The sequence below is a fragment of the Oncorhynchus gorbuscha genome, linkage group LG03 (genome assembly GCF_021184085.1).
Source record: "Oncorhynchus gorbuscha isolate QuinsamMale2020 ecotype Even-year linkage group LG03, OgorEven_v1.0, whole genome shotgun sequence".
Lineage (NCBI taxonomy): Eukaryota > Metazoa > Chordata > Actinopteri > Salmoniformes > Salmonidae > Oncorhynchus > Oncorhynchus gorbuscha.
In genome coordinates, this window is record NC_060175.1 from 101454910 (window position 1) to 101599088 (window position 144179).

General features: G+C 42.0%; 4 protein-coding genes and 1 long non-coding RNA gene across 8 annotated transcripts in view; 4 read left to right on the plus strand and 1 right to left on the minus strand.

The window, feature by feature from the left end:
• The first annotated feature begins 1200 nt into the window (after window positions 1-1200).
• Window positions 1201-10906, plus strand: LOC124023487. Its single transcript, XR_006836697.1, has 3 exons — window positions 1201-1490; window positions 2358-2491; window positions 10770-10906. It is a non-coding gene; the product is annotated as an uncharacterized LOC124023487 (long non-coding RNA).
• Window positions 10907-18352: 7446 nt separating this feature from the next.
• On the plus strand, window positions 18353-34236 carry gpr157 (G protein-coupled receptor 157). Of its 3 annotated transcripts, XM_046344755.1 has the most exons (6): window positions 18801-18888; window positions 19537-19591; window positions 30268-30481; window positions 30726-30920; window positions 32537-33622; window positions 34093-34236. In XM_046344755.1, exons 2-5 carry the CDS (start codon window positions 19572-19574, stop codon window positions 32774-32776), a joined length of 669 nt encoding a protein of 222 aa, XP_046200711.1. In that variant the 5' UTR covers window positions 18801-18888; window positions 19537-19571; the 3' UTR covers window positions 32777-33622; window positions 34093-34236. The 3 variants fall into 3 exon arrangements, with proteins under 3 accessions (XP_046200710.1, XP_046200709.1, XP_046200711.1); XM_046344754.1 differs by lacking the exon at window positions 19537-19591 and having other exon boundaries at window positions 18353-18888; window positions 32537-33662; XM_046344753.1 differs by lacking the exon at window positions 19537-19591 and having other exon boundaries at window positions 18353-18888.
• Window positions 34237-44560: 10324 nt separating this feature from the next.
• ca6 (carbonic anhydrase VI) lies at window positions 44561-78425 on the plus strand. The gene is given in 12 exon segments (XM_046344756.1): window positions 44561-44765; window positions 45827-46006; window positions 46424-46572; window positions 49698-49793; window positions 65173-65239; window positions 67123-67280; window positions 68383-68509; window positions 70420-70503; window positions 70589-70621; window positions 76195-76400; window positions 77536-77886; window positions 77888-78425. Coding segments are annotated over 12 exon segments (1599 nt in total). The 5' UTR covers window positions 44561-44680; the 3' UTR covers window positions 77951-78425.
• Window positions 78426-80280: 1855 nt separating this feature from the next.
• On the minus strand, window positions 80281-118473 carry LOC124032387 (solute carrier family 2, facilitated glucose transporter member 5-like). Its single transcript, XM_046344757.1, has 12 exons — window positions 118344-118473; window positions 116468-116566; window positions 115847-116007; window positions 115527-115651; window positions 114849-115001; window positions 114479-114604; window positions 113803-113990; window positions 112184-112294; window positions 111785-111886; window positions 93387-93462; window positions 89378-89505; window positions 80281-80883 (listed from the first exon to the last, which is right to left on the minus strand). Exons 1-12 carry the CDS (start codon window positions 118389-118391, stop codon window positions 80659-80661), a joined length of 1542 nt encoding a protein of 513 aa, XP_046200713.1. The 5' UTR covers window positions 118392-118473; the 3' UTR covers window positions 80281-80658.
• Window positions 118474-129590: 11117 nt separating this feature from the next.
• The window catches only part of eno1a (enolase 1a, (alpha)), a 32402-nt gene continuing 17813 nt past the window's right edge, over window positions 129591-144179 (plus strand). Inside the window, exons 1-3 of one of the 2 annotated variants that reach the window (XM_046344759.1) lie at window positions 129591-129740; window positions 135076-135170; window positions 143182-143277. In XM_046344759.1, the coding sequence (XP_046200715.1) occupies window positions 135086-135170; window positions 143182-143277 (181 nt within the window). In that variant the 5' untranslated portion in view covers window positions 129591-129740; window positions 135076-135085. The remainder of the gene's footprint in view (window positions 129741-135075; window positions 135171-143181; window positions 143278-144179) is intronic. The other variant, XM_046344758.1, reaches the window with a different exon arrangement.

Below are 144179 nucleotides of genomic sequence, written 5' to 3' on the forward strand. Positions count from 1 at the left end.
AGTTCATGTAGGCCTGTTGGTAGTTCATATTCATGGTTGCCATTGGTAGTTCATGTAGGCCTGTTGGTAGTTCATATTCATGGTTGCCATTGGTAGTTCATGTAGGCCTGTTGGTAATTCATATTCATGGTTGCCATTGGTAGTTCATGTAGGCCTGTTGGTAATTCATATTCATGGTTGCCATTGGTAATTCATATTCATGGTTGCCATTGGTAGTTCTTGTAGGCCCGTTGGTAATTCATATTCATGGTTGCCTTTGGTAATTCATATAGGCCCGTTGGTAATTGTAGGTAGTCTGCAGTGTGTGTTTTCTGGATGTAAACGAGCAGCATCAGCAGAGTAAGGGCTCTATTCAATCCGCATTGCGGAAGTTCGGCTTTACAGCGTGATTGAAATTTAAAGGCAGTGTTCGTGCTTTCAGAGGAGACTGCATTTACGTTAAACACTACACATGTCTGCTCAATCTCAAATGACCTTCACATTTCTATCATGGAAGCTGTTATGCTTCTGCTTGAATAAAGCCCTGGGACATTCCTACGCAGAGACTTTGGGAGAATCTCAATTACATATTCCTTGCGTCCCTCCCTCCCTCCATCGCTTCATTCTCAAATCCCATTGGAGGGGAAGATCAGAGGGGGAGGGGGACCTATAGCTTTCTCATCCAATGGGTTTTGAGAAGGGGGTTGAGGAGCGAGAAGAGAGGATGTAATTGAGATTCTCCCCTAGAGAAGGCTACCAGAGTCATGCAGATTCTAGCACTATTACATATTTGCCAAACTATTTATAATTCCTGTAGCTGCTGGTCATTGAAGATGTTTTCTGGAAAAGTAAAACGCTGAATTTATGCAGTTTCGCTCCAGAAAATCCAGTTGGTCTATTCTACGTGTAGTGAGTGACCTCTACTGCAGTGCGGAAAGATGAGAACAACAGACATTTCAAAAAGTGAAAACTATCTGAAGGGGAAAAAGTACATACGTTTTATTATAATAATAATAATAATAATACTAATAATAATAATATAATATCATACATTTTCTGACACAATATACATGTCAGTTTAAAGTTCCTCCAACAGTCGATCTTTCTGGATCTTTCCACTTCTGTCGGTTTGTTTCTGATATGCTCCTACAAGGTTTAATAAGCATACTATATGCCCCCCCCACCCCCCCTCTCACTCTCACTCTGCTCCTCCCCTCACTCTGATGTCCTCTGCCTGGGCTGGCTGAGCTGTGCATGTTGAAACATGCCTCGACTTGTACTGGCTCGCCTGGCCGAGGAAGGAGAGAGGGCAAGGCTCTCAACGGTTTCACCATGCCCTGCTTGAAGTGACCCCCTGGGCAGACAAACAGGAACCGGCAGAGCTGCTCAACTCTGGCAGTTGACTGTCCTGGACACTCAAGAGTGGACAGACACACTGAACAGAACCAGAACAGGACCCTGGATCTTTAGCCAGTCTATAATCTGTCCTCGATCCAAACACTACTTTACTGGTAAGTCTAATGTTTAATATGTTCCCTCCTGAATGGACTTCTTCTAGCCTAATCATACTGTAGGTACCCTCTACTAGCTCGCTCAAATAACTGCTGGTCTCTTACTTCTACACTACTGAAAAGAGAAAATGGCATTTCACTGTTCCACTGGCATGTAGCTACAGTATTTAATGGTCGTCTACTGTTCCACTAGCATGTAGCTATAGTATGTAATGGTAGCCTTGTTTTTACATTTTTAATTTATTTTTAATTTCCCCTTTATTTAACCCGGTAGACCAGTTGAGAACAAGTTCTCATTTACAACTGCGACCTTGCCAAGATAAAGCAAATCAGTGCGACACTAACAACAACACAGAGTTACACATAAACAAACATACAGTCAATAACACAATAGGGGGGAAAGAAAGACTATATTACAGTGTGTGCAAATGGCGTGAGGAGGTAAGACAATAAATAGGCCAATAGTAGCAACGTAAAAGTAGAGATACTGGGGTGAAAGTAGAGATACTGGGGTGAAAAAGAGTGGCTGCATGTTTCCCCCCCAAAAATCCCACAGAAAGAAACAGAACTCATAAGTTATTACTGTGTCGTTACCGGTTGACCATGTAATCTCTGGGTAAAGGGTCATTTTTATCGTACAATAAGTGCATCTGTAACAGCGAGTTACCAATTATACACTTCCACCCTCTGGACTGTCCTCTATGAATGACTAAAAACACACACAATATTGTCATATTTCCTATTGGCTGGAGAAAGTTTATAAATGACCTTTCCTCCTGAAAAGGAGCAAAAGTTAGTCAATGGACAATATTACTAAAAAAATATATATATTTTTTTAAAAGGTACTTATTTTCTCTGCTCCTCTAGCCTAGCTCTTGGGGATTCCCCTTCACAGTGAAACCTCCTCTTCATCAGCCGAGACAGCAGGCTTCCTCCACTTACCTACCAGCTGCCACAGAGGAACCACAACGTTTATCAAGGTGGGAAGCAGGCAGACTTGGGTAGGAGACGCTTTTCATTTTCTATTTGTGTTGCATATAATGAACAGTGATCTGCACTTTGATGTAGGCATATAGAAGGGAAGAAAAGAGCCAATCAACAGATGTAATATTCAGTAAGTCCTGTAGTAAATCATTACACATCAGATATGTGGAATTAGGATCCCTGGATGTTCTTCCCATCTCTCCAACCTACACAAGCAGGTAGGTAGTTACCGAGTCAACAGTGTTAGTGTTTTGTGGTAACTAAGAGTGTTAAAGCTCCCGATGTGGCACAGCGATATAAGGCACTGCATCTCAGTGCTAGAGGCGTCACTACAGACCCTGGTTTGATTCCAGGCTGTATCACAACCGGCTGTGACTGGGAGTCCAATAGGGAGCGGCTCACAATTGGCCCAGCATCGTCCAGGTAGGTCGCCATCGGTAAAATAAGAATTTGTTCTTAACTGACTTGCCTAGTTAAATAAAGGTCAAATACATGTTTTTAAATTATAATAATAATTATTATAATAATAAAGCTTGATGCATGTGTCTGTGAGGTAAAGCTGTTGAATTACAAACACAAGCCAAGGTGAGACAGTGAGACAGACATATTGTAGAGAGAATGAGGCCCTGTTCAATCTGTATTGCCCATGTTCAGCTTTATAGCGCGATTGACAATTAAAGGCGATGTTCCCTGCGGTCACGGTAAACACTAAGTATGTTTCATCTGGTCACGGTAAACACTAAGTATGTTTCATCTGGTCACGGTAAACACTAAGTATGTTTCATCTGGTCATGGTTAACACTAAGTATGTTTCATCTGGTCACGGTAAACACTAAGTATGTTCCCTGCGGTCACGGTAAACACTAAGTATGTTTCATCTGGTCATGGTTAACACTAAGTATGTTTCATCTGGTCACGGTAAACACTAAGTATGTTCCCTGCGGTCACGGTAAACACTAAGTATGTTTCATCTGGTCACGGTAAAAACTAAGTATGCTTCATCTGGTCACGGTAAACACTAAGTATGCTTCATCTGGTCACGGTAAACACTAAGTATGTTTCCCTGCGGTCACGGTAAACACTAAGTATGTTTCATCTGGTCACGGTAAACACTAAGTATGTTTCCCTGCGGTCACGGTACACACTAAGTATGCTTCATCTGGTCACGGTAAACACTAAGTATGTTTCATCTGGTCACGGTAAACACTAAGTATGTTTCATCTGGTCACGGTAAACACTTAAGTATGTTTCATCTGGTCACCGTAAACACTAAGTATGTTTCATCTGGTCACGGTAAACACTAAGTATGTTTCATCTGGTCACGGTAAACACTAAGTATGTTTCATGTTTCCCTGCGGTCACGGTAAACATTGAAGTATGTTTCCCTGCAGTCACGGTAAACACTAAGTATGTTTCCCTGCGGTTACGGTAAACACTAAGTATGTTTCATCTGGTCACGGTAAACACTAAGTATGCTTCATCTGGTCACGGTAAACACTAAGTATGTTTCATCTGGTCACGGTAAACACTAAGTATGTTTCCCTGCGGTCACGGTAAACACTTAAGTATGTTTCCCTGCGGTCACGGTAAACACTTAAGTATGTTTCCCTGCGGTCACAGTAAACACTAAGTATGTTTCATCTGGTCACAGTAAACACTAAGTATGTTTCATCTGGTCACGGTACTCACTAAGTATGTTTCATCTGGTCACGGTAAACACTAAGTATGTTTCATGTTTCCCTGCGGTCATGGTAAACACTAAGTATGTTTCATGTTTCCCTGCGGTCATGGTAAACACTAAGTATGTTTCATGTTTCCCTGCGGTCACGGTAAACACTAAGTATGATTCATCTGGTCACGGTAAACACTAAGTATGCTTCATCTGGTCACGGTCAACACTAAGTATGTTCCATCTGGTCACGGTAAACACTAAGTATGATTCATCTGGTCACGGTAAACACTAAGTATGCTTCATCTGGTCACGGTCAACACTAAGTATGTTTCCCTGCGGTCACGGTAAACACTAAGTATGTTCCATCTGGTCACGGTAAACACTAAGTATGTTTCATCTGGTCACGGTAAACACTAAGTATGTTTCCCTGCACTAGTGCCCTTTTGAACAGATGACCTCATGTCTGTTCTCTTCATCTGTCTATTCCTCTCCCTCATTTTTTAAATTTTAACTAGGTAAGTCAGTTAAGAACAAATTCTTATTTACAATGACATCCTTAGCTCTGGCATTTATCCCAATATTTGGAACTAAGGACTGATCTCCCAATCCACAAAAGTGGAGTCAAATTTGACCCCAATAACTACCGTGGGATATGTGTCAACAGCAACCTTGGGAAAATCCTCTGCATTATCATTAACAGCAGACTCATACATTTCCTCAGTGAAAAAAATGTACTGAGCCAATGACAAATTGGCTTTTTACCAAAGTACCGCACAACAGACCACGTATTCACCCTGCACACCATAATTGACAAACAAACAAAACAAAACAAAGGCAAAGTCTTCTCATGTTTTGTTGATTTCAAAAAAGCCTTTGACTCAATTTGGCATGAAGGTCTGCTATACAAATTGATGGAAAGTGGTGTTGGGGGAAAAACATTCAACATTATAAAATCCATGTACACAAACAACAAGTGTGTGGTTAGAATAGGCAAAAAACACACACATTTCCTCCCATAGGGCCGTGGGGTGAGACAGGGATGCAGCTTAAGCCAAAGCTCCGCAACAATTGGCAAGGGCACTAGAACAGTCTGCAGCACCCGGCCTCACCCTACTAGAATCAGAAGTCAAATGTCTACTGTTTGCTGATGATCTGGTGCTTCTGTCACCAACCAAGGAGGGCCTACAGCAGCACCTAGATCTTCTGCACAGATTCTGTCAAACCTGGGCCCTGACAGTAAATCAAAATAAAAACCAAAATAATGCTGTTTCAAAAAAGGTCCAGTCACCAGGACTACAAATACAATTTCCATCTAGACACCGTTGCCCTAGAGCACACAAAAAACTATACATACTAAACATCAGCGCCACAGGTAACATCCACAAAGCTGTGAATGATCTGAGAGACAAGGCAAGAAGGGCATTCTATGCCATCAAAAGGAACATAACATTTTATATACCAATTAGGATCTGGCAAAAAATAATTGAATCAGTTATAGAACTCATTGCCCTTGATGGTTGTGAGGTCTGGGGTCCGCTCACCAACCAAGAATTCACAAAATGGAACAAACACCAAATTGAGACTCTGCACGCAGAATTCTGCAATAATATCCTCCATGTACAACATATAACACCAAATAATGCATGCAGAGCAGAATCAGGCCGATGCCCGCTAATTATCAAAATCCAGAAAAGAGACGTTCAATTCTACAACCACCTAAAAGGAAGCGATTCCCAAACCTTCCATAACAAAGCCATCACCTACAGAGAGATGCACCTGGAGAAGAGTCCCCTAAGCAAGCTGGTCCTGGGGCTCTGTTCACAAACACAAACACACCCCACAGAGCCCCAGCACAGCAGCACAATTAGACCCAACCAAATTGTGAGAAAACCAAAAGATATTTACTTGACACATTGGAAAGAATTAACAAAAAAAACAGAGCAAACTAGAATGCGCTATTTGGCCCCAAACAGAGAGTACACAGTGGCAGAATACCTGAGCACTGTGACTGACCCAAACTTAAGGAAATCTTTGACTATGTACAGACTCAGTGAGCATAGCCTTGCTATTGAGAAAGGCCGCCGTAGGCAGACATGGCTCTCAAGAGAAGACAGGCTATGTGCACACTGCCCACAAAATGAGATGGAAACTGAGCTGCACTTCCAAACCTCCTGTCCAATGTATGACCATAATAGAGACACATGTTTCCCTTTGTACTTTAACCATTTGCACATGGTTACAACACCGTAACCATAATTATTTTCGAACATCTGTGAGTTTAATGTTTACTGTTCATTCTTTTGTTTATTTCACTTTTTATCTACTTCACTTGCTTTGACAATGTTAACATATGTTTCCCATGCCAATAAAGCCCCTTGAATTGAATTGAGAGAGAGAGAGAGAGAGAGAGAGAGAGAGAGAGAGAGAGAGAGAGAGAGAGAGAGAGAGAGAGAGAGAGAGAGAGAGAGAGAGAGAGAGAGAGAGAGAGAGAGAGAGAGAGAGAGAGAGAGAGAGCAGAGAGAGAGAGAGAGAGAGAGAGAGAGAGAGAGAGAGAGCAGAGAGAGAGAGATAGAAACAGAGAGACAGAGGAGCAGAGAGAGAGAGAGAGAGGAGCAGAGAGAGCAGAGAGAGAGAGAGAGAGAGAGAGAGAGAGAGAGACAGAGAGACAGAGAGACAGAGAGAGAGAGAGAGAGAGAGAGAGAGAGAGAGGAGCAGAGAGAGAGAGAGAGAGAGAGAGAGAGCAGAGAGAGAGAGATAGAAACAGAGAGACAGAGGAGCAGAGAGAGAGAGAGACAGAGACAGAGAGACAGAGGAGCAGTGAGAGAGAGAGAGAGGAGCAGTGAGAGAGAGAGAGAGGCAGTAAGAGAGAGAGAGAGCACTGTACTGACAAGCAAAACTATTTTTATTACAATGCACAGTTATGTCAATAAATATCACTCTTAGTGAGGTGATAAAAGAACAAGAAAGAAATTGCCATGGGTTTGTTGTCAAAGCTAATACTTCCCTGGTAACAGAACAATACCTCAAACCCAGCTCTTATAGAACATGTTCAAATGTGACTCATGAAACCCACTAGTATTAGTTAACCCAGTTATGGGTAACCCAGGGCGATAAGCCATGCCACAAAAAGATAACACGCCTAACTACCCTACACAGATAAGATAACAGTCCTAACTACCCTATACAGATAACAGTCCTAACTACCCTATACAGATAACAGTCCTAACTACCCTATACAGATAACAGTCCTAACTACCCTATACAGATAACAGTCCTAACTAATACAGATAACAGTCCTAACTACCCTATACAGATAACAGTCCTAACTACCCTATACAGATAACAGTCCTAACTACCCTATACAGATAACAGTCCTAACTACCCTATACAGATAACAGTCCTAACTACCCTATACAGATAACAGTCCTAACTACCCTATACAGATAACAGTCCTAACTACCCTATACAGATAACAGTCCTAACTACCCTATACAGATAACAGTCCTAACTACCCTATACAGATAACAGGCCTAACTACCCTATACAGATAACAGCCCTAACTACCCTATACAGATAACAGTCCTAACTACCCTACACAGATAACAGCCCTAACTACCCTACACAGATAAGATAACAGTCCTAACTACCCTATACAGATAACAGTCCTAACTACCCTATACAGATAACAGCCCTAACTACCCTACACAGATAAGATAACAGTCCTAACTACCCTATACAGATAAGATAACATCCCTAACTACCCTATACAGATAAGATAACAGTCCTAACTACCCTATACAGATAAGATAACAGCCCTAACTACCCTATACAGATAAGATAACAGCCCTAACTACCCTATACAGATAAGATAACAGTCCTAACTAACAGATAAGATAACAGCCCTAACTACCCTATACAGATAAGATAACAGTCCTAACTACCCTATACAGTAATAACCGTACAACCTACATCTATATAACCTCATCTGAATCTAACCTAAGTCTATATAAGCTGTTTCAGACACAGGGGGCTGATGGTAGGCTCGTGGCGTGTGTTAGTTACTGTCAGCCAGCCAGCCAACCAGCCAGTCAGCCAGTCAGCCAGTCCGCCAGCCAGCCAACCAGCCAGTCAGCCAACCAGCCAGTCAGCCAGTCAGCCAGTCAGCCAACCAGCCAGTCAGCCAGTCAGCCAACCAGCCAGTCAGCCAGTCAGCCAACCAGCCAGTCAGCCAACCAGCCAGTCAGCCAACCAGCCAACCACCTTAGTCAACCAACCAGCCAGTCAGCCAACCAACCAGCCAGTCAGCCAACCAGCCAGTCAGCCAAACAGCCAGTCAGCCAGTCAGCCAACCAGCCAGTCAGCCAGCCAGCCAACCAGCCAGTTTGGGAGGTGGTTGTTTCCCCGAACCAGAGTTCTATTTTGCTATCATGTATTAGTAAAGGGTTACATCAAGTTACTGTCAGCCAATCAGCCAGTCAGCCAACCAGCCAGTCAGCCCAACCACCCAGTCAGCCAGTCAGCCAGCCAGCCAACCAGCCAGTCAGCCAGTCAGCCAGTTGGGAGGTGGTTGTTTCCCCGAACCAGAGTTCTATTCTGCTATCATGTATTAGTAAAGGGTTACATCAAGACTAAAGCAGGAAGGAATTATTGTTGTCATGTGGTTACCGTCGCCACGGCAGCAAGCGTCTGGCTCACACACATATACACACACATAACCAACTGCATTCATTTAGCAACTGCAGCAAAAAGCAGGTCATGAGGTGTGTGTGTGTGTGTGTGTGTGTGTGTGTGTGTGTGTGTGTGTGTGTGTGTGTGTGTGTGTGTGTGTGTGTGTGTGTGTGTGTGTGTGTGTGTGTGTGTGTGTGTGTGTGTGTGTGTGTGTGTGTGTGTGTGTGTGTGTGTGTGTGTGTGTGTGTGTGTGTGTGTTAGTTATTCTATCCTTGTGGGGACCTAAAATCCCCAGTAAAACAAGGACAATTCTGTCTCATGGGGACATTTCTCACATTTCCATGAGGACAAAGGCAATTTTAATCTTAGAGGTTAGGTTTAGGGTTAAAGTTAGGGTAAGAATTAGGATTAGGATTAGGGTTAGGTAAAATAGGATTTTGAATGGAAATTAATATTAGGTTCCCACGAGGATAGATTAAGATGGTGTGTGTGTGTGTGTGTGTGTGTTCTTATGTGTGTGTGTGTGTGTATGTGTGTGTGTGTGTGTGTGTGTGTGTGTGTGTGTGTGTGTGTGTGTGTGTGTGTGTGTGTGTGTGTGTGTGTGTTCTTATGTGTGTGTGTTCGTATATGTGTGTGTGTGTGTGTTCGTATGTGTGTGTGTTCGTATGTGTGTGTGTTCGTATGTGTGTGCGCGTGTTCCTTAGTCAAAATATTGGGTCTTTCCCTTGCTACCCCCCCCCCCAAAAAAAAATGACAGCATCCCCTGCCAACAACTAAACAAGTAAACAACAACTAAACAAGTAAACAACAACTAAACAAGTAAACAACAACGCCATAACGGGCTCCTTTGTTTCATTCCAGAGGCACATGACCTCATGGCTAAACTGCAATGCTAACTCTGTGTCACACTCATAGCTGTGGATCTCAACAGTGATGCAGTCAGAGGCCTCCTCCCTTCAACTATGCTTGAATGCTTCTTCATAGGACAATGTGGTCACATACTCTAGCAGCTAGTGCTTAACACTAATTAATACTAACCCCCCTCCTTTCATCGTTCTAGTTTCATGTTCCAAGGACGGAGCACCCCTTCAGCGATCCAATATATTTTTAAAATTCTTAGTTAAGAGAGCCAGCCCCTAGTGAGCAGCAAGAATACTACAGCTATTAACTGTGTTTGAGTGGAGTGTTGATCTCCCTTCCTTCATGCTCCTTGGCAGTACCCTCCCACCCTGCCACCCTTTACAGGTCCTCTATGTCTCTCTCTCTCTCCTCTCACTCACAAGCTACTAGAAGGCTCTCCCATAGCACTATTGTCCTGTCAGCAGAACCTTTGCCAGTGAGGGGCTGAGGAAGTGTATTGTACTGTAAGGAATGGACACTCTGTCCGCCTGCTCAAAATAACTCTGCAGTGAGGGAGGCAGACTGATAGCACACACACACACACACGAACGCACGCACGTACGTCACACACACGCACAAAAAAAATGGTTCTGAATCAAAACTAATCTTTTTGTTGCAAGAGTATAAATCACGGTAAGGCTATTTTTAGTTGAGGAGGTGTTTTTGGTTCATGCTGTGTACAGTGATTCTGTGCTTTTCCTCTCCTCTACGTGTGGCCAGAATACGTGTCGCAAGAGTACCAGTCAGAAATGGTTCTCCCAATGCATCACGTTTGTCCTGGCACAGCCCCTTGTTTTCAGTTAGTATCAGTGTTACAGAATATAGCATGACAGAAACTGATGGAGAGGCAAAAGGTTAACCTCTTCATTGACCGTTACCTCTTAATTGACCGTTACCTCTTAATTGACCGTTACCTCTTAATTGACCGTTACCTCTTAATTGACCGTTACCTCTTAATTGACCGTTACCTCTTAATTGACCGTTACCTCTTAATTGACTGCCATCCAGATTGTGACCTCACATGACCTTTACTGTATACATTTGATCTCTTTCAGAATGAAAATCACAGGAGGACTACCTCACTATACCCCCTTCGAGGCGGACACCTATTGAACTGACCATTCTCTGACAACATCACCGGGTCGGACCTGACAGTGACCACTGTGTGTGTGTGTGTGTGTGTGTGTGTGTGTGTGTGTGTGTGTGTGTGTGTGTGTGTGTGTGTGTGTGTGTGTGTGTGTGTGTGTGTGTGTGTGTGTGTGTGTGTGTGTGTGTGGTGTGGAGGGTGGAGGGGGGGGGGGGGGTTGATTCCCTGTTGGAAACATAGCAGTGGGAAACTGTACCAACCAGTGAAGATGAAGAGGCCAGTAACGCAGGATCTGCTGGATGGATGTGGCTGCTGGGAGTGTTTCTCTGGCAGTGTCTTAGCTGGTTGTTGTGAGGGAGAGAACGAAGCAATCAGCAAGTATACTGCCGCAGAAATTCTTCGCACTACAAGCCCAGGCCCCTGGAATCAGCAAGAAGGCCATTGGCCCCCTAGAATCAGCAAGAAGGCCATTAGCCCCCTGGAATCAGCAAGAAGACCATTGTGGCCCCCTGGAATCAGCAAGAAGACCATTGTGGCCCCCTGGAATCAGCAAGAAGACCATTGTGGCCCCCTGGAATCAGCAAGTAGGCCATTGGCCCCCTGGAATCAGCAAGAAGGCCATTGCCCCCCTGGAATCAGCAAGAAGGCCATTGCCCCCCTGGAATCAGCAAGAAGGCCATTGGCCCCCTGGAATCAGCAAGTAGGCCATTGGCCCCCTGGAATCAGCAAGAAGGCCATTGGCCCCCTGGAATCAGCAAGTAGGCCATTGGCCCCCTGGCTCTCAGATGTCATTCCCCCAGAGCGACAGAAGGAATGAGGAAGAGAAGAGCACTATTTTTAGTACGATTAGTACCACTGGACTCATGACGGATGATAGACTGATGATGCTTTTGGTATATGGTGACATTGTGTGTATAACATGAGTGCGTGCTATTCTGTTTGAAATCAATGCAATCCTCTATCGCCATCTTGTGGCTCAAATGTTAAATTGAACCAAATTGGACATAGCGAATATGTGTTGATGTGTTATTAAGTTATTATAGTAATTACCGGTTTGTATCTCTTAAAATATATATTTGCAATGGTTTTTGCAATCACTTGCTCTGGGATATTGAAAATAAACAGAAAATATTGAAAAATAAACTGTCAATATAGTCATGTCTCTATACCTTGTCTTTATCATTCGTCATTTCCTGTTTGATCTGCATTTTCATTTTAGAATACCTGTCCAATCTTAGCACAGACCTTAAAGGATTAAAGATGATCTTGAGTCAAGAGAAACATTGTATGTGTGGTAGGTAGTCTAGTGGTTTAGCGCGTTGGGCCAGTAACCGAAAGGTTGCCGGATTGAATCCCTGAACTGACAAGGTAAAAATCTGTTGTTCTGCCCCGGAACAAGGCAGTTTAACCCACTGTTCCCCGATAGGCCATCATTGTAAATAAGAATTTGTTCTTAACGGACTTGCAAAGTTAAATAAAGTTTTTTATTATTTTTTATTATATTGGCTACAGTTACTTGCATTTGTTTGACTGCCAGAGCCATTTGCATTGTCCTGTTATCATGTAGCAAATTGCAAATCCACATTATACAAACATGGGAATATAAACATGGAAGTTGACATTAGATATGTAATCTGCTAACATTCACTACCAGTCAAAAGTTTTAGAACATCAGTCATTCATGTGTTTTTTCTTTATTTCTACATTGTAGAATAATAGTGAAGACATCAAAACTATGAAATAACACATATGGAATCATGTAGTAACCAATAAAGTGTTAAACAAATCAAAATATATTTTATCATTGAGATTCTTCAAATAGCCAAACCTTTGCCTTGATGACAGCTTTGCACACTCTTGGCATTCTAATAATAATAATAATAATAAATAATAATAATAATAATAATAATAATAATAATAATAATAATAATAATTCTCTCAACCAGCTTCCCCTGGAATGCATTTCAACAGTCTTGAAGGAGTTCCTACATATGTTGAGCACTTGTTGGCTGTTTTTCCTTCACTCTTCGGTCCAACTCATCCCAAACCACCTCAATTTGGTTGAGGTCAGGTGACTGTGGAGGCCAGGTTATTTGATGCAGCACTCCATCATTCTCCCTCTTGGTCAAATAGCCCTTACACAGCCTGGAGGTGTGTTGGGTCATTGTTCTGTTGGAAAATAAATGATATTCCCACTAAGCCCAAACCAGATGGGATGGTGTATTGCTGCAGAATGCTGTGGTAGCCATGCTGGGTAAGTGCCTTGAATTCTAAATACATCACAGACAGTGTCACCAGCAAAGCACCTCCACACCATCACACCTCCTCCTCCATGCTTCACGGTGGGAACCACACATTCAGAGATCATCCGTTCACCTACTCTGCATCTCACAAAGATATGGAGGTTGTAACCAAAAATCTCACATTTGGACTCCAGACAAAAGGACAAATTTCGAATGTCTAATGTCCATTGCTCGTGTTTCATGGCTCAAGCAAGTCTCTTCTTATTATTGGTGTCAATTAGTAGCAATTCAACCATGGAGGCCTGATTCACAAAGTCTCCTCTGATGTTGAGATGAGTCTGTTACTTGAACTCTGTGAAGCATTTATTTGGGCTGCAATTTCTGAGGCTTGTAACTCTAATGAACTTATCCTCGGCAGCAGAGATAGCACTGGGACTTCCTTTCCTGTGGCGGTCCTCATGAGAGCCAGTTTCATCATTGTGCTTGATGGTTTTTGCGACTGCACCTGAAGAAACTTTCAAAGTTCATCACATTTTCTGAATTGACTCACCTTCATGTCTTAAAATAATGATGGATTGTCGTTTCTCTTTGCTTATTTGAGCTGTTCTTGCCATAATATGGACGTATTTTATCAAATAGGGCTATCTTCTGTATACCCCCCTCCCCCAACACACTTGATTGTCTCAAACACATTAAGAAGGAAAGAAATTCCACAAATGAACTTTTAACAAGGCACACCTGTTAATTGAGTCGTGGTCCTGTAGCTCAGTTGGTAGAGCATGGCGCTTGTAACGCCAGGGAAGTGGGTTCAATTCCCGGGACCACCCATACGTAGAATGTATGCACACATGACTGTAAGTCGCTTTGGATAAAAGCGTCTGCTAAATGGCATATATTATTATTATTATATTAATTGAAATGGATTCCAGGTGACTACCCCAATGAAGTTGGTTGAGAGAATGCCAAGAGTGTCCAAAGCTGTCATCAAGGCAAAGGGTGGCTACTTTGAAGAATCTCGAATACTTTTTTGGTTACTAAATGATTCCATATGTGTTTTTTCATAGTTTTTGATGTCTTCACTGTTATTCTACAATGTATAATTTATTTATTTTAAATAAAGAAAAACCCTTGAATGAGTAAGTGTTGTAAAAACTATGGACCAGTAGTGTAATTCAAATCAATATATTGAAAAGTATACAACAATGAAGATAATACTGTAGCTATAGATATAGAAGTAAAACATTTGAAAAACAGGAAGAACAGCTATTTTGTAAAAATAGGTACAATTTTCTTGTTTATTTAATTTACGGATAGCCAGAGGCACACTCCAACACGCCGACATTTGACAAACTAAGCAGATATGTTTAGTGAGTCCTCCAGATCAGAGGCAGTAGGGGTGACCAGGGATGTTCTCTGTTTAGTGAGTCCACCAGATCAGAGGCAGTAGGGACGACCAGGGATGTTCTCTGTTTAGTGAGTCCTCCAGATCAGAGGCAGTAGGGACGACCAGGGATGTTCTCTGTTTAGTGAGTCCTCCAGATCAGAGGCAGTAGGGACGACCAGGGATGTTCTCTGTTTAGTGAGTCCTCCAGATCAGAGGCAGTAGGGACGACCAGGGATGTTCTCTGTTTAGTGAGTCCTCCAGATCAGAGGCAGTAGTTATGACCAGGGATGTTCTCTGTTTAGTGAGTCCACCAGATCAGAGGCAGTAGGGAGGACCAGGGATATTCTCTGTTTAGTGAGTCCACCAGATCAGAGACAGTAGGGGTGACCAGGGATGTTCTCTGTTTAGTGAGTCCACCAGATCAGAGGTAGTAGGGATGTTCTCTGTTTAGTGAGTCCACCAGATCAGAGACAGTAGCGATGACCAGGGATGTTCTCTGTTTAGTGAGTCCTCCAGATCAGAGGCAGTAGGGATGACCAGGGATGTTCTCTTGAGAAGTATGTGAATTTAACAATTTTCCAGTCTTGCTAAGCATTCATAATGTACTTTTGGGTGTCAGGGAAAATGTATGGAGTAAAAAGTATATGATTTTCTTTCGGAATGTAGTGAAGTAAAAGTAAAAATTGTTTTTTTTTAAATAGTACAAATAGTAAAGTACATATACCCCCAAAAACTATTTAAGAAGTACTATACAGTATTTTTACTTAAGTATTTTACACCAATGTACACTCAAACTAAAGGGCAACAGTAGGGCCAAATATAGTCCTTACTGCTTCTTTTTAAAAGTCTTTAGTGCAGAATGGTGTCTGGGTGAATGTTTTAAGGAGAGTCAATGAGGGGTTAATATGTCCAGCAGAGAAACTTTTGTGTGGGTTTCCTACCAGTGTGTAACCAACATTAGCATGAGCAACAATAGTGCAATCCGATGTTCGCTTTCAAAATAAAAGTCCCCCGATTGAAACATGCGACAACATTCCAACTTTTTTTAGAATTTCAATGGTTCCCAAACTTTTTATAGTCCAGTAACCTTCAAACATTCAACCTCCACCTGCGTATCTCCTCTAGCACCAGGGTCAGCGCACTCTCAAATGTTGTTTTTGACATCATTGTAAGCCTGCCAAATATAAGAATGAGTGTGAGTTTTTGTCACAACCAGGCTCTTGGGAAGTGACAAAGAGGTCTTATAGGATCAGGACACAAATAATAATTTATAATGTTTCTCTTTATTTAGGACAGAACAGCAGCCTCTGATGAGACACGGGGCGGGGGCCTACACAAATATGTGAACAAGAGCTGGTGCATGATATCTAAAGAAGTCTCAACATTTTGCTTGCCTGAGGTGGAGTATCTCATGATAAGCTGTAGACTACACTATCTACCTAGAAAGTTTTCATCTGTATTTTTCGTAGCTGTCTACATACCACCACAGACCGATGCTGGCACTAAGACTGCACTCAATGAGCTGTATACTGCCATAAGCAAACAGGAAAATGCTCATCCAGGTGGCGCTCCTAGTGGCCAGGGACTTTAATGCAGGGAAACTTAAATCAGTTTTTTTAATTTTTTTTAACCTTTATTTAACCAGGCAAGTCAGTTAAGAACATATTCTTATTTTCAATGACGGCCTGGGAACAGTGGGTTAACTGCCTGTTCAGGGGCAGAACGACAGATTTGTACCTTGTCAGCACAGGGGGGTTGAACTCGCAACCTTCCAGTTACTAGTCCAACGCTCTAACCACTAGGCTACCCTGCCTCATTTCTATCAGCATGTTAAATGTGCAACCAGAGGGGGGGGAAACTCTAGACCACCTTTTACTCCACACACAGAGACACGTACAAAGCTCTCCCTCGCCCTCCATTTGGCAAATCTGACCATAATTCTATCCTCCTGAGTCCTGTTTACAAGCAAAAATTAAGCAGGAAGCACCAGTGACACAGTCTATAAGAAAAGTAGTCAGATGAAGCAGATGCTAAACTACAGGACTGTTTTGCAGCACAGACCGGAACATGTTCCGGGATTCTTCCGATGGCATTGAGGAGTACACCACACCAGTCACTGGCTTTATCAATAAGTGCATTGATGACGTCGTCCCCACAGTGACTGTACGTACATACCCCAACCAGAAGCCATTGATTACAGGCAACATTTGAAAAGCTGGTCATGGCTCACATCAACACCATTATCCCAATTTGCATAACGCACCAACAAATCCACAGATGACGCAATCTCTATTGCACTCCACACTGCCCTTTCCCACCTGGACAAAAGGAACACCAATGTGAGAATGCTATTCCTTAACAACAGCTCAGCGTTCAACACCATAGTGTCCTCAAAGCTCATTACTAAGCTAAGGACCCTGGGACTAAACACCTCCCTCTGCAACTGGAACCTGGACTTCCTGACGGGCTGCTGTTACGTTCCCCAGTTTATGTGTTGTAGTTTGTATGTTTGCATGTGTTTATTTCAGGAAATGGCTTCCTGAAATCCATCAAGCAGCTGATTGGTCAACTCCAGGGCTAATTGGAGAGCTGACCCCGCCCCCTCGTCAAGACAGCTGTCTCCAATTACCCATTCCATCTGAAGATACATAAAAGCCAGAGTTCTTTTCAGGAGAGAGATTTTGCTGGAGGTAGTTTTGCTAGAATTTTGCTGGAAGTAGATTTGCTAGATAGCGCTTATTTGATGTCCCTTGTTTGTATATTAGTTTGTTTGTGAAATTGTTTAATATTCTGTTTCATTTGTTCCCAGAAGGGGAAGGCACCTAGGGAGTGCTTAGGCAAGAGGCCCGTGGGCATACATATACCTGTAGCATATTCGCTGTCTAGGCACACTAGGTAAGACCTGGGTGGACCACCCCCTGTATTTTGGTTAGGGCACCAGGTGGTGCTAAATTAGGTAAGTAGTGGGTAGGCAGGTAAGATAAGAGAGGGGGGGGCTTTGAGATTTACTTTCTTTGCTTTGGTTCCGTCCAGCCCCGTTTCCCCATATTACCGTGTAAAGGAATAAAGTCCTTGTAAACGGTACCACATTCTGTTGTCATTCTTACTCGCACCTACAGTCCATACCTTTTTCACTTCACGGAGAGTTTAGTTGTAGCAGGGTGTCGCGTTCCCTCTTCATAGAGGCGTGCGTAACAGCTGCCCCCAGGTGGTAAGGGTAGATAACACATCCGCCACGCTGATCCTCAACACGGGGGCCCCTCAACTGCTTGCACGTTACCACTCCACTATGTCTCCTTGTCATTGTTTTTGCTCCATCAGTACAGATACCAACACACCTTGACCACCAAAGTCCATTTGATGTCACAAAGCTGTCCAGTACTTTAAAAATATCCTCTCCTGTTGTCCTGGTTTCCAGGGGTTTGCAGAAGAGGATGTCTTCCTTAATTGACCCCCCCCCCCCCCCCCCCATAAACGTAACGGACATATACCGGGAGCTGTGCCAGGCCCGCCAAGTCTGTTGACTCATCCAACTGTAACGCATATAATTCACTGGCTTGTATGCAAAGCAGTAACTGTTTCAAAACATCTCCAGCCATGTCACTGATGCGTCGTGAAACAGTGTTTGATGAAGGTGTTGTCCGTATAGTTTTTGTTGGCCTTTTCATCACCCAAATGTATAGCCCCGTTGGAAAATCTAAACGAACTGTTTGAAAAGGTGAATCACATTTTTATTTGGCTTACCCCCGACGGCATTGCGCGTACACTTATCCCAGTTTGGGAATAGTCGAACTCGTTCAATTGTGTCGAGTCCACATTTGGATCCGTTTGCATGTTTCGATGGGAGACTTTTATTTTGAAGGCAACCCGCCGATTCTATGAGTGTGCTCACACTAATGTTGTTCATGACACACACATTAACTTTACAACTACAGTTTTCGGGATCCTTTGACGCGGTGACTTGTTCACCCAAGCAACTAGGCCTATTCGTTGATGGAATAAGTGTATATTGGAATGTTGTAAAACTATTCGTGCCTTGTTAGTGAGTGTAGATTGACCTAGCGCGCAGTCGTTTTGGATATCATGGCCGTTGATAATCAGACTGTTGTGTACATTTCAGAACAGATAGTTATTTTGATTTCGTGTGCCCTGTCTTTTTTGGGCTCTTTACTTATTATCTTTACCTACATCATTTGGCCAGATTTGAGGACAACGCCGAGAACACTTCTGGTCTACTTGTCCGTGGCTGACTTGTTGTCTGCGGGCTCGTACGCATACGGAGTTTGGAGTGTCTTTGAATCAAATTCTGTGGATTGCGTCGTTCAAGGAGCGATATCTACTTTCGCCAACACCAGTTCGTTTTTCTGGACTGTCGCTATCGCTATATATCTGTACATTTTAATCGTCAAGTCGAATCAAAGACAAGCTGACAGCTTCGTGTTATGGTTTCACGTTATCAGGTGGGTACTTGCGCTTGATTCATGTTCATATAATCAAAATAATAACAGTTGTATAAACTGTGAAATGTTTTGATTGATTAGATCTGAGTTTGGGATATGGTCTGTGAAATATCAAGGCCAAGAGTCACCTGATCCAGCTATGTTGTTTCTCTACTCTAGTATGACGCGTTTATGAATATTCATGAGGAATATATTACCTTTTCAATACCTTGGAACTTCAGCACTTCTGACGTTAGGCTGTTTCACCATGAAACTTGGTATTAATTCCGCGTTCACATGCGAGTCGCAACTTTGAAACTGACATTTCCAACCTTCTAACTGGTTGTATTTATGCGCGTGCTGCGTTCAAGGAGTCAGCAAGTCAGACATTTCCGAGTTTAGTTCGGACTAGTATGTGTACGCGGCTTATAAATTCTGTCACCTGCTATTGTACATATGGTAGACGTATTATACATTGTACTGTAGTATAAACTATTGATACTGTTTCAAACCTTATGAAAATTAGACTCTGAGCGTCTTCAGGGCTACACCTGAAGCACATGCACACCTATTGTGTCCTGTTTACTCAATTTGGCTAAATTAACACCCAATTAGTACTCAATTAATGGTCAATTAATACCGAATGACACATTAGAGCATGTTTTGCAGTACACCTTACATCCAGTCCACTGAAATGGAGTTGAATGGACACCACAGAAACATGGTAGGTTTCTTATTGATAAACAATACAGAAAGGATAGTCTGCCTTTTGGACAATTTTTCACTGAGTTGCTATTTAAGCAATAAGGCCCGAGGAGGTGTGGTATATGGATAATATACCATGGCTAAGGGCTGTTCTTTAGCACGACGCAATGCGGAATACCTGGACACAGCCCTTAGCCGTGGTATATTGGCCAAAAAACAAAATAAACTGGTTACCAATATAATTAGAGCAGTAAAAATATATTTTGTCATACCTGTTATATACGGTCTGATATACCACGGCTGTCAGGACTTGACCCAACCAGTTTATATATTCTTTTGTATATAACATCAAAACCCTTTCTCCACCTCAGAGCCCAGGCAGTGGACATGCCTTGTTACAATGTGTGTTGTGTTCTATAATGAATTCTCCAGTGATCCCTTTTCTATTGAACCTCACACAACAGAACCATTTCACACAACAAGGCCATTCATAGTACATGATTAATAACAAACATACAGTTGAAGTCGGAAGTTTACATACACCATAGCCAAATACATTTAAACTCAGTTTTTCACAATTCCTGACATTTAATCAGAGTAATATATAATAATATATATTATATATATTATAATAATATATGCCATTTAGCAGACGCTTTTATCCAAAGCGACTTACAGTCATGTGTGCATACATTCTGCATACATTCTACGTATGGGTGGTCCCGGGGATCGAACCCACTACCCTGGCGTTACAAGCGCCATGCTCTACCAACTGAGCTACAGAAGGACCACTAGTAAAAATGCATTGTCTCAGGTCAGTTAGGATCACCACTGTTAAGAATTTTTTGATGATTTTTTTTTGTTGATGATGCACAAAGTAGATGTCCTAACCGACTTGACAAAACTATAGTTTGTTAACAAGACATTTGTGGAGGGGTTGAAAAACAAGTTTGAATGACTCCTACCTAAGTGTATGTAAACTTTCGACTTCAACTGTTTATGTGATTATAGGTGCCAAATCAGACTTTAGTTCCTATTTGAAATCATTTGTAATACTTTATCTGGCCTTGATTGAGCTTGCCTGCTCCAATGGAAGCAATAGAAATAGTTGCAAAAGTGCAACCCCCATCCTGCACTCCAGACAGACCAGAGCAAACGCTGAAATTATTCGTAAGATGTTGAATAGTATTTGAACCAAGTTTTGATCCCAGTACACTTTTTCTATAAACCAGCTCAAAAGGGAGCAGTTGATTGAGGTTACTGTACCTTGTGTCCCAAAGGGCCCTCCATGCATTCGGAGAGATATCGGACCCCTGCCCTTTTTTCACATTTTGTTACGTTACAGCCTTATTCTAAAATGGATTCGCTTGTTGTTTTTCCCTCCTCCATCTACACACAATACCCCATAATGATGAAGCAAAAACAGTTGTTGTAAAAAAACATCCTAATTTACATAAGTTTTCAGACCCTTTGCTATGAGACTCAAAATAGATCTCAGGTGCATCCTTGACCATCCTTGAGATGTTTCTACAACTTGATTGGTGTTGTCTCTACCTTCTTGCCCTTTGGGCTGTTGTCTGTGCCCAATAATGTTTGTACCCTGTTTTGTGTCGCTACCATGCTGTGTTGTCATATGTTACTGCCTTGCTATATTGTTGTCTTAGGTCTCTATGTTGTGGTTTCTCTCGTCGTGATGTGTGTTTTGCTATTATTATATGTATATATTTTTAATCCCAGCCCCCGTCCCCGCAGGAGGCCTTTTGGTAGGCCGTCATTATAAATAAGAATTTGTTCTTAACTGACTTGCCTAGTTAAAGGTTTAAAGTTTTAAATAACAAACAATTGGAGTCCACCTGGGGTAAATTCTATTGATTGGATATGATTTGGAAAGGCACACACCTGTCTATATAAGGTCCCAAAGTTGACAGTGAATGTCAGAGCACCAAGCCATGAGGTCGATGGAATTGTCCGTAGAGCTCCGAGGCAGGATTGTGTTGATGCACAGGTCTGGGGAAGGGTACCAAAAGATGTCTGCAGCATTGAAGGTCCCCAAGAACACAGTGGCCTCCTTCATTCTTAAATGGAAGAAGTTTGGAACCACAGACTCATCCTAGAGCTGGCCTCCCGGCGAAACTGAGCAATCGGGGGAGAAGGGCCTTGGTCAGGGAGGTGACCAAGAACCCAATGTTCCTCTGGAGATAAAACCTTCCAGAAGGACAACTATCTCTGCAGCACTCCACCTATCAGGCCTTTATGGTAGTGGCCAGGCGGAAGCCACTCCTCAGCAAAAGGCACATGACTGCCCGCTTGGAGTTTGCCAAATGGCACCTAAAGGACTCTCAGACCGTGAGAAACAATATTCTCTGGTCGGATGAAACCATGATTGCATACTTTGGCCTGAATGCCAAGTGTCACATCTGGAGGAATCCTGGCACCATCCCGATGGTGAAGCATGGTGGTGGCAGCATCATGCTGTGGGAATGTTTTTCAGTGGCAGGCACTGGGAGACTAGTCAGGATCGAGGGAAAGATGAACGGAGCAAAATACACAGAGATCCTTGATGAAAACCTGCTCAGGACCTCTGACTGGGGGCGAAGGTTCACCTTCCAACAGGACAACGACCCAAAGCACACAGCCAAGATAACGCAGGAGTGGCTTCGGGACAAGTCTATGAATGTCCATGAGGGGCCCAGACTTGAACCCGATCGAACGTCTCTGGAGACCTGAAAATAGCTGTGCAGGTCCCCTCTAACCTGACAGAGCTTGAGAGGATCTGCAGAGAAGAATGGGAGAAACTCCCTAAATACTGGTGTGCCAAGCTTGTAGCCTCATACCCAAGAAGTCTCGAAGATGTACTTGCCGAATGCACTGTATTTATGAATGGCCTTACCCATGCCTCACCGCCTCGCTTCGCGTTCCTAGAGCATGAGCAGACCAGCTGGCCGGTGTGTTTACGGACATATTCAATCAATCCCTATATCAAAATCAAATCAAATTTATTTATATAGCCCTTCGTACATCAGCTGATATCTCAAAGTGCTGTACAGAAACCCAGCCTAAAACCCCAAACGGCAAACAATGCAGGTGTAAAAGCACGGTGGCTAGGAAAAACTCCCTAGAAAGGCCAAAACCTAGGAAGAAACCTAGAGAGGAACCAGGCTATGTGGGGTGGCCAGTCCTCTTCTGGCTGTACCGGGTAGAGATTATAACAGAACATGACCAAGGTGTTCAAATGTTCATAAATGACCAGCATGGTCGAATAATAATAAGGCAGAACAGTTGAAACTGGAGCAGCAGCACAGTCAGGTGGACTGGGGACAGCAAGGAGCCATCATATCAGGTAGTCCTGGGGCACGGTCCTAGGGCTCAGGTCCTCCGAGAGAGAGAAAGAAAGAGAGAATTAGAGACAGCATATGTGGGGTGGCCAGTCCTCTTCTGGCTGTGCCGGGTGGAGATTATAACAGAACGTGGCCAAGATGTTCAAATGTTCATAAATGACCAGCATGGTTGAATAATAGTAAGGCAAAACAGTTGAAACTGGAGCAGCAGCATGGCCAGGTGGACTGGGGACAGCAAGGAGTCATCATGTCAGGTAGTCCTGGGACATGGTCCTAGGGCCCAGGCCAGTTGAAACTGGAGCAGCAGCATGGCCAGGTGGACTGGGGACAGCAAGGAGTCATCATGTCAGGTAGTCCTGGGGCATGGTCCTAGGGCTCAGGTCCTCCGAGAGAGAGAGAGAAGGAGAGAATTAGAGAACGCACACTTAGATTCACACAGGACACCGAATAGGACAGGAGAAGTACTCCAGATATAACAAACTGACCCTAGCCCCCCGACACAAACTACTGCAGCATAAATACTGGAGGCTGAGACAGGAGGGGTCAGGAGACACTGTGGCCCCATCCGAGGACACCCCCGGACAGGGCCAAACAGGAAGGATATAACCCCACCCACTTTGCCAAAGCACAGCCCCCACATACCAGTCTGCTGTTCCCACATGCTTCAAGAGGTCTGCTGTTCCCACATGCTTCAAGAGGTCTGCTGTTCCCACATGCTTCAAGAGGGCCACCATTGTTCCTGTTCCCAAGAAAGCTAAGGTAACTGAGCTAAACGACTACCGCCCCGTAGCACTCACTTCTGTCATCATGAAGTGCTTTGAGAGCCTAGTCAAGGACCATATCACCTCCACCCTACCTGACACCCTAGACCCACTCCAATTTGCTTACCGCCCAAATAGGTCCACAGACGATGCAATCTCAACCACACTGCACACTGCCCTAACCCATCTGGACAAGAGGAATACCTATGTGAGAATGCTGTTCATCGACTACAGCTCGGCATTCAACACCATAGTACCCTCCAAGCTCGTCATCAAGCTCGAGACCCTGGGTCTCGACCCCGCCCTGTGCAACTGGGTACTGGACTTCCTGACGGGCCGCCCCCAGGTGGTGAGGGTAGGCAACAACATCTCCTCCCCGCTGATCCTCAACACTGGGGCCCCACAAGGATGCGTTCTGAGCCCTCTCCTGTACTCCCTGTTCACCCACGACTGCGTGGCCACGCACGCCTCCAACTCAATCATCAAGTTTGCGGACGACACAACAGTGGTAGGCTTGATTACCAACAACGACGAGACGGCCTACAGGGAGGAGGTGAGGGCCCTCGGAGTGTGGTGTCAGGAAAATAACCTCACACTCAACGTCAACAAAACTAAGGAGATGATTGTGGACTTCAGGAAACAGCAGAGGGAACACCTCCCTATCCTCATCGACGGAACAGTAGTGGAGAAGGTAGCAAGTTTTAAGTTCCTTGGCATACACATCACAGACTAACTGAATTGGTCCACTCACACAGACAGCATCGTGAAGAAGGCGCAGCAGCGCCTCTTCAACCTCAGGAGGCTGAAGAAATTCGGCTTGTCACCAAAAGCACTCACAAACTTCTACAGATGCACAATCGAGAGCATCCTGGCGGGCTGTATCACTGCCTGGTACGGCAACTGCCAACTGCTCCGCCCTCAACCGTAAGGCTCTCCAGAGGGTAGTGAGGTCTGCACAACGCATCACCGGGGGCAAACTACCTGCCCTCCAGGACACCTACACCACCCGACGTTACAGGAAGGCCATAAAGATCAGCAAGGACAACAACCACCCGAGCCACTGCCTGTTCACCCCGCTATCATCCAGAAGGCGAGGTCAGTACAGGTGCATGAAAGCTGGGACCGAGAGACTGAAAAACAGCTTCTATCTCAAGGCCATCACTGTTAAACTGCCACCACTAACATTGAGTGGCTGCTGCCAACACACTGACACTGACTCAACTCCAGCCACTTTAATAATGGAAATTGATGGGAAATGATGTAAATATATCACTAGCCACTTTAAACAATGCTACCTTATATAATGTTACTTACCCTACATTATTCATCTCATATGCATACGTATATACTGTACTCTATATCATCGACTGCATCCTTATGTAATACATGTATCACTAGCCACTTTAACTATGCCACTTTGTTTACGTACTCATCTCATGTATATACTGTACTCGATACCATCTACTGTATCTTGCCTATGCTGCTCTGTACCATCACTCATTCATATATCCTTATGTACATATTCTTTATCCCCTTACACTGTGTATAAGACAGTAGTTTAGGAATTGTTAGTTAGATTACTTGTTGGTTATTACTGCATTGTCGGAACTAGAAGCACAAGCATTTCGCTACACTCGCATTAACATCTGCTAACCATGTGTATGTGACAAATAAAATTGGATTTGATTTGTAAGCCTCTGTTTCATCTGTATTTATGAAATGGCCTTACCCATGCCTCCTGTAAGACTGTTTAATCTGTATTTATGAAATGGCCTTACCCATGCCTCCTGTAAGACTCTGTTTCATCTGTATTTATGAAATGGCCTTACCCATGCCTCCTGTAAGACTCTATATTTATGAAATGGCCTTACCCATGCCTCCTGTAAGACTCTATATTTATGAAATGGCCTTACCCATGCCTCCTGTAAGACTCTGTTTCATCTGTATTTATGAATGGCCTTACCCATGCCTCCTGTAAGACTCTATATTTATGAAATGGCCTTACCCATGCCTCCTGTAAGACTCTGTTTCATCTGTATTTATGAAATGGCCTTACCCATGCCTCCTGTAAGACTCTGTTTCATCTGTATTTATGAAATGACCTTACCCATGCCTCCTGTAAGACTCTGTTTCATCTGTATTTATGAAATGGCCTTACCCATGCCTCCTGTAAGACTGTTTCATCTGCATTTATGAAATGGCCTTACCCATGCCTCCTGTAAGACTCTGTTTCATCTGTATTTATGAAATGGCCTTACCCATGCCTCCTGTAAGACTCTGTTTCATCTGTATTTATGAAATGGCCTTACCCATGCCTCCTGTAAGACTCTGTTTCATCTGTATTTATGAAATGGCCTTACCCATGCCTCCTGTAAGACTCTGTTTCATCTGTATTTATGAAATGGCCTTACCCATGCCTCCTGTAAGACTGTTTCATCTGTATTTATGAAATGGCCTTACCCATGCCTCCTGTAAGACTCTGTTTCATCTGTATTTATGAAATGGCCTTACCCATGCCTCCTGTAAGATTCTGTTTCATCTGTATTTATGAAATGGCCTTACCCATGCCTCCTGTAAGACTGTTTCATCTGTATTTATGAATGGCCTTACCCATGCCTCCTGTAAGACTCTATATTTATGAAATGGCCTTACCCATGCCTCCTGTAAGACTCTATTTCATCTGTATTTATGAATGGCCTTACCCATGCCTCCTGTAAGACTCTATATTTATGAAATGGTCTTACCCATGCCTCCTGTAAGACTCTGTTTCATCTGTATTTATGAAATGGCCTTACCCATGCCTCCTGTAAGACTCTGTTTCATCTGTATTTATGAATGGCCTTACCCATGCCTCCTGTAAGACTCTATATTTATGAAATGGCCTTACCCATGCCTCCTGTAAGACTCTATATTTATGAAATGGCCTTACCCATGCCTCCTGTAAGACTCTATTTCATCTGTATTTATGAATGGCCTTACCCATGCCTCCTGTAAGACTCTATATTTATGAAATGGTCTTACCCATGCCTCCTGTAAGACTCTGTTTCATCTGTATTTATGAAATGGCCTTACCCATGCCTCCTGTAAGACTCTGTTTCATCTGTATTTATGAATGGCCTTACCCATGCCTCCTGTAAGACTCTGTTTCATCTGTATTTATGAAATGGCCTTACCCATGCCTCCTGTAAGACTGTTTCATCTGTATTTATGAAATGGCCTTACCCATGCCTCCTGTAAGACTCTGTTTCATCTGTATTTATGAAATGGCCTTACCCATGCCTCCTGTAAGACTGTTTAATCTGTATTTATGAAATGGCCTTACCCATGCCTCCTGTAAGACTGTTTCATCTGTATTTATGAAATGGCCTTACCCATGCCTCCTGTAAGACTGTTTCATCTGTATTTATGAAATGGCCTTACCCATGCCTCCTGTAAGACTGTTTCATCTCTATTTGTGAATGGCCTTACCCATGCCTCCTGTAAGAATGTTTAATCTGTATTTATGAAATGGCCTTACCCATGCCTCTTGTAAGACTGTTTCATCTGTATTTATGAAATGGCCTTACCCATGCCTCCTGTAAGACTGTTTCATCTGTATTTATGAAATGGCCTTACCCATGCCTCCTGTAAGACTCTATATTTATGAAATGGCCTTACCCATGCCTCCTGTAAGACTGTTTCATCTGTATTTATGAAATGGCCTTACCCATGCCTCCTGTAAGACTGTTTCATCTGTATTTATGAAATGGCCTTACCCATGCCTCCTGTAAGACTGTTTCATCTGTATTTATGAAATGGCCTTACCCATGCCTCCTGTAAGACTCTGTTTCATCTGTATTTATGAAATGGCCTTAGCCATGCCTCCTGTAAGACTGTTTCATCTGTATTTATGAAATGGCCTTACCCATGCCTCCTGTAAGACTCTGTTTCATCTGTATTTATGAAATGGCCTTAGCCATGCCTCCTGTAAGACTGTTTCATCTCTATTTGAAATGGCCTTAGCCATGCCTCCTGTAAGACTGTTTCATCTCTAATTGTGCTACGAAGCAAAAATGTGTCAATGAAGGTTTACTGCTTCCTCTCTAATATATGAGTAGTATTTTGAATTTGAAAACATTGTTTTTCTGCATTTTAATTTATAAATATTGAAAAATGATAAAACATTTTGTTTAACATATGTTTCAGAGTGGGATCACTGGGTGAAAAAAAAGAAGATATTTCAGTTATTTTTGTATTTATTAATTTGCTAACATTTTTAAACCTCCATTTATGGGGTATTGTGTGTAGATTGATGTGTGGGGTGGGGGGGGTGATTGTAATCTGTTTTAGGATAAGGCTCTTACATAACAATGTGGAAAAAGTCAAGGGGTCTGACTACTTTCCGAGTGCAATGTATATAATGCCCTGGTCAACCGTAGTGTCCTATAGATGGAATAGGGTACCTGAATGGAATGAGTCCAGAAATATCCTTCAATTATATTACGAGTCGTGAATTGAAGATGTTGGCCCTCAGTGAGTGGAAGATTACCTGAACACGCATGGCGTCACGCTCTCCCTCAGTGAGTGGAAGATTACCTGAACGCGCAGGGCGTCAAGCTCTCCCTCAGTGAGTGGAAGATTACCTGAACACGCAGGGCGTCACGCTCTGTCACACTCTCCCTCAGTCAGTGGAAGATTACCTGAACACGCATGGCGTCACGCTCTGTCACGCTCTCCCTCAGTCAGTGGAAGATTACCTGAACACGCAGGGCGTCACGCTCTCCCTCAGTGAGTGGAAGATTACCTGAACACGCAGGGCGTCACGCTCTGTCACGCTCTCCCTCAGTCAGTGGAAGATTACCTGAACACGCAGGGCGTCACGCTCTGTCACGCTCTCCCTCAGTCAGTGGAAGATTACCTGAACACGCAGGGCGTCACGCTCTGTCACGCTCTCCCTCAGTCAGTGGAAGATTACCTGAACACGCAGGGCGTCACGCTCTGTCACGCTCTCCCTCAGTCAGTGGAAGATTACCTGAACACGCAGGGCGTCACGCTCTCACGCTCTCCCTCAGTCAGTGGAAGATTACCTGAACACGCAGGGCGTCACGCTCTGTCACGCTCTCCCTCAGTCAGTGGAAGATTACCTGAACACGCAGGGCGTCACGCTCTGTCACGCTCTCCCTCAGTCAGTGGAAGATTACCTGAACACGCAGGGCGTCACGCTCTGTCACGCTCTCCCTCAGTCAGTGGAAGATTACCTGAACACGCAGGGCGTCACGCTCTGTCACGCTCTCCCTCAGTCAGTGGAAGATTACCTGAACACGCAGGGCGTCACGCTCTGTCACGCTCTCCCTCAGTCAGTGGAAGATTACCTGAACGCGCAGGGCGTCACGCTCTCCCTCAGTGAGTGGAAGATTACCTGAACACGCAAGGCGTCACGCTCTCCCTCAGTGAGCGGAAGATTACCTGAACACGCAGGGCGTCACGCTCTGTCACGCTCTCCCTCAGTGAGTGGAAGATTACCTGAACACGCAAGGCGTCACGCTCTCCCTCAGTGAGTGGAAGATTACCTGAACACGCAGGGCGTCACGCTCTGTCACGCTCTCCCTCAGTGAGTGGAAGATTACCTGAACACGCAAGGCGTCACGCTCTGTCACGCTCTCCCTCAGTGAGTGGAAGATTACCTGAACACGCAGGGCGTCACGCTCTGTCACGCTCTCCCTCAGTGAGTGGAAGATTACCTGAACACGCAAGGCGTCACGCTCTCCCTCAGTGAGCGGAAGATTACCTGAACACGCAGGGCGTCACGCTCTGTCACGCTCTCCCTCAGTCAGTGGAAGATTACCTGAACACGCAGGGCGTCACGCTCTGTCACGCTCTCCCTCAGTCAGTGGAAGATTACCTGAACACGCAGGGCGTCACGCTCTGTCACGCTCTCCCTCAGTCAGTGGAAGATTACCTGAACACGCAGGGCGTCACGCTCTGTCACGCTCTCCCTCAGTCAGTGGAAGATTACCTGAACGCGCAGGGCGTCACGCTCTCCCTCAGTGAGTGGAAGATTATTATGCAGGCGGCTACCGACGGACTGATCTACAAATCACCTTGCATCACATATAACCGCTCGCTTATTATTTTTTTTAGATCATTCAGTTACCATTTACCCCCAATGCATCATGGGTTTGATGCTCTCGGACACGGCCAACATCTCATCTTGGGTTTTAAGGTTCAAAATTAAAAGGGGGAGCATGTTGAAATGTTACACACTGAGTGGTTCTGTTTCATATAGTTAAACGATAGTGAAATAAAGTCGATTCAGTTTAGATACAGGCTACTGAAATGTTACACTATATATGACTATGCGTGACTTTGCAGGAAGTGAGTTGCAGATTTTGGGATTGCACTTTCAACATGTAGGCTATATAGCGAGGCCTATTAATAGTATTTCTTAGTAGCATGACATAGTTGCACATAATGATCACCAGACTGTAGAGGAAGTGTGTGGCTGGCAAGCTAGTCAGGAGGTTCACAATTAAATGTTAATTAATTAATTATTCCTGCTCATCCACCACCACCTTCTCTTCCCCTGTCTCCTCCACCCCCCCCCCCCCCCCCCCCAGCTGGGGCATCCCTCTAGGTATCACAGTAGCAGCTCTGGCTCTGGGCCGTATTGGCTACGATGCATCGGAGGTGTCTGTGGGCTGGTGCTGGGTGAGGATCCAGGCTCCAGACCATGTCCTGTGGATGCTGCTCACTGGGAAGATATGGGAGTTCCTGGCCTATCTCACCCTCCCCGTCCTCTATGTCCTCATCAAGAAGCACATCCACAGAGCGGTGAGGATCTGTTACAATCTATACCCCAGTACTATTGAAGTGGTAACCGGGGTGAAATTTGGGGAGGAATGCATGTAATTTAAAAAATATATATAAAAAATGGACCAAAAAAATAAAATGTTTAGCTAAATTCATGGTGGCTTTACTAATTCCAGTGTAGACTATCACAGACATTTTCCATGGCAGGTTTCAAGCACATTTATCCACTTGATAAATATTCCTGTTTTCTCTCTATGTCGTCCAGCATGCGGCTCTGTCTGAGTACCGGCCCATCCTGGCCTGCAGTCCTCTGTCCCAGTCCCTTTCCAATATGGCCGACAGGAAGTTGACCCTTATCCCCATCATCTTCATCGCCCTGCGTATCTGGAGTACCGTGCGTTTCCTGCTGATGCTGGCTGACTCGCCCGCCAGGCAGAACCCTGTTCTCGTCACGCTACATGTGAGTTTGTGTTGGCACTTCTCCAGGACTCCATGTTCTATCCTCACCAATGATTCTCATAACCTGCTGCAGTAGGGTTTCCGTTAGCCGGTAATAGCCGACTTTTGTTCCGATTTTAGAAAAGCCAATAAATAAAATTGACACCGGCCCGGTTGTCCAGAAGAAGAAGAAACAATCCCATTGTGAAATAATGTTTTATAGCCTCTTCATTGAAGGAAATGCATTAGATTCGTCATGTTTATCGGCCTGTCGGTTCATTAGCAAAATATAGTGGAATTAACTTGCCGTTTTGTGTAGTATATTTGTTATGGATCTTATTTATCACATGGTCTTTGCGCTGTCTAATATATTTTCCAATCAAGGGGTGCTGCTACAGCATCGTATGTTGCTTTCACGACAACTGCGAACTCAGAAAAATACTAGGTCCAATCATGACATCGGTGATCTTCAGGTCGGAAAGTTGGAGCTCCTAGAAAGAGGCTTGACTTCCCGAGTTGTAATTCTGAATTGCATGACCATTGAAAACGACTTTTCCCAGTCGGAGCTCCACCCCCCCCCCTCCCTCCAGTTCAAAGTTGTCTTGAACGCACTGAAGTCTGAGATTTCCGAGGACCCAGATGTTTTAAACGCGGCATCAAACGACAACGGAAGGCAGGCTTCATCAGCGCGACACACACCACTTTGGTTGGAGGCCGAATGAATTTTGTCATAAACATATATTCAATCGTTTGAAACCTCAACTATTTTAATACATATTAAGCGGCACGTATTACCTTGCTTTAAAGTAGCTTAGTAGATCTCATCTACATTTTTAACGGATATTTTCATCTTTGTCACATGAAACCGCTCGCATTTGCAGTGTGCCCTTTTGACAACGGTGCTTTTCCCGCGAATTGCGTTATGGAACGAACATTCGCGCATTGCCTACCGCCTTCTGCGTATTGCTTCTCTTTATAATGTGAATAAATAATAGTTTATCAACATTTTAAGCTAAACGTTATCTGTTCCATCACTCTCTTTTTAACGTTTTTTAATTGGCCTACTGGTTGTATGAATTTGGGATCTATATTCCCACTAGGCTATTTGTTTCTCGACAAGCTGATCAATAGAATAGGAATCCTAAACTTTTCTATTATAGTAGATTGACATAAGGCTCGTGACATTTGCAGTTTATTATTCATCTTGTTGGCGGAGGAAAGGTAAACGCGGACAGTTATTTTAACATGTTCAAAGTGCACATCGGAATTAGTTGCGTTCTCGACTTGCATGTTCTGTTAATTTTAATGACGTGTTATGTCTGTCATTCAGAGCACAGTGGGTGAACACTAATCAGGTTATGCACCCTGTAGAATGTCTGGTAAATTTAAAACGTTGCAGGTGAAATGTTCAGCACCACATTTTCCTAATGGAAACCCTTGTATGCCGTATAGGAACCTTTAGCAACAAATATCAGTACCTGTCTATCCATCCACCAACCCCTCTTTCCTTCATGCTATCTTTTACATTCATCCTTTAGTCATATATCCATCCAGCAACCCCTCTTTCCTTCATTCTATCTTTTACATTCATCCTTTAGTCATATATCCATCCGTTAATGGTTTCATCTGTTTCTCTAGGGCATTGGGAACACCTTCCAGGGAGCTGCAAACTGTATCATGTTTATCCTGTTCACCCAGCCAATCCGCTCCCGTCTCTCCACCATGCTCTGCTGCTGCTCCTGCAGAGGCAGGTCTGGGGCCTCCCTCATACCCTCCAACACACCCAACCACAGTGGTTTGGGCCTGGATGTGGAGACCCCCTCACAACCAGAGGACACCCTGAATACCAGCTCTCGTGGCTGGCCGGACGGCTGCTGACCCTGGATCTGAATGGCTAGACGGAGCACGCTCGCACCCTGACTGGCTTTCTGAGACACTTTTCACACTACTGAGCCGAGCTGGGCCACATCCTCTGCTATAGATGCCTGGTGCTGTGTGAAAGCAGAGCATCAGAGCTAGCACCGACGTTGAGTTGGGGGTGTTGGAAACAAACTTCCCTACTGCAGTCCACTCATTAATGCAAGTGTGTGGGGGGGGGGGGTTGCAAATTCTGCAGACATGTGCACGTTGTACCGCCTCTCCTCACAGGCCACACATTCAACATGCACTTTAGGTGATGAGGACAGTCAAAGCATTAAGCATGTGGTTTTTGTTGGAAGAGATGACTTGGTGTGCTCAGTCACTAGCATTGGACCATCCATAAGGGTGAACGCCAAGGTCATTCTAGCGGTGAAGTTGTACATAGGGGCTCTGTTCAAAAGTTGTGCACTATATAGGGAATAGGGTGCCATTTGGGAAGCACATGTGGATTTTTTTAAAATTTTTTTTTATTCTTCCCCCAAGGCAAATTTTATGTTCTAACATATCGGTGTCTTCCTATTCTTGTATTAGAGAAACAGACAGTGCAATTTAATATTGTTATTTTTATACCGGGTTATTGTTGAGTTTATAGCATTGTTTAACAATGTACTTTTGTATATCAAATTAATTTAGCATCTATACTGTTTTTGTAAATGGCCCATATCATTACTACCAATGACGTTTACAAAAGCCCACAACCTACTGAAAGATGGCGGCCAATTTGGCTGTACGAAGAGTCCATGTTCTGAAAAGGGCTCTCGCTCAACATAGTATATTGGTAAAGAGGAAGGTAAAGGTGTGAAGGTGTGAAGGTAAAGGTAAAGAGGAAGGTAAAGGTGTGAAGGTAAAGGTGTGAAGGTGTGAAGGTAAAGGTGTGAAGGTAAAGAGGAAGGTAAAGGTGTGAAGGTAAAGAGGAAGGTAAAGGTGTGAAGGTAAAGAGGAAGGTAAAGGTGTGAAGGTGTGAAGGTAAAGGTGTGAAGGTAAAGGTGTGAAGGTGAAGGTGTGAAGGTGTGAAGGTAAAGGTGTGAAGGTAAAGGTAAAGAGGAAGGTAAAGGTGTGAAGGTAAAGGTAAAGAGGAAGGTAAAGGTGTGAAGGTGTGAAGGTAAAGGTAAAGGTGTGAAGGTAAAGGTGTGAAGGTGTGAAGGTAAAGAGGAAGGTAAAGGTGTGAAGGTGTGAAGGTAAAGGTAAAGAGGAAGGTAAAGGTGTGAAGGTGTGAAGGTAAAGGTGTAAAGGTAAAGGTGTGAAGGTAAAGGTGTGAAGGTGTGAAGGTAAAGGTGTGAAGGTAAAGGTGTGAAGGTAAAGGTGTGCCTTATCAATAGCTGTCTACTTTTCCTTCTCTTTCTTCTTCTTTTTTTTTTTTAACTGACGTTTTTGAAATGTATATCATAATAAAGACTAATAAATCCACTAAAGACTGATCTCTGAGCTACAACTGTCATTTTCCTCTGTCAACTCCATATCCTGAACAATGTCTTTTAATTAGGCGATTCATTGCTTTTTGCAGAAAAAGAACATTAAAGCTATATTTATATATTTTTTTGGCTAATGTGTCAGGCCTGGCCAAAAGTAGTGCACTACTCTGGTCTAAAGTAGTGCACTATATAGGGAATAGGACTCTGGTCTAAAGTAGTGCACTATATAGGAAATAGGGTGCCATTTTGCATGCAGAGAAAGTGCTGCTGTGTTTAGGGGGAGAACTGCTCTCAACCAGGAGGGATTATTGTTTTATTGACCTTTCCAGAGGTCAAGTGGCTGTTGCAGGAGTCACTGATTGAAGAGGGAGGATGGTTGGTAAAGTTGATTTATTGATCATTCTGTGGTCTCTCTAATTGTGATTGATTAGACATGTTGTGTGAAGATAAAAGAGCAATTGCTTTATTGTTTTGTCACAAGACGCACAGAATAGTTTTTGTGTCTCTGGCTCGGTAGATGTGGTCCTCTGGGCAGTCTAACACTGTATGTGGTGTCATTTGCCATGGGCGATCAGTCAGCCCTTCTCCTTTATGTCCTAACCAAAACATACAGTCCCTACATTGTGCTCTCGATGTTGCAGTTCAGTTTCCCTTATTTATTATGGGGTCAACAAACAATGGATTTTTTGTTTTATAAAAAGAACAACAAAGGCCTGAGGATAGACCCTATTCTAGCCTGGTGCCAGATGTGTTTGTGCTGTCTTGCCAACTCCTATGGTCAGTGGAGGCTGCTGAGGGACAGTCGGCGGCTCATAATGGCTGGGAACCATGTGTTTGATGCCATTCTGCTGCATCCATTACCACGAGCCTGTCCTCAACAATTATAGGTGCCACTAACCTCCTGTGGGTTGTCACGTCATACGAGTTCTCTGTAGATCTGGGACCAGGCTAGAAAGACCCACGCCTGTCCGTGTGGAAGGAAAGGCTATGGTCATATGCATCAGATCTGTTTTAGATGTTCTAGCAGTTAAGAGTCTCGAGACAGAAACCTATAGGTTTGGAAAGTTTAAATCCTGCATCTGACACAAAAAAATCAGTTGAGAATTGAGCTGTCAACCATAGGGTTGCTAGTATTAAATCCGAGATGTCATTGCCTGACTGCTGTTGTGCCCTGGAGCCAATGCACTTAACCTACCACAACAGCTGCTCTGATGACATCCCACTGTGACAGTCCCCTCTAACGTGTGTGTGTGTTTCAGAGTGGTTGGGATAGAGTGGAAGTCACATTTCAGTTGCACCTTTCAGTGTGTAACAGTATAATTTTAAACCGTCCCCTCGCCCATACCCGGGCGCGAACCAGTGACCTTCTGCACACATCAACAACAGTCACCCACGAAGCGTCGTTACCCATCGCTCCACAAAAGCTGCGGCCCTTGCAGCGCAAGGGGAACTACTACTTCAAGGTCTCAGAGCAAGTGACGTAACCGATTGAAACGCTATTTAGCGCACACCGCTAACTAAGCTAGCCGTTTCACATCCGTTACAAGTGTACAAATGACAAATAAAGGGATCACATTGAAATATAATTTTCCTATATAGTATAGTTGACCTTTTGACCTATAGCCAACAGTCACAATGACAAAGCATCAAAACAAGTTTTATTTGTCACATTCACATGGTTAGCAGATGTTAATGCGAGTGTAGCGAAAATGCTTGTGTTTCGAGTTCCGACAATGCAGTAATAACCAACGAGTAATCTAACCTAACAATTCACAACAACTACCTTATACACACACAAGTGTAAAGGGATGAAGAATATGTACATAAAGATATATGAATGAGTGATGGTACAGAACGGCATAGGCAAGATGCATCATGACAAAGCATGATGATGGCTTGGAGGCTGTTGAGGAAGTGGTAGGACCTTGTCCCAAATGGAACACTATTTTCTATATAGTGTACTACTTTTGACCAGGGCACTTTTGGGACACTGTCCAAGGTCTGTTTATGCTGATGAAAACGGACAGGAAACAGTTTAGTACCCTTGAGAACAACCAGAGACTGTGTGTGTGTGGGGGGGGGGGGGGGGTGTAAAGACGCTACTGCATTTTTGTCCACGCATATGTCCCAAATGGGACCCTATTCCCGATTGTAGTGGGCCTCTGGTCAAAAGTAGGGCACTATGTAGGGAATAGTGACCCATTTGGAATGCTGGGTCCTACTATGACTTAATCCATTGTGTTGGTCTTGGGAGTGATTGGGCACATTTGGCTGACATTGAAACGGGCTTTATCCCCATAGATAGAGGATGGTATGTGTTTTTCTCTCTGTCTGGTTGATGGCTATCTGCCCACTTCATTCATTTACTTATGACTGGGAGCTATTGGAGCAGAGGGGGCTGGGGTTGGGGGTGTACTTACACACCATGTTAATGCAAGGCCTTCTACCCACCACAGTGTCCATTACAGTGTGTTGATGGCTCTTTGAACCAATGCCAGGTAGGATGTATAAAGGTTGAAAAAAAAGAAAGAGAAAAAAAAGTGTTTGGGTCAAAACGTGAAATATCTCACTTGTTAATTAGGGATGAGATCGATACGATGACGGAGTGATCTTTTCACCACAAACTAATGAGAGATCAACAGCGCTTCCTGCTGGAGGAGGAAGGTAATAACCTGTAATCAAGTCTATTCATGCAGTCTTGACAACTTTGGCAATTAAATGCAGACCAAAGACAAAGTATTCAATCTAGCAAACAGCATTGCGATTTTTATGCACAATGACATGTACAATACATGTGATTGAAGCATACTTGAGTCAAGCATACTTGAAGGGGTGGCAGGTAGCCTAGTGGTTAGAGCATTTTAGGCCTGTAACCGAAAGGTTGCCGGATCGAATCCCCGAGCTGACAAGGTAAAAATCTGTCGTTCTGCCCCTGAACAAGGCAGTTAACTGTTCCCAGGCTGTCATTGAAAATAACAATTTGTTCTTTAACTGATTATCATTTTATAATTAAATAAGAACTACTGGTTAACTAACTTATGTGTATTGCCTAGTAGATCGACAACGCTATCTTTAGGGCACAACCGGTCTGTAACTACACACAGTCTCTGCTCTGGAACGCCTCTGCGGTTTAAGCACCGTGTGTCGATACTAAACTAGTCCATAGAGCAGGACTACAATATATGGCCAGTGGGGGGTGCCAACATTCTGTGCAAATGTATATATCAAGGGTTGTACCAAAGACAGTACAGAATGAAGATAGGCTAAAACTGCTTCTCCAATAGAAATCCCCGATTACACTTGTAGGCGATGTCATGGCGACGTTGGCCAGCGAAACTCAGGTTCACTTTCTAAACGTCATCGTGTCTGCGCAAGCAGTAAAATCAAAGTCACTCCTTGCGATATAAAGTTGATTTTGACGAAAAAGACATTGGCTCGAAACTAGGGTGTGCCTTTAGATTTCGAGAAAATTAACAAATGGTCTGTTTCGCAAGTGTTCCCGGAAGTCTTGTGATGTTGCACCTCTGGGTTTAGAAACTCTGTGGAAGTACTGTGGTTTTCCGGTACGTTCCGCTTGAACATCAGATCAAATTGTATTTGTCACATACACTTGGTTAGCGGGTGTTAAAGCGAGTGTAGCGAAATGTTTGTGCTTCTAGTTGCGACTGTGCAGTAATATCTAACAATTCCCCAACACACATTTTATTTTTACCGGGCAAGTCAGTTAAGGACAAATTCTTATTTTCAATGACGGCCTGGGAACAGTGGGTTGAGGGGCAGAGGGGCCTGTTCAGGGGCAGAACGACAGATGTTGTACCTTGTCAGCTCGGGGATTTGAACTTGCAACCTTTCGGTTACTCAATGCTCTAACCACTAGGCCACCCTGCCGCCACACATCTAAAGGTGTGAATGAGAATATGTACATGAAAGTACACTTGAAGTCAGAAGTTTACATACACCTTAGCTAAATCCATTTAAACTTTTACTTTTATTTTTACAATTCCTGACATTTAATCCTAAAAAAAAGTATCTGTTTTAGGTCAGTTAGTATTACCACTTTATTTTAAGAATGTGAAATGTCAGAATAATAGTAGAGAGAATAATTTAATTTAACTTGGGTCAAACGTTTCTGTTATCCATTATTAACTTGTTTAACTTGAGTCAAACGTTGCGAGTAGCCTTCTACAACCTTCCCACAATAAGTTGGGTGTATTTTGTCCCATGTCTCATGACAGAGCTGGTGTAACTGAGTCAGGTTTGTAGGCCTCCTTGCTCACACACATTTTTAAAGTTCTGCCCACACATTTTCTAAAGTATTGAGGTCAGGGCTTTGTGATGGCCACTCCAGTACCTTGACATTGTTGTCCTTAAGCCATTTCGCCACAACGTTGGAAGTATGCTTGGGGTCATTGTCCATTTGGAAGACCCATTTGCGACCAAGCTTCAACTTCCTGACTGATGTCTTGAAATGTTGCTTCAATATATCCACATCATTCTCCTACCTCATGATACCATCTATTTTGTGAAGTACACCAGTCCCTCCTGCAGCAAAGCACCTCCACAACATGATGCTGCCACCCCCGTGCTTCACGGTTGGGATGGTGTTCTTCAGATTGCAAGTCTTCCCCTTTTTCCTCCAAACATAACGATGGAATTTCTCCCAAAAGTACGATCTTTGTTCCCATGTGCAGTTGCAAACCATAGTCTGGCTTTTTTATGGCGGTTTTGGAGCAGTGGCCTCTTCCTTACTGAGTGTCCTTTCAGGTTATGTCGATATCGGACTCGTTTTAATGTGGATATAGATACTTTTGTACCTGTTTCCTCCAGGATCTTCACGAGCTCCTTTGCTGTTGTTCTGGGATTGATTTGCACTTTTTGCACCAAAGTACATTCATCTCTAGGAGACAGAACACGTCTCTTTCCTGAGCGGTATGATGGCTGCGTGGTCCCATGGTCTTTATACTTGCGTACTATTGTTTGTACAGATGAACGTGGTACCTTCAGGCGTTTGGAAATTGCTCCCAAGGATGAACAAGACTTGTGTAGGTCTATAAAAAAAATCTGAGGTCTTGGCTGATTTCTTTTGATTTTCCCATGATGTCAAGCAAAGAGGCACTGAGTTTGAAGGTAGGCCTTGAAATACATCCACAGGTACACCTCCAATTGACTCAAATTATGTCAATTAGCCTATCAGAAGCTTCTCAAGCCATGACATAATTTTCTGGAATTTTCCAAGCTGTTTAAAGGCACAGTTAACTTTGTGTATGTAAATTCCTCACCCACTGGAATTGTGATACAGTGAATTATAAGTGAAATAATCTGTCTGTAAACAATTGTTGGAAAAATGCTTGTGTCATGCACAAAGTAGATGTCCTAACCGACTTGCCAAGACTATAGCTTGTTAATTAACAAGAACCTAAGGTGCAATAGATGTGTATGTAAACTTCCGACTTCAAGTGTATATGGATAAGCGTTGGCCGAGAGGCATAGGCAAGGTGCAATAGATGGTATAAAATACAGTATATACACGTGATATGAGTCATGTTAGATATGTAAACATTATTAAAGTGGCATTATTTAGAGTGGCATTGTTTAAAGTGACTAGTGATCCATTTATTAAAGTGGTCTCCATCTAGGCAAGCAGCTTCTCTGAGTTAGTGACGGCTGTTTAGCAGTCTGATGGCCTTGAGATTGGAGCTGTTTTTTCAGTCTCTCGGTCCCAGCTTTGATGCACCTGTAATGACCATCTGTATGGTAGCAGTGTGAACAGGCAGTGGCTCGGGTGGTTGATGTCCTTGATGGTCTTTTTCTGGGGCCTTCCTGTGACATCGGGTGGTGTATTATGATCCTAATCCATAATAGTAATAAATGTTTTGCCTTGTTGGTTAAAGAACTTGACCAGGACTGAATTCAATGTGACTACAATATTATTCTGTACATAGGTTCCGTCACAATTTCACACCATTTAACCAGCGATTGGTGAATTCAACAGCAAACTGAGAATAATCTACAGATGTAGGATCTTAATTTGAGCCAGTTTGCCACAGCATGAAAATAATCAGCAGTGTATCCTAGTGGTTAGAGCGTTGTTCTAGTAACCAGAAGGTTGCAAGTTCAAACCCCCGAGCTGACAAGGTACAAATCTGTCGTTCTGCCCCTGAACAGGCAGTTAACCCACTGTTCCTAGGCCGTCATTGAAAATAAGAATTTGTTCTTAACTGACTTGCCTGGTAAAATAAAGGTTTAAAAAAAAAAAAAATCCTGCAGCAACAGGAAATGTAAATTGTTATTATAACATTTTTGTAGGGGTTGATACATTTTTCTTAAGGGAAAATGAAGTCTGAAATGTCAAAGTAGAAATTACAAACTTTAGAAGTGTGTGGACACGCCTTCAAATGAGTGGATTCAGCTATTTCAGCCAAATGGTGAAGTCATTATTCATCACTGCAGAGAACAAGTTTCCACTCCTCCAGAGTCCAATGGTGGAGAGCTTCACACCACTGCTGGCAACGCTTGGCCTTGCACATGGTGATCTTAGGCATTGTGTGCGGGCTGCTCGGTCACGGAAACCCATTTCATGACGCTCCTGACGAACAAGTTCTTGTGCTGACGTTGCTTCCAGGGGCAGTCTGGAACTCTGTTGTGAGTGTTACAACCGAAGACAGGTGATTTTTATGCGCTTCAGCACTCGGTGGTCCCGTTCTGTGAGTTTGTGTGGTGTACCACTTCCCGGGCAGCTCTAGAAGGGCAGAAACCTGACGAACTGACTGGTTGGAAAGGTGGCATCCTATGACGGTGCCACATTGAAAGTCACTGAGCTCTTCAGTAAGGCCATTCTACTGTCAATGTTTGTCTATGGAGATTGCATGGCTCTGTTCTGTCAGCAACGGGTGTGGCTGAAATAGCCAAATCCACTCACTTGAATGGGTGTCCACATACTTTTGTATATAAAGTGCATTCAGGAAGTATTAAGACCCCTTCCCCTTTTCTACATTTAGTTACGTTACAGCCTTATTCTAAAATGGATTCAATAATTCCTTTCCCTCATCAATCTACACACAATTCCCCATAATGACAAAGTCAAAACAGATTCCTAGAAATGTTTGCAAGTTTATTAAGTGTTCAGACCCTTATATACCTTATTTACATAAATATTCAGACCCTTTGCGATGAAACTCGAAATTGAGCTCAGGTGCATCCTGTTTCCATTGATCATCCTTGAGATGTTTCTACAACTTGATTGGAGTCCACCTGTGGTAAATTCAATTGATTGGACATGATTTGGAAAGGCATACACCTGTCTATATAAGGTCCCACATGTCAGAGAAGAAACCAAGCAATGAGGTCAAAGTAATTGTCCATAGAGCTCCGAGACAGAGTTGTGTCGAGGCACAGATCTGGGGAAGTGTGCCAAAGAATATCTGCAGCATTGAAGGTCCCCAAGAACATAGTGACCTCCATCATTCTTAAATGGAAGAGGTTTGGAACGACCAAGAATCTTCCTAGAGCTGGCCGCCTGGTCAAACTGAGCAATTGGGGGAGAAGGGCCTTTTTACCAAAAGGCACCTAAAGACTCTCAGACCATTAGAAACAAGATTCTCTGGTCTGATGAAACTAAGTTTGAACTCTGTGGCCTGAATGCCAAGCGTCACGTCTGGAGGAAACCTGGCACCATCCCTACGGTGAAGCATGGTTGTGGCAGCATCATGCTGTTGGGATGTTTTTCAGCGGCAGAGACTGGGAGACTAGTCAGGATCAAGGGAAAGATGAACGGAGCAAAGTACAGAGAGATCCTTGATGAAAACCTGCTCCAGAGCGCTCAGGACCTCAGACTGGGGCGAAGGTTCACCTTCCAACAGGAAAACGTCCCTAAAAACACAGCCAAGACAACACGGGAGTGGCTTTGGGAGAAGTCTCAGTATGTCCTTGAGTGACCCAGCCAGAGCCCGGACTTGAACCCGATCGAACATATCTGAAGAGACCTGAAAATATCTGTGCAGCGACACTCCCCATCCAACTTGACCGAGCTTGAGAGGCTCTGCAGAGAAGAATGGGAGAAACTCCCCAAATACAGGTGTGCCAAGCTTGTAGCGTCATAGCCAAGAAGAGTCAATGCTGTAATCGCTGCCAAAGCTCGTTCTACAAAGTACTGAGTAAAGGATCAATGTAAATGTGATTTAGTATTCAGTATTTTTTTATTTTTTATTATTTTCAAACATTTCTAAAAAACTATTCTTTGCTTTGTCATTATGTGGTATTGTGATGTCATTATGGGGTATTGTGATGTCATTATGTGGTATTGTGATGTCATTATGGGGTATTGTGATGTCATTATGTGGTATTGTGTGTAGATTGATGAGGGGGGACAGACGATTTAATACATTTTAGAATATGGCTGTAGTTTAACTAAATTAGTCAAAAGTCAAGGGGTCTGAATACTTTCTGAATGCACTGTATAATGTATAAAGAGTGTGAACGTAAATACCATGAGGGATGACAAGAGAAAGTAAAGAAAAAAGCACACACGCACACGCACGCGCGCACACACACACACACACACACACACACACACACACACACACACACACACACACACACACACACACACACACACACACACACACACACACACACACACACACACACACACACACACACACACACACACACACACACACACACACACACACACACACACACACACACACACACACAGTGGCAGGGTAGCCTAGTGGTTAGAGCGTTGGACTAGTAACCGGAAGGTTGCAAGTTCAAACCACTGAGTTGACAAGGTACAAATCTGTCGTTCTGCCCCTGAACAGGCAGTTAATCCACTGTTCCTAGGCTGTCATTGAAAATAAGAATTTGTTCTTAACTGACTTGCTGGGTTAAATAAAGGTAAGATTCTTAAAACACACACACAGAGGAGGCTTGTGGTTAATTTGATTTTCTTCCAGGCAGTAGGGCCTGGTCAGGAGCATGTTGTAACAGGTGGTGCTCCCAGCAAATTATACCTGTTAGCCCTGTATTCAGACCCATCTGACGGTTGTTCTAATGTGCTGATGGGTGTAATGCATGAAACATCTGTTAGATGAGACTCATTGCTCTGTCTCAAATGCCAACCTATTCCCTATATAGTGCACTACATTGCTATGGGTTCTGGTCAAAAGTAGTGCACTAAGTAGGGAATAGGGTGCCATTTATGGACTCATCCACTCTCTGACAGGGTAACATCCCCTCTGGCACACATTATAGTGACAGATGACAACATGACTGTACTTGCAGGATGTTTCTGTGGAATTGATGATAGCAGGCTTGGCTTTCCTCATCGCTACGCCAGGCAGTGAAAAAAAGTATGTTGTGGGAAATTGAACAACATTTTCTAATACATTATTATCGTCAAGGGCAAGTTTGCCTCTCAAAATACTTGGTGAAGCACCTGTCAAATATTTCATAATTTTGTCTTCAAATTCAAGGTGAATTTATTACATATTCAAAAATGTATTAAATGATTAGAGATCAATATTACTGTTAGTGTTAAAAGTTCCATGTCCACCTATTTTCCCTATAAGCCCACATCTTGACACAATTATCATTATAACCACAACAATAAAACTATTTCTATCAATGTAAAATGTGTCTACAATATTATCTCAACACTTTTAATCAATAATATAAGCTAAATAAATGAACTGGTCTGTTTAGATTATGAACAAACGTAAACAAGAACCAGATGTGCTTGGACCACTTTCCCTTGATCATGATGGTCGTGACGCATCCAAATTCATCCTCAGTTTAAAAGAAACAATATTATTGACATTAAGTACAATTTACATCAAGAATAAACAACTGGACAACGAGGGAGCAACAAACATTCAAAACTAAAAAGAGCATTTCATGACATTTCATTCCATAGAACTCTCATGCTTCCCAAACAAAAAGATCCATGAGCCTACGTCAATATTTGTATACAATGAGTCACAATTGGGGAAGTGTGCTGTTACTTTGTTTTGTAAAACATTTTGGTAAAAGCTCAAGTAATCAATAGTCAACCAGAGGTTGGTGCTCTTGTGTAACACTGTGGTGAGCAGCGGAGAGCACTTAGCCCGGGGCGTTGCTTTCACAGACGTTTCAATACCTCCTTTCAGTTGGACAGAGAGAGAGAGAGATAGAGGGAGAGAGAGAGAGAGAGGGAGAGAGAGAGAGAGACAGAGAGAGAGAGAGAGAGAGAGAGAGAGAGAGAGAGAGAGAGAGAGAGAGAGAGAGAGGGAGAGAGAGAGAGAGAGAGAGACAGAGAGACAGAGACAGAGAGAGAGAGAGAGAGAGAGAGAGAGAGAGAGAGAGAGAGAGAGAGAGAGAGAGGAGAGAGCGAGAGAGAGAGAGAGAGAGAGAGAGAGAAGAGAGAAGCGAGGGACGTGTGTATGTGTGTGTCAAGAGGATTTCCATTGAAATGGAGTACTTCAGTCTTTTAGTTCATTTCATGTTGGTAAGCTTTGCCTCTGCTGGGATAGATGGAATACATTGGACATATACAGGTATGGATTAATTGATTACCTATTTCCTATTTCCGTTCTCCATTGTGTTTTTTTGGGGGGTGGGGGACTCCAAACCCCCCAGAAAAACACACTAAGTCTTGAACTCATTCTCAGATATTTAAATTTATTTTTCATGTCTTATTTGTAGAGATGATTAACTCTAGGATATTTTAAGTCTGGAAAAAAAGGATGAATATAAATAGTTGTAGTTTGCAATGTGTGTGGTATATGGTCAATATACCACGGCTAAGGGCTGTCCTTAGGCAAGACGCAACGCGGAGTGCCTGGACACAGACCTTAGCCGTGGTATATTGGCCATATATCATAGACCCCCGAGGTGCCTTATTGCTATTATAAACTGGTTACCAACGTAATTAAAGCAGTAAAAACAAATGTTTTGTCATACCGGTGGTATACTGTCTCATATACCACGGCTGTCAACCAATCAACATTCAGGGCTGGAACCACCCAGTTTATAATTGCTGTTTAAATCATATAGATCTACTGCTCACGATGACAAACAGGTGGCATGACGATTTGATTCCCAGTGTAGACTGTAGACGTATATGATTACAGCTAGGAACGATATCATTTGTGTTCGTTATCATAGTGTGTAATGTCTGAGCCTTTTCAAACAGCCATTTGGTTCGTTATCATAGTGTGTAATGTCTGAGCCTTTTCAGACAGCCATTTGTGTTCGTTATCATAGTGTGTAATGTCTGAGCCTTTTCAAACAGCCATTTGGTTCGTGACAGACGTACAGTTTACTGTAATACCTCTCTTACAAACCATCACTCAGACATTTGGCTTTAGAGGTTTTGTGGTTACATCAAGGTGCTGTGAAGGTAGAGGGAGAAACAGAGGAACTTTATACAGTAGTGTTCCGTTGGCTCCTTCTCTCCTCTGCGTGAACAAACTGGCCTCTGTGGGAATGTCTACTCGGGACTATAGTTGGGAGGCTTGGGGTCGCCAGTTTTTAGACATTGGGCCTAGTTCACATTGTTGTATTGTTCATGGTCGTCGTTATCATCCATCCATCCGCTCTGTTTCTCCTTCTTCAGAAGGGGCCCTGGACCAGGTGCACTGGGCGGAGGAGTATCCCGCGTGTGGCGGCCGCAGACAGTCCCCCATCGACATCCAACGGAGGAGCGTGCGCCACAACCCCCGCATGCTGCAGCTCGAGCTCACTGGATATGATGCTCAGAAGGGTAACTTCCTCATGAAAAACAACGGACACTCAGGTAAAAAAGTAGTGTGGGATGGTGTACCCCCCCCAAAAAAAAAACACCTGGAAATAATGTACAATTAAACCAACTTCATATCCCCTGGGAACTTTTTAACAGTGTTAGCTTTTACTGTTTTGTTATAGTGAATGAACAATGAACATTCAATACCATTGAAACATATTTTTTCAACAATAACATCTTAAACATTGTATCTAAATTAGTTAGTATTGGTCCCTTTAGCCTAATCTCAATGGGGACTAAGTTAACTTGGATAAAAGCATCTGTTAAATGGCATATATTAATTAATTAATTAAATGGCATATATTTATTTGTTAATTAATTAAATGGCATATATTTATTAATTAATTAATTAAATGGCATATATTTTAATATTATTGTAAATACTAAAATGTCTTGTTGTGTTGTGGACAGTTGAAATCGTCCTCCCTCCCAGCATGGTGATTACCAAGGGTCTCCCCGGGGGCTACACGGCCGTCCAGATGCATCTCCACTGGGGTGGCTGGGACCTGGAGGAGAGTGGGGCAGAGCACACCCTGGATGGCATCAGATACATGGCAGAGGTACGCTAGTGTTACAGGCTTGACTGGACCATAGTGGAACTAAGGCCATAACAGCAGCCTTTGTACCATCATGACACTCATTGCCACTCCTCGTCATGGCAACATCAAAAGGAGTTGACCTGATAGCACAAACAGTTCTGAGACCAGGCTACCTCTAACTCAACAGTGCATCGCCATTATAGCCATTCAACAGTCACAAGTCTAGCAGGGTAAATTTAGTCAATTATGATTTTATTTGATATTGATGTTCAAGGTCATTCGCAGTTGGGAGCTGAATTGCTGTGTAAATATTGTAGGCTGAACCAGCTGCACTACCCAGAAACAACACATCCCACTTTCAGTTTCTGAAGAATGTCAATACTACATTTTATTATCCATAAAACAATCCAGCAGTGCAAATGTTCAATATATATTTATTTACGTATCCAGTACCAGTCAAAAGTTTAGACAAACCGACTCATTCAAGAGCTTTTCTTTATTTTGACTATTTTCTACATTGTACAATAACAGTGAAGACATCAAAACTATGAAATAACACATATGGAATCATGTAGTAACCCCAAAACAATTCAACAAATAAAAATATATTTTAGATTCTTCAAAGTAGCCACCATTTTCCTTGATGACAGCTTTGCACACTCTTGGCATTCTCTCAACAAGCTTCATGAGGTAGTCAACTGGAATGCATTTCAATTAACAGGTGTGCCTTCTTAAAAGTTCATTTGTGGAATTTATGTACTTCTTAATGTGTTTGAGCCAATCAGTTGTGTTGTGACAAGGTAGGGGTGGTATACAAAAGATAGCTCTATTAGGTAAAGACCAAGTCCATATTATGGCAAGAACAGCTCAAATAAACAAAGAGAAACGACAGTCCATCATTATTTTCAGACCGTCAATTCGGAAAATTTTAAGAACTTTGAAAGTTTCTTCAAGTGCAGTCGCAAAAAACCATCAAGCACAATGATGAAAATGGTTCTCATGAGGACGGCCACAGGAAAGAAAGACGCAGAGTTACCTCTGCTGCAGAGGATAAGTTCATTAGAGTTAACTACACCTCAGATAGCAGCCAAAATAAATGCTTCACACAGCTCAAGTAACAGACACATCTCAACATCAATTGTTCAGAGGAGACTGCGTGAATCAGGCCTTTGTGGTCGAATTTCTGCAAAGAAACCACTACTAAAGAACACCAGTAAGAAGAAGAGACTCGCTTGGGCCAAGAAACTCGAGCAATGGACATTAGACCGAGGGAAATCTGTGCTGGAGTACTGCATCAGATGACCTGGCTGCCACAATCACCCGACCTCAACCTAATTGAGATGGTTTGGGATGAGTTGGACCGCCGAGTGAAGGAAAAGCAGCCAACAAGTGCTCAGCATACGAGGGAACTCCTTCAAGACTGTTGGAAAAGCATTCCAGGTGAAGCTGGTTGAGAGAATGCCAAGAGTTTGCAAAGCTATCATCAAGGCAAAGGGTGGCTACATTGAAGAATCTAAAATATCAAATATATTCAGATTTGTTTAACACTTTTTTGGTTACTACATGATTCCATATGTGTTATTGAATCGTTTTGATGTCTTCAATATTATTCTACAATGTAGAAAATAGTAAAATAAAGAAAACCCCTTGAATGAGTAGGTGTGTCCAAACCTTTGACTGGTACTGGATGTATATATTGATATATAGATATATGCTAGTAATATATACTATAATATATATTCTGCTGGACTATTTGTATGGATGACTGTTGTATGGATTATTTACATAATCCTCTTGGCTCCTGGAGGAACATAGGTTATGCACTAAAGTTATCCTCTTGGTTCCTGGAGGAACATAGGTTATGTACTAAAGTTATCCTCTTGGTTCCTGGAGGAACATAGGTTATGTACTAAAGTTATCCTCTTGGTTCCTGGAGGAACATAGGTTATGTACTAAAGTTATCCTTTTGGTTCCTGGAGGAACTTAGGTTATGTACTAAAGTTATCCTATTGGTTCCTGGAGGAACATAGGTTATGTACTAAAGTTATCCTCGTGGTTCACGGAGGAACATAGGGCCTGTACTAAAGTTATCCTCTTGGTTCCCAGAGGAACATAGGGCCTGTACTAAAGTTATCCTCTTGGTTCCCGGAGGAACATAGGGCCTGTACTAAGGTTATCCTCTTGGTTCCAGGAGGAACATAGGGCCTGTACTAAAGTTATCCTCTTGGTTCCCAGAGGAACATAGGGCCTGTACTAAAGTTATCTTCTTGGTTCCAGGAGAAACATAGGGCCTGTACTAAAGTTATCCTCTTGGTTCCTGGAGGAACATAGGGCCTGTACTAAAGTTATCCTCTTGGTTCCTGGAGGAACATAGGGCCTGTACTAAAGTTATCCTCTTGGTTCCCAGAGGAACATAGGGCCTGTACTAAAGTTATCCTCTTGGTTCCCGGAGGAACATAGGGCCTGTACTAAAGTTATCCTCTTGGTTCCTGGAGGAACATAGGGCCTGTACTAAAGTTATCCTCTTGGTTCCTGGAGGAACATAGGGCCTGTACTAAAGTTATCCTCTTGGTTCCCAGAGGAACATAGGGCCTGTACTAAAGTTATCATCTTGGTTCCCAGAGGAACATAGGGCCTGTACTAAAGTTATCCTCTTGGTTCCTGGAGGAACATAGGGCCTGTACTAAAGTTATCCTCTTGGTTCCTGGAGGAACATAGGGCCTGTACTAAAGTTATCCTCTTGGTTCCTGGAGGAACATAGGGCCTGTACTAAAGTTATCATCTTGGTTCCTGGAGGAACATAGGTTATGTACTAAAGTTATCCTCTTGGTTCCTGGAGGAACATAGGTTATGTACTAAAGTTATCCTCTTGGTTCCCAGAGGAACATAGGACCTGTACTAAAGATATCCTCTTGGTTCCTGGAGGAACATAGGGCCTGTACTAAAGTTATCCAATGTTGCCAGGCTTGCGCTGCTTTCTCACCCTCTAACAATAACAAGTGGATCCTCTTGAGTTGTTGATTGGATAAAGTACAGATTAGTTTGAGTCGCTGTACATATGGATGTTTACAAATTAAATTACTTCCAACCTGGTGTTTGACAACTGGATCAACTTTCAACTTACAATTTGTCCTCTGTGTTTGCAGCTCCACGTTGTCCATTATAACTCTGATAAGTACAAGAGCTTTCAAGAGGCCAGCGACAAGCCTGACGGACTGGCAGTTCTAGCCTTCTTCTACGAGGTGAGATCTGGAGACAGGATGTTCATCTTCCTGTTCTTATTTTACGTTCTTCTTGTGAATTCCAGTATATGAACTCGGAACAGATGACACATAGAACTGCTTTGTGGGTAACTGGCCCGGTGCCTCCTGGCCCGGTGCCCCCTGTCATAACATTTGATAGTATAATAGTATCGGACATCCTGCCTGCGCAGTTAATGGGCCCATTGATTGGGCGATTGCGTGCTGTTAGGCCCACAGAGGGAAAGTTGGCTTCTAGAGATAGGAACAAGTGGCAGCCAGCCAGCCAGTCACCCAGTCATTAATTCAGCCAGCCAACCAGTCAGCCAGTCAAACAATCAACCAGCCAGTCAGTTAGCCATTAATTCAGCCAGTCAGGCAGCCAACCAACCAGCCAGCTAGCCAGTCACCCAGTCATTCATTCAGCCAGCCAACCAGTCAGCCAGTCAAACCGTCAACTAGTCAGTCAGCCAGTCAGCCAGTCAGTTAGCCATTAATTCAGCCAGTCAGGCAGCCAGCCAGCTAGCCAGTCAGTTCCAACACTTTGCTGTGGGTTAGAGGTCATCGCTTAGGCAACGCTGCCACAGGGCACAGGCATCCTCCCCAGCTACCTAATGGACTGCAGCTGTGTAGCGGGTGTGTGTGTGCCGGTGTTCTATTGCCCTAGTACTGGTAGTCCTGCTTACTGAGACAATGCTCTAGTCACACATACAGCTGGAGTTTTCTCCCACCCCCAGCTCTCCTTTATGCCTTTTTATTTTATTTTAACTTTTTTTTAGGCGAGTATATTTAATCTTTTTTTGTTTTTCATTTAGACGTTAAAGAGAGGTGATGAGAGATACATGGAATGTGAAGAGACAAACATGGGAGTGTACTGACAAGTAGGAAATATGTGCTGCAAGCAACAGCAGTAATCCGCTAGACCAGTCCGACCCCAGCCACTGCTGATGTGCCTATTGCTCCACAGCCAACTGTCATTGTTACGGTCTCACACACATGAAACACAGCTGGACATGTCTATCACCTCTAGGTTCTCACCTGCTGTCTCCATGTTGCCAGTCTGTTTATCTCTCCTGTAGTCATGTTGCCAGTCTGTTTATCTCTCCTGTAGTCATGTTGCCAGTCTGTTTATCTCTCCTGTAGTCATGTTGCCAGTCTGTTTATCTCTCCTGTAGTCATGTTGCCAGTCTGTTTATCTCTCCTGTAGTCATGTTGCCAGTCTGTTTATCTCTCCTGTAGTCATGTTGCCAGTCTGTTTATCTCTCCTGTAGTCATGTTGCCAGTCTGTTTATCTCTCCTGTAGTCATGTTGCCAGTCTACCTCTCCTGTAGTCATGTTGCCAGTCTACCTCTCCTGTAGTCATGTTGCCAGTCTGTTTATCTCTCCTGTAGTCATGTTGCCAGTCTGTTTATCTCTCCTGTAGTCATGTTGCCAGTCTGCCTCTCCTGTAGTCATGTTGCCAGTCTGTTTATCTCTCCTGTAGTCATGTTGCCAGTCTGTTTATCTCTCCTGTAGTCATGTTGCCAGTCTATTTATCTCTCCTGTTGTCATGTTGCCAGTCTGTTTATCTCTCCTGTAGTCATGTTGCCAGTCTGTTTATCTCTCCTGTAGTCATGTTGCCAGTCTGTTTATCTCTCCTGTAGTCATGTTGCCAGTCTGTTTATCTCTCCTGTAGTCATGTTGCCAGTCTGTTTATCTCTCCTGTAGTCATGTTGCCAGTCTGTTTATCTCTCCTGTAGTCATGTTGCCAGTCTGTTTATCTCTCCTGTAGTCATATTGCCAGTCTGTTTATCTCTCCTGTAGTCATGTTGCCAGTCTGTTTATCTCTCCTGTAGTCATGTTGCCAGTCTGTTTATCTCTCCTGTAGTCATGTTGCCAGTCTACCTCTCCTGTAGTCATGTTGCCAGTCTACCTCTCCTGTAGTCATGTTGCCAGTCTACCTCTCCTGTAGTCATGTTGCCAGTCTACCTCTCCTGTAGTCATGTTGCCAGTCTGTTTATCTCTCCTGTAGTCATGTTGCCAGTCTGTTTATCTCTCCTGTAGTCATGTTGCCAGTCTGTTTATCTCTCCTGTAGTCATGTTGCCAGTCTGTTTATCTCTCCTGTAGTCATGTTGCCAGTCTGTTTATCTCTCCTGTAGTCATGTTGCCAGTCTGTTTATCTCTCCTGTAGTCATGTTGCCAGTCTGTTTATCTCTCCTGTAGTCATGTTGCCAGTCTGTTTATCTCTCCTGTAGTCATGTTGCCAGTCTGTTTATCTCTCCTGTAGTCATGTTGCCAGTCTGTTTATCTCTCCTGTAGTCATGTTGCCAGTCTGTTTATCTCTCCTGTAGTCATGTTGCCAGTCTGTTTATCTCTCCTGTAGTCATGTTGCCAGTCTGTTTATCTCTCCTGTAGTCATATTGCCAGTCTGTTTATCTCTCCTGTAGTCATGTTGCCAGTCTGTTTATCTCTCCTGTAGTCATGTTGCCAGTCTGTTTATCTCTCCTGTAGTCATGTTGCCAGTCTAGTCATGTTGCCAGTCTACCTCTCCTGTAGTCATGTTGCCAGTCTACCTCTCCTGTAGTCATGTTGCCAGTCTACCTCTCCTGTAGTCATGTTGCCAGTCTACCTCTCCTGTAGTCATGTTGCCAGTCTATCCATGTTGCCAGTCTGTTTATCTCTCCTGTAGTCATGTTGCCAGTCTGTTTATCTCTCCTGTAGTCATGTTGCCAGTCTGTTTATCTCTCCTGTAGTCATGTTGCCAGTCTGTTTATCTCTCCTGTAGTCATGTTGCCAGTCTGTTTATCTCTCCTGTAGTCATGTTGCCAGTCTGTTTATCTCTCTGTAGTCATGTTGTTGCTCTCCTGTAGTCTGTTTATCTCTCCTGTAGTCATGTTGCCAGTCTGTTCATGTTGCCAGTCTGTTTATCTCTCCTGTAGTCATGTTGCCAGTCTGTTTATCTCTCCTGTAGTCATGTTGCCAGTCTACCTCTCCTGTAGTCATGTTGCCAGTCTGTTTATCTCTCCTGTAGTCATGTTGCCAGTCTGTTTATCTCTCCTGTAGTCATGTTGCCAGTCTACCTCTCCTGTAGTCATGTTGCCAGTCTACCTCTCCTGTAGTCATGTTGCCAGTCTCTCTCCTGTAGTCATGTTGCCAGTCTACCTCTCCTGTAGTCATGTTGCCAGTCTACCTCTCCTGTAGTCATGTTGCCAGTCTATCTCTCCTGTAGTCATGTTGCCAGTCTACCTCTCCTGTAGTCATGTTGCCAGTCTACTCTCCTGTAGTCATGTTGCCAGTCTACCTCTCCTGTAGTCATGTTGCCAGTCTGTTTATCTCTCCTGTAGTCATGTTGCCAGTCTGTTTATCTCTCCTGTAGTCATGTTGCCAGTCTGTTTATCTCTCCTGTAGTCATGTTGCCAGTCTGTTTATCTCTCCTGTAGTCATGTTGCCAGTCTACCTCTCCTGTAGTCATGTTGCCAGTCTGTTTATCTCTCCTGTAGTCATGTTGCCAGTCTACCTCTCCTGTAGTCATGTTGCCAGTCTCTCTCCTGTAGTCATGTTGCCAGTCTGTAGTCATGTTGCCAGTCTACCTCTCCTGTAGTCATGTTGCCAGTCTGTTTATCTCTCCTGTAGTCATGTTGCCAGTCTACCTCTCCTGTAGTCATGTTGCCAGTCTACCTCTCCTGTCATGTTGCCAGTCTATCTCTCCTGTAGTCATGTTGCCAGTCTGTTTATCTCTCCTGTAGTCATGTTGCTCAGTCTGTTGCCAGTCTGTTTATCTCTCCTGTAGTCATGTTGCCAGTCTGTTTATCTCTCCTGTAGTCATGTTGCCAGTCTGTTTATCTCTCCTGTAGTCATGTTGCCAGTCTGTTTATCTCTCCTGTAGTCATGTTGCCAGTCTGTTTATCTCTCCTGTAGTCATGTTGCCAGTCTGTTTATCTCTCCTGTAGTCATGTTGCCAGTCTGTTTATCTCTCCTGTAGTCATGTTGCCAGTCTGTTTATCTCTCCTGTAGTCATGTTGCCAGTCTGTTTATCTCTCCTGTAGTCATGTTGCCAGTCTGTTTATCTCTCCTGTAGTCATGTTGCCAGTCTGTTTATCTCTCCTGTAGTCATGTTGCCAGTCTGTTTATCTCTCCTGTAGTCATGTTGCCAGTCTGTTTATCTCTCCTGTAGTCATGTTGCCAGTCTGTTTATCTCTCCTGTAGTCATGTTGCCAGTCTGTTTATCTCTCCTGTAGTCATGTTGCCAGTCTGTTTATCTCTCCTGTAGTCATGTTGCCAGTCTGTTTATCTCTCCTGTAGTCATGTTGCCAGTCTGTTTATCTCTCCTGTAGTCATGTTGCCAGTCTGTTTATCTCTCCTGTAGTCATGTTGCCAGTCTGTTTATCTCTCCTGTAGTCATGTTGCCAGTCTGTTTATCTCTCCTGTAGTCATGTTGCCAGTCTGTTTATCTCTCCTGTAGTCATGTTGCCAGTCTGTTTAGTCTCTCTCCTGTAGTCATGTTGCCAGTCTGTTTATCTCTCCTGTAGTCATGTTGCCAGTCTGTTTATCTCTCCTGTAGTCATGTTGCCAGTCTGTTTATCTCTCCTGTAGTCATGTTGCCAGTCTGTTTATCTCTCCTGTAGTCATGTTGCCAGTCTGTTTATCTCTCCTGTAGTCATGTTGCCAGTCTGTTTATCTCTCCTGTAGTCATGTTGCCAGTCTGTTTATCTCTCCTGTAGTCATGTTGCCAGTCTGTTTATCTCTCCTGTAGTCATGTTGCCAGTCTGTTTATCTCTCCTGTAGTCATGTTGCCAGTCTGTTTATCTCTCCTGTAGTCATGTTGCCAGTCTGTTTATCTCTCCTGTAGTCATGTTGCCAGTCTGTTTATCTCTCCTGTAGTCATGTTGCCAGTCTACCTCTCCTGTAGTCATGTTGCCAGTCTGTTTATCTCTCCTGTAGTCATGTTGCCAGTCTGTTTATCTCTCCTGTAGTCATGTTGCCAGTCTGTTTATCTCTCCTGTAGTCATGTTGCCAGTCTACCTCTCCTGTAGTCATGTTGCCAGTCTGTTTATCTCTCCTGTAGTCATGTTGCCAGTCTGTTTATCTCTCCTGTAGTCATGTTGCCAGTCTGTTTATCTCTCCTGTAGTCATGTTGCCAGTCTGTTTATCTCTCCTGTAGTCATGTTGCCAGTCTGTTTATCTCTCCTGTAGTCATGTTGCCAGTCTGTTTATCTCTCCTGTAGTCATGTTGCCAGTCTGTTTATCTCTCCTGTAGTCATGTTGCCAGTCTGTTTATCTCTCCTGTAGTCATGTTGCCAGTCTGTTTATCTCTCCTGTAGTCATGTTGCCAGTCTGTTTATCTCTCCTGTAGTCATGTTGCCAGTCTGTTTATCTCTCCTGTAGTCATGTTGCCAGTCTACCTCTCCTGTAGTCATGTTGCCAGTCTACCTCTCCTGTAGTCATGTTGCCAGTCTACCTCTCCTGTAGTCATGTTGCCAGTCTACCTCTCCTGTAGTCATGTTGCCAGTCTGTCATGTTGCCAGTCTGTTTATCTCTCCTGTAGTCATGTTGCCAGTCTGTTTATCTCTCCTGTAGTCATGTTGCCAGTCTGTTTATCTCTCCTGTAGTCATGTTGCCAGTCTGTTTATCTCTCCTGTAGTCATGTTGCCAGTCTGTTTATCTCTCCTGTAGTCATGTTGCCAGTCTGTTTATCTCTCCTGTAGTCATGTTGCCAGTCTGTTTATCTCTCCTGTAGTCATGTTGCCAGTCTGTTTATCTCTCCTGTAGTCATGTTGCCAGTCTGTTTATCTCTCCTGTAGTCATGTTGCCAGTCTGTTTATCTCTCCTGTAGTCATGTTGCCAGTCTGTTTATCTCTCCTGTAGTCATGTTGCCAGTCTGTTTATCTCTCCTGTAGTCATGTTGCCAGTCTACCTCTCCTGTAGTCATGTTGCCAGTCTACCTCTCCTGTAGTCATGTTGCCAGTCTGTTTATCTCTCCTGTAGTCATGTTGCCAGTCTACCTCTCCTGTAGTCATGTTGCCAGTCTGTTTATCTCTCCTGTAGTCATGTTGCCAGTCTGTTTATCTCTCCTGTAGTCATGTTGCCAGTCTGTTTATCTCTCCTGTAGTCATGTTGCCAGTCTGTTTATCTCTCCTGTAGTCATGTTGCCAGTCTGTTTATCTCTCCTGTAGTCATGTTGCCAGTCTGTTTATCTCTCCTGTAGTCATGTTGCCAGTCTACCATCTCCTCTCCTGTAGTCATGTTGCCAGTCTGTTTATCTCTCCTGTAGTCATGTTGCCAGTCATGTTTCTGTTTATCTCTCCTGTAGTCATGTTGCCAGTCTGTTTATCTCTCCTGTAGTCATGTTGCCAGTCTGTTTATCTCTCCTGTAGTCATGTTGCCAGTCTGTTTATCTCTCCTGTAGTCATGTTGCCAGTCTGTTTATCTCTCCTGTAGTCATGTTGCCAGTCTGTTTATCTCTCCTGTAGTCATGTTGCCAGTCTGTTTATCTCTCCTGTAGTCATGTTGCCAGTCTGTTTATCTCTCCTGTAGTCATGTTGCCAGTCTGTTTATCTCTCCTGTAGTCATGTTGCCAGTCTACCTCTCCTGTAGTCATGTTGCCAGTCTACCTCTCCTGTAGTCATGTTGCCAGTCTACCTCTCCTGTAGTCATGTTGCCAGTCTACCTCTCCTGTAGTCATGTTGCCAGTCTGTTTATCTCTCCTGTAGTCATGTTGCCAGTCTGTTTATCTCTCCTGTAGTCATGTTGCCAGTCTGTTTATCTCTCCTGTAGTCATGTTGCCAGTCTGTTTATCTCTCCTGTAGTCATGTTGCCAGTCTACCTCTCCTGTAGTCATGTTGCCAGTCTGTTTATCTCTCCTGTAGTCATGTTGCCAGTCTGTTTATCTCTCCTGTAGTCATGTTGCCAGTCTGTTTATCTCTCCTGTAGTCATGTTGCCAGTCTGTTTATCTCTCCTGTAGTCATGTTGCCAGTCTACCTCTCTTGTAGTCATGTTGCCAGTCTGTTTATCTCTCCTGTAGTCATGTTGCCAGTCTGTTTATCTCTCCTGTAGTCATGTTGCCAGTCTACCTCTCTTGTAGTCATGTTGCCAGTCTGTTTATCTCTCCTGTAGTCATGTTGCCAGTCTGTTTATCTCTCCTGTAGTCATGTTGCCAGTCTACCTCTCCTGTAGTCATGTTGCCAGTCTACCTCTCCTGTAGTCATGTTGCCAGTCTACCTCTCCTGTAGTCATGTTGCCAGTCTACCTCTCCTGTAGTCATGTTGCCAGTCTACCTCTCCTGTAGTCATGTTGCCAGTCTGTTTATCTCTCCTGTAGTCATGTTGCCAGTCTACCTCTCCTGTAGTCATGTTGCCAGTCTACCTCTCCTGTAGTCATGTTGCCAGTCTGTTTATCTCTCCTGTAGTCATGTTGCCAGTCTGTTTATCTCTCCTGTAGTCATGTTGCCAGTCTGTTTATCTCTCCTGTAGTCATGTTGCCAGTCTGTTTATCTCTCCTGTAGTCATGTTGCCAGTCTACCTCTCTTGTAGTCATGTTGCCAGTCTGTTTATCTCTCCTGTAGTCATGTTGCCAGTCTACCTCTCCTGTAGTCATGTTGCCAGTCTACCTCTCCTGTAGTCATGTTGCCAGTCTACCTCTCCTGTAGTCATGTTGCCAGTCTACCTCTCCTGTAGTCATGTTGCCAGTCTGTTTATCTCTCCTGTAGTCATGTTGCCAGTCTACCTCTCCTGTAGTCATGTTGCCAGTCTACCTCTCCTGTAGTCATGTTGCCAGTCTACCTCTCCTGTAGTCATGTTGCCAGTCTGTTTATCTCTCCTGTAGTCATGTTGCCAGTCTGTTTATCTCTCCTGTAGTCATATTGCCAGTCTACCTCTCCTGTAGTCATGTTGCCAGTCTGTTTATCTCTCCTGTAGTCATGTTGCCAGTCTGTTTATCTCTCCTGTAGTCATGTTGCCAGTCTGTTTATCTCTCCTGTAGTCATGTTGCCAGTCTATTTATCTCTCCTGTTGTCATGTTGCCAGTCTGTTTATCTCTCTTGTAGTCATGTTGCCAGTCTGTTTATCTCTCCTGTAGTCATGTTGCCAGTCTGTTTATCTCTCCTGTAGTCATGTTGCCAGTCTACCTCTCTTGTAGTCATGTTGCCAGTCTGTTTATCTCTCCTGTTCATGTTGCCAGTCTGTTCTCTCTCCTGTAGTCATGTTGCCAGTCTGTTTATCTCTCCTGTAGTCATGTTGCCAGTCTACCTCTCCTGTAGTCATGTTGCCAGTCTACCTCTCCTGTAGTCATGTTGCCAGTCTACCTCTCCCATGTTGCCAGTCATGTTGCCAGTCTACCTCTCCTGTAGTCATGTTGCCAGTCTGTTTACCTCTCCTGTAGTCATGTTGCCAGTCTGTTTATCTCTCCTGTAGTCATGTTGCCAGTCTGTTTATCTCTCCTGTAGTCATGTTGCCAGTCTGTTTACCTCTCCTGTAGTCATGTTGCCAGTCTGTTTATCTCTCCTGTAGTCATGTTGCCAGTCTGTTTATCTCTCCTGTAGTCATGTTGCCAGTCTGTTTATCTCTCCTGTAGTCATGTTGCCAGTCTGTTTATCTCTCCTGTAGTCATGTTGCCAGTCTACCTCTCCTGTAGTCATGTTGCCAGTCTGTTTATCTCTCCTGTAGTCATGTTGCCAGTCTGTTTATCTCTCCTGTAGTCATGTTGCCAGTCTGTTTATCTCTCCTGTAGTCATGTTGCCAGTCTGTTTATCTCTCCTGTAGTCATGTTGCCAGTCTACCTCTCCTGTAGTCATGTTGCCAGTCTGTTTACCTCTCCTGTAGTCATGTTGCCAGTCTTTATCTCTCCTGTAGTCATGTTGCCAGTCTGTTTATCTCTCCTGTAGTCATGTTGCCAGTCTGTTTATCTCTCCTGTAGTCATGTTGCCAGTCTGTTTATCTCTCCTGTAGTCATGTTGCCAGTCTGTTTATCTCTCCTGTAGTCATGTTGCCATCTGTCTCTGTAGTCATGTTGCCAGTCTGTTTATCTCTCCTGTAGTCATGTTGCCAGTCTGTTTATCTCTCCTGTAGTCATGTTGCCAGTCTGTTTATCTCTCCTGTAGTCATGTTGCCAGTCTGTTTATCTCTCCTGTAGTCATGTTGCCAGTCTGTTTATCTCTCCTGTTCATGTTGCCAGTCTGTTTATCTCTCCTGTAGTCATGTTGCCAGTCTGTTTATCTCTCCTGTAGTCATGTTGCCAGTCTGTTTATCTCTCCTGTAGTCATGTTGCCAGTCTGTTTATCTCTCCTGTAGTCATGTTGCCAGTCTGTTTATCTCTCCTGTAGTCATGTTGCCAGTCTGTTTATCTCTCCTGTAGTCATGTTGCCAGTCTGTTTATCTCTCCTGTAGTCATGTTGCCAGTCTGTTTATCTCTCCTGTAGTCATGTTGCCAGTCTGTTTATCTCTCCTGTAGTCATGTTGCCAGTCTGTTTATCTCTCCTGTAGTCATGTTGCTCTGTTTATCTCTCCTGTAGTCATGTTGCCAGTCTGTTTATCTCTCCTGTAGTCATGTTGCCAGTCTGTTTATCTCTCCTGTAGTCATGTTGCCAGTCTGTTTATCTCTCCTGTAGTCATGTTGCCAGTCTGTTTATCTCTCCTGTAGTCATGTTGCCAGTCTGTTTATCTCTCCTGTAGTCATGTTGCCAGTCTGTTTATCTCTCCTGTAGTCATGTTGCCAGTCATGTTGCCATCTCTCCTGTAGTCATGTTGCCAGTCTACCTCTCCTGTAGTCATGTTGCCAGTCTGTTTATCTCTCCTGTAGTCATGTTGCCAGTCTACTCTCCTGTAGTCATGTTGCCAGTCTACCTCTCCTGTAGTCATGTTGCCAGTCTGTTTATGTTGCCAGTCTCCTCTCCTGTAGTCATGTTGCCAGTCTGTTTGTTGCCAGTCTCTCCTGTAGTCATGTTGCCAGTCTGTTTATCTCTCCTGTAGTCATGTTGCCAGTCTGTTTTATCTCTCCTGTAGTCATGTTGCCAGTCTACTCTCTGTAGTCATGTTGCCAGTCTGTTTATCTCTCCTGTAGTCATGTTGCCAGTCTGTTTATCTCTCCTGTAGTCATGTTGCCAGTCTGTTTATCTCTCCTGTAGTCATGTTGCCAGTCTGTTTATCTCTCCTGTAGTCATGTTGTTGCCAGTCTGTTTATCTCTCCTGTAGTCATGTTGCCAGTCTGTTTATCTCTCCTGTAGTCATGTTGCCAGTCTGTTTATCTCTCCTGTAGTCATGTTGCCAGTCTGTTTATCTCTCCTGTAGTCATGTTGCCAGTCTGTTTATCTCTCCTGTAGTCATGTTGCCAGTCTGTTTATCTCTCCTGTTCATGTTGCCAGTCTCTCTCCTGTAGTCATGTTGCCAGTCTGTTTATCTCTCCTGTAGTCATGTTGCCAGTCTGTTTATCTCTCCTGTTGTCATGTTGCCAGTCTGTTTATCTCTCCTGTAGTCATGTTGCCAGTCTGTTTATCTCTCCTGTAGTCATGTTGCCAGTCTGTTTATCTCTCCTGTAGTCATGTTGCCAGTCTGTTTATCTCTCCTGTAGTCATGTTGCCAGTCTGTTTATCTCTCCTGTAGTCATGTTGCCAGTCTGTTTATCTCTCCTGTAGTCATGTTGCCAGTCTGTTTATCTCTCCTGTAGTCATGTTGCCAGTCTGTTTATCTCTCCTGTAGTCATGTTGCCAGTCTGTTTATCTCTCCTGTAGTCATGTTGCCAGTCTGTTTATCTCTCCTGTAGTCATGTTGCCAGTCTGTTTATCTCTCCTGTAGTCATGTTGCCAGTCTGTTTATCTCTCCTGTAGTCATGTTTAGTCTCTCTCCTGTAGTCATGTTGCCAGTCTGTTTATCTCTCCTGTAGTCATGTTGCCAGTCTGTTTATCTCTCCTGTTTAGTCATGTTGCCAGTCTGTTTATCTCTCCTGTAGTCATGTTGCCAGTCTGTTTATCTCTCCTGTAGTCATGTTGCCAGTCTGTTTATCTCTCCTGTAGTCATGTTGCCAGTCTGTTTATCTCTCCTGTAGTCATGTTGCCAGTCTGTTTATCTCTCCTGTAGTCATGTTGCCAGTCTGTTTATCTCTCCTGTAGTCATGTTGCCAGTCTGTTTATCTCTCCTGTAGTCATGTTGCCAGTCTGTTTATCTCTCCTGTAGTCATGTTGCCAGTCTGTTTATCTCTCCTGTAGTCATGTTGCCAGTCTGTTTATCTCTCCTGTAGTCATGTTGCCAGTCTGTTTATCTCTCCTGTAGTCATGTTGCCAGTCTGTTTATCTCTCCTGTAGTCATGTTGCCAGTCTGTTTATCTCTCCTGTAGTCATGTTGCCAGTCTGTTTATCTCTCCTGTAGTCATGTTGCCAGTCTGTTTATCTCTCCTGTAGTCATGTTGCCAGTCTGTTTATCTCTCCTGTAGTCATGTTGCCAGTCTGTTTATCTCTCCTGTAGTCATGTTGCCAGTCTGTTTATCTCTCCTGTAGTCATGTTGCCAGTCTGTTTATCTCTCCTGTAGTCATGTTGCCAGTCTGTTTATCTCTCCTGTAGTCATGTTGCCAGTCTGTTTATCTCTCCTGTAGTCATGTTGCCAGTCTGTTTATCTCTCCTGTAGTCATGTTGCCAGTCTGTTTATCTCTCCTGTAGTCATGTTGCCAGTCTGTTTATCTCTCCTGTAGTCATGTTGCCAGTCTGTTTATCTCTCCTGTAGTCATGTTGCCAGTCTACCTCTCCTGTAGTCATGTTGCCAGTCTCTCCTGTAGTCATGTTGCCAGTCTGTTTATCTCTCCTGTAGTCATGTTGCCAGTCTGTTTATCTCTCCTGTAGTCATGTTGCCAGTCTGTTTATCTCTCCTGTAGTCATGTTGCCAGTCTGTTTATCTCTCCTGTAGTCATGTTGCCAGTCTGTTTATCTCTCCTGTAGTCATGTTGCCAGTCTGTTTATCTCTCCTGTAGTCATGTTGCCAGTCTGTTTATCTCTCCTGTAGTCATGTTGCCAGTCTGTTTATCTCTCCTGTAGTCATGTTGCCAGTCTGTTTATCTCTCCTGTAGTCATGTTGCCAGTCTGTTTATCTCTCCTGTAGTCATGTTGCCAGTCTGTTTATCTCTCCTGTAGTCATGTTGCCAGTCTGTTTATCTCTCCTGTAGTCATGTTGCCCAGTCTGTTTATCTCTCCTGTAGTCATGTTGCCAGTCTGTTTATCTCTCCTGTAGTCATGTTGCCAGTCTGTTTATCTCTCCTGTAGTCATGTTGCCAGTCTGTTTATCTCTCCTGTAGTCATGTTGCCAGTCTGTTTATCTCTCCTGTAGTCATGTTGCCAGTCTGTTTATCTCTCCTGTAGTCATGTTGCCAGTCTGTTTATCTCTCCTGTAGTCATGTTGCCAGTCTGTTTATCTCTCCTGTAGTCATGTTGCCAGTCTGTTTATCTCTCCTGTAGTCATGTTGCCAGTCTGTTTATCTCTCCTGTAGTCATGTTGCCAGTCTATCTCTCCTGTAGTCATGTTGCCAGTCTGTTTATCTCTCCTGTAGTCATGTTGCCAGTCTGTTTATCTCTCCTGTAGTCATGTTGCCAGTCTGTTTATCTCTCCTGTAGTCATGTTGCCAGTCTGTTTATCTCTCCTGTAGTCATGTTGCCAGTCTGTTTATCCATGTTGCCAGTCTGTTTATCTCTCCTGTAGTCATGTTGCCAGTCTGTTTATCTCTCCTGTAGTCATGTTGCCAGTCTGTTTATCCAGTCTCCTCCTAGTCATGTTGCCAGTCTGTTTATCTCTCCTGTAGTCATGTTGCCAGTCTGTTTATCTCTCCTGTAGTCATGTTGCCAGTCTGTTTATCTCTCCTGTAGTCATGTTGCCAGTCTGTTTATCTCTCCTGTAGTCATGTTGCCAGTCTACCTCTCCTGTAGTCATGTTGCCAGTCTGTTTATCTCTCCTGTAGTCATGTTGCCAGTCTGTTTATCTCTCCTGTAGTCATGTTGCCAGTCTGTTTATCTCTCTTGTAGTCATGTTGCCAGTCTGTTTATCTCTCCTGTAGTCATGTTGCCAGTCTGTTTATCTCTCCTGTAGTCATGTTGCCAGTCTGTTTATCTCTCCTGTGCCAGTCTGTTTATCTCTCCTGTAGTCATGTTGCCAGTCTGTTCTATCTATCCAGTCTGTTTATCCTCCTGTAGTCATGTTGCCAGTCTGTTTATCTCTCCTGTAGTCATGTTGCCAGTCTGTTTATCTCTCCTGTAGTCATGTTGCCAGTCTGTTTATCTCTCCTGTAGTCATGTTGCCAGTCTGTTTATCTCTCCTGTAGTCATGTTGCCAGTCTGTTTATCTCTCCTGTAGTCATGTTGCCAGTCTACCTCTCTTGTAGTCATGTTGCCAGTCTGTTTATCTCTCCTGTAGTCATGTTGCCAGTCTACCTCTCCTGTAGTCATGTTGCCAGTCTACCTCTCCTGTAGTCATGTTGCCAGTCTACCTCTCCTGTAGTCATGTTGCCAGTCTACCTCTCCTGTAGTCATGTTGCCAGTCTACCTCTCCTGTAGTCATGTTGCCAGTCTGTTTATCTCTCCTGTAGTCATGTTGCCAGTCTACCTCTCCTGTAGTCATGTTGCCAGTCTACCTCTCCTGTAGTCATGTTGCCAGTCTACCTCTCCTGTAGTCATGTTGCCAGTCTGTTTATCTCTCCTGTAGTCATGTTGCCAGTCTGTTTATCTCTCCTGTAGTCATGTTGCCAGTCTGTTTATCTCTCCTGTAGTCATGTTGCCAGTCTGTTTATCTCTCCTGTAGTCATGTTGCCAGTCTGTTTATCTCTCCTGTAGTCATGTTGCCAGTCTACCTCTCCTGTAGTCATGTTGCCAGTCTGTTTATCTCTCCTGTAGTCATGTTGCCAGTCTGTTTATCTCTCCTGTAGTCATGTTGCCAGTCTGTTTATCTCTCCTGTAGTCATGTTGCCAGTCTGTTTATCTCTCCTGTAGTCATGTTGCCAGTCTGTTTCTGTTTCAGCCAACGTGTGGTTGTTTTGCCAGTTCTGTTCTTCCATAATGAATGCGTGGCCATGCACAACACCATCATTAAGTTTGCAAACAACATGACAGGGTTTTGCCTGATCACCGACAAGGATGAAGCAGCCTACAGGGAGAAAGTCAGAGACCTGGCAGTGTGGTGCCAGGATAACAATCTATCCCTCAACGTCAGCAAGACAGAAGAGCTGATCGTGGACTACAGGAAATGGAGGGCTGAGTACACCCTCATCCACATCTACAGGGCTGTTGTGGAGCAGGTCGAGAGCTTCAAGTTCCTCGGTGACCACATTACTGAGGAACTATCGTGGTCCACAGACCAACACAGGCATGAAGAGGGCATGACAATGACTCTTCCCCCTCAGCAGGCTGAAACGATTTGGCATGGGCCCTCTGATCTTTGAAAAAGTTCTCCAGCTGCACCACTGAGAGCATCTTGACTGGCTGCATCACTGCTTAGTATAGCAATTGCTTGGCACCCGACCGCAATGCGCTACAGAGGGTAGCACGTATGGCCCGGTACGTCAGTGGTACAGAGTTCCCTACCATCCAGGACCTCTATACCAGGCGGTGTCAGAGGAAGGCCATATAAATTGTCAAAGACTCCGGCCACCCAAGTCATAGGCTGTTCTCTCTGCTACCGCACGGCAACCGGTAATGATGCACCAAGTCTGGAACCAACTGTACCCTGAAACAGCTTCGACCCACAATCTATAAGACTGCTAAATAGTTGACTCACATACACTGCTACTGTTTATTATATATCCTGTTACCTAGTCACTTCATCCCTATCTATATGTACATATCTACCTCAATGACCTCCTATCCCTGCACATGGACTCAGTACTGGTACCCCGTGTATATAGCCAAGTTATCATTTCTCATTGTGTATTTATTGTATATAGACAAGTTATCATTTCTCATTGTGTATTTATTGTAGATAGCCAAGTTATCATTTCTCATTGTGTATTTATCCTTGTGTAATTATTTTCCTATTTATTCTTCATGTTATTATTAAAAAATCTTCTACTCTTTCTTATTTTTTCCCTCTCTCCTCATTGTTGGGAAGGGCCCATCACTAAGCATTTCACTGTTATATTAATCTACACCTGTTGTTTACGAAGCATGTGACAAAAAAACAAACATTTTATTTGACATTTTATTTTACATAAAACCTTTAGCCAGTTAGTTTGATTGACATTTTTGAGAACTGCTACTACCGGCGATTTCATCAACAACCTAACTCATTCTCTCGTTGTTGTCTAGTTGCAGTCAGGCCGGGTTTCTTCTTTTAGCCAGTGTGGTTGTTTTTGCCTCATTTTGGCAAGGAGACCATGTAGCCTAGGAATGCAGAATCCATCACTTACCTGTTCGTAGGTTTGATTGTGTTTTTGTCCGTTACAGGACGGACATTTTGAGAACACCTACTACAGCGATTTCATCAGCAACCTGGGAAAAGTCAAGTACGCAGGTGATTTTGGTTTTCTTTGGAATATAACTGAATCTATCTACAATAATAACGGTATTACTGAATCTATCTACAATAACAACAGTATTACTGAATCTATCTACAATAATAACAGTTGTAACGGCGTTCTTCGTTTGTTGAAAGAGAGTCGGACCGAAATGCAGGGTGGTGGTTACTCATGTCTTTAATGAATGAATCGCGGTACATGAAATAACTGATACAAATGCAAAACAACAAACGGAACGTGAAACCTAATTACAGCCTATCTGGTGAAACTACACAGAGACAGGAACAATCACCCACGAAATACAAAGTGAAACTAGGCTACCTAAATACGGTTCCCAATCAGAGACAACGAGAATCACCTGACTCTGATTGAGAACCGCCTCAGGCAGCCAAGCCTAACACCCCTACTCAGCCGCAATCCCAATAACTACAAAACCCCAATACAAAATACAACAAAATAAACCCATGTCACACCCTGGCCTGACCAAATAATAAACAAAAACACAAAATACTAAGACCAAGGCATAACAACAGTATTACTGAATCTATCTACATTAATAACAGTATTACTGAATCTATTTACATTAATAACAGTATTACTGAATCTACCTACATTAACAACAGTATTACTGAATCTACCTACATTAACAACAGTATTACTGGTGCTCAGTTTCTGTTTTCACCTGTTGGGATGTTGTACAGGCCAGTCCCTGAACATATTGATGTTGTACAGGCCAGTCCCTGAACATATTGATGTTGTACAGGCCAGTCCCTGAACATATTGATGTTGTACAGGCCAGTCCCTGAACATATTGATGTTGTACAGGCCAGTCCCTGAACATATTAATGTTGTACAGGCCAGTCCATGAACATATTGTTGTTGTACAGGCCAGTCCCTGAACATATTGATGTTGTACAGGCCAGTCCATGAACATATTGTTGTTGTACAGGCCAGTCCCTGAACATATTGTTGTTGTACAGGCCAGTCCCTGAACATATTGTTGTTGTACAGGCCAGTCCATGAACATATTGTTGTTGTACAGGCCAGTCCCTGAACATATTGTTGTTGTACAGGCCAGTCCCTGAACATATTGTTGTTGTACAGGCCAGTCCCTGAACATATTGTTGTTGTACAGGCCAGTCCCTGAACATATTGTTGTTGTACAGGCCAGTCCCTGAACATATTGTTGTTGTACAGGCCAGTCCCTGAACATATTGTTGTTGTACAGGCCAGTCCCTGAACATATTGATGTTGTACAGGCCAGTCCCTGAACATATTGTTGTTGTACAGGCCAGTCCCTGAACATATTGTTGTTGTACAGGCCAGTCCATGAACATATTGTTGTTGTACAGGCCAGTCCCTGAACATATTGTTGTTGTACAGGCCAGTCCCTGAACATATTGATGTTGTACAGGCCAGTCCCTGAACATATTGATGTTGTACAGGCCAGTCCCTGAACATATTGTTGTTGTACAGGCCAGTCCCTGAACATATTGTTGTTGTACAGGCCAGTCCCTGAACATATTGTTGTTGTACAGGCCAGTCCCTGAACATATTGTTGTTGTACAGGCCAGTCCCTGAACATATTGATGTTGTACAGGCCAGTCCCTGAACATATTGATGTTGTACAGGCCAGTCCCTGAACATATTGTTGTTGTACAGGCCAGTCCCTGAACATATTGTTGTTGTACAGGCAAGTCCCTGAACATATTGTTGTTGTACAGGCCAGTCCCTGAACATATTGTTGTTGTACAGGCCAGTCCCTGAACATATTGTTGTTGTACAGGCCAGTCCCTGAACATATTGTTGTTGTACAGGCCAGTCCCTGAACATATTGTTGTTGTACAGGCCAGTCCCTGAACATATTGTTGTTGTACAGGCCAGTCCATGAACATATCCACCCTTGATGTGCGCTCCATGCTTCCTGAGAACTTGAACCATTTCTTCAGGTACCAAGGCTCCCTTACCACCCCTCCCTGTTACGAGAGCATCCTGTGGACAGTGTTCGACACACCCATCACCCTCTCTCACAACCAGGTACTATACCCATCACCCTCTCTCACAACCAGGTACTTTACCCATCACCCTCTCTCACAACCAGGTACTATACCCATCACCCTCCCTCACAACCAGGTACTATACCCATCACCCTCTCTCACAACCAGGTACTTTACCCATCACCCTCTCTCACAACCAGGTAACCCTGCTCTCTCTCTCTCACAAACCATCTGATTTGTAAAATTAACTTTTCAATTCTCCACATCAATTTTCTTTGAAATTTTACTCAACTTTTTTGTTGTTGAAATTTGTACCTATAGCCGTGAATGAAAAGGAGATCAAACAGCCCTGTGATTGATTGATTTATTGATTACTTGATTGGTTAGTTCATTGATTGCTCTCCCTGCTGTCTCACAAAACTGCTGATGTGTAAATTAAACCTTAACATTTTTCAACAATGGACGTGAACTCTTACACTCTGCTCCTAGCCTCCCTAAAGAGCAGATGAAACAGCCCTGTGAAAGATTTACTGATTCATCCGTTTATTCATTCATCCTTTTATTGATTGATTGATTCATTCATTATTGAATTAATTGAGTCATTTATTCATTATTGAATTAATTGATTAATTGATTCATTATTGAATTAATTGACTCATTGATTCATAATTTAATTAATTGACTCATTGCTTCATTATTTAATTAATTGACTCATTGATTCATTATTTAATTAATATATTCATTGATTCATTATTGAATTAATTGACTCATTGATTCATAATTGAATTAATTGACTCATTGATTCATTATTGAATTAATTGACTCATTGATTCATTATTGAATTAATATATTAATTGATTCATTATTGAGTTAATTGACTCATTGATTCAGAATTGAATTAATTGACTCATTGATTCATTATTGAATTAATTGATTCATTGATTCATTGTTGAATTAATTGACTAATTGATTCATTATTGAATTCATTGATTGATTGATTCATTATTGAATTCATTGAGTCATTGATTCATTATTGAAGTAATTGATTAATTGATTCATTATTAAATTAATTGACTCATTGATTCAGTATTGAATTCATTGACTCATAAACTCTCTTTCCTATCCTCTACCCCCACATCCAGATCAGAAAGTTGGAAAGTACTCTGATGGACATGGACAATAAGACTCTGTGGAATGATTACCGCATGGCCCAGCCGCTCAATGATCGCGTGGTCGAGTCCTCCTTCCTGCCTCGCCTGGGGAAAGGCAGTACGTGGACAGAACCTACTCTTAGGGAATTAAGAAGATAAACTAAACAGGAAAATATGATTATGTTTCTATGTAGATATAGGTCCTGCTGTATATGATAGGGAATGGATCAATTCGTTGTCCTAATATGGCTGTAGCCTCCGTTTGAAAAAGGTAGCACTGTATCTACAGATGTAGGATCTTAATTTGAGCCAGTTTTCTACAACAGGAGAATTATCCTGCAGCAACAGGATATGTGAATTATTATGGTGATTATTATAATTAATTAACATTTTTATAGGGTTTGATACATTTTTTGTTAGGGAAAACCTTTCCAATTGGAAATTACAAACTTTAGAAGTCTTTAAAAAGATTTAATGCACTACAAGTTTGAATTTCCTCAGCAACAAAAGAGTGATCAAATTGAGATCCTACATCTGTATACGGGCCCTGGTGTGTGTATGTTAGGGAATGGATAGTCTTGTGTTGCCAGACAGTTATTGTGCCTTTGCTCTTCTTACAATCTTTCTGTTTTCCCGAGTAACCCTTGGGACATGAAATGACTGAGATCAATGTTAAGGAATGGATCAATTTAACAGGCAAATAGATACAGATAAGATATATCTCATATTGATGCTCAACATATGTCTTTAATATAGTGGATTTCTAAGATGATGCTCATCTCACAGTATGTTTTAAGATGATTTATGGTGCTCTACATATGGAACCCATCTGAGAGGAATCAGCCTCAAGGCCTTTCCCTGACCATGTTCACTTCCTCTTTCTCTCTATATCTGTCTCTCGCCCCTCTCTCTATCTCTATTTCTTTCTCTCTCTCTCTCCCTATCTCTCTTTCTTTCTCTCTTTCCCTCTCTTTCTTTCTCTCTCTTTATCTCTCTTTCTTTCCCTCTCTCCCTCACTTTCACTCTCTCACTCTCTCTTTCTCTCTTTATCTCTTTCTTTCCCTCTCTCCCTCTCTCACTCTCTCTCACTCTCTCTCACTCTCTCTTTCACTCTCTCTTTCTCTCTCTCACTCTCTCTTTATCTCTCTTTCTTTCCCACTCTCCCTCTCTCTCTCTCTCTCTCTCTCTCACTCTCTCTTTCCCTCTCTTTCTCTCTCTTTCTCTCTTTCTCTCTCTTTCTTTCCCTCTCTCCCACTCTCTCTCACTCTCTCTTTCCCTCTCTTTCTTTCTCTCTCTTTCTTTCTCTCTCTTTATCTCTCTTTCTTTCCCTCTCTCCCTCACTTTCACTCTCTCACTCTCTCTTTCTCTCTTTATCTCTTTCTTTCCCCCTCTCCCTCTCTCACTCTCTCTCACTCTCTCTCACTCTCTCTTTCACTCTCTCTTTCTCTCTCTCACTCTCTCTTTATCTCTCTTTCTTTCCCTCTCTCCCTCTCTCTCTCTCTCACTCTCTCTCACTCTCTCTTTCCCTCTCTTTCTTTCTCTCTCATTCTCTCTTTATCTCTCTTTCTTTCCCTCTCTCCCTCTCTCTCTCTCTCTCTCTCACTCTCTCTCACTCTCTCTTTCCCTCTCTTTCTTTCTCTCTCTTTCTCTCTTTCTCTCTCTTTCTTTCCCTCTCTCCCACTCTCTCTCACTCTCTCTTTCCCTCTCTCTCTTTCCCTCTCTTTCTTTCTCTCTCTTTCTCTCTTTCTCTCTCTTTCTTTCCCTCTCTCCCACTCTCTCTCACTCTCTCTCTTTCCCTCTCTTTCACTCTCTCTTTCACTCTCTCTTTCTCTCTCTCACTCTCTCTCACTCTCTCTCACTCTCTCTTTCACTCTCTCTTTCTCTCTCTCACTCTCTCTTTATTTCCCTCTCTCCCTCTCTCTCTCTCTCACTCTCTCTTTCTCTCTATATCTCTTTCTTTCCCTCTCCCTCTCTTTCTTTATCTCTTTCTTACTCTCTCTCTCACTCTCTCTCTCTTTCTCCACTCAGCGTTCTGTCGCCAAGATGAAATCGAATCAAAGCTTCTGAAGATCGAGGGTCTGATTACTTCTCTTGGAAAACACATACATTCAAGTGAGATATATCTTTATTGACATTTAAAAGTATAACAATGAGTGAAGGTTTTATGTGAACTGACTCTGTGTTTTTGTTAATGTAGGTGAAATTGGGGATGCAAGGCCTTCCAAACAAGGTGAGTACTGTAGTTAGGTATTGGAGTACATCGTACTCTATGAGGTTGCTCTTATATGTTACGTGTAATAACACCAACGTATTACAATGTTATTACAATGTTATTACAATGTTATTACAATCAGGGGTTGGAACCAACATTATTTTCCAATCGTTTTGTTCTGAACAGAAACACTATTTTTTATGGTTTCACTCCACTTTTCCGACCAAAAAAATAAAGTTCTGAATTGGTTCAAACCCCAAAAAAGTACTGGTTTATTGCTTTCCTTTCTGTTCGTTTTATTTTTTTAAACCTGTTAAATCAACAGTATTTTACATTTAGCTTATTAAACTACTTCACCAATCAGTGACAGAACAGCTATTTCCATGTTAAAATATTAGGGGGGGGGGTGGTTCATTTTCTCTATTGTTTTTGATGGTAGGCTACTCTGGTAGGACTAAATTAGGATCAAATAGCCACGGTAACCAACTTGACCACTGTCTGTAACTGTAACTTAAAGCGGGTACAGCCTCATGGTTCACAGTAAACGCTTGCTGAATGTTGCACATCATTTTCACAACATTTAAGTTTGCGCTCAGCAGACCTGAAATTTGCTCAGTACCAAAAAATAGGGAAATTTGGTTACAATAGTAGTCACAATAGTAGTTACAATAGTAGTCACAATAGTAGTTACAATAGTAGTTACAATAGTAGTCACAATAGTAGTTACAATAGTAGTCACAATAGTAGTTACAATAGTAGTCACAATAGTAGTTACAATAGTAGTTACAATAGTAGTTACAATAGTAGTTACAATAGTAGTTACAATAGTAGTCACAATAGTAGTTACAATAGTAGTCACAATAGTAGTTACAATAGTAGTTACAATAGTAGTTACAATAGTAGTTACAATAGTAGTCACAATAGTAGTTACAATAGTAGTCACAATAGTAGTTACAATAGTAGTCACACTAGTAGTTACAATAGTAGTTACAATAGTAGTCACAATAGTAGTTACAATAGTAGTTACAATAGTAGTTACAATAGTAGTTACAATAGTAGTCACACTAGTAAATACAATAGTAGTCACAATAGTAGTTACAATAGTAGTCACAATAGTAGTTACAATAGTAATCACAATAGTAGTTACAATAGTAGTCACAATAGTAGTTACAATAGTAGTCACAATAGTAGTTACAATAGTAGTTACAATAGTAGTCACAATAGTAGTCACAATAGTAGTTACAATAGTAGTTACAATAGTAGTCACAATAGTAGTCACAATAGTAGTTACAATAGTAGTTACAATAGTAGTTACAATAGTAGTTACAATAGTAGTTACAATAGTAGTTACAATAGTAGTCACAATAGTAGTTACAATAGTAGTCACAATAGTAGTTACAATAGTAGTCACACTAGTAGTTACAATAGTAGTTACAATAGTAGTCACAATAGTAGTTACAATAGTAGTCACAATAGTAGTTACAATAGTAGTTACAATAGTAGTTACAATAGTAGTTACAATAGTAGTCACACTAGTAAATACAATAGTAGTCACAATAGTAGTTACAATAGTAGTTACAATAGTAGTCACAATAGTAGTTACAATAGTAGTTACAATAGTAGTTACAATAGTAGTCACAATAGTAGTTACAATAGTAGTCACAATAGTAGTTACAATAGTAGTCACACTAGTAGTTACAATAGTAGTTACAATAGTAGTCACAATAGTAGTTACAATAGTAGTTACAATAGTAGTTACAATAGTAGTTACAATAGTAGTCACACTAGTAAATACAATAGTAGTCACAATAGTAGTTACAATAGTAGTTACAATAGTAGTCACAATAGTAGTTACAATAGTAGTCACAATAGTAGTTACAATAGTAGTCACACTAGTAGTTACAATAGTAGTTACAATAGTAGTCACAATAGTAGTTACAATAGTAGTTACAATGGTAGTTACAATAGTAGTTACAATAGTAGTTACAATAGTAGTCACACTAGTAAATACAATAGTAGTCACAATAGTAGTTACAATAGTAGTTACAATAGTAGTCACAATAGTAGTTACAATAGTAGTCACAATAGTAGTCACAATAGTAGTTACAATAGTAGTCACAATAGTAGTTACAATAGTAGTCACAATAGTAGTCACAATAGTAGTTACAATAGTAGTCACAATAGTAGTTACAATAGTAGTCACAATAGTAGTTACAATAGTAGTCACAATAGTAGTTACAATAGTAGTCACAATAGTAGTCACAATAGTAGTTACAATAGTAGTTACAATAGTAGTCACAATAGTAGTCACAATAGTATTTACAATAGTAGTCACAATAGTAGTTACAATAGTAGTCACACTAGTAGTTACAATAGTAGTCACACTAGTAAATACAATAGTATTTACAATAGTAGTTACAATAGTAGTCACACTAGTAGTTACAATAGTAGTTACAATAGTAGTCACAATAGTAGTTACAATAGTAGTTACAATAGTAGTCACACTAGTAGTTACAATAGTAGTCACACTAGTAAATACAATAGTATTTACAATAGTAGTTACAATAGTAGTCACAATAGTAAATACAATAGTAGTTACAATAGTAGTCACAATAGTAGTCACAATAGTAGTCACAATAGTAAATACAATAGTAGTTACAATAGTAGTCACAATAGTAAATACAATAGTAGTTACAATAGTAGTCACAATAGTAGTCACACTAGTAGTCACAATAGTAGTCACAATAGTAAATACAATAGTAGTCACAATAGTAAATACAATAGTAGTCACAATAGTAAATACAATAGTAGTTACAATAGTAGTTACAATAGTAGTCACAATAGTAAATACAATAGTAGTTACAATAGTAGTCACAATAGTAGTTACAATAGTAGTCACACTAGTAGTTACAATAGTAGTCACACTAGTAAATACAATAGTAGTTACAATAGTAGTTACAATAGTAGTCACAATAGTAAATACAATAGTAGTTACAATAGTAGTCACAATAGTAGTCACAATAGTAGTCACAATAGTAAATACAATAGTAGTTACAATAGTAGTCACAATAGTAAATACAATAGTAGTTACAATAGTAGTCACAATAGTAAATACAATAGTAGTTACAATAGTAAATACAATAGTAGTCACAATAGTAAATACAATAGTAGTCACAATAGTAAATACAATAGTAGTCACACTAGTATTCACACTAGTAAATACAATAGTAGTTAAAAATAGTAGTTACAATAGTAGTTACAATAGTAGTCACACTAGTATTCACACTAGTAGTTACAATAGTAGTTACAATAGTAGTTACAATAGTAGTCACAATAGTAAATACAATAGTAGTTACAATAGTAGTCACAATAGTAGTCACAATAGTAGTCACAATAGTAGTCACAATAGTAGTCACACTAGTATTCACACTAGTAGTTACAATAGTAGTTACAATAGTAGTTACAATAGTAGTTACAATAGTAGTCACAATAGTAGTCACAATAGTAAATACAATAGTAGTTACAATAGTAGTTACAATAGTAGTCACACTAGTAGTCACAATAGTAGTCACAATAGTAAATACAATAGTAGTCACAATAGTAAATACAATAGTAGTCACAATAGTAAATACAATAGTAGTCACAATAGTAAATACAATAGTAGTTACAATAGTAAATACAATAGTAGTCACACTAGTAGTCACAATAGTAGTCACAATATTAAATACAATAGTAGTCACAATAGTAAATACAATAGTAGTCACAATAGTAAATACAGTAGTAGTCACAATAGTAAATACAATAGTAGTCACAATAGTAAATACAATAGTAGTCACAATAGTAAATACAATAGTAGTTACAATAGTAGTCACACTAGTAGTTACAATAGTAGTCACACTAGTAAATACAATAGTAGTTACAATAGTAGTTACAATAGTAGTCACAATAGTAAATACAATAGTAGTTACAATAGTAGTCACAATAGTAGTCACAATAGTAGTCACAATAGTAAATACAATAGTAGTTACAATAGTAGTCACAATAGTAAATACAATAGTAGTTACAATAGTAGTCACAATAGTAGTCACAATAGTAGTCACAATAGTAAATACAATAGTAGTTACAATAGTAGTCACACTAGTAAATACAATAGTAGTTACAATAGTAGTTACAATAGTAGTCACAATAGTAAATACAATAGTAGTTACAATAGTAGTCACAATAGTAAATACAATAGTAGTTACAATAGTAAATACAATAGTAGTCACAATAGTAAATACAATAGTAGTCACAATAGTAAATACAATAGTAGTCACACTAGTATTCACACTAGTAAATACAATAGTAGTTAAAAATAGTAGTTACAATAGTAGTTACAATAGTAGTCACACTAGTATTCACACTAGTAGTTACAATAGTAGTTACAATAGTAGTTACAATAGTAGTCACAATAGTAAATACAATAGTAGTTACAATAGTAGTCACAATAGTAGTCACAATAGTAGTCACAATAGTAGTCACACTAGTATTCACACTAGTAGTTACAATAGTAGTTACAATAGTAGTTACAATAGTAGTTACAATAGTAGTCACAATAGTAGTCACAATAGTAAATACAATAGTAGTTACAATAGTAGTTACAATAGTAGTCACACTAGTAGTCACAATAGTAGTCACAATAGTAAATACAATAGTAGTCACAATAGTAAATACAATAGTAGTTACAATAGTAGTCACAATAGTAAATACAATAGTAGTTACAATAGTAAATACAATAGTAGTCACAATAGTAAATACAATAGTAGTCACAATAGTGGTCACACTAGTATTCACACTAGTAAATACAATAGTAGTTAAAAATAGTAGTTACAATAGTAGTCACACTAGTATTCACACTAGTAGTTACAATAGTAGTTACAATAGTAGTTACAATAGTAGTCACAATAGTAAATACAATAGTAGTTACAATAGTAGTCACAATAGTAAATACAATAGTAGTTACAATACTAAATACAATAGTAATTACAATAGTAGTTACAATAGTAGTCACAATAGTAAATACAATAGTAGTTACAATAGTAAATACAATAGTAGTTACAATAGTAAATACAATAGTAATTACAATAGTAGTCACACTAGTAGTCACAATAGTAGTCACAATAGTAAATACAATAGTAGTCACAATAGTAAATACAATAGTAGTCACAATAGTAAATACAATAGTAGTTACAATAGTAGTCACAATAGTAAATACAATAGTAATTACAATAGTAGTTACAATAGTAGTCACAATAGTAGTTAGAACACAACTACAGGTATATTTAATGTATAGTGGAACATTTTACACGAAGTTGCTCTTTTATGATCTATTTAGAGTAATTATATTTACAGTACTTCGCTTTAGAGTACTTATATTTATACTATTTCTATGTGGAGACCTTCTATTTACAGTACTTATATTTAGGGGACTTATATTTAGGGTACTTATATTTAGGGTACTTATATTTAGAGAGTTTTTGTGTGATGCAGTAGATATGTATCATTCCTTCTTCTGTGTCAGATGTTAACCGTATCACTCCTGTCCCCCATAGAGCCCCGAGTGATGTCTCCCCTGGTGCTCCACTTCCCAGAGAGGAACACCGAGAGCTATGCCCGGGCCCACCTGGCTCACTCCATGGACCTGGACTCCCTCACCGCCTGCATGCACCTGAAGACGCGCCCTGGAGAGATACACACTGTCCTGTCATACTCCAGCCAGGGCAACGACAACGAACTGATGATCACCATGGGATATGAGGTGAGTGGGAGTTATGGAGGGAGTCAGTGTGGGAGGTGAGGGGAGGGAGTTATGGAGGGAGGGGAGGGAGTCAGGGAGGGAGGGGAGTCAGGGAGGGAGTCATGGAGGGAGGGGAGGGAGTCAGGGAGGGAGGGGAGTCAGGGAGGGAGTCAGTGTGGGAGGTGAGGGGAGGGAGTTATGGAGGGAGTCAGGGAGGGAGGGGAGTCAGGGAGGGAGTCATGGAGGGAGGGGAGGGAGTCAGGGAAGGAGGGGAGGGAGTCAGGGAAGGAGGGGAGGGAGTCAGGGAGGGAGTCAGGGAGGGAGGGGAGGGATTCAGGGAGGGAGTCAGGGAGGGAGGGGATGGAGTCAGTGTGGGATGCGAGGGGATGGAGTTATGGAGAAAGGGGAGGGAGTCATGGAGGGAGTCAGTGTGGGAGGTGAGGGGAGGGAGTTATGGAGGGAGTCAGGGAGGGAGGGGAGTCAGGGAGGGAGTCATGGAGGGAGGGGAGGGAGTCAGGGAAGGAGGGAGGGAGTCAGGGAAGGAGTCAGTGTGGGAGGTGAGGGGAGGGAGTTATGGAGGGAGTCAGGGAGGGAGGGGAGTCAGGGAGGGAGTCAGGGAGGGAGTCAGGGAGGGAGGGGAGGGATTCAGGGAGGGAGTCAGTGTGGGAGGTGAGGGGAGGGAGTTATGGAGGGAGTCAGGGAGGGAGGGGAGTCAGGGAGGGAGTCATGGAGGGAGGGGAGGGAGTCAGGGAAGGAGGGGAGGGAGTCAGGGAAGGAGGGGAGGGAGTCAGGGAGGGAGTCAGGGAGGGAGGGGAGGGATTCAGGGAGGGAGTCAGGGAGGGAGGGGATGGAGTCAGTGTGGGATGCGAGGGGAGGGAGTTATGGAAGGAGGGGGGAGTCATGGAGGGAGTCAGTGTGGGAGGCGAGTGGAGGGAGTTATGGAAGGAGGGGAGGGAGGGAGTCAGGGAGGGAGGGGAGTCAGGGAGGGAGTCATGGAGGGAGTCAGTGTGGGAGGCGAGTGGAGGGAGTTATGGAGGGAGGGGAGGGAGTCAGGGAGGGAGTCAGGGAGAGAGGGAGGGAGTCGGGTGGAGTAAGCGAGGGAGGGATGGAAAAGTCATCAGCAGTCATATTTCTATTTTTCATGTGATCCATCCAGGTGGGTCTGTGGATCGGCAACGAGTTTGTCAACCTGCCCCACAACTTCCACTCCCGTGACTGGGTCAACTACTGTGTCACCTGGTCGTCCCACTCCGGGGGGGCTGAGCTGTGGATCAACGGGCTGGTGGGGGAGGAGCAGTACCTCCGGAGGAGATACACAGTCAGCCCAGCAGGGGTCTTCATCCTGGGGAAGGACCAGGACGGCTTCCTAGGGATCTCTGACACGGACGCCTTCGTGGGTCAGATGACGGATGTCAACGTGTGGGACTACGTTTTGAACTCGGCTGAGATCCGGGAGCAGATGTCCTGTGAGAACACCACTTCTCCCAGGGGGAATGTGCTCAGCTGGGGGGGTCACTCCTATGAGTCTCTATGGAGGGGTGCAGCTGGAGACAGACTACAGGTGTCCCTGAGGTGAGGGGACAGCTGAAGCACAGGGAAGCCTGGGTGGTGTTCAGTAGGGCACAACGTAACAAAACATTTTGCAACGGAAATAAAATGTTTTTTTTTAAATCATAGTTCTTATTGGACAAGTTCAGGAAGTGCAGAACCACCGTGTTCCGTGCCATTTCAAAACGTTTTGTCTCTACTGAACATGACCCTGTTTCTCACAGAGCAGAGGATTCCCACTATCAACACAATGTAGTTCTGTTTGGTATGTTATTAAGTCCAGTCAATATATCAAATGTATCCTTTACTGCTGATGCCTATTGGGTGTGAAGGATAAGTCATCTGTTTGAGACATGGGTATCAGGTTTAGTAATGACAATGTTTATTGTTTATTAAGTGAAGTAAAGCACAGAAGATGTCTGAACGTCCGTGTGGGCTCGGAGCATCAGCCATCTATCGTAATTCATATCTGTTTCCTCAATAAAGTTCTATATTAAAGCATCTTGTATGTCTATTTCATCCACTATAACAGCCTTGCATTGTTAGACAGGCTGAAGAGCCAGTGAACTATAAAACAGACACAGACATATCACAGACACAAAACATTTAAAGGCCCAGTACAGTCAAACTTCTGTTTTACTCCCTGTGGTCTGTATCATATTGTACAACAGCTGATGAAACACTGTGTTTCTTGATTTGAATTTTTATTTTTTTAATTAAAAAAAAATTATCAGTGTTTTTCCCTGATAGTTACTGGATGAAAATATAATCTTTACAGTACCTTCTAATCAGCTTGTTTGCATATGGGCGTGAGTTTCGGCTTGCCTGGTGATGTCACCAGGCGGTAAATTGGTTAATAGACCAATAATAAAGCGAGTTCCAAACCTGTCTGCCAATAACAGCTAGTTTTAATCCCCCCCCCCCCCGCTCAGACCCCTCCCAGACAATCTTAGCAAAATTCTTCCTTGAGAAATAGATTTTTTTTGTTGCTAAAAAGCAATACAGTAAGCTACGTACAGGGGAAGGGGTGTTTTCAGGTGTTTTTGCCCGCGCTACAGACTATCGGTCTGCTAACTAAGGATTAATAAAGGACCCAGTGCACTACTTTATAGTCTTAGAGGTGTGTTTCCTGTCCGATTCCGCGTTTGGTTAATTATGTTTGTCCCCCATGAGATACCGTAGGAAGCCTATTTCACTTCCTCAAAATCTTCAGAGTGAAACTAAGATAACTGGACTGTGACTTCTTGGTGTAATCTGTATTTATTAAATGATGCAGATGTTATTATGTCAATACCAAATCATTTCTGGGTAACAGGCCAACGTGGCATTGATTTGAGTCAGACAGTTATTCCACTGTCAAAATTGACTACAAAGTGTAAACAGGATCATTTTGGTCATAGAGTCAGTCTCGTCTAAAATGGAGTTTGGAACATCTGTGCATCACAATAGTGAACATTAAGGTTTGGAACATCTGTGCATCACAATAGTGAACATTAAGGTTTGGAACATCTGTGCATCACAATAGTGAACATTAAGGTTTGGAACATCTGTGCATCACAATAGTGAACATTAAGGTTTGGAACATCTGTGCATCACAATAGTGAACATTAAAGTTTGGAACATCTGTGCATCACAATAGCGAACATTAAGGTTTGGAACATCTGTGCATCACAATAGTGAACATTAAGGTTTGGAACATCTGTGCATCACAATAGTGAACATTAAGGTTTGGAACATCTGTGCATCACAATAGTGAACATTAAGGTTTGGGTTTTTGATTTGACAATGTCCATTTACCCACTAACAAAATTGCGCAACTAAAAGATCCTCGGCAAAACTTAAAAACGTATTACAGATTTCTTGTTTTAGTTGCGCAATTTTACATCTAACGAGGGTGTTTGGTACAGTATTTCTCAAGTAAAACAAATGTGTGACATGTTTTCTTATGTAAACAAAGTTCAGAGCTGCTGGGCAGGTCTGTGTCGCTGTCTCTGCTATTGGATAGAGAGAAATCACCGCAGCTGTTCACCACATGTTAGTGGGTAAATGGACATTGTCAAATCAAAACCCAAACCTTAATGTTCACTATTGTGATGCACAGATGTTCCAAACCTTAATGTTCACTATTGTGATGCACAGATGTTCCAAACTTTAATGTTTACATACCCTACATTACTCATCTCATATGTATATACTGTACTCGGTACCATCTACTGCATCTTGCCTATGCCGTTCTGTACCATCACTCATTCATATATCTTTATGTACATATTCTTTATCCCTTTACACTTGTGTGTATAAGGTAGTTGTTGTGGAATTATTAGGTTAGATTACTCGTTGGTTATTACTGCATTGTCGGAACTAGAAGCACAAGCATTTCGCTACGCTCGCATTAACATCTGCTAACCATGTGAATGTGACAAATAAAATTTGATTTGAACTCCATTTTAGACGAGACTGACTTTATGACCAAAATTATCCTGTTTACACTTTGAAGTCAACTTTGACACAGGCCACTTTCAAAGGGATTAATTGCTGTTTCTGTTGCCCAGAAATGATTTGGTATTGACATAACAACATCTGCATTGGGCGTATAATTTAATAAATACTAATTACACCAAGTGGTTCCAGTCCAGTCTGTCAACCTTCAAATAGAACAACCAGTTTTTTTTGTTCTTCTCCTTTCTTCTCTCAAACAGAGTCCTTAAATAAACGGCCTCAATCCTCCTCCTTAGAAGGCAGTGACCTTGAATGCGTCGCCTTCCTTGCCGTCTCCGGTCTCCGGTTTCAACGGAGCATTTCCCACCTGTATCTCCACCTGGTTCCTGTCAGCGAACATCTGACTGATCTCCAGGAAGGTCTTGTTCTTGGTCTCCGGGACGATCAGCCAGATGTAGAACAGTGTCGCCAAGCAGATGAAGCAGAAGATGATGAAACTGTTGGAGCCCAGGCCACTCTGGAGGGCAGAGATAGATATGTAGAAACACAGATAGAAAGAGGAAGACATTCAGGTCACACACAACTTCTGGACATGACAGCGTATATACTCTACGGTACTGTACTGATGATGAAACTATTGGTGCTCGGGTCTCTCTGGAGACGGACATACAGAGGTAGAGACATAGAGGTAGAGGTAGAGAGATAGGTAGAGGTAGAGACATAGAGGTAGAGGTAGAGAGATAGGTAGAGGTAGAGACAGAGGTAGAGGTAGAGCGATAGGTAGAGGTAGAGACAGAGGTAGAAAGATAGGTAGAGGTAGAGACAGATGTAGAGAGATAGGTAGAGGTAGAGACAGAGGTAGAGGTAGAGAGATTGGTAGAGGTAGAGACAGAGGTAGAGGTAGAGCGATAGGTAGAGGTAGAGACAGAGGTAGAGAGATAGGTAGAGGTAGAGACAGAGGTAGAGGTAGAGCGATAGGTAGAGGTAGAGACAGAGGTAGAGGTAGAGCGATAGGTAGAGGTAGAGACAGAGGTAGAGGTAGAGAGATAGGTAGAGGTAGAGACAGAGGTAGAGAGATAGGTAGAGGTAGAGACAGAGGTAGAGGTAGAGAGATTGGTAGAGGTAGAGACAGAGGTAGAGGTAGAGAGATAGGTAGAGGTAGAGACAGAGGTAGAGGTAGAGAGATAGGTAGAGGTAGAGACAGAGGTAGAGGTAGAGAGATAGGTAGAGGTAGAGACATAGAGGTAGAGGTAGAGAGATAGGTAGAGGTAGAGACAGAGGTAGAGGTAGAGAGATAGGTAGAGGTAGAGACATAGAGGTAGAGGTAGAGAGATAGGTAGAGGTAGAGACAGAGGTAGAGGTAGAGCGATAGGTAGAGGTAGAGACAGAGGTAGAGGTAGAGAGATTGGTAGAGGTAGAGACAGAGGTAGAGGTAGAGAGATAGGTAGAGGTAGAGACAGAGGTAGAGATAGAGAGATAGGTAGAGGTAGAGACAGAGGTAGATGTAGAGAGATAGGTAGAGGTAGAGACAGAGGTAGAGGTAGAGAGATAGGTAGAGGTAGAGACAGAGGTAGAGGTAGAGCGATGGGTAGAGACAGAGGTAGAGGTAGAGAGATAGGTAGAGGTAGAGACAGAGGTAGAGGTAGAGACATAGAGGTAGAGGTAGAGACAGAGGTAGAGGTAGAGAGATAGGTAGAGGTAGAGACAGAGGTAGAGGTAGAGCGATGGGTAGAGACAGAGGTAGAGGTAGAGAGATAGGTAGAGGTAGAGACAGAGGTAGAGGTAGAGACAGAGGTAGAGGTAGAGACATAGAGGTAGAGGTAGAGACAGGGGTAGAGGTAGAGTGATGGGTAGAGACAGAGGTAGAGGTAGAGAGATAGGTAGAGGTAAAGAGATAAAGGTAGAGAGATAGGTAGGTAGAGGTAGAGGTAGAGAGATAGGTAGAGGTAAAGAGATAAAGGTAGAGAGATAGGTAGGTAGAGGTAGAGAGATAGGTAGAGGTAGAGGTAGAGAGATAGAGAGATAGGTAGGTAGAGGTAGAGAGATAGGTAGGTAGAGGTAGAGATGTGGGGAGATAGGTAGAGGTAGAGAGAGAGGTAGAGACATAGGTAGAGTTAGAGAGATAGGTGAAGGTAGAGACATAGATAAAGGGAGAGAGAGATAGGTAGGTAGAGGTAGAGAGATAGAGAGATAGGTAGGTAGAGGTAGAGAGATAGAGAGATAGGTAGGTAGAGGTAGAGAGATAGGTAGGTAGAGGTAGAGATGTGGTGAGATAGGTAGAGGTAGAGAGAGAGGTAGAGACATAGGTAGAGTTAGAGAGATAGGTGAAGGTAGAGACATAGATAAAGGGAGAGAGAGATAGGTAGAGGTAGAGAGAGATTGGTAGAGGTAGAGGTCGAAGTAGATATATAGAGGTAGAGGTCAAGAGATAGGAAGGTGGGTGGGTGGGTGTAAAGAGAGATAGGTAGGTAGGTAGGTGGGTGGGTGGGTGGGTGGGTGGGTGGGTGGGTGGGTGGGTGGGTGGGTGGGTGGGTGTGGGTGGGTGGGTGTAAAGAGAGATAGGTAGGTGGGTGGGTGGGTGTAAAGAGAGATAGGTAGGTGGGTGGGTGGGTGTAAAGAGAGATAGGTAGGTGGGTGGGTGGGTGGGTGTAAAGAGAGATAGGTAGGTGGGTGGGTGGGTGGGTGTAAAGAGAGATAGGTAGGTGGGTGGGTGGGTGGGTGTAAAGAGAGATAGGTAGGTGGGTGGGTGGGTGTAAAGAGAGATAGGTAGGTGGGTGGGTGGGTGTAAAGAGAGATAGGTAGGTGGGTGGGTGGGTGTAAAGATAGATAGGTAGGTGGGTGGGTGGGTGTAAAGAGAGATAGGTAGGTGGGTGGGTGGGTGGGTGTAAAGAGAGATAGGTAGGTGGGTGGGTGGGTGTAAAGAGAGATAGGTAGGTGGGTGGGTGGGTGGGTGGGTGTAAAGAGAGATAGGTAGGTGGGTGGGTGGGTGTAAAGAGAGATAGGTAGGTGGGTGGGTGGGTGTAAAGAGAGATAGGTAGGTGGGTGGGTGGGTGTAAAGAGAGATAGGTAGGTGGGTGGGTGGGTGGGTGTAAAGAGAGATAGGTAGGTAGGTGGGTGGGTGGGTGTAAAGAGAGATAGGTAGGTAGGTGGGTGGGTGTAAAGAGAGATGGGTGGGTGGGTGGGTGGGTGGGGTGGTGGGTGGTGGGTGGGTGGAGAGATGGGGTAGGTGGGTAAAGAGAGAGAGGTAGGTAGGTGGGTGGGTGGGTGTAAAGAGAGATAGGTATGGGTAGGGTGGGTGGGTGGGTGTAAAGAGAGATAGGTAGGTGGGTGGGTGGGTGTAAAGAGAGATAGGTAGGTGGGTGGGTGGGTGTAAAGAGAGATAGGTAGGTGGGTGGGTGGGTGGGTGTAAAGAGAGATAGGTAGGTGGGTGGGTGGGTGTAAAGAGAGATAGGTAGGTGGGTGGGTGGGTGTAAAGATAGATAGGTAGGTGGGTGGGTGGGTGGGTGTAAAGAGAGATAGGTAGGTGGGTGGGTGGGTGGGTGTAAAGAGAGATAGGTAGGTGGGTGGGTGGGTGTAAAGAGAGATAGGTAGGTGGGTGGGTGGGTGTAAAGAGAGATAGGTAGGTGGGTGGGTGGGTGTAAAGAGAGATAGGTAGGTGGGTGGGTGGGTGGGTGTAAAGAGAGATAGGTAGGTGGGTGGGTGGGTGGGTGTAAAGAGAGATAGGTAGGTGGGTGGGTGGGTGGGTGTAAAGAGAGATAGGTAGGTGGGTGGGTGGGTGTAAAGAGAGATAGGTAGGTGGGTGGGTGGGTGTAAAGAGAGATAGGTAGGTGGGTGGGTGGGTGTAAAGATAGATAGGTAGGTGGGTGGGTGGGTGTAAAGAGAGATAGGTAGGTGGGTGGGTGGGTGGGTGTAAAGAGAGATAGGTAGGTGGGTGGGTGGGTGTAAAGAGAGATAGGTAGGTGGGTGGGTGGGTGGGTGGGTGTGTAAAGAGAGATAGGTAGGTGGGTGGGTGGGTGTAAAGAGAGATAGGTAGGTGGGTGGGTGGGTGTAAAGAGAGATAGGTAGGTGGGTGGGTGGGTGTAAAGAGAGATAGGTAGGTGGGTGGGTGTAAAGAGAGATAGGTAGGTGGGTGGGTGGGTGGGTGGGTAAAGAGAGATAGGTAGGTAGGTGGGTGGGTGGGTGTAAAGAGAGATAGGTAGGTAGGTGGGTGGGTGTAAAGAGATGGGTGGGTGGGTGGGTGGGTGGGGTGGTGGGTGGGTGGGTGGGTGTAAAGAGAGATAGGTAGGTAGGTGGGTGGGTGGGTGTAAAGAGAGATAGGTAGGTGGGTGGGTGGGTGTAAAGAGAGATAGGTAGGTGGGTGGGTGGGTGGGTGGGTGGGTGGGTGTAAAGAGAGATAGGTAGGTGGGTGGGTGGGTGTAAAGAGAGATAGGTAGGTGGGTGGGTGGGTGTAAAGAGAGATAGGTAGGTGGGTGGGTGGGTGGGTGTAAAGAGAGATAGGTAGGTGGGTGGGTGGGTGGGTGTAAAGAGAGATAGGTAGGTGGGTGGGTGGGTGTAAAGAGAGATAGGTAGGTGGGTGGGTGGGTGGGTGTAAAGAGAGATAGGTAGGTGGGTGGGTGGGTGGGTGTAAAGAGAGATAGGTAGGTGGGTGGGTGGGTGTAAAGAGAGATAGGTAGGTGGGTGGGTGGGTGGGTGGGTGTAAAGAGAGATAGGTAGGTAGGTGGGTGGGTGGGTGTAAAGAGAGATAGGTTCCTGATGATGTTCACATCGTCAGGAGCATGAGGTTGACTTCCGTCGACGGGCTTTTGTATTGGGGGAGAGAAGGGCGTGTTTCATAGTTCTCAACCAATGTCTGTTCACTTGGGCGTGGCCACTGAGTGAGCATAGTTTACTTATGAAAACAATTCTCTCATTTAGAATCAAAAATTACATTGAATCTTTTCACAAATGGTTTCATATTTAAACATTTAAATTTCACAATAATTCCATGTTAATCTGTCGTCCTATCATCAGATATAAAGTCCCAGACACCAACTGATCTGACATCATATTCTTTAAGTACCAACGAACACTTTCAACTGGTTGGATTACAGAAATATTGTACCTTTCCCCAACCTTTTGATGTTACCATACTCTTTCTATGTTAACGAAGGGCTTTCCAAGAGTCCATTCTGTAGAGTGGAGAGAACAGGGTGAAAGGTATTTATGGGAGGTCATAAACCTCACCCAACAGGGCAACGTCATGACAACTGACTCTGAGTAAAGCCTGTGTGTCTATGTATTGTGGATGACTAAACACTATACACGTCAACTACTACAGAGTGTGAAATCACTGCAACACTTAGCTTAGCTTAGTGATGAGCTTTGAGGGCACTATGGTGTTGAACGCTGAGCTGTTGTTAAGGAATAGCATTCTCACATTGGTGCTCCTTTTGTCCAGGTGTGAAAGGGCAGTGTGGACTGCAATAGAGATTGCATCAACCGTGGATCTGTTGGGGCGGTATGCAAATTGGAGTGGGTCTAGGGTTTCTGGGATAATGGTGCTTTCAAAGCCTTTCATGGCTACAAATCAAATCAAAGTTTATTTGTCACGTGCGCTGAATACAACAGGTATAACTTACAGTGAAATGCTTACTTACAGGTTCTAGCCAATAGTGCAAAAAATGTATTACAGATGTGAGTGCTACGGGTTGGTAGTAATTAGGCAGGTTACCTTAGTGTTCTTGGGCACAGGGACTATGGTCGTCTGCTTGAAACATGTTGGTATTACAGACTCAGACAGGGAGAGGTTGAAAATGTCATTGAAGATAACGCATGCTCGGAGTACACGTCCTGGTAATCCATCTGGCCCTGCGGCCTTGTGAATGTTGACCTGTTTAAAGGTCTTACTCACATCGGCTGCAGAGAGCATGATCACACAGTCATCCGGAACAGCTGATGCTCTCATGCATGCCTCAGTGTGCTTGCCTCGAAGCGAGCATAGAAGTTATTTAGCTCATCTGGTAGGCTCGTGTCACTGGGCAGCTCTCGGCTGTGCTTCCCTTTGTAGTCTGTAACAGTTTGCAAGCCCTGCCACATCCGACGAGCGTCAGAGCCGGTGAACTATGATTCGATCTTAATCCTGTATTGACGCTTTGCTTGTTTGATGTTTCGCCAGAGGGCATAGCGGGATTTCTTATAAGCTTCCAGATTAGTGTCCTTGAAAGCGATAGCTCTATCCTTTAGCTCAGCGCCAATGTTGCCTGTAGTCCATGGCTTCTGGTTGGGGTATGTACGTACGGTCACTGTGGGGACGACGTCATCAATGCACTTATTGATGAAGCCAATGAGTGATGTGGTGTACTCATAGACAGAATCACTGGTGCTTCCTGCTTTAATTTTAGCTTGTAAGCAGGAATCAGGAGGATAGAATTATGGTCAGATTTACCAAATGTCTCTGTGTGTGGAGTAAAGGTGGTCTAGAGGTTTTTTCCCCCTCTGGTTGCACATTTAACATGCTGATAGAATTGAGGTAAAACTGATTTAAGTTTCCCTGCATTTAAGTCCCCGGCCACTAGGAGCGCCACCTCTGGATGAGCGTTTTCCTGTTTGCTAATGGCGGAATACAGCTCATTGAGTGTGGTTTCAGTGCCAGCATCGGTCTGTGGTGGTATGTAGACAGCTACGAAAAATACAGGCGAAAAATCTCTAGGTGGATAGCGTGGTCTACACCTTATCATGATATTCTCCACCTCAGGCGAGCAAAACCTTGAGACTTCCTTAGATATCGTTGTAGATAGCTGTTGTTTACAAATATACATAGACCGCCACCCCTTGTCTTTACCAGAGGCTGCTGTTCTATCCTGCCGATAGAGTGTATAACCCACCAGTTGTTGAATGTTATGAAAGTCGTCGTTCAGCCACGACGCGGTGAAACATAAGACTGTGACTCCTGTATGTATTGACATAACACACACACTATACACACACGCACACCCGGATAGTGTGTATTAATAGAGTAGTGGGCTGAGGGAACACACTTAATGTATTGTTAAATCTGTTGTAAAATGTATTTGAATGTTTAAAAATGGTATTATAATGTATATTACTGCCTTAATTTTAGCTGGACGCCAGGAAGAGACAGCAGCTACTGGGGATCCATAATAAATAGAAATACATACAAATACAAATGGTCCATAAACACTACCGAGACTCTTATGGATATATATATATATCCATATACACTGCTCAAAATACGCCCGCTTGCACACAGATAGCTTCTCTTTTTGGCACAGAAGATAGACTATTTTCCTCTACAATTTGTGCTTGGTTAGTCCCACTGAGGTATATACACTGCTCAAAAGAATAAAGGGAACACTTAAAGAACACAATGTAACTCCAAGTCAATCACACTTCTGTGAAATCAAACTGTCCACTTAGGAAGCAACACTGATTGACAGTAAATTTCACATGCTGTTGTGCAAATGGAATAGACAACAGGTGGAAATTATAGGCAATTAGCAAGACAACCCCAATAAAGGAGTGGTTCTGCAAGTGGTGACCACAGACCACTTCTCAGTTCCTATGCTTCCTGGCTGATGTTTTGGTTACTTTTGAATGCTGGCGGTGCTTTCACTCTAGTGGTAGCATGAGACGGATTCTACAACCCACACAAGTGGCTCAGGTAGTGCAGCTCATCCAGGATGGCACATCAATGCGAGCTGTGGAAAGAAGGTTTGCTGTGTCTGTCAGCGTAGTTTTCCAGAGCAGGAGACAGGCCAGTACATCAGGAGACGTGGAGGAGGCCGTAGGAGGGCAACAACCCAGCAGCAGGACCGCTACATTCACCTTTGTGCAAGGAGGAGCAGGAGGAGCACTGCCAGAGCCCTGCAAAATGACCTCCAGCAGGCCACAAATGTGCATGTGTCTGCTCAAATGGTCATAAATAGACTCCATGAGGGTGGTAAGAGGGCCCGACGTCCACAGGTGGGGGTTGTGCTTACAGCCCAACACCGTGAAGGACGTTTGGCATTTGCCAGAAAACACCAAGATTAGCAAATTCGCCACTGGCGCCCTGTGCTCTTCACAGATGAAAGCAGGTTCACACTGAGCACATGTGACAGAGTCTGGAGACGCCGTGGAGAACGTTCTGCTGCATGCAACATCCTCCAGCATGACCGGTTTGGCGGTGGGTCAGTCGTGGTGTGGGGTGGCAATTCTTTGGGGTGCCGCACAGCCCTCCGTGTGCTCGCCAGAGGTAGCCTGACTGCCATTAGGTACCGAAATGAGATCCTCAGACCCCCTGTGAGACCATATGCTGGTGCGGTTGGCCCTGGGTTCCTCCTAATGCAAGACAATGCTATACCTCATGTGGCTGGAGTGTGTCAGCAGTTCCTGCAAGAGGAAGGAATTGATGCTGTGGACTGGCTCGCCTGTTCCCGAGACCTGAATCCAATTGAGCACATCTGGGACATCATGCCTCGCTACATCCACCAACACCACGTTGCACCACAGACTGTCCAGGAGTTGGTGGATGCTTTAGTCCAGGTCTGGGAGGAGATCCCTCAGGAGACCATCCGCCACCTCATCAGGAGTATGCCCAGGCGTTGTAGGGAGGTCATACAGGCACGTGGAGGCCACACACACTACTGAGCCTCATTTTGACTTGTTTTAAGGATATTACATCAAAGTTGGATCAGCCTGTAGTGTGGGTTTCCACTTTAATTTTGAGTGTGACTCCAAATCCAGACCTCCATGGGTTGATTCATTTGATTTCCATTGATAATTTTTGTGTGATTTTGTTGTCAGCACATTCAACTATGTAAAGAAAAAAGTATTTAATAATATTATTTCATTCATTCAGATCTAGGATGTGTTATTTTAGAGTTCCCTTTATTTTTTTGAGCAGTGTATATACAATATATCCAGAATCTCTCTTTGTTGGCATCAACATGACTTGTTTTACTATGAAAAATATATCCAGAATCTCTCTTTGTTGACATCAAAATGGCGTCTTTCCGGCTTGGAGAACTGACCTCCATGAAGGGGAACACCAGCCCCACAGTGAAGTTGGACAGCCAGTGGATCGACCCTGCCACCATGAAGGCTGCTGGTCTGGACGACTGGCGGAACATCTCTGTGGTCACCACGTAGGGAATAGTACCTTGGGAGCAGAGGTCGGAGGTTAGACATCCACAATGTTGCAATGTTCCGGCTTAACACGTTTGTACGAAACAGAAACGTCAGTTTGGCATTGAGGAAGTACGTCACTGCCTTATCTGCTTCTTCATACCCCAAACACAAAATAGAGATTTCGGAGATTATTTTTAATGAGTGTATTTCTGAAGTGGCTAGTTTGCATCAACTACCTTCAATAAAACTAATGCAAAGGTTTCGCCCGCAAACTTTGGTTTCCAATCACGATGTTCTGGCATGTCTGCCTCGTGATTTGTAAAGAGGAAACAGACCATAGTCCCTGCTGTTGCCTAGGGTCAGGATTCCGAGACTAGTGACAGGTCTACGTTAGTGACAGGTCTACGTTGGAGACTAGTGACAGGTCTACGTTAGAGACTAGTAAGATGTCTGCGTTAGAGACTAGTGACAGGTCTACATTAGAGACTAGTGACAGGTCTATGTTAAAGACTAGTGACAGGTCTACGTTAGAGACTAGTGACAGGTCTTATGTTAGAGACTAGTGACAGGTCTACATTAGAGACTAGTGACATGTCTATGTTAGAGACTAGTGAGATGTCTATGTTAAAAACTAGTGACAGGTCTACATTAGAGACTAGTGACAGATCTACATTAGAGACTAGTGACAGCTCTATGTTAGAGACTAGTGACAGGTCTACATTAGAGACTAGTGACAGGTCTACATTAGAGACTAGTGACAGGTCTACATTAGAGACTAGTGACAGGTCTGTTAGAGACTAGTGACAGGTCTATGTTAGAGACTAGTGACAGGTCTGTTAGAGACTAGTGACAGGTCTATGTTAGACTAGTGACAGGTCTATGTTAGAGACTAGTGACATGTCTACATTAGAGACTAGTGACAGGTCTGTTAGAGACTAGTGACAGGTCTACGTTGGAGACTAGTGACAGGTCTACATTAGAGACTAGTGACAGGTCTACGTTGGAGACTAGTGACAGGTCTATGTTAGAGACTAGTGACAGGTCTACATTAGAGACTAGTGACATGTCTACATTAGAGACTAGTGACAGGTCTATGTTAGAGACTAGTGACAGGTCTACATTAGAGACTAGTGACAGATCTACGTTAGAGACTAGTGAGACGTCTACGTAAGACTAGTGACATGTCTATGTTAGAGACTAGTGAGATGTCTATGTTAGAAACTAGTGAGATGTCTACATTAGAGACATGCGACAGGTCTACATTAGAGACTAGTGAGATGTCTACGTTAGAGACTAGTGACATGTCTATGTTAGAGACTAGTGAGATGTCTACGTTAGAGACTAGTGACATGTCTATGTTAGAGACTAGTGAGATGTCTATGTTAGAGACTAGTGAGATGTCTATGTTAGAAACTAGTGAGATGTCTATGTTAGAGACTAGTGAGATGTCTATGTTAGAGACTAGTGAGATGTCTATGTTAGAAACTAGTGAGATGTCTATGTTAGAGACTAGTGAGATGTCTACTTTAGAGACTAGTGACATGTCTATGTTAGAGACTAGTGAGATGTCTATGTTAGAGACTAGTGAGATGTCTATGTTAGAAACTAGTGAGATGTCTATGTTAGAGACTAGTGAGATGTCTATGTTAGAAACTAGTGAGATGTCTATGTTAGAGACTAGTGAGATGTCTATGTTAGAGACTAGTGAGATGTCTATGTTAGAAACTAGTGAGATGTCTATGTTAGAGACTAGTGAGATGTCTACGTTAGAGACTAGTGACATGTCTATGTTAGAGACTAGTGAGATGTCTACGTTAGAGACTAGTGAGATGTCTATGTTAGAAACTAGTGATATGTCTATGTTAGAAACTAGTGAGATGTCTACATTAGAGACATGCGACAGGTCTACGCTAGAGACTAGTGACAGGTCTACATTAGACTAGGGACAGGTCTACATTAGAGACTAATGAGATGTCTACGTTAGAGACTAGTGAGATGTCTATGTTAGAGACTAGTGAGATGTCTATGTTAGAAACTAGTGAGATGTCTATGTTAGAGACTAGTGAGATGTCTACGTTAGAGACTAGTGACATGTCTATGTTAGAGACTAGTGAGATGTCTATGTTAGAGACTAGTGAGATGTCTATGTTAGAGACTAGTGAGATGTCTATGTTAGAAACTAGTGAGATGTCTATGTTAGAGACTAGTGAGATGTCTACGTTAGAGACTAGTGACATGTCTATGTTAGAGACTAGTGAGATGTCTACGTTAGAGACTAGTGAGATGTCTATGTTAGAAACTAGTGATATGTCTATGTTAGAAACTAGTGAGATGTCTACATTAGAGACATGCGACAGGTCTACGCTAGAGACTAGTGACAGGTCTACATTAGACTAGGGACAGGTCTACATTAGAGACTAATGAGATGTCTACGTTAGAGACTAGTGAGATGTCTATGTTAGAGACTAGTGAGATGTCTACGTTAGAAACTAGTGAGATGTCTTCGTTAGAGACTAGTGAGATGTCTACATTAGAGACTAGTGACAGGTCTACATTAGAGACTAGTGACAGGTCTATGTTAGAGACTAGTGACAGGTCTACATTAGAGACTAGTGACAGGTCTACGTTAGAGACTAGTGACATGTCTATGTTAGAGACTAGTTACAGGTCTATGTTTGAGACTAGTGACAGGTCTACGTTAGAGACTAGTGACATGTCTACATTAGAGACTAGTGACAGGTCTACATTAGAGACTAGTGACAGGTCTACGTTAGAGACTAGTGACAGGTCTACGTTAGAGACTAGTGACAGGTCTACGTTAGACTAGTGACAGGTCTACGTTGGAGACTAGTGACAGGTCTACATTAGAGACTAGTGAGATGTCTACATTAGAGACTAGTGACAGGTCTACATTAGAGACTAGTGACAGATCTACATTAGAGACTAGTGACAGCTCTATGTTAGAGACTAGTGACAGGTCTACATTAGAGACTAGTGAGATGTCTTCGTTAGAGACTAGTGAGATGTCTACATTAGAGACTAGTGACATGTCTACATTAGAGACTAGTGACAGGTCTATGTTAGAGACTAGTGACAGGTCTACGTTAGAGACTAGTGACAGGTCTACGTTAGAGACTAGTGGCAGGTCTACGTTAGACTAGTGACAGGTCTACGTTGGAGACTAGTGACAGGTCTACATTAGAGACTAGTGAGATGTCTACATTAGAGACTAGTGACAGGTCTACATTAGAGACTAGTGACAGATCTACATTAGAGACTAGTGACAGCTCTATGTTAGAGACTAGTGACAGGTCTACATTAGAGACTAGTGACAGGTCTACGTTAGAGACGAGTGACAGGTCTACGTTAGACTAGTGACAGGTCTATGTTAGAGACTAGTGACAGCTCTACGTTAGAGACTAGTGACAGGTCTATCTACATTAGAGACTAGTGACAGGTCTATGTTAGAGACTAGTGACAGGTCTACATTAGAGACTAGTGACAGGTCTACATTAGAGACTAGTGACAGGTCTGTTAGAGACTAGTGACAGGTCTACATTAGAGACTAGTGACAGCTCTACATTAGAGACTAATGACAGGTCTACGTTAGAGACTAGTGACAGGTCTACATTAGAGACTAGTGACAGGTCTATGTTAGAGCAACATCATCTCTGTACTCACTGGGAATAGGACTTATGGGAACAGACATATGGCCTATGACTAATTGACTAATTAATTGACTAATGCTACCGTATAGATGGTATGTATTCTATATGCACCAGAACATGCCATTATGTCATGTTCTGGTCATCATGTTTTTGACACATTGTTATACTGCCTATCGAATGTTTAAAAGTCAATTGAATATTCAAACCATTACAGTGTGTCTGACCACACATGAGGTTGACTTACTGGGTCCGACCGCGTGTCCAACAACATAGACGATGACACAGGCGATGCTGACGTAGGGCATCCTCTCCGTACTCTCCTGTGTGTCAACAAAACTGGGGCTGTTATCATAAACCCGCTGTATTTACAGCTGTTCACTTCCTCGTTCTCTCTATATCTCTATATATCTCTATATCTCTATATATATATCTCTATATCTCTATATCTCTATATATCTCTATATCTCTATATATATCTCTATATCTCTATATATCTCTATATCTCTATATCTCTATATCTCTATATCTCTATATATTACATTTACATTACATTTAAGTCATTTAGCAGACGCTCTTATCTCTATATCTCTCTATCTCTCTATATCTCTATATATATATCTCTATATCTCTATATATATCTCTATATCTCTATATATGTCTCTATATCTCTATATATATCTCTATATCTCTATATATATCTCTATATATCTCTCTATCTCTCTATATCTCTATATATATATCTCTATATCTCTATATATATATCTATATCTCTATATATATATCTCTATATCTCTATATCTCTATATATATCTCTATATATCTATATATATCTCTATAACTCTCTATATCTCTCTATATCTCTCTATATCTCTATATAACTCTCTATAACTCTCTATATCTCTATATAACTCTCTATAACTCTCTATATCTCTATAACTCTCTATATCTCTCTATATCTCTCTATATCTCTATATAACTCTCTATAACTCTCTATATCTCTATATAACTCTCTATAACTCTCTATATCTCTATATAACTCTCTATAACTCTATATATCTCTATATATCTCTCTATAACTCTCCATATCTCTCTATATCTCTCTATATCTCTCTATATCTCTATATAACTCTCTATATCTCTATATCTCTCTATAACTCTCTATATAACTCTCCATATCTCTCTATATCTCTCTATATCTCTCTATAACTCTCTATAACTCTATATCTCTATATCTCTCTATAACTCCCCATAACTCTATATATCTCTCTATATCTTTATATCTCTCTATAACTCTATATATCTCTCTATATCTCTATATACTATATCTCTCTATATCTCTCTATAACTCTCTATAACTCTCTATATCTCTCTATATCTCTCTATAACTCTCTATCTCTCTATATATCTCTATATATCTCTCTATAACTCTCCATATCTCTCTATAACTCTCTATATCTCTATATATCTCTCTATATCTCTATATAACTCTCTATATCTCTATATATCTCTCTATATCTCTCTATATCTCTCTATAACTCTCTATATCTCTCTATATCTCTCTATATCTCTCTATAACTCTCTATATCTCTCTATAACTCTCTATATCTCTCTATATCTCTATATCTCTCTATATCTCTATATATCTCTCTATATCTCTCTATATCTCTCTATATCTCTATATCTCTCTATCTCTCTATATCTCTATATCTCTCTATATCTCTATATATCTCTCTATATCTCTCTATAACTCTCTATATCTCTCTATATCTCTATATACTGTATCTCTCTATATCTCTATATCTCTATATCTCTCTATATCTCTATATAACTCTCTATATCTCTATATCTCTTTATAACTCTCTATATAACTCTCCATATCTCTCTATATCTCTCTATATCTCTCTATAACTCTCTATAACTCTATATCTCTATATCTCTCTATAACTCTCTATAACTCTCTATAACTCTATATATCTCTCTATATCTCTATATCTCTCTATAACTCTATATATCTCTCTATATCTCTATATACTATATCTCTCTATATCTCTCTATAACTCTCTATAACTCTCTATATCTCTCTATATCTCTCTATAACTCTCTATCTCTCTATATATCTCTATATATCTCTCTATAACTCTCCATATCTCTCTATAACTCTCTATATCTCTATATATCTCTCTATATCTCTATATATCTCTCTATATCTCTCTATAACTCTCTATATCTCTATATATCTCTCTATAACTCTATATATCTCTCTATATCTCTCTATAACTCTCTATATCTCTCTATATCTCTCTATATCTCTCTATAACTCTCTATATCTCTCTATAACTCTCTATATCTCTCTATATCTCTCTATATCTCTATATATCTCTCTATATCTCTCTATATCTCTCTATATCTCTATATCTCTCTATATCTCTCTATATCTCTCTATATCTCTATATCTCTCTATATCTCTATATATCTCTCTATATCTCTCTATAACTCTCTATATCTCTATATCTCTATATACTGTATCTCTCTATATCTCTATATCTCTCTATATCTCTATATAACTCTCTATATCTCTATATCTCTCTATAACTCTCTATATAACTCTCCATATCTCTCTATATCTCTCTATATCTCTCTATAACTCTCTATAACTCTATATCTCTATATCTCTCTATAACTCTCTATATCTCTCTATATCTCTATATCTCTCTATAACTCTATATATCTCTCTATATCTCTATAAACTATATCTCTCTATATCTCTCTATAACTCTCTATAACTCTCTATATCTCTATAATCTATATCTCTCTATATAACTCTCTCTATATCTCTATATCTATATCTCTATAATATCTATCTCTCTATATCTCTCTATATCTCTATATATCTCTCTATATAACTCTCTATATCTCTATATCTCTATATAACTCTCTATAACTCTATATATCTCTCTATATCTCTCTATATCTCTCTATATCTCTCTATATCTCTCTCTATATCTCTCTATATATATCTCTCTATAACTCTATATATCTCTATATATCTCTCTATAACTCTCCATATAACTCTATATCTCTATATCTCTCTATATCTCTATATCTCTCTATATCTCTATATAACTCTCTATATCTCTATATATCTATAACTCTCTCTCTATATATATCTCTCTATATCTCTATATCTCTCTATATCTCTCTATATCTCTATATCTCTCTATATCTCTCTATATCTCTATATCTCTATATCTCTCTATATCTCTATATCTCTCTCTATATCTCTCTATATCTCTATATCTCTATATCTCTATATCTATATCTCTCTATATCTCTATATCTCTATATCTCTCTATATCTCTATATATCTCTCTATATCTCTATATATATCTCTATCTCTCTATATCTCTCTATATCTCTCTATATATCTCTATATATAACTCTCTATATCTCTATATATCTCTCTATATCTCTATATCTCTCTATATCTCTCTATAACTCTCTATATCTCTATATATATCTCTATATCTCTCTATAACTCTCTATCTCTCTATATATCTCTATATATCTCTCTATAACTCTCTATATCTCTCTATATCTCTATATCTCTCTATATCTCTATATATCTCTCTATATCTCTCTATATCTCTCTATAACTCTCTATATCTCTATATCTCTCTATAACTCTCTCTATATATCTCTATATCTCTCTATATCTCTCTATATCTCTCTATATCTCTCTATATCTCTCTATAACTCTCTATATCTCTATATCTCTCTATATCTCTATATCTCTCTATCTCTCTATATCTCTCTATATCTCTCTATATCTCTATATCTCTATATCTCTCTCTATATCTCTATATCTCTATATCTCTCTATATCTCTATATATCTCTCTATATCTCTCTATAACTCTCTATATCTCTCTATCTCTATATACTCTCTATATCTCTATATCTCTCTATATCTCTATATAACTCTCTATATCTCTATATCTCTCTATAACTCTCTATATAACTCTCCATATCTCTCTATATCTCTCTATATCTCTCTATAACTCTCTATAACTCTATATCTCTATATCTCTATAACTCTCTATATACTCTCTATATCTCTATATCTCTATAACTCTATATATCTCTCTATATCTCTATAAACTATATCTCTCTATATCTCTCTATAACTCTCTATAACTCTCTATATCTCTCTATATCTCTCTATAACTCTCTATCTCTCTATATATCTCTATATATCTCTCTATATCTCTATATATCTCTATATAACTCTCTATAACTCTCTATATCTCTATATAACTCTCTATAACTCTCTCTATAACTCTATATATCTCTATATATCTCTATAACTCTCTATCTCTCTATATCTCTCTATATCTCTATATCTCTATATATCTCTATATCTCTATATCTCTCTATAACTCTCTATATCTCTCTATATCTCTCTATATCTCTCTATAACTCTCTATAACTCTATATCTCTATATCTCTCTATAACTCCCCATAACTCTATATATCTCTCTATATCTCTATATCTCTCTATAACTCTATATATCTCTCTATATCTCTATATACTATATCTCTCTATATCTCTCTATAACTCTCTATAACTCTCTATATCTCTCTATATCTCTCTATAACTCTCTATCTCTCTATATATCTCTATATATCTCTCTATAACTCTCCATATCTCTCTATAACTCTCTATATCTCTATATATCTCTCTATATCTCTATATAACTCTCTATATCTCTATATATCTCTCTATATCTCTCTATATCTCTCTATAACTCTCTATATCTCTCTATATCTCTATATCTCTCTATAACTCTCTATATCTCTCTATAACTCTCTATATCTCTCTATATCTCTATATCTCTCTATATCTCTATATATCTCTCTATATCTCTCTATATCTCTCTATATCTCTATATCTCTCTATCTCTCTATATCTCTATATCTCTCTATATCTCTATATATCTCTCTATATCTCTCTATAACTCTCTATATCTCTCTATATCTCTATATACTGTATCTCTCTATATCTCTATATATCTATATCTCTCTATATCTCTATATAACTCTCTATATCTCTATATCTCTTTATAACTCTCTATATAACTCTCCATATCTCTCTATATCTCTATATATCTCTATAACTCTCTATAACTCTATATCTCTATATCTCTATAACTCTCTATAACTCTCTATAACTCTCTCTATATCTCTATATCTCTATAACTCTATATATCTCTATATCTCTATATCTATATCTCTATATCTCTCTATAACTCTCTATAACTCTCTCTATATCTCTATATATCTCTCTATATATCTCTCTATATCTCTCTATATCTCTCTATATCTCTATATCTCTCTATATCTCTATATATCTCTCTATAACTCTATATATCTCTATATCTCTATAACTCTCTATATCTCTCTATATCTCTCTATATCTCTCTATATCTCTCTATAACTCTCTATATCTCTCTCTATATCTCTATATCTCTCTATATCTCTATATATCTCTATATCTCTATATATCTCTCTATATAATATCTCTCTATATCTCTATATCTCTCTATATCTCTATATCTCTCTATATCTCTATATCTCTCTCTATATATCTCTATATCTCTCTATAACTCTCTATATCTATATCTCTATATACTCTCTCTATATCTCTATATCTCTCTATATCTCTATATAACTCTCTATATCTCTATATCTCTCTATAACTCTCTATATAACTCTCCATATCTCTATATCTCTATATCTCTCTATAACTCTCTATATCTCTCTATATCTCTCTATAACTCTCTATATATCTCTCTATATCTCTATATATATATCTCTCTATATCTCTCTATATCTCTCTATATCTCTCTATAACTCTCTATAACTCTCTATATCTCTCTATATCTCTCTATATATATCTCTATATATCTCTCTATATCTCTCTATATAACTCTCTATATCTCTATATATCTCTCTATATCTCTCTATAACTCTCTATATCTCTATATAACTCTCTATATCTCTCTATATCTCTCTATATCTCTCTATATCTCTATATCTATATCTCTCTATATATCTCTATATATCTCTCTATATCTCTATATATCTCTATATATCTCTATATATCTCTCTCTATAACTCTCTATATCTCTCTATATCTCTATATATCTCTCTATATATCTCTATATATCTCTCTATATCTCTATAATCTCTCTATATCTCTATATATATACTATATCTCTATATCTCTCTATATCTCTCTATATATCTCTATATCTCTATATCTCTATATCTCTCTATATCTCTATATCTCTATATCTCTATATCTCTATATCTCTATATCTCTATATCTCTATCTCTATATCTCTATATATCTCTATATCTCTCTATATCTCTATATCTCTATATACTCTCTATATCTCTATATATCTCTCTATATCTCTATATAACTCTCTATATCTCTATATCTCTTTATAACTCTCTATATAACTCTCTATATATCTCTATATCTCTCTATAACTCTCTATAACTCTATATCTCTATATCTCTCTATAACGCTCTATAACTCTCTATAACTCTATATATCTCTCTATATCTCTATATCTCTCTATAACTCTATATATCTCTCTATATCTCTATATACTATATCTCTCTATATCTCTCTATAACTCTCTATAACTCTCTATATCTCTCTATATCTCTCTATCTCTCTATATCTCTATATATCTCTCTATATCTCTATCTCTATATATCTCTATATCTCTCTATAACTCTCTATATCTCTATATATCTCTATAACTCTATATATCTCTATATCTCTCTATAACTCTCTATATCTCTATATCTCTCTATATCTCTCTATATCTCTCTATAACTCTCTATATCTCTCTATAACTCTCTATATCTCTCTATATCTCTCTATATCTCTATATCTCTCTCTATATATCTCTCTATATCTCTCTATATCTCTCTATATCTCTATATCTCTCTATATATCTCTCTCTATATCTCTATATCTCTCTATATCTCTATATATCTCTCTATATCTCTCTATAACTCTCTATATCTCTCTATATCTCTATATACTGTATCTCTCTATATCTCTATATCTCTCTATATCTCTATATATCTCTCTATATCTCTATATATCTCTCTATAACTCTCTATATAACTCTCCATATCTCTATATATCTCTATATCTCTCTATAACTCTCTATAACTCTATATCTCTATATCTCTATAACTCTCTATATATCTCTATATATCTCTATATCTCTCTATAACTCTATATATCTCTCTATATCTCTATAAACTAATAATATCTTATCTCTATATCTCTCTATAACTCTCTATAACTCTCTATATCTCTATATCTCTATAACTCTCTATCTCTCTATATATCTCTATATATCTCTCTATATACTCTATATCTCTATATATCTCTATATCTCTCTATACTCTCTATATCTCTATATCTCTATATATATCTCTCTATATCTCTATATATCTCTATATCTCTCTATATCTCTCTATATCTCTCTATATCTCTATATATCTCTATATCTCTCTATATCTCTATATATCTCTCTATATCTCTATATATCTCTCTATATCTATATCTCTCTATAACTCTCTATATCTCTCTATAACTCTCTATATCTCTATATCTCTATATCTCTCTATATCTCTATATATCTCTATATCTCTCTATATCTCTCTATATCTCTATATCTCTCTATCTCTCTATATCTCTATATCTCTATATCTCTCTATATCTCTCTATATCTCTATATCTCTCTATAACTCTCTATATCTCTATATCTCTATATACTGTATCTCTATATCTCTATATCTCTCTATATCTCTATATAACTCTCTATATCTCTATATCTCTATAACTCTCTATATAACTCTCCATATCTCTCTATATCTCTATATCTCTCTATAACTCTCTATAACTCTATATCTCTATATCTCTCTATAACTCTCTATATATCTCTATATCTCTATATCTCTATATACTCTCTCTATATCTCTCTATATCTCTATATCTCTATATAACTCTCTATATCTCTATATCTCTCTATATCTCTATATAACTCTCTATATCTCTATATCTCTATATCTCTCTATATCTATATATATCTCTATATCTCTATATCTCTATATCTCTATATATCTCTCTATATATCTCTATATCTCTATATATATCTCTCTATATCTCTCTATATCTCTCTATATCTCTCTATAACTCTCTATAACTCTCTATATCTCTCTATCTCTATAACTCTCTATATATCTCTATATATCTCTCTATATACTCTCCATATCTCTATAACTCTCTATATCTCTATATATCTCTCTCTATATATCTCTCTATATCTCTATATAACTCTCTATATCTCTATATCTCTCTATATCTCTCTATATCTCTCTATATCTCTCTATAACTCTCTATATCTCTCTATATCTCTCTATATCTCTCTATAACTCTCTATATCTCTCTATATCTCTCTATATCTCTCTATATCTCTATATCTCTATATCTCTATATCTCTATATCTCTCTATATCTCTATATCTCTCTCTCTATATCTCTCTATATCTCTCTATATCTCTCTATATCTCTATATATCTCTCTATATCTCTCTATAACTCTCTATATCTCTCTATATATACTGTATCTCTCTATATCTCTATATATATATCTCTCTATATCTCTCTATATCTCTCTATAACTCTCTATATCTCTATATCTCTATATACTGTATCTCTATATACTCTATCTATATCTCTATATCTCTATATATCTCTCTATATCTCTATATCTCTATATACTCTCTCTATATCTCTATATCTCTCTATATCTCTATATCTCTCTATATCTCTATATCTCTATATAACTCTCTATATAACTCTCCATATCTCTCTATATCTCTCTATATCTCTATAACTCTCTATATCTCTATATCTCTCTATAACTCTCTATATATCTCTCTATATCTCTATATATCTCTCTATAACTCTCTATATCTCTATATATCTCTCTATATCTCTATATATCTCTCTATATCTCTCTATAACTCTCTATATCTCTATATATCTCTCTATATCTCTATATATCTCTCTATATCTCTATATCTCTCTATATCTCTATATATCTCTCTATATCTCTCTATATCTCTCTATATCTCTATATCTCTCTATCTCTCTATATCTCTATATCTCTCTATATCTCTATATATCTCTCTATATCTCTCTATAACTCTCTATATCTCTCTATATCTCTATATACTGTATCTCTCTATATCTCTATATATCTATATCTCTCTATATCTCTATATAACTCTCTATATCTCTATATCTCTTTATAACTCTCTATATAACTCTCCATATCTCTCTATATCTCTCTATATCTCTATAACTCTCTATAACTCTATATCTCTATATCTCTCTATAACTCTCTATAACTCTCTATAACTCTATATATCTCTCTATATCTCTATATCTCTCTATAACTCTATATATCTCTCTATATCTCTATATACTATATCTCTATATCTCTCTATAACTCTCTATAACTCTCTATATCTCTCTATATCTCTCTATCTCTCTATATCTCTATATATCTCTATAACTCTCCATATCTCTATATATCTCTATATCTCTCTATAACTCTCTATATCTCTATATATCTCTATAACTCTATATATCTCTCTATATCTCTCTATAACTCTCTATATCTCTATATCTCTCTCTATATCTCTCTATAACTCTATATCTCTCTATATCTCTCTATATCTCTCTATATCTCTCTATATCTCTATATCTCTCTATATCTCTATATATCTCTCTATATCTCTATATCTCTCTATATCTCTATATCTCTCTATATCTCTCTATATCTCTCTATATCTCTATATCTCTCTATATCTCTATATATCTCTCTATATCTCTCTATAACTCTCTATATCTCTCTATATCTCTATATACTGTATCTCTCTATATCTCTATATCTCTATATCTCTATATAACTCTCTATATCTCTATATCTCTCTATAACTCTCTATATAACTCTCCATATCTCTATATCTCTCTATCTCTCTATAACTCTCTATAACTCTATATCTATATCTCTATAACTCTCTATATCTCTCTATATCTCTATATCTCTATAACTCTATATATCTCTCTATATCTCTATAAACTATATCTCTCTATATCTCTCTATAACTCTCTATAACTCTCTATATCTCTCTATATCTCTATAACTCTCTATCTCTCTATATATCTCTCTATATCTCTATAACTCTCCATATCTCTATAACTCTCTATATCTCTATATATCTCTATATCTCTATATATCTCTATATCTCTCTATAACTCTCTATATCTCTATATATCTCTCTATATATCTCTATATATCTCTCTATATCTCTCTATAACTCTCTATATCTCTATATCTCTCTATATCTCTCTATAACTCTCTATATGTCTCTATAACTCTCTATATCTCTATATCTCTCTATATCTCTATATAACTCTCTATATCTCTATATCTCTCTATAACTCTCTATATAACTCTCCATATCTCTCTATATCTCTATATCTCTATATAACTCTCTATAACTCTATATCTCTATATCTCTCTATATCTCTCTCTATATATCTCTATATCTCTATATCTCTCTATAACTCTATATATCTCTATATCTCTATATACTATATCTCTCTATATCTCTCTATAACTCTCTATAACTCTCTATATCTCTCTATATCTCTATAACTCTCTATCTCTCTATATATCTCTATATATCTCTATAACTCTCCATATCTCTCTATAACTCTCTATATCTCTATATATCTCTCTATATCTCTATATATCTCTCTATATCTCTCTATATCTCTATATCTCTATATATCTCTATATCTCTCTATATCTCTCTATATCTCTCTATAACTCTCTATATCTCTCTATATCTCTCTATATCTCTCTATATCTCTCTATAACTCTCTATATCTCTCTATAACTCTCTATATCTCTCTATATCTCTCTATATCTCTATATCTCTCTATATCTCTATATATCTCTCTATATCTCTCTATATCTCTCTATATCTCTATATCTCTCTATATCTCTCTATATCTCTCTATATCTCTATATATCTCTCTATAACTCTCTATATCTCTCTATATCTCTATATACTGTATCTCTCTATATCTCTATATACTATATCTCTCTATATCTCTCTATATCTCTCTATAACTCTCTATATCTCTCTATATCTCTATATACTGTATCTCTCTATATCTCTATATACTGTATCTCTCTATATCTCTATATCTCTCTATATCTCTCTATATCTCGCTATATCTCTATATACTGTATCTCTCTATATCTCTATATCTCTCTATATCTCTATATAACTCTCTATATCTCTATATCTCTCTATAACTCTCTATATAACTCTCCATATCTCTCTATATCTCTCTATATCTCTCTATAACTCTCTATAACTCTATATCTCTATATCTCTCTATAACTCTCTATATATCTCTCTATATCTCTATATATCTCTCTATAACTCTCTATATCTCTATATATCTCTCTATATCTCTATATATCTCTCTATATCTCTCTATAACTCTCTATATCTCTATATATCTCTCTATATCTCTATATATCTCTCTATATCTCTATATCTCTCTATATCTCTATATATCTCTCTATATCTCTCTATATCTCTCTATATCTCTATATCTCTCTATCTCTCTATATCTCTATATCTCTCTATATCTCTATATATCTCTCTATATCTCTCTATAACTCTCTATATCTCTCTATATCTCTATATACTGTATCTCTCTATATCTCTATATATCTATATCTCTCTATATCTCTATATAACTCTCTATATCTCTATATCTCTTTATAACTCTCTATATAACTCTCCATATCTCTCTATATCTCTCTATATCTCTCTATAACTCTCTATAACTCTATATCTCTATATCTCTCTATAACTCTCTATAACTCTCTATAACTCTATATATCTCTCTATATCTCTATATCTCTCTATAACTCTATATATCTCTCTATATCTCTATATACTATATCTCTCTATATCTCTCTATAACTCTCTATAACTCTCTATATCTCTCTATATCTCTCTATCTCTCTATATATCTCTATATATCTCTCTATAACTCTCCATATCTCTATATATCTCTCTATATCTCTCTATAACTCTCTATATCTCTATATATCTCTCTATAACTCTATATATCTCTCTATATCTCTCTATAACTCTCTATATCTCTCTATATCTCTCTATATCTCTCTATAACTCTCTATATCTCTCTATAACTCTCTATATCTCTCTATATCTCTCTATATCTCTATATCTCTCTATATCTCTATATATCTCTCTATATCTCTCTATATCTCTCTATATCTCTATATCTCTCTATATCTCTCTATATCTCTCTATATCTCTATATCTCTCTATATCTCTATATATCTCTCTATATCTCTCTATAACTCTCTATATCTCTCTATATCTCTATATACTGTATCTCTCTATATCTCTATATCTCTCTATATCTCTATATAACTCTCTATATCTCTATATCTCTCTATAACTCTCTATATAACTCTCCATATCTCTCTATATCTCTCTATATCTCTCTATAACTCTCTATAACTCTATATCTCTATATCTCTCTATAACTCTCTATATATCTCTCTATATCTCTATATCTCTCTATAACTCTATATATCTCTCTATATCTCTATAAACTATATCTCTCTATATCTCTCTATAACTCTCTATAACTCTCTATATCTCTCTATATCTCTCTATAACTCTCTATCTCTCTATATATCTCTATATATATCTCTATAACTCTCCATATCTCTCTATAACTCTCTATATCTCTATATATCTCTCTATATCTCTATATATCTCTCTATATCTCTCTATAACTCACTATATCTCTATATATCTCTCTATATCTCTATATATCTCTCTATATCTCTCTATAACTCTCTATATCTCTCTATATCTCTCTATATCTCTCTATATCTCTCTATAACTCTCTATATGTCTCTATAACTCTCTATATCTCTCTATATCTCTCTATATCTCTATATCTCTCTATATCTCTATATATCTCTCTATATCTCTCTATATCTCTATATCTCTCTATATCTCTCTATATCTCTATATCTCTATATCTCTCTATATCTCTATATATCTCTCTATATCTCTCTATAACTCTCTATATCTCTCTATATCTCTATATACTGTATCTCTCTATATCTCTATATACTATATCTCTCTATATCTCTCTATATCTCTCTATAACTCTCTATATCTCTCTATATCTCTATATACTGTATCTCTCTATATCTCTATATACTGTATCTCTCTATATCTCTATATACTATATCTCTCTATATCTCTCTATATCTCTCTATATCTCTATATACTGTATCTCTCTATATCTCTATATCTCTCTATATCTCTATATAACTCTCTATATCTCTATATCTCTCTATAACTCTCTATATAACTCTCCATATCTCTCTATATCTCTCTATAACTCTCTATAACTCTATATCTCTATATCTCTCTATAACTCTCTATATATCTCTCTATATCTCTATATCTCTCTATAACTCTATATATCTCTCTATATTATATCTCTCTATATCTCTCTATAACTCTCTATAACTCTCTATATCTCTCTATATCTCTCTATAACTCTCTATCTCTCTATATATCTCTATATATCTCTCTATAACTCTCCATATCTCTCTATAACTCTCTATATCTCTATATATCTCTCTATATCTCTATATATCTCTCTATATCTCTCTATAACTCTCTATATCTCTATATATCTCTCTATATCTCTATATATCTCTCTATATCTCTCTATAACTCTCTATATCTCTCTATATCTCTCTATATCTCTCTATATCTCTCTATAACTCTCTATATCTCTCTATAACTCTCTATATCTCTCTATATCTCTCTATATCTCTCTATATCTCTATATCTCTCTATATCTCTATATATCTCTCTATATCTCTCTATAACTCTCTATATCTCTCTATATCTCTATATACTGTATCTCTCTATATCTCTATATACTATATCTCTCTATATCTCTCTATATCTCTCTATAACTCTCTATATCTCTCTATATCTCTATATACTGTATCTCTCTATATCTCTATATACTGTATCTCTCTATATCTCTATATACTATATCTCTCTATATCTCTCTATATCTCTATATACTGTATCTCTCTATATCTCTATATCTCTCTATATCTCTATATAACTCTCTATATCTCTATATCTCTCTATAACTCTCTATATAACTCTCCATATCTCTCTATATCTCTCTATAACTCTCTATAACTCTATATCTCTATATCTCTCTATAACTCTCTATATATCTCTATATCTCTCTATAACTCTATATATCTCTCTATATCTCTATATACTATATCTCTCTATATCTCTCTATAACTCTCTATAACTCTCTATATCTCTCTATATCTCTCTATAACTCTCTATATCTCTCTATATCTCTACATATCTCTCTATGGGGCGGCAGCGTATCCTAGTGGTTAGAGCATTGGACTAGTAACCGGAAGGTTGTGAGTTCAAACCCCCGAGCTGATAAGGTACAAATCTGTCGTTCTGCCCCTGAACAGGCAGTTAACCCACTGTTCCCAGGACGTCATTGAAAATGTATTTATTTATTTAACCTTTATTTAACCAGGTAGGCAAGTTGAGAACAAGTTCTCATTTACAATTGCGACCTGGCCAAGATAAAGCAAAGCAGTTCGACAGATACAACAACACAGAGTTACACATGGAGTAAAACAAACATACAGTCAATAATACAGTATAAACAAGTCTATATACAATGTGAGCAAATGAGGTGAGAAGGGAGGTAAAGGCAAAAAAGGCCATGGTGGCAAAGTAAATACAATATAGCAAGTCAAACACTGGAATGGTAGTTTTGCAATGGAAGAATGTGCAAAGTAGAAATAAAAATAATGGGGTGCAAAGGAGCAAAATAAATAAATAAATTAAATACAGTTGGGAAAGAGGTAGTTGTTTGGGCTAAATTATAGGTGGGCTATGTACAGGTGCAGTAATCTGTAAGATGCTCTGACAGTTGGTGCTTAAAGCTAGTGAGGGAGATAAGTGTTTCCAGTTTCAGAGATTTTTGCAGTTCGTTCCAGTCACTGGCAGCAGAGAACTGGAAGGAGAGGCGGCCAAAGAAAGAATTGGTTTTGGGGGTGACCAGAGAGATATACCTGCTGGAGCGTGTGCTACAGGTGGGAGATGCTATGGTGACCAGCGAGCTGAGATAAGGGGGGACTTTACCTAGCAGGGTCTTGTAGATGACATGGAGCCAGTGGGTTTGGCGACGAGTATGAAGCGAGGGCCAGCCAACGAGAGCGTACAGGTCGCAATGGTGGGTAGTATATGGGGCTTTGGTGACAAAACGGATTGCACTGTGATAGACTGCATCCAATTTGTTGAGTAGGGTATTGGAGAATATGTTCTTAAATAAAGGTACAATTAAAAAAAAATTTTTTAAATATCTCTCTATATCTCTATATCTCTCTATACTATAACTCTCTATATCCACACCACTGCTCCCAGGGTTGAAGTCTTAGGCCCTCAGCTCAGTCTGGTCCTGTGCCAACTGGTGGATACCTGATTTATGGGACTATAATTCTGCAAACTTTGTATCACGTTACCAGTATTAACTGCAGGTGCAATAAAGCATTCACACTAAAGGCGTTTTAGCTTGTTGTGTTTGGCTGGTGTTATGGGAGTTGTCATTTCAGCTAGTAGAGTTTGGCTGGTGCTCTGGGAGTTGGAGTTTTAGCTTGTGGTGTTTGGCTGTTGTTGTGTTTGGCTGGTGTTATGGGAGTTGGAGTTTTAGCTTATCGTGTTTGGCTGGTGCTATGGGAGTTGACGTTCTAGATTGTAGTGTTTGTCTGGTGTTCTGGGAGTTGTAGTTATAGCTTGTAGCGTTTGGCTGGTGTTATGGGAGTTGTTCAAGCTTGTAGTGTTTGCCTGGTGTAGTGTTTGGCTGGTGTTATGGGATTTGTAGTTTTAGCTTGTAGTGTTTTGCTGGTACAAGCTTCCCACACTGCCCCTACTCGGATGCTATCGCGCCGTCTCAACCTTCGCTCTCTCTCCCCCGCTACTCTCTCCTCTTCCATCCTATCATCTCTTCCCTCTGCTCAAACCTTCTCCAACCTATCTCCTGATTCTGCCTCCTCAACCCTCCTCTCCTCCCTTTCTGCATCCTTTGACTCTCTATGCCCCCTATCCTCCAGGCCGACTCGGTCCTCCCCTCCCGCTCCGTGGCTCGACGACTCATTGCGAGCTCACAGAACAGGGCTCCGGGCAGCCGAGTGGAAATGGAGGAAAACTCGCCTCCCTGCGGACCTGGCATCCTTTCGCTCCCTCCTCTCTACATTTTCCTCTTCTGTCTCTGCTGCTAAAGCCACTTTCTACCACTCTAAATTCCAAGCTTCTGCCTCTAACCCTAGGAAGCTCTTTGCCACCTTCTCCTCCCTCCTGAATCCTCCTCCCCCTCCCCCCCTCCTCCCTCTCTGCAGATGACTTCGTCAACCATTTTGAAAAGAAGGTCGACGACATCCGATCCTCGTTTGCTAAGTCAAACGACACCGCTGGTTCTGCTCACACTGCCCTACCCTGTGCTCTGACCTCTTTCTCCCCTCTCTCTCCAGATGAAATCTCGCGTCTTGTGACGGCCGGCCGCCCAACAACCTGCCCGCTCGACCCTATCCCCTCCTCTCTTCTCCAGACCATTTCCGGAGACCTTCTCCCTTACCTCACCTCGCTCATCAACTTATCCCTGACCGCTGGCTACGTCCCTCTCTCCTCTGCTCTCATCCTTCTAGACCTATCGGCTGCCTTCGATACTGTGAACCATCAGATCCTCCTCTCCACCCTCTCCGAGTTGGGCATCTCCGGCGCGGCCCACGCTTGGATTGCGTCCTACCTGACAGGTCGCTCCTACCAGGTGGCGTGGCGAGAATCTATAGTATAGGCCCTCTCCTATTCTCGCTATACACCAAGTCACTTGGCTCTGTCATAACCTCACATGGTCTCTCCTATCATTGCTATGCAGACGACACACAATTAATCTTCTCCTTTCCCCCTTCTGATGACCAGGTGGCGAATCGCATCTCTGCATGTCTGGCAGACATATCAGTGTGGATGACGGATCACCACCTCAAGCTGAACCTCGACAAGACGGAGCTGATCTTCTTCCCGGGGAAGGACTGCCCGTTCCATGATCTCGCCATCACGGTTGACAACTCCATTGTGTCCTCCTCCCAGAGCGCTAAGAACCTTGGCGTGATCCTGGACAACACCCTGTCGTTCTCAACTAACATCAAGGCGGTGGCCCGTTCCTGTAGGTTCATGCTCTACAACATCCGCAGAGTACGACCCTGCCTCACACAGGAAGCGGCGCAGTTCCTAATCCAGGCACTTGTCATCTCCCGTCTGGATTACTGCAACTCGCTGTTGGCTGGGCTCCCTGCCTGTGCCATTAAACCCCTACAACTCATCCAGAACGCCGCAGCCCGTCTGGTGTTCAACCTTCCCAAGTTCTCTCACGTCACCCCGCTCCTCCGCTCTCTCCACTGGCTTCCAGTTGAAGCTCGCATCCGCTACAAGACCATGGTGTTTGCCTACGGAGCTGTGAGGGGAACGGCACCTCAGTACCTCCAGGCTCTGATCAGGCCCTACACCCAAACAAGGGCACTGCGTTCATCCACCTCTGGCCTGCTCGCCCCGCTACCACTGAGGAAGTACAGTTCCCGCTCAGCCCAGTCAAAACTGTTCGCTGCTCTGGCCCCCCAATGGTGGAACAAACTCCCCCACAACGCCAGGACAGCGGAGTCAATCACCACCTTCCGGAGACACCTGAAACCCCACCTCTTTAAGGAATACCTAGGATAGGATAAAGTAATCCTTCTCACCCCCCTTAAAAGATTTAGATGCACTATTGTAAAGTGGCTGTTCCACTGGATGTCATAAGGTGAATGCACCAATTTGTAAGTCGCTCTGGATAAGAGCGTCTGCTAAATGACTTAAATGTAAATGTAATGTAAATGCTGGTGTAGTTTTTGGCTGGTGTTATGGGAGTTGTAGTTATAGCTTGTCGTGTTTGGCTGGTGTAGTGTTTGGCTGGTGTTATGGGAGTTGGAGTTATAGCTTGTCGTGTTTGGCTGGTGTTATGGGAGTTGGAGTTATAGCTTGTGGTGTTTGGCTGGTGTTATGGGAGTTGCAGTTATAGCTTGTAGTGTTTGGCTGGTGTTATGGGAGTTGGAGTTATAGCTTGTAGTGTTTGGCTGGTGTTATGAGAGTTGCAGTTATTGTAGTATGTCTCTACCGACAACAACTATATATGCCTAGTGCAATACTATTGATCATAGTGTGCACTACTTGGGACCAGACCCGATGGCTTTGGTCCAAAGTAGGGCACTATGAAGGGAAAGGGGTGTGATTTGGGTGCAGTGTGGCTTACCTGGAAGGTGAGGGCCACAGTGAGGAGAGCACAGGACACACAGCAGATCCCAAACCCAATGAGGAGGAGCAGCCTCCTGCCTGCGGCCTCCACAATGAACACCTGTTGAACCACAGTCACAAACATGAAGGAAAGGTCGAAGGTGACTCCTGAAAACTGGAAGCATTTACTTGTGAGTCTATGGCTGCATTACACAGGCAGCCCAATTCTGATCTTTTCCCACGAATTAGTCTTTTGGCCAATCAGATCAGCTCTTTTGTCAATATTTGGGCAAAAGATCAGAATTGGGCTGCCTGTGTAAACCCAGCTTTATGTTTCTACAGTACGTTAAAAATGTGTGTTCAATTGAACTGAGCCCTTCAGTACAGTGTTGTAGACTGGAGAGAGGGTATTTCGTACCGCGGTGATGGTCATGAAGACGTTGACAGCCCCAGTTCCAACTGTGACGTACTGAATGTCACTCTCCGGGACTCCCGCTGAGCTGTAGATACTGTCAGCATAGTAGTATATCTGAGGAGAGGAGAGACAGGGTTCTAGCTTCAGATAATTTAATGGCAAAATTAGGGTTCTGGGAACTTTACCGAGATTCCCAGGTTTTCCAAAAATCCCGGCTGTAGGATTCCGGATTCCTGGCTTATTCCCCCCCAGTTCAGGGAATCTTCCATCCAGGATTTATGGAAAACCTGTGACGTTTGGGAAGGTAGCTGGAATTTTGCAACTTTAGCCCAAAATAATGATTTCTCCCACAAAAGGGTCATCAGATCCATATAATATTCAACAATAGTGGATCTGTAACGCAGATGTTTCAGGGGTCCAAGCTTGTGTGAGGAATAAACTTGTCCCCAGGAACTGAAGACTTGCGTTAGCTCCCTTGCGGTAGCTTACCTTAGCATTAGCTCGGCGGGATAACACTGTCTTGTGGTACTCAGGAAACCTGGGTTTGAATCCCGGATGGTTACACACATAGAGATAGTATAGAGATTGCATCGTTGTATCTGTCCCATTAGGCCATCTCCATTTTGAAGTAGTCCATTTTCTTCTTCTACTATTTCTATGAGTTGGTTAACAAACTGAAAGGGTTCATACAGTCATCTGGAGGGTGTTTGAACAGGTATGAAGCCAAGGCTGGTGGTTTACTGCCACCTGGAGGGTGTTTGAACAGGTATGAAGCCAAGGCTGGTGGTTTACTGCCACCTGGGGGGTGTTTGAACAGGTATGAAGCCAAGGCTGGTGGTTTACTGCCACCTGGAGGGTGTTTAAACAGGTATGAAGCCAAGGCTGGTGGTTTACTGCCACCTGGAGGGTGTTTGAACAGGTATGAAGCCAAGGCTGGTGGTTTACTGCCACCTGGAGGGTGTTTGAACAGGTATGAAGCCAAGGCTGGTGGTTTACTGCCATCTGGAGGGTGTTTGAACAGGTATGAAGCCAAGGCTGGTGGTTTACTGCCATCTGGAGGGTGTTTGAACAGGTATGAAGCCAAGGCTGGTGGTTTACTGCCACCTGGAGGGTGTTTGAACAGGTATGAAGCCAAGGCTGGTGGTTTACTGCCATCTGGAGGGTGTTTGAACAGGTATGAAGCCAAGGCTGGTGGTTTACTGCCATCTGGAGGGTGTTTGAACAGGTATGAAGCCAAGGCTGGTAGTTTACTGCCACCTGGAGGGTGTTTGAACAGGTATGAAGCCAAGGCTGGTGGTTTACTGCCACCTGGAGTTTTGAAATGTTTTCTCACAAGTATAAATAATTGGCTGATCCCTCCTGATGTCCTGGATGGAATTATGTGATCCTTATACCATAGGCTGTCCCACCCAATTGACTACTTCAAAATGGTGAAAGTCCTGAATGGCGCTGCCCGTGCTAAAACAGGCTTTTGGCCACTAGAGTTCTCTGTACATCTCTATGGTTACACCTTACCTCATTGATCCCCAGACAGCTGCTCGTGTGCGTACACATTGGACTGTGTTAGCCCGCTGATCTAAAACCATTAGCTCAGGTCTTCTGGTCTCATACGCATGTTTTACCGCGTTGATCCCAGACAGCTGTTGACCCATGTTCATGGCTACGATGGAGATGAGCTGCCAGCGCAGGGAGCGGAGGGACAGGAGGTTGAGGACGGACAGGCGGCCCTCGGCTTGTTCTGATTGGTGCTCCAGTCTCATCTCATCCATCTCTCTGTCCACATCCTCCCAGCCTCGTAGACGCTGCAGCGCTGAGGGAAAGGAACGCACAACCTCCTCATCAATCAGTCAGTCAATCAACCAACCAAGCATTATGTATCTATCTACCCCCCCCCCCCCTTTCACCTAGTCAACTTGGGGATTCCAATCAGCAACATTTTGATAAATGGCCCAATGCTACCTTGCCGCTTCTATGTCTGTCTGTCTGTCTGTCTGTCTGTCTGTCTGTCTGTCTGTCTGTCTGTCTGTCTGTCTGTCTGTCTGTCTGTCTGTCTGTCTGTCTGTCTGTCTGTCTGTCTGTCTGTCTGTCTGTCTGTCTGTCTGTCTGTCTGTCTGTATCTTTCTCTCTCTCGCCACCTCTCTCTCTACCTCTCGCTCTCTCTCTACCTCTCTCTCTTTCTCTCTCTCGCTACCTCTCTCTCTACCTCTCTCTCTCTCTCTACCTCTATCTCTCTACCTCTCTCTCTGTCTGTCTGTGAAAATTGGCAGAGGTCGTGAAATGAACTGTCAAGTGTGTTACCCCTCCGGGCGGTCTTGTCGTCTCCTCTCTGGATCAGCATGTACCTGGGGCTCTCTGGGAAGAACGGTAGTAGCAACAGCTCTACCAGGGCAGGGATACCTGTTAGACCCAGCATGAGAGGCCAGCCTGGGGAGAGGACAGGACACACACACCTTACTGAGCCACAGACAATCCAGCTACAGGTCAACCTCTCTAACCTCTAGGCCGGCGGTTCCCAAACTCTGGGTTGGGTTGGGCGGTGTTGGTTAGGCCCGTGTGACATTAAAAACGTGACTTTTCAATTAGTCGCGGTCCCCCAGAAATCCCCTGATATCAATGTGGCGTTGTGTACCAGAAGATTTTGTGGAACCTCTGCTCGAGGCTGCCCTACCTGTGTTGTTTCCCAGAATGCTCCTGATGCCTAACACCTGTGCACTGAGGATCCCGATGGTGATGAAGAGCTGAGGCACGACGCCGATCGCTCCTCTCAGGTTCTTAGGAGAGAGTTCACCCAGGTACATAGGCACCACGTTGGACGAAAGACCTAGAGGAGGGGTGACGACAGAGAATGCATCAGACTACAGGCTGCATTTCAATTAGCATCTGATTGCATCTGATCAATAAATAAGGTAATGTTTTTATTTAACCTTTATTTAACTAGGAAAGTCAGTTAAGAACAAATTCTTATTTTACAATGACGGCCTGCCCCCAGCCAAACCCTCCCCTCACCCAGACAATTGTGCACCACCCTACGGGACTCCCAATCACTGCCAGTTGTGATACAGCCCGAGATCAAACCAGGGTCTGGAGTGACGCATATAGCACTGAGATGTAGTGCCTTAGACCGCTGTGCCACTCAAGAGCCTCGTGAGACTGCCGTTATGAATCAAATTTAATCAGAAACTGACACAGTTCATATACATATAGCTACGAATTTGAAGCATGTGTTGTTCTTGAATAAACATTGGAAAGATAAGAAAATATTAAATGAGATAAGATATACAAACATTTCTGTCCATTAAACGTGATCAAAATTAGTGTGATAGAGTTGTTGTTTTTTTTTGCTGACCTGCGCAGATCCCCACTATAATCCTAGCCACGATGATAATCTCATATGACTTAGCGATCTCGCTCACTCCCATCATCACAGCAGGAACAACGGAGAAGATGTTATTGAAGAGGAGGGTGCCTTTCCTGTCGGACAAATTTTTCATTAGAGATAAACAAAAATAGTATTTCGTGATGATCAAAGCCAGCTACAGTACGTCTGTTTTCTGAACATTTCAATAGATCATTTACAAGCCAGTTGTATTTGAAGTCTTTATAAACGGATAACTTATTATTTGGATGTGTAGACAGTTAATGCATCTTTAATAACCGGGTCATTACCTTCCTAGTTTGTTGACAAGCGGGGCCACCATCAGTGAGCCAAACAACCCTCCCAGGGGGAACATGGAGACAGACAGAGACCACAGCAGGGTGAGGAAGCTGTCCTCCATAGGTCCGCCGTAACGCTCCACGTAGGTAGTGTTGTAGAACTGTTGTATGAACTGGACATAAGACACATTTTTATTGTATTTCACTTGTATTTTATACAGGAAGTTCCCATTAAGGTCAAAATACCTTTTTTTTTTTTTTTACAAAAAAATTGATGTGTCAACACAACAATTCAATTCAATTTAGCCCAAATACAATAGGGTTGGCAGCGTAGCCTAGTGGCTAAAGCGTTGGACTAGTAACCGGAAGGTTGCGAGTTCAAACCCCTGAGCTGACAAGGTACAAATCTGTCGTTCTGCCCCTGAACAGGCAGTTAACCCACTGTTCCCAGGCCGCCATTGAAAATAAGAATGTGTTCTTAACTGACTTGCCTGGTTAAATAAAGATTAAATTAAATAGGTAGAAATGGAAGTTTCAGTGCAGTTTATTAAGGGAAATAGATTGTATTGAAATGAATGTATTATTTCATTTATTTTTATATACTTCAGATAAATTCAGTGTGGTATAAATGACCTGCGATGGAGAGTTGATCACAGCCACGTTGTATCCATACTGGAAGGATGATCCAAAGGCAGATATGAGGCTAGCCAACATCAGGACAACAGTCAGCTTCTGTCACGTAAAAAGGAGAACATACTGTAGTGTCGCGCCCTGATCTGTTTCACCTGTCCTTGTGCTCGTCTCCACCCCCCTTCCAGGTGTCGCCCATCTTCCTCATTATCCCCTGGGTACTTATACCTGCGTTTTCTGTTTGTCTGTGCCACTTCGTTTTGTTCGTTCAAACCTACCAGCGGTTTCCCTTGCTGCTCCCGGTTTTGGCCTTTCCTGACCTGACCCTGAGCGTGCCGTTCTGTACCTTTACCCCACTACTCTGGATCACCGACCTCTGCCTGACCTGCCCCTGAGCCTGCCTGCCCTGAGCCTTCCTGCCCTGAGCCTGCCCTGACCCTGAGCCTGCCCTGACCCTGAGCCTGCCCTGACCCTACCTGCCCTGAACCTGCCTGCCCTGAGCCTGCCTGCCCTGAGCCTGCCTGCTCTCAGCCTGCCTGCCCTGAGCCTGCCTGTCGTCCTGTACCTTTACCCCACTACTCTAAATTATTGCCCCCTGCCTGCCCTGACCCTGAGCCTGCCTGTCGTCCTATACCTTCACCCCCACTACTCTGAATTATTGACCCCTGCCTGCCCTGAGCCTGCCTGTCGTCCTGTACCTTCGCCCCCACTACTCTGAATTATTGCCCCCTGCCTGCCCTGACCCTGAGCCTGCCTGTCGTCCTATACCTTCACCCCCACTACTCTGAATTATTGACCCCTGCCTGCCCTGACACTGAGCCTGCCTGTCATTCTGTACCTTCGCCCCCACTACTCTGAATTATTGACCCCTGCCTGCCCTGAGCCTGCCTGTCGTCCTGTACCTTCGCCCCCACTACTCTGAATTATTGCCCCCTGCCTGCCCTGACCCTGAGCCTGCTTGTCATCCTGTACCTTCGCCCCCACTACTCTGAATTATTGACCCATGCCTGCCCTGACCCTGAGCCTGCCTGTCGTCTTGTACCTTCGCCCCCCACTACTCTGAATTATTGACCCCTGCCTGCCCTGACCCTGAGCCTGCCTGTCGTCCTGTACCTTCGCCCCCACTACTCTGAATTATTGACCCCTGCCTGCTCTGACCCTGAGCCTGCCTGTCATTCTGTACCTTCGCCCCCACTACTCTGAATTATTGCCCCCTGCCTGCCTGGCGTCCTGTACCTTCGCCCCACTACTCTGAATTATTGACCCCTGCCTGCCCTGACCCTGAGCCTGCCTGTCATTCTGTACCTTCGCCCCCACTACTCTGAATTATTGCCCCTTGCCTGCCCTGACCCTGAGCCTGCCTGTCGTCCTGTACCTTCGCCCCCACTACTCTGAATTATTGACCCTTGCCTGCCCTGACCCTGAGCCTGCCTGTCGTCCTGTACCTTCGCCCCCACTACTCTGAATTATTGCCCCCTGCCTGCCCTGACCCTGAGCCTGCCTGTCATTCTGTACCTTCGCCCCCACTACTCTGAATTATTGCCCCCTTTCTGCCTTTGACCTGTCATTTGCCTGCCCCTATTTAAAGAATAAGCTTTTGTTTATTCAGCACTGTCTGTACCTGGGTCATACCTAAATAAAACATGATACTGTAGGAATTTAGCACAATAATCTGCAAATAACCACACATTTTCTACCTTATTGCTAACACCTTTCATGCAGTAGTTATGTTTCCTATTTAGTAACATACTATCCATGTGCTAAGTATAATACAAATAAAAATACCGTTTTTTTTTTTATATTCAAAAATCCAACATCAAAGTATACAGCGTAACATAATGTTGGGATGTTCATCAACAATGTAAAGTCATTTTCTCACCCCTCTCCTCTCTTCCAAAGGTTTCCCCAAATTATTGTCTTCTTCCATGGCTCTGGACTTGAGGTTTCTATTGTCCCCTCTCTCAGCCACGGAGAGCAGACCAGCGCTGCCCAGACGGCTCCACAGATGTACTTTGGACATTAGATCAGAGGATCAGACGGTAGATTAGAGTTTACTACCGCCTCGTGTTAATACCTTTATGGCACGTTAAGGTGTCTCCAGAAAGCCTTCACATCTCTTCACTTTGTTTCACATGTGGTTGCTGTTACAGCCTGAATGTTAAATGGATTCAATTGAGATGTGTTGTGTTGTACTGGCCTACACACAATACCCTATAATGTCAAAGTGGATTGAAGTTTACAAATTAATTACAAATGAAAAGCTGAAACGTTTTGAGTCAAGTATTAAATCCATTTGTTATTGGCAAACCTATATAAGTTCAGGAGTTAAAATGTAACAACATTGTAGTTGTCGGCAGGTTTGGCCGGGCAGGGATGTCCTTGTCCCATCGCGCACTAGCGACTCCTGTGGCGGCCCGGGCGCAGTGCACGCTGACACGGATGGACTTGGTATTTTATCAAATAGGGATATCTTCTCTCGACCATATTATGGCAAGAGGAGCTAAAATAAGCAAAGAGAAACGACAGTCCATCACTACTTTAAGACATGAAGGTCAGTCAATACGGAACATTTCAAGAACTTTGGAAGTTTCTTCAAGTGCACACGCTTGGCTTTCTCTCAACCAGTTTCATGAGGTAGTGACCTGGAATGCATTTTAATTAACAAGTGTGCCTTGTTAAAAGTTAATTTTTGGGAATTTCTTTCCTTCTTAATGCGTTTGAGCCAGTCAGTTGTGTTGTAACTTGGTAGAATTACAGCGAAGACATCAAAACTATGAAACAGCACATATGGAATCATGTAGTAACCAAAGAAAGTGTTAAACAAATCCAAATATATTTTAAATTTGAGATTCTTCAAAGTAGCCACCCTTTGCCTTGATGACATCTTTACACATGCTTGGCTTTCTCTCAACCAGCTTCATGAGGTAGTGACCTGGAATGCATTTCAATTAACTGGTGTGCCTTGTTAAAAGTTCATTTGTGGAATTTCTTTCCTTCCTTCTTATATGTGACAAATCCAATTTAATTTGGATTTGACTTGAAATTCACCTTTCTGCAGAACAATAACCTAAAACACAAGGCCAAATATACACTGGAGTTGCTTACCAGTGGCCTAGTTACAGTTTTGACTTGAAAAACGGCTTGAAAATCTGTGGCAAGACTTGAAAATGGCTGTCTAGCAATGATTCGCAGTCAATTTATAATCCAGGTGTGGAAAGCTCTTAGAGACTTTACCCAGAAACACCTCACAGCTGTAAACACTCTTAGAGACTTTACCCAGAAACACCTCACAGCTGTAAACACAAAGGTCAAAGGTGATTCTAACATGTATTGTGTGAATACTTATGTAAATGAGATATTTCTATATTTCATTTTCAATACATTTGAGAACATATCTAAAAACATGTTGTCACTTTGTCATAATGGTGTATTGTGTGTAAACGAGTGAGAAGAATAAATATTGAATTCATTTTGAATTCAGTCTGTAACACAACAAACTGAAATAAGTCAAGCAGCCCGGCAGCCAAGGAATACTGAAGGCACGGTATGTACCATGGTGCATTGTTGTGGTACTATGTTGCACACTGTATGTACCTGAATGTACCATGGTGCATTGTTGTGGTACTATGTTGCACACTGAATGCACCATGGTGCATTGTTGTAGTACTATGTTGCACACTGTATGCACCATGGTGCATTGTTGTGGTACTATGTTGCACACTGGATGTACCATGGTGCATTGTTGTGGTACTATGTTGCACACTGTATGGTGTTGGGCTTTGATAATGCGAGATAATAAAATAAACGAATCTGAATTTATTGGCTGAAAAATAGTCTGTGTGTGGTTGTGTCACGCGGGACTAGGTGTGTGTGCAGGAATCAGACGCAGAGATAGAGAGTAACGGAGTAAAGTGCTTTACTATTGCACACCAAACTGATAAGCCCAATACAATACAGGGCGCAGGACACTATACCAGACAACCCAAAACCACAGGGTGTCCAGTATAGAAAACATTTAAAAAAATGTATTTTATTTTACTAGGCAAGTCAGTTAAGAACAAATTCTTATTTTCAATGACGGCCTAGGAACAGTGGGTTAACTGCCTGTTCAGGGGCAGAACAACAGATTTGTACCTTGTCAGCTCGGGTATTTGAACTTGCAACCTTTCGGTTACTAGTCAAACGCTCTAACCACTAGGCTACCCTACACCATGACCTAATATGTACACACGTAACAAAAGACAATCCCGCACAAAACAAGGGCGGGTCAAACTACTACATATAGGGAAGCTAATTAAACCAAAATACACACAGTTGAAACTAATAAGACAAAACCAACAGACAAACGAAAAAGGGATCGGTAGTGGCTAGTAGGAGGGTGACGACGACCGCCGAGCACCGCCCGAACAGGCAGGGGAGCCAACTTCTAGTAGGACGGTGACGACGACCGCCGAGCACCGCCCCAACAGGCAGGGGAGCCAACTTCTAGTAGGACGGTGACGCCGACCGCCGAGCACCGCCCCAACAGGCAGGGGAGCCAACTTCTAGTAGGACGGTGACGACGACCGCCGAGCACCGCCCCAACAGGCAGGGGAGCCAACTTCTAGTAGGACGGTGACGACGACCGCCGAGCACCGCCCCAACAGGCAGGGGAGCCAACTTCTAGTAGGACGGTGACGACGACCGCCGAGCACCGCCCCAACAGGCAGGGGAGCCAACTTCTAGTAGGACGGTGACGACGACCGCCGAGCACCGCCCCAACAGGCAGGGGAGCCAACTTCTAGTAGGACGGTGACGACGACCGCCGAGCACCGCCCCAACAGGCAGGGGAGCCAACTTCTAGTAGGACGGTGACGACGACCGCCGAGCACCGCCCCAACAGGCAGGGGAGCCAACTTCTAGTAGGACGGTGACGACGACCGCCGAGCACCGCCCCAACAGGCAGGGGAGCCAACTTCTAGTAGGACGGTGACGACGACCGCCGAGCACCGCCCCAACAGGCAGGGGAGCCAACTTCTAGTAGGACGGTGACGACGACCGCCGAGCACCGCCCCAACAGGCAGGGGAGCCAACTTCTAGTAGGACGGTGACGACGACCGCCGAGCACCGCCCCAACAGGCAGGGGAGCCAACTTCTAGTAGGACGGTGACGACGACCGCCGAGCACCGCCCCAACAGGCAGGGGAGCCAACTTCTAGTAGGACGGTGACGACGACCGCCGAGCACCGCCCCAACAGGCAGGGGAGCCAACTTCTAGTAGGACGGTGACGACGACCGCCGAGCACCGCCCCAACAGGCAGGGGAGCCAACTTCTAGTAGGACGGTGACGACGACCGCCGAGCACCGCCCCAACAGGCAGGGGAGCCAACTTCTAGTAGGACGGTGACGACGACCGCCGAGCACCGCCCCAACAGGCAGGGGAGCCAACTTCTAGTAGGACGGTGACACCGACCGCCGAGCACCGCCCCAACAGGCAGGGGAGCCAACTTCTAGTAGGACGGTGACGCCGACCGCCGAGCACCGCCCCAACAGGCAGGGGAGCCAACTTCTAGTAGGACGGTGACGACGACCGCCGAGCACCGCCCCAACAGGCAGGGGAGCCAACTTCTAGTAGGACGGTGACGAGGACCGCCGAGCACCGCCCCAACAGGCAGGGGAGCCAACTTCTAGTAGGACGGTGACGACGACCGCCGAGCACCGCCCCAACAGGCAGGGGAGCCAACTTCTAGTAGGACGGTGACGACGACCGCCGAGCACCGCCCCAACAGGCAGGGGAGCCAACTTCTAGTAGGACGGTGACGACGACCGCCGAGCACCGCCCCAACAGGCAGGGGAGCCAACTTCTAGTAGGACGGTGACGACGACCGCCGAGCACCGCCCCAACAGGCAGGGGAGCCAACTTCTAGTAGGACGGTGACGACGACCGCCGAGCACCGCCCCAACAGGCAGGGGAGCCAACTTCGGCGGAAGTCGTGACAGGTTGGCTTGGTTTTGATGAAGATTCAATTGAAGAAGAAGAAGAAGAAGAAGAAGAAGAAGGAAGGCCAAATCAAAGTTGTTCAAACTTATCAATTACATTTATTTCACCTTTAATTTTAACAGGGAATACATATTGAGAACCTAGGTCACTTTTACAAATGTGTCCTGTATATACACAACATAAATATACACATTATACCCAATCTATATACAATATATACAGTGCATTCGGAAAATACCCTGTGACGTTTTACACATATTGTTACGTTACTTATTCTAAAATGGATTAAATACATTTTGTTCTTCATCAATCTACACACAATACCCCATAATGACATCACAATACCCCATAATGACATCACAATACCCCATAATGACAAAGCAAAAACAGGTTATTAGAAATTTGAGCAAATTTATAAAACATAAAAAACTGAAATATTACATTTACATAAGTATTTAGACCCTTTACTCAGTACTTTGTTGAAGCACCTTTGTCCGTGATTACAGTCTTGAGTCTTCTTGGGTATGACGCTACAAGCTTGGCACACCTGTATTTGGGGAGTTTCTCCCATTCTTCTCTGCAGATCCTCTCAAGCTCTGTCAGGTTGGATGGGGAGCATCGCTGCACAGCTATTTTCAGGTATCTTCAGATATGTTCGATCGGGTTCAAGCCCGGGCTCTGGCTGGGTCACTCAAGGACATACTGAGACTTGTTCCAAAGCCACACCTGCGTTGTCTTGGCTGTGCGCTTTGGGTCGTTGTCTTGTTGGAAGGTGAACCTTCGCCCCACTGTGAGGTCCTGAGTGCTCAGGAGCAGGTTTTCATCAATGATTTCTCTGTATTTCTCTGTACTTTGCTCCATTCATCTTTCCCTCGATCCTGACTAGTCTCCCATTCCCTGCTGCTGAAAAACATCCTCACAGCATGATGCTGCCACCACCATGTTTCACCGTAGGGATGGTGCCAGGTTTCCTCCAGACGTGACACTTGGCATTCTGGCAAAATAATTCAATCTTGGTTTCATCAGACCAGAGTTTCTTGTTTCTCATGGTCAGAGTCCTTCTGGTGCCTTTTGGCAAACTCCAAGTGGGCTGTCATGTGCCTTATACTGAGGAGTGTTTTCTGTCTGGCCACTCTACCATAATGGTCTGATTGGTGGAGTGCTGCATTCATGGGTGTCCTTCTGGAAGGTTCTCCCATCTCCACAGAGGAACTCTGGAGCTCTGTCAGAGTGACCATCGGGTTCTTGTTCACCTCCCTGACCAAGGCCCTTCTCCCTCGATTGCTCAGTTTGGCTGGGCGGCCAGCTCTAGGAAGAGTCTTGGTGGTTCCAAACTTCTTCCATTTAAGAATGATGGAGGCCACTGTGTTCTTGGGGACCTTCAATGCTGCAGAAATGTTTTCTACCCTTCCCCAGATCTGTGCCTCGACACAATCCTGTCTCGGAGCTCTGCTGTCATGTGTACACCCTCTCAGGCCTCTAGGTCACCACCCTCTCAGGCCTCTAGTCAAGCACACCAGCGCCTCATGACACTCACCTGGACTCCATCACCTCCTTGATCGTCTTCCCTCTATCTGTCACTCCCCTTGGTTCTTTCCTCAGGTGTTATTGACTGCTTCATGTTGGTGTGTTTTTGTTTCGTGTTTATTGTTTTGTTTATTCATTAAAACACTCACTCCATGTACTTGTTTCCCGACTCTCAGAGCACTCGTTACATCTGTGGACAGTTCCTTCGACCTCATGGCTTGGTTTTTGCTCTGACATGTACTGTCAACTGTGGGACCTTATATAGACAGGTGTATCTCGTTCCAAATCATGTCCAATCAATTTAATTTACCACAGGTGAACTCCAATCAAGTTGTAGAAACATCTCAAGGATGATCAATGGAAACCGGATGCACCTGAGTTCAATTTAGAGTCTCGTCGCAAAGGGTCTGAATACTTATTAAAAAAGGTATTTGTTTTCTATTTTTAATACATTTGCAAACATTTTAAAAATAATAATAATAATTTGCTTTGCCATTATTGACTATTGTGTGTAGATTGATGAGGGAAAAAACTATTGTCCATTTTAGAATAAGGCTGTAACGTAACAAAATGTGGAATAAGTGATCGAGCCTGAATTCTTTCTGAACGTATGTATGTAAATGTAAATACACATTAAAATACAAAAACACAGTCATGGGAAGCACAAATACAACATCACAACTCACCCAGAAAAACAGATACGTTCCTCCACAAATAATAAATACTTTAAATTGCCCGAACGGCACCAGACCATCAAGATAAAACATATTTTTATTGTATTTTGTTAGAGCCAATAAAGTGTATTAAAAAGCAGATTTACCGGTGGAGACCCTAGAAACCTCAAGACTTAACCCGTTTGAACGGCTTAGGTAATGTAGAGATCTATGGATCTTTAGCCAAGTCCAACCAACCTTTCGATACAGGATACAGTGGTGAGTATCAAAACTGTCCCCTGTAACAAAACAAAAAAGGGCATTATGGGAAATGGCATCCAAAGGTTCAAGAGTTTTAGCAGCTGCACTTTGATGAATAATATCAGCATAATCAACAACAGATCAAAAGGTTGACTGAATAATCTGCTTCCTTTACCGCTCAGAGAAAGGCACCATCTGTTTCAGTAGAAAAATAACTACTTTAAATCTTAGCTTCTTAACCAGATCATCTTATATGTTTTTTAAACAGCAAATCTACGTTTGATTGGAGAACCATCTAACGAGTGAACATGTAGTTCATCTGAAACATTCTTAAGAGACTTTGAAAACATGTATTTTCTTTTTGCCTGTATTAAGCACAAGTTTTACATCAGCAATCGATTACTGCATATGGTACCTATAAAATGGGAGTGTAGTTTTGACAGTCAGAGCAACAGTCGGGGTAATAGCATACACAATATATAGTATCATCTACCTATAGAGGAAGTTTACCTTTTTTTTAAAAAGCAGATAGACCAATGGTGTTTCTATAAATGGTGAAGAGATCAGGTCCCAGAATCCACCCCTGTGGTACACCTTTATGTACATTAAGACATGCAGACTGAACCCCGTCAATGACGATGGCTAAGCTCATCGTGATACCATCAACAGGCCTATCAAGGACTTGTTCAATAAAATACCATGATCAACAGTATCACAAGCTTTTGACAGGTTGTAAGGGTTTTCCTGTGGTGAAGGAGAAGCGGACCAAAATGCAGAGTGGTGGTTATTCATGTTCTTTAATAAAGGAACTAGACATGAAATAACTAACAAAACAATAAATGTGCGAAAACCTAAACAGTCCTATCTGGTGCAAACACAGAGACAGGAACAATCACCCACAAAACCCAACAGGCTACCTAAATATGGTTCCCAATCAGAGACAATGACTAACACCTGCCTCTGATTGAGAACCATATCAGGCCAAACATAGAAATAGACAAACCAGACACACAACATAGAATGCCCACCCAGCTCACGCCCTGACCAACACTAAAACAAGGAAAACACATACGAACAATGGACAGAACGTGACACAGGTCCAGAAATAAAGCAGCACATTTCATTTTAGAGTCTAAAGTATTGACACGATAATTAACAGCTAAACTGGTTACTGTAATAATTAAATGCCCAGGACTAAACCCTGTGTCCTAAACCCTGTGTCCTAAACCCTGTGTCCTAAACCCTGATTGTAGTGGTTGTCGTAATAGTACAGTGTCCTAAACCCTGTGTCTTAAACCCTGTGTCCTAAACCCTGACTGTAGTGGTTGTTGTAATAGGACAGTGTCCTAAACCCTGTGTCCTAAACCCTGTGTTCTAAACCCTGTGTCCTAAACCCTGTGTTCTAAACCCTGTGTCCTAAACCCTGTGTCCTAAACCCTGTGTCCTAAACCCTGTGTCCTAAACCTTGACTGTAGTGGTTGTTGTAATAGTACTGTGTTCTAAACCCTGTGTTCTAAACCATGTGTCCTAAACCCTGTGTCCTAAACCCTGTGTTCTAAACCCTGTGTCCTAAACCCTGTGTCCTAAACCCTGTGTCCTAAACCCTGACTGGTTTACATTCTAAATACATTTCTCAGATAAAAAAAAATAGCAAAGTTTTACATTTACCCAGGATTCAATAATCTTATCCAGACCAGAAAGTCTTGAAATGGGGTTGATAAGTATTGAGATCACGACATTAAAAAACATAGCCTTCATCATGCTGTCTTTCTGAAATACGATAGACATAAAAGGAATGAACTTTATGGCTCATTCACTCTCTGACAGGGTAGCTATAGATTACATAACAGCCTTTTTGTTTATAAACTGTAGAAATAGGAAGTGGAGAGACACTGGTTTAAAGATGAGGTAAGGCTTATTACATGGCGCTGTAACTATTTAGGATGACCATGGACGGGTCCAAGCCAAGCTGATGTAAAGGGTGTGAAACGGCTAGCTAGTTAGCGGTGGTGCGCGCTAAATAGCGTTTCAATCGGTGACGTCACTTGCTCTGAGACCTTGAAGTAGTGGTTCCCGCTTGCTCTGCAAGGGCCGCGGCTTTTGTGGAGCGATGGGTAACGATGCTTCGTGGGTGACTGTTGTTGATGTGTGCAGAGGGTCCCTGGTTCGCGCCCGGGTATGGGCGAGGGGACGGTTTAAAGTTATACTGTTACACTTACCTGACTAGAGTCACCCAAAAACCAGAGGACAATAAAATAGAAATGGAATATATTTATATAATTCTTCATTTGTCAACTTCTGTAAGAAACTGACATTGTATTCTGTCTATACCTGGCCCGGCAGAACCAGTGGGACCTAAAGCTTTAGTGTATGTGTTGCCATAGCGAGAAATTAAATCTTTAACCCCACGGTGGTGTCACATGACTTGAGATCCTGTCTCTACTATGTTCAACAGCAACCTTTCCCACTCACTTTCACTTTAGGACTTTAGAGAGCGGACAGCAGATGGCGCCGTTGTGGCTCTATTGGGCTCAAAGTCACTGCAACAAACAGTCAGTCTGCAAATCAAATCAAATGTTATTGATTCACATACATGTGATTAGCAGATGTTATTTGCTGGTGTAGCGAAATTGCTTGTGCTTCTAGCTCCGACAGTGCACTAATATCTAATATCGAAGTAATATTTAAGAAATTACACAACATATACCCAGCTCGGATGGTTGATGTCCTTGATGATCTTTTTGGCCTTCCTGTAACATCGGGTGCTGTAGGTGTCCCGGAGGGCAGGTAGTTTGACCCCGGTAATGCGTTGGGCAGACCACACTACCTTCTGGAGAGCCTTGCCGTTTCTGACTGTGCAGTTGCCTTACAAGGAGGTGATACAGCCCAATAAGATGCTTTCAATTGTGCATCTATAAAAGTTTGTAATGGTTTTAGGTGACAAGCCAAATTTCTTTAGCCTCCTGAGGTTGAATAGGCTCTGTTGTGCCTTCTTCGCCACTGTGTGTCTGTGTGGGTGGTCGATTTCAGTTTCTCAGTGAAGTGTACGCCGGAAGAACTTAAAACTTTCCAACTTCTCCACCTCGGTCCCGTCGATGTAGATAGGGGGGCGCACCCTCTGCTGTTTCCTGAAGTCCACGATCATCTTCTTTGTTCTGTTGACGTTGAGTGAGAGGTTGTTTTCCAGGCACCACACTCCCAGAGCCCTCACCTCCTCCTTGTAGGCCGTCTCGTCATCGTTGGTAATCAAGTCTCCTCATGGAGGAGGGATGCTCATCATACTCTAGAATGGCCCTTTGGTTCAGGTCTGCCTAGCTGCATCACAGCACTGTGCTCTATCTAAATTCATCTTTATCAATTCCTTGCACCCTCTCTCCTCGCCTCGTTCACAAAGCCCATTGGAGAAGAAGATCCTGATGGTCGGGACCTCTCTAAAATGGCCCCAATCTCTTTAACACGGCCCCAATCTCTTTAACATGGCCCCAATCTCTTTAACATGGCCCCAATCTCTTTAACATATCCCCTCGTCTCTAACATGGCCCCAATCTCTTTAAAATGGCCCCTCCTCCCTAACACGGCCCCAATCTCTTTAACATGGCCTCAATCTCTTTAACATGGCCCTTCCTCTAACATGACCCCTCCTCTAACATGACCCCTCCTCTAACATGGCCCCTCCTCTAACATGGCCCCTCCTCTCTAACATGGCCCCTCCTCTCTAACATTCCCTTTCTCTCTAACATGGCCCCTCCTCTCTAACATGGCCCCTCCTCTCTAACATGGCCACTCCTCTCTAACATTCCCTTTCTCTCTAACATGGCCCTTCCTCTAACATGGCCCCTCTCATCATTCAAGATGAAACACTGCCAGCAAAACACCCTCTATTGTACTCCATGCACCAGACAGCAATTTAGTCCGAGTTGGTTTGATTTAGTGTGTAATTCATTTAGCACAAGGTTATTCATTCTCCAGGATATTCCTTTTTAGAAATGGAGGGCCAATCTCTAAATTGTTACTATAGGCCTCTTGCTGGATGATAATTGAATTGGTACATCATGCATGGACAAGACCAGAAAATACTTTGCATGGGACTTTTTTTTCTTAAAGTCAAAGTATAATTAAGAAATGCGGGCTATTCTGGAACATTTTCAACAGTGTGACACGTTTATGGAACTGGGGTCCACTCCTTTGGAATGAATGGCTTTACAAGGTAGAGCCTGGGGTGTAATAAGGAACGTGGTACTAGATTTAATAATCTGTTACATAATACATACATAATAAAATCCCATTTACATCCGGGATAAATTAGAAATTACATATAATCAGGCCTGCCCTTCAACCCAGCGAAACAAATGTGCATCACCTACAGAGTTTGAGACATAAAGACACTGAAACATGAGATGCAAGCTAATGTCGCAGAGGAGACCAGCAGCTGATATTCTGCACGTACTCAATTCTGCGTCAGTTTCCTGCATCGTTTACGTCATTACTTCTCCGTGACCTCTCATATTGGATCAATTCAACAATTTGTAGCCTATTACATTTCTGCTGCATTTAGTTTTTTTTTAGGCATGATATCCCTTACGTTTTTTTGGGGGGGGGGGGGGGTGACGCTAAGGTTTAAAAGACCCCAGACCATATTTTTTTTTCTAGGCGAAGTCGTGATTCCACTGGAGAACGTGCAGTATGTCTCGCACTCTCATATGCCGCGTGAGACCATCCTAGCCAATCAGATAGCGAGGAGGAAATCACTTCCTGGATTCTGTCCACTTATCAGCACGGTGGATTGTCACGAGCGCCTCCTCTGTCGACCGAACGAGAGAGAACACTACCCTTGCACACGGTTAGGCCTGATAAAGGTAAGATGAATACATGTATTGTATTTATTATTTTGCGGAATTAGTTTACTTAGTAATGACTATAATTGCTTCTTGTCTCAAATGTTATAAAATATTAGCTAGTTTTAGACAATTTGTCTAATGACATTGTAGATGACATCTGATGACATATCCCCTTCATCATCACCGAAAATGCCGAGTTCTCTCAGTGGTCTATATCTTTGGTCTTTTGTATTTTCATTTTAGAGCTATCAGTTTTTGGAATGCTATTCATGACATGATGTTGCTTGGCCCTGTCTTGAAGCCTGGTAGCTAGTCTATTTTAAACCGTCAGCTGGCGAGATGTTACTCATTTAGATACAGCAGTGTGTGAGTCTGGGGGAGAGGAAAGGGAGTCAAGTTGCAATCACATAGCTAGATAACAGTGTTTTCTAACTACTGAAGTACTCTGCCACACCTTTCTGTACCATTTTTATTAGATGAAGACAGTTCACTATTGTTTGCTTGCCATTCACTGGTATGCAGTGTGGCCAAGTTAGTACGAGATGTGGGAGGGTGTAGCTACAGAATGTAGAAATCTGTTACTGCAACAATGTAGCCAACTGTGGTTATTTTGTGGTTCTTTTTCGGAATGTTGAGAAATCAATGTTACTATGTTTCTATTTGCACGTCGACAATGGAATAGACATAGTGCACGTTTACTAAGATAAATATTTAAATTAATAGTTTAATTTACAATCTTCATTGATTTTATTGAACTTTTATTTAACTGGGCAAGTCAAATGATGTTTTACAATGGCGTCCTACCCCGGCCAGAGTCTGTAGTGACGCCTCTAGCACTGAGATGTGGTGCCTTTAGACCGCTGTGCCGCCTGGTGAGCCCCTCGGGAGCCCCATCTGTTAGAGATATTTTAACTTCCTTGTCATACCCACTCAGAGATAATGAAAAACAGGTCGAGACAAGAAGCTAATCCTGGAATGTCAAATTTCTTTCGTAATTTATTTCCATTGTGAGGAAGCCATTTTAGGAAGCCAGACGGACAAAAAACACAACGTGTTATAACTTAATGTGTTATCGCTGTTATTACTACCACAGAGATTATGTTTTGTTTCCTTAAATGTCAGGGGACTTTAGGTGCTGTGTGGTTCCGACTGTAGGCTAAACATTACTGTGAGTGCTATAGAGATCAAGAGTCGTGTCTCTGTGTGTATGCGTCTGTTAATGCGGGCTGACAGTTGCCCCTCTGCCCTCCCTTTCTGTCATTTTTAGCCAGTGGCGAGTTTCCACACGATCTACATTTAAGGACAGAGTATTTTCCATTGGTCCAGAAGGGGTTGGTTGGTGGAGTGTCTGTCTGTCTGTCTGTCAGGCTTTAGTGCCTGAGACTGGAACATGGGGTTCATTCATGCATTTATAACAGTGGAGGGGTAGATGAACTGAAAGTCAAGGCAAATACAGATAATAAAAAAACAGATCTATACGCTATGTTCTGTATTACATAGTCCAGTCACTCGAGTGCAGGGTTCATCAACTCGATTCAACCGCGGGACGATTTTTCATGAGCGGATGGTCAGGGGGCCGGAACATAATGACAAATCATTTGTAGACAGTAAATTTGACCGCAAGAAGCCCAAACAGATATAATATTTGATCATTTCAAACCTTGTATACAATCACGTGTCTCTCTATTATGCGTGTAAATACTTGGGAACAAATGTCCAAAAATTAAAATCACTTGGGAGCTGATTTCCTGTTTTGTTTATAGTCTTTTATGTCCAAGAATGAAAATTCTGAAAAATTTACAGCGGCCAAATAAAACCACATCCGCAGGCCAAATCCGTCCCTCTGGCCACTAGGTTGGGGAACCCTGCTCTAGGGGCAACCAGGTCCTTGGCTGTGTTCCAAATGGCGACCCATTCCCCTATATAGGGCACTAGTTTTTTTTATAGAGTTGGCATTTGGGAAGCTAGCTGAATATAGAGCCTCTGTCTGTTCTAAAATCTCTCTTTCCACACTTGAGACTTGGAATGTGAAGGGATAGCTGGGCTGCTAATAGACCAGAGAAATGCTCAGGACTAGGCTACATCCCAGTAAATGTATAAGGTAAGGTAGGTAAGCTCATAAGCCAGGGTTAAGAAGACAAACCCACTGAGGTACATGTACAGTGCATTCGGGAAAGTGTTTAGACCCCTTGACTTTAATAAATAAATAAAGTTACAGCCTTATTCTAAAATAGATTAAATTGTTATTTCCCAGGGCCTCCCGGGTGGCGCAGCATCGCAGTGCTAGCTGTGCCACCAGAGACTCTGGGTTCGAGCCCAGGCTCTGAGGACGGAGGACGCATGACTCTCGACCTTTGTCTCTCCCGTGCCCGTACGGGAGTTGTAGCGATGAGACAAGATAGTAGCTACTAAAACAATTGAATACCACGAAATTGGGGAGAAAAAGGAGTCAAATAAAAAAATAAAAAATGGTTTACAGCTGTAATAGTTGCCAAATGACATGCGCAATCAAGACATGTTATATTTGTATTAATTTGAAAATGTTTCTATAACTTTCTTTCACTTTTAAATGTACTAAAAACAATTGGATACCATGAAATTGGGGTGACAAAAGGGGGCACATTTATTTGTTTTTTTACCCCCCCACATCAATCTACATAATCACAAAGCAAAAACAGGTATTAATACGTTTTTGCAACTTAAAAAATAAAAAATAAATCAAGCTGAAATATTACATTTACATAAGTATTCAGACTCTTTACTCAGTACTTTGTTGAAGCACTTTTGGCAGCAATTACAGCCTTGAGTCTTCTTGGGTGTGACTCTACAAACTTGGCACACCTGTATTTGGGGAGTTTCTCCCATTCTTCTCTGCAAAGGTATAGGACGACAGGCAGGTTCAGGGTCGGGGCAGGCAGAATAGTCAGAACAGGGAAACTAGAGAAACAGGAGCAGGGAAACAAAATGCTGGTAGGTTCTACGAACAAAAAACCAACTGGCAACAGCAATAAATACACAGAGGATAATGGGGAAGATGGGCGACACCTGGAAGGGGGGGGGGAGACGAGCACAAAGACAGGTGAAACAGATCAGGGCGTGACAGCAGAAACTTTGTACATGTATTTTACACACGTGCATCACATGACATTGTCAGCAGCACTTCTTCAGCATTATCTGCACGGGCCTGAATATTGACTGGTTTTCATCAAGCTGTCCGCTCAACAGGAAGCTTCATTAATCAGTGCCTGTAACCTGGTTCAGGTTTTTAATCAACCTACCAGGGTGTTTACAAACACTACAGGAACAAGATCATCCACATTTATTGGTCAGATGTTTACTAATACTGTAGAACTCTGTTCTAAAGCTGTATCTGTACCCATTGGATGCAGTGATCACAATATAGTGGCTATATACAGGAAAGCCAAGGTTCCAACAGCTGGGTCTAAAATAGTGTATAAGAGATCATACAAAAGATTTTGTGAGTCTGATGTGGATGATGTTAAAAATATTTGTTAGTCTAATGTGACTAATGAGGAGCATCCAGAAGCTGCACTTGATGAATTTATGAAATTGCTTCTATCAATTATTGATAAACAAACACCTGTTAAGAAACTGACTGTTAGAACTGTTAAGGCTCCATGGATTGATGAGGAATTGAAAAACTGTATGTTTGAAAGAGATTGGGCAAAAGGAGTGGCTGATAAGTCTGACTGGACATCTGACTGGCTGACTGGCTGACTGGACTGGCTGACTGGCTGACTGGCTGACTGGCTGACTGGCTGACTGGCTGACTGGCTGACTGGCTGACTGGCTGACTGGCTGACTGACTGGCTGCACATTGAGAAATGATGTGACTACACTCAACAAGAAGAAGAAGAAACTGTATTATGAAGCCAAGATCAAAGATATAAAGAACGACAGAAAATAACTTATGGGCAGAAAGACTAATTCAACTCCATCATCCAATCAGATGGCTTATTCATCACAAAACCATTTGATATTGACAATTATTTTAATGATTACTTAATTGGCAAAGTGGGCATACTTAGGCAGTAAATGTTAACAACAAACAGTGAGACATCTTATTCATGCATAAAAAAAACAAATAGTTAAACAAAAGCACTGCAGGATTGAATTTTGACCTCTGGCCTGGCCTGGAGGGAAGACAAAGTAAATCCACTACCCGATAGTGGTAAAGTGACCTTTACTGGTTCTAACAGCCAACCTATCAGCTTGCTGCCAGCTCTTAGCAAACTGTTGGGAAAACAAACAATCTTATTTCTCTGTAAACAAATTAACAACAGACTTTCAGCATGCTTATAGAGAAGGGTACTCAAAATGTACTGTACTGCACTGACACAAATTACTGATGATTGGTTGAAAGAAATTCATAACAAGAAGATTGTGGAAGCTGTACAGTTAGTTTTCGGTACATCCTTTGATATTATTGGGTATAACCTGTTATTGAGAAAACGTATGTTATGGCTTTTCAACCTCTGCCATATCGTGGATTCAGAGCTATCTATCTAATTGAGCACAGAGGGTTTTCTTTAATTGAAGCGTCTCTAATGTAAAACATGTAGAGAGTGGTGTACCGCAGGGTAGATCTCTAGGCCCTCTACTCATTTCTATTTTTACCAATGACCTGCCACTGGCATTAAACAAAGCATGTGTGTCCATGTATACTGATGATTCACCCATATACACATCAACAACCACAGCTAATGAAGTCACTGAAACCCTTAACAAAGAGTTGCAATTTTGGAATGGGTGGCCAGTAATAAACTGGTCCCGGACGTCTCTGAAACTAAGAGCGTTGTATTTGGTACACATCATTCCCTAAGTTCTAGACCTCAGCTGAATCTAGTAATGAATGGTGTGTCTGTTGAACAAGTTGAGGACACTAAATTACGTGGTGTTACTTTAGATTATAAACTGTCATGGTCAAAACATATAGATTCAATGGTTGTAAAGACGGTGACAAGACTGTCTGCTTTTTTGACACCACACTCCACAAAGCAAGTCCTGCAGGCTTGAGTTTTTATCTTATCTTGGTTATTGTCCAGTCATATGGTCAGGTAGTACACATAAGGACCTAGTTAAGCTGCAGCTGACCCAGAACAGAGAGTCACGTTTTGCTCTTCATTGTAATCAGAGGACTGATATAAATACTATGCTTCTAATAGTAACTGTATCCACTGGTTAAATGGGAGAGAGTGAGGTGGCTGCCATCTTAGAGCTAACATCCTCTTTCTCATTTCCTCTCCAATCTCCCCCTCTTCCTCTCCTCTCTCCACCCTCTTCCTCTCCTCTCTCTCCACCCTCTTTCTCTCCTCTCTTCTCTCCTGTGTAGTTCCAGAACCATGTCGATCCTGAAGATTCATGCTCGTGAGATTTTCGACTCCCGTGGAAACCCCACCGTGGAGGTCGACCTGTACACCAAGAAAGGTAAGAGATAATACTGGAGCAGGGCTATCTGTAAACTTTGTTCTCTCAGGGGTTTGTGTTCGACTTTGGGTGCATGCCTTGCAGACGCTGCCTTTGCCCAAATCATTTTTTGGAACTTCTACTTTACATTATTAAGTCATGCGGCGTGAGTGTTGCACACTCCACTGTTCTCTCTAATGGGGCCGTTTGAACAGCTTGAGCAACGTGGCATGAATGCACATTATCTAGGATATATTTAGCAACACACTACTGTCTGTACTGTGTCAGATTTGCAGATTATTTTTGTTTTGTTTAATGGTTTCCTGAATTGATCACTTTAGAGTGATGAATACATTTTAAAGTGGTGGAACAGTCTGTCAGCTTACGGTGAATAACACCTAGCAGAGCTAATGAATCAAACATGTAATGTCCCTAGCAGGCAGCATTGGTCTGGCTCTGATAAAGTACTCTGATATAGTGCTCTGATGAAGAACTCTGATTTAGTGCTCTGATGAAGAACTCTGATTTAGTGCTCTGATGAAGAACTCTGATGAAGAACTCTGATGAAGAACTCTGATTTAGCGCTCTGATAAAGCGCTCTGATAAAGCACTCTGATGAAGCGCTCTGATAAAGTGCCAACTCACTGTGATACTGCTCATTGTGTCGTGCAGGGGAGGGCGGAAGTGGAGGAGGAGGAGGATGTCATTGTTTCCTTGGCCCACTCCTTTATGTTGTTTATACAGTGCATTCAGAAAGTATTAAGACCCCTTGCCTTTTTCCACATTTTGTTACATTACAGACTTATTCTAAAATGGATTAAATAGTTTTTTCCCCCTCAACAATCTACACACAATACCCCATAATGACAAAGCAAAGAGAGATTTTTTGAGATGTTTTCAAAAAGCGATTACATCCTTGAGTCTTCTTGGCACACCTGTATTTGGGGAGTTTCTCCCATTCTTCTCTGCAGATCCTCTCAAGCTCTGTCAGGTTGGATGGGGAGCGTCGCTGCACAGCTATTTTCAGGTTTCTCCATAGATGTTTGATCGGGTTCAAGTCCGGGCTCTGGCTGGGCCACTCAAGGACATTCAGAGACTTGTTCCAAAGCCACACCTGCATTGTCTTGACTGTGTGCTTAGGGCCGTTGTCCTGTTGGAAGGTGAACCTTCGCCCCAGTCTGAGATCCTGAGCGCTCTGGAGCAGGTTGTCATCTAGGATCTCTCTGTACTTTGCTCCGTTCATCTTTCCCTCGATCCTGATTAGTCTCCCAGTCTCTGCCGCTGAAAAACATCCCCACAGCATGATGTTGCCACCACCATGCTTCACCGCAGGGATGGTGCCAGGTTTCCTCCAGACGTTACGCTTGGCATTCAGGCCACAGAGTTCAATCTTGGTTTCATCAGACCAGAGAATCTTGTTTCTCATGGAGCAGAGTCCTTTAGGTGCCTTTTGACAAACTCTTAGTGGACTGTCATGTGCCTTTTACTGAGGAGTAGCTTCCACTCTACTATAAAGGCCTGATTGGTTGAGTGATTGGTGGGAGTGCTGCCGAGATGGTTGTCCTTCTGGAAGGTTCTCCCATCTCCACAGAGGAACTCTGGAGTTCTGTCACAGGGACCTCCCTGACCAAGGCCCTTCTCCCACTGATTGTTTGCTACCAAAGGTACTTCAACAAAGTACTGAGTAAAGGGTCTGAATACTTATGTAAATATGATATTTTAGCTTTGTCATTATGGGGTATTGTGTGTAGATTGATGAGGACAATTTTTTTATTTTAGAATGAGGCTGTTAACGTAGTAACGTTGTAATACTGTAAATGTACTGTATCTCCATGAATTTAAAGTATAAAAATACTTATTAGATCTTGGAATTCGAAGAAGTAACATTCATTCCGGAACATTCCACATAAGTGATGGAAAGGTCAACGCCTGCTTTGGTTAACAATAGCTTGTTGTTGACAAGACATGTACTGCCTTATTGGAATAAAGTGGCCTGAAATGCATAGGTTCCCATCACAAATATCATTGCAATGTGGAAACAATTATGTTCATAATAGCTCTGCTATGTTAATCAATAGTTTTAATCGATAGTGTTAGTCAATAGGTATTTTAGGTATTCCAGCACTTGGCCTGTCTGTTTCTCTGTGTTCTATCATGTTCATTCAAATCAATTAAATTCAAAAATACAACAATTAACAAGACATGACATAACACCAATAGTTTTAACTCCAGGCTAGTCCCTTTCCAAGTGGCAGAGTGAGTTAGCTCCATGGTAAGGTTAGCCTATATCCTAGTCCCTTTCCAAGTGGCAGAGTGAGTTAGCTCCATGGTAAGGTTAGCCTATATCCTAGTCCCTTTCCAAGTGGCAGAGTGAGTTAGCTCCATGGTAAGGTTAGCCTATATCCTAGTCCCTTTCCAAGTGGCAGAGTGAGTTAGCTCCATGGTAAGGTTAGCCTATATCCTAGTCCCTTTCCAAGTGGCAGAGTGAGTTAGCTCCATGGTAAGGTTAGCCTATATCCTAGTCCCTTTCCAAGTGGCAGAATGAGTTAGCTCCATGGTAAGGGTAGCCTACTGTACATCCTACAACCTACTAGAGAGAGCTGGCAGATCAGATCGCGTTGGTGGAGTGAAAATAGCTACTGTCTGTAATGGTACACTGCTTGGACAGCTCTACTGTGTTACTGTAATGGTTCCTACTGGTAAATGTTGGTCATACTGAGACACATACAGTAGAACTAGTGTTTCCCCTGTAGTCATTTAGCAACAATTTTTTTTAACCTTTATTTAACTAGGCAAGTCAGTTAGGAACAAATTCTTATTTTCAATGACGGCCTAGGAACAGTGGGTTAACTGCCTCTTCAGGGGCAGAACCACAGATTTCTCTACTTACCCAGAGTCAGATCAATTCATGGATACCATTTGAATGTCTCTGTGTGCAGTTTGAAGGAAGTTGTTAACTAGCATTAGTGCAATGACTGCTAGCGGTTCCCATATACTTCCAGTCATTGTGCTAATGCTAGTTAGCAATGGCTCGCAAAACGACCTTCCACTTCTTCAAACTGTACACAGAGATATACAAATGGTTAATTTTGACTTGGGGGGGGGGGGGTTAAGTAGAACAACTGCTTTTTAAGTAGAAAAATTGCTTGATTGTCAAAATCTTGCACTAGCCCTTTAAGATCATAGTGACAAGTTTCAACATGTATATGTAGCACACAGAGTGAAATGTAGAAATGGCAGTGAGTGAGTCTGGGGGAGAGGAAAGGAAGTCAAGGTGCAGCTAGATAAGTGTTTTCTCACTACTGAAGTACTCTGCCACACCTTTCTGTACCATTTTTATTAGATGAAGACAGTTCACTATTGTTTGCTTGCCATTCACTGGTATGCAGTGTGGCCAAGTTAGTATGAGATGTGGGAGGGTGTAGCTACAGAATGTAGCAATCTGTTACTGTAACAATGTAGCCAACTGTGGTTATTTTGTGGTTCTCTTTCGGAATGTTGAGAAATCAATGTTACTATGTTTCTATTTGCACTTCGACAATGGGAAAGACATAGTGCACGTTTACTAAGATACATATTTAAATTAATAGTTTAATTTACAATCTGTTAAGAGTTAATCATTAAACTAGGGAGTGTACACACACGGCAAAATACTTCTTATCACACCCAAAGATATAAAATCAGGTGAAGGCAAGAAGCAGAATTAAATCCTGTAACGTCAAGTATTTTATGACATTCTTCATTGTGAGGAAGTCATTTAGGAGATTATCATCAGGTTCTAATCCCTCCATTTCCAATCTGTCACCGCTGGAAAACAGAAAACCCAAACCAGGCTGTTTCCCAAACGCCACTACTTTAGCACTACTACTACTTTCAGTGTACCCCTGTGATCCCTGGTCAAAAGTAGTGTACTATGTAGTGAAAAGGGAACCATTTGACACACACACAGTACTGTAAAGTTGAATTGTATGACTAAACTTCCAACAGTTTAATGTCAGTTGGGCTATCTTCAAACAATAGTTATAGCTGGTGCTGTAAAGGTGATGTCATAACCATTCAGATTTTAAACGTTGTTTTTACAAGTGGTTCTATCAGGATTTCCTTTTTTTTAAAGCAATTTATACAGGTAATTATGACATGTATCCTAGAGGTCGAAGGTCAAAGTTCTGTTTTATCCGAACATTCCTGAAAATGTGCTTAATTGATAGCTGTGAACCCAAGCTTTCCAATTATATACTGTATGATTTAAATGGTATACTTGAGCAATAAGTAACATTCATTCTGGAACATTCCACATTATAAGTGATGGAAAGGTCAACACCTGTATACTGACATATTTTTGTGCTAGGGTCAAATCCATGAGGGAATAGTGAATGGGATGGAGGGATGAATGAAAGAGTAATAACACAGAGGAAGCTGCCATTGCCGCGAGACATCATCACCCTGAGTCCAACTCCAGTCCTCCAGTACCCCTAACAGTCCAACTCCAGTCCTCCAGTACCCCTAACAGTCCAACTCCAGTCCTCCAGTACCCCTAACAGTCCAACTCCAGTCCTCCAGTACCCCTAACAGTCCAACTCCAGTCCTCCAGTACCCCTAACAGTCCAACTCCAGTCCTCCAGTACCCCTAACAGTCCAACTCCAGTCCTCCAGTACCCCTAACAGTCCAACTCCAGTCCTCCAGTACCCCTAACAGTCCAACTCCAGTCCTCCAGTACCCCTAACAGTCCAACTCCAGTCCTCCAGTACCCCTAACAGTCCAACTCCAGTCCTCCAGTACCCCTAACAGTCCAACTCCAGCCCTCCAGTACCCCCAACAGTCCAACTCCAGCCCTCTACCCCCAACAGTCCAAATCCTGTCCTCCAGTACCCCCAACAGTCCAAATCCTGTCCTCTAGTACCCCAAACTGCAGCCCCTAGACAAAAACACCTGATTCAACTTGCTTGATGATTGGTTGACAAGTAGAATCAGGTGTACTTGTCCATGGCCATGGAAAAAAAGAAGATGTACTATTGGTGGTACTCGAGTGCCTAGATCAGAGTTGGGAAACACTGATATAGGGAACAGGGAATAAGGAATAAGGTACCATTTGGGATGCACAAGTCTGCTGCTGTATAATAATGGTATTGTTGGATCAGAAAGGGGCGCCAGATGTAACGTGTCGGCAGGGTAGCCTAATGGTTAGAGCGTTGGACTAGTAACCGAAAGGTTGCAAGTTCAAACCCCCGAGCTGTCGTTCTGCCCCTGAACAGGCAGTTAACCCACTGTTCCTAGGCCGTCATTGAAAATAAGAATTTGTTCTTAACTGACTTGGCTGGTAAAATAAATGTAACATAAAGGTCTTGAATTACATTCTCTCTTTTGTCTCCGTTTCTATGCTCAGATCCAGTAGGAATCCTCTGGGGTGAAAGTGACTTTCACATCCTCTGACTGATGGGTTTTCTAACCACAAAAAAAAGCCATATTAGGCTATTAGTCGGGTAGACAAAGGTATCAAACATAATGTAGGCTTATGATATAAAAAAATATACCTATGAGTTCAAAAGTTTAACTTACTGCAGTATTATTCTCGGGTTGAAGGGTGAATTCAGGCCTAGCTCGCAGTCGGCGTTCCAATTCATCCCAATGGATGTTCGGTGGGGTTGAGGTCAGGGCTCTGTGTAGGCCATTCAAGTTCTTCCACACCAATCTCAACAAACCGTTTCTGTATGCTTTGTGCACGGGGGTATTGTTATGCTGAAACAGGAAAGGGCCTTCCCCAAACTGTTGCCATAAAGTTGAAAGCACAGAATCATCTAGAATGTCATTGTATGCTGCAGCGTTAAGATTTCCCTTCACTGGAACTAAAGGGCCTGAACCATGAAAAACAGCCCCAGATGCAGGTAGTGTTCTAGTGGCATCCGCCAAACCCAGATTCATCCGTCAGACTGCCAGATGGTGTAGCATGATTAACATTGCGCGCTGACCAAGGTCGCCAGGTGTACGGTGTTTCCTCCGACACATTGGTGCGGCTGGCTTCCGGGTTGGATGTGCGCTGTGTTAAGAAGCAGTGGCTGGTTGGGTTGTGTATCGGAGGACGCATGGCTTTCGACCTTCATCTCTTCCGAGTGTACGGGAGTTGTAGCGATGAGACAAGATAGTAATTACTAACAATTGGATACCACGAAATTGGGGAGAAGAAGGGGTAGATTTTTTTTTTTACAAAAAAAAACAAGCACTTACTGTTGAGCAGGGCAGCTCTGTTACAAACTGACTTATTGGATATGTGGCATCCTTGAAAGTCACTGAGCTCTTCAGTAAGGCCATTCTACTGCCAATGTTTGTCTGTGGAGATTGCATGTGACCAAAATTCAATATGTTGCATGCTTTGTATTGCTGTTTTGATTGAAGCTGACTTGAAAACAAGTCACTAAGACTCAATCAATCTGAATAGGTTTATTGGGAGCATCCCATATCTGATTTCCAGATGACTTGTGTGTCTCCTATGAGCAGTTAGAATCAAATATGCATATCCACTATTCTTCACGTGGTTGATTCCAAAATGTCTGACCTTGGTGTGTAGCTGAGGTCGAGACAGCAGTCGCATCCTGGAGGTGTGTGTGTGTGTGTGATACTCAGTAGAGAGCTTTGCTTCGTTGTTCAAGCCTGTTACATCACATTGATCTGCTTAGCATGTCAACCAGGCAGCGACCCTCCCTCTCTCTTTTCAGGAAACAAAATGGGATTAACGTATGAGTGATGGAATTCTTTCCTGTTGATTTCACTACATAAATACCAAATGTAATCTAGATCAGTCAATGTGTTAGGAACTGGATCAGTAATGTAATCTAGATCAGTCAATGTGTTAGGAACTGGATCAGTAATGTAGTCTAGATCAGTCAATGTGTTAGGAACTGGATCAGTAATGTAATCTAGATCAGTCAATGTGTTAGGAACTGGATCAGTAATGTAGTCTAGCCCCATATTTACAAAGCGTCTCAGAATAGGAGTGCCGATCTAGGATCAGGTCCTTCCTCTTATTCATTATGGTTTAAAATACAAAACTGATCCTAGGTCAGCACTATTACTCTGCAACACTTTGTGAATATCGGACCTGGTTTCAAATCAGTTTGTGGATACCAGACCTGGTTTCAGATCAGTTTGTGGATACCAGACCTGGTTTCAGATCAGTTTGTGGATACCAGACCTGGTTTCAGATCAGTTTGTGAATACCAGACCTGGTTTCAGATCAGTTTGTGAATACCAGACCTGGTTTCAGATCAGTTTGTGAATACCAGACCTGGTTTCAAATCAGTTTGTGAATACCGGACCTGGTTTCAGATCAGTTTGTGGATACCTGGGGTCCACAGAAAACATGAAACATAATACAGAAATACAAAACATCGAGGACAGAACTACATAGTTTGTGCTTTTCTGCCATGTTTCACTTCTGTCTTCAGGTTTCATCCTACAGTATGTAATGTAAATAGAGATGAAATGGACTCATTAACATCCTATCTTCTGTCTTCTCCAGGTTTCATCCTACAGTATGTAATGTAAATAGAGATGAAATGGACTCATTAACATCCTATCTTCTGTCTTCTCCAGGTTTCATCCTACAGTATGTAATGTAAATAGAGATGAAATGGACTCATTAACATCCGATCTTCTGTCTTCTCCAGGTTTCATCCTACAGTATGTAATGTAAATAGAGATGAAATGGACTCATTAACATCCTATCTTCTGTCTTCTCCTTGTTTCATCCTACAGTATGTAATGTAAATAGAGATGAAATGGACTCATTAACATCCTATCTTCTGTCTTCTCCAGGTTTCATCCTACAGTATGTAATGTAAATAGAGATGAAATGGACTCATTAACATCCTATCTTCTGTCTTCTCCAGGTTTCATCCTACAGTATGTAATGTAAATAGAGATGAAATGGACTCATTAACATCCTATCTTCTGTCTTCTCCAGGTTTCATCCTACAGTATGTAATGTAAATAGAGATGAAATGGACTCATTAACATCCTATCTTCTGTGTTCTCCAGGTCTGTTCAGGGCCGCTGTCCCCAGCGGTGCCTCTACTGGTATCTATGAAGCTCTGGAGCTCCGTGACAACGATAAGACTCGCTACCTGGGCAAAGGTACGCACAACTCCCTCTTCTGATTGGACTAGCTAGTAACACTCCCTGTTCTGATTGGACTAGCTAATTACTTGTCATTTACAGGGCATAGCGAAGGTCACACCCCTTACAGTCTTCACATTTTACTGCCTTAAAATTACAGCAATTGATCTACAGTGCATTTGGAGAGTATTCAGACCCCTTGACTTTTTCCACATTTTGTTACGTTGAAACCTTGTAAATTTCTCTCTCGTCAATCTACCCAAATGCCAAAGCAAAAACACGTTTTTAGACATTTTTGCAAATTAATAAAAATAATAAACAGATATATCAAATGTACATAAGTATTCAGAGTCTTTACTCAGTACATTGTTGATGCACCTTTGGAAGTGATTACAGCCTAGAGTCTTCTTGGGTATGACGCTACAAGCTTGGCACACCTGTATTTGGGGAGTTTCTTTGCAGATCCTCTCAAGCTCTGTCAGGTTGGATGGGGAGCGTCACTACACAGCTATTTTCAGGTCTCTCCAGAGATGTAGGATCGGGTTCAAGTCTTGGCTCTGGCTGAGTCACTCAAGGACATTCAGAGACTTTTGCTGAAGCCACTCCTGTGTTGTCTTGGCTGTGTGCTTAGGGTCGTTGTCCTGTTGGAAGGTGAACCTTCGTCCCCAGTCTGAGGTCCTGAGCGCTCTGGAGCAGGTTTTCATCAAGGATCTCTGTACTTTGCTCCATTCATCTTTCCCCTTATCCTGACTAGTCTCCCAGTCCCTGAAAAACATCCCCACAGCATGATGCTGCCACCACCATGCTTCACCGCAGGGATGGTGCCAGGTTTCCTCCAGACGTGACCATTGGCATTCAGGCCACAGAGTTCAATCATGGTTTCATCAGACCAGAGAATCTTGTTTCTCATGGTCAGTTTT

What these genes read in the sequence shown, in the direction of transcription:
- gpr157 (XM_046344754.1), top strand. Translation starts at nt 18,512, where the DNA reads ATGGCCGTTGATAATCAGACTGTTGTGTACATTTCAGAACAGATAGTT. An exon ending in TTATGGTTTCACGTTATCAG is followed by an intron (nt 18,889 to 30,267) that starts GTGGGTACTTGC and finishes CCCCCCCCCCAG; the next exon opens with CTGGGGCATCCCTCTAGGTA. An exon ending in AGAAGCACATCCACAGAGCG is followed by an intron (nt 30,482 to 30,725) that starts GTGAGGATCTGT and finishes TATGTCGTCCAG; the next exon opens with CATGCGGCTCTGTCTGAGTA.
- LOC124032387 (XM_046344757.1), bottom strand. Translation starts at nt 118,391, where the DNA reads ATGGAAGAAGACAATAATTTGGGGAAACCTTTGGAAGAGAGGAGAGGG. An exon ending in CATTCTGGGAAACAACACAG is followed by an intron (nt 114,605 to 114,848) that starts GTAGGGCAGCCT and finishes TCCTCTCCCCAG; the next exon opens with GCTGGCCTCTCATGCTGGGT. An exon ending in TCTTCATGACCATCACCGCG is followed by an intron (nt 111,887 to 112,183) that starts GTACGAAATACC and finishes GTGGTTCAACAG; the next exon opens with GTGTTCATTGTGGAGGCCGC.